This window comes from Hevea brasiliensis, chromosome 2 (genome assembly GCF_030052815.1).
Source record: "Hevea brasiliensis isolate MT/VB/25A 57/8 chromosome 2, ASM3005281v1, whole genome shotgun sequence".
Lineage (NCBI taxonomy): Eukaryota > Viridiplantae > Streptophyta > Magnoliopsida > Malpighiales > Euphorbiaceae > Hevea > Hevea brasiliensis.
The window spans coordinates 957095-1073044 of record NC_079494.1 but is presented as its reverse complement, the minus strand read 5'-3'; the positions used below and the strand labels follow the sequence as shown (position 1 = coordinate 1073044).

The window sequence follows — 115950 nt, the reverse complement described above, 5'->3', positions numbered from 1 at the left end:
TTTTACTTTAACAATTATATAAATAGCTAATTATTAATAATTAATATATAATCATTGATAGTTACTAAAATAGCTGACAGCTATTAGAATAGTTAAAATTACCGAACAGAGTAAATATGTAATTTTGTAAGTAGAAGGCTAGTTTTTCTCTATAATTTCTTATTTTTTCTTTAAATAGGAGAGAAAATACTCAAAAGGAAAAATAAGGTAAATTTTTATCTCCTCTCTCAATCTTCTATCCAAATAAGGTAAAGTATCATTTCAAATTTATTTTACTCTAATTATTTTCTTTCCTCTCTACTTTTCACCTATCCAAACATGGTGCAGAGCAAACAAATTAAGGCTCTATTTGATTTTAAATTTCAGAGTCTAAAATTATTTTTTTAAATAAAAATATTATTTTAAATATTATTAAAAAAAATAATTTATAAATTATTTTATTATTTTAATATTTTTATAATTAAAATTAATTAAAATTAATTTTTAATTAATATATTTAAAAAAATAATTTTTTCAAAAATAATATCAACAATAATACCCAACGCCCTAGGTGGGGAAAGGATTAGAGAGGGGGGAGAAAGGTCAAATGAAGAGGTGGTTAATTAAATAAATGATTATAGTTGGATGTTGGGATGCCAGCCAAGCCATGATATTTACTCGTACATACAAATTCTGGTTTAGTGATGCCGATATGTGAGTAGTGGGATTAATGATGGTGGAGGCCCACCACACATAGATTCTAGATGCGGGGCCCAAAACAAGAAAATAGCTAGAGAGACTTAAGGGTAGCAGAATCAATCTAATTAAATTAATTTCAATTTAAAATAGAAAATAGAAAAGAAAAAAGAAATGCAATCCCATGCATAGACATGATTGCTAAGAGACTGAGGTTATGATAGCCATCGGCGCCACGCCTCGATATCATGCAAGCTCCCGCACGCTGCTTCTCCTCCATCTCCATGCTTTTCCACTTGTTATAACAATGAAGCAAAGATTCTCTCTCCTCCCCCTTCTTTCTTTTTCTTATTTATTTACATTTACAGCCAATCCCATATTTTTAAAGAGAGCTCTACACGTGACAACTTCTTCTCATGACTCACTCACTCTCCACGTTAAGCGTCTGTTTGGTATCATTTTAAAAATTATTAAAAAAAAATAATTTTATTATTTTAATATTTTTATAATTAAAATTTATTAAATTTAATTTTAAATTATTTTTTAATACTTTCTAATTAATATATTTAAAAAAATTAACTTTGTGGGATTAATTTAAACCCGCTTATTTTTTTATATGATATCAGAATCTAAACTACTTTAATATTGGGTCACCCCAAATGTATTATATATGACTTGGATAAATATTTTATCTTTAAGCTAACTTTTAGAATAAAGTTAGATTCGATGTATTTCTTTATAATAATCATTAGTATGAGTTAATTTTATTAGATGTTATTTTAGATTCGATCTATTTCTCTTCCATAATCATTAGTAGGAGTTAATTTTATTGGATGTTATTTTAGAATAATTTTTCTTAAAAGTATAATATTTATATGAAATAATACACTTTTAAGATCATAGAATACTTAGAATTTATTTGACTTTGCTTTTAAAATTATTGTTGAGAAAAGTATTTAAAAACCTCATGGGATATTTAATTTAATAGTACGTTTCACATGGGATAAAAAAATTAAGAGTTATTATATTAAAAAAATTAACCGAGTTTAACTTAATTTTAAAAATTTACTTATATTGTTCAAATTTTTATATTTAGCACAATTTTCTTATCTCAAATAGATATGAGATAATAATCCTCTTTCACTTCTCTTGTTGGAATCTGACATTTCCATAAGGAAGAAGAAAAGATTAAAAGAAAGAAAAAGAAAAAAAAAAATATTATTTCCTCATTCAGAATTTCAGCAGAATTTTAGTACACACCCTATAATGCAATATTTCCTTGCGGAGAATGCTTGGTTGATTAGCTGACAGATGTGACTGCGTATAAACAAACCAATATCTTATCTTCATTGGGATATCACTCACTAACGCATAACAATAAGAAGGGACCAGCTTCACTAATTACAACTATCATAACCCCTTTCCTACTCTATATATGTCTTGTTCCTCATCACATATAATAAATGATTTCTTTACATTGTATCGAAGTGTTAAGAGATATAAATTACTATTGTGGCCATTGCATACAAATTTGAGTGGTTCTTGACAACTGCTTGGTCCAATGTGGTCCTCAGTTTGTTAAGAGTCTGTGTCGTCGCCAACTCTGAGTAATGCAGTTTCTAGACATCTAAGAACTGGGATCTTGTGCCTTAATTAACTTTTCCATAAGATGAGGTGGTGGGTGAAGATATATCTTACATGTTCATCTCGGGCCTTGAAACTTTCTATTTCTAATAATGTCAGAAGTCTGAGGGAGGGAGAGGGAGTTGCTTTTACTGAGGAATCCTTGCAAACATGCCCCAACAGTATACTTCCTAGTCCTGGCTATGGGATGCTTTCTGCTTAAAGAAGCATGTTTAATTATGTTGGACTCAATCATTTTTACAAGTTAAAAGAATTTCTTGATCACAATGTCTTATGGAGAAACGTTTCATAGCTCATCATGATTAGAAACATTTGACTCTAGTGGAGTGGATACAACTGGCTGCCTTCTCTTTCATCATGCCCTTACTGGCTATATGGGAGGGCCAGGCCACCCTTTTTACTATTCAAGGACAAATGGTAATAAAACATTCACTCATCAAAAGAAAATTTTGATACCCTTCTCTTTGATCTTTCCCTTTAATCCTTCTTTGAAACCATGCCACCTGAAAGTTTGAACCTAATCAACTCTGGTTAAGATAGAGATAAGCTAGCAGTAATAGGAGTAAATGGGGGTGAAAAAGAAAGAAAAATCTCTAATTCTAATCATAATCGTAGATTCTTCATCATATTGTCATGATTAGAATAGAATGCGCCGACTGGTTGCTTGACCATTGAGGCCCCTGTTTAGGGCACCCCCACCACTAAAGAAGATCGATCATCAAGACAAGACCCTTTTTAACTCAGTAGATATCGCATAAAAGCTTGGTCACTGGTCAGCAATGGGGAGCGTGCACCATGTGAAATCATGTTTCTAAATTGTGATTACTGTGTTTTAATTATTTAGTTTATGGAATCAAAATCATTTCTCATGGGTCAATTTGAGCACTCACGTGTAGAACCATGACCTTTTCACCAATTAATCTCTCTCTCTCTTTCTCTCTCTCTCTCTCTCTCTTTCTCTGTTTGCATGTAGTATTGATTTAGATATGGAATCTTTTTTAGCTTAAAAGAGTTCAATTTTTAGAACCCAATAACGAGGAAGTGATTTCTATTGAATTCTCTAATTTGAAACTTGAGTTTGTTAATAATTGAGACAAAAGGAAGCTCTTTCTTGGAAGCACGAGCAAGAAACGTATCAATCAGGCCTAGTTATGGGCCAGATATCCAGCCATATGTGTTCACAAGAGCCCTTGCTTGCTAATAATTGTAAACACAGCACAGGCAGCAGCTAACAGAACGTCATTATCAGAAGCGTGCCTAAGCAAGCATGGATGATATATAACTTGCTAATCTTGTATATTAATCTTGAAACTTGCTTAATTGAATTGATGGTGGAAAAGGAAAACTCAAAAGTCTCTGGGAAATGAAGCACAGAAATTGAAATCATGTCTCATGGCATCATTGGGTTTGACTCTGGGATACATATGATACTGATAATTATTGTTAAGCTCAAGCTATTTCTACCACAAGAAACTGAATTCCCATTTAGAATTTGTGCTTGTAACTCTGCACTCTATCATCACAATTCAGAAATTATTGTTTTCTTCTCCTACTTTTTATTCATACAGCTCACTAGCTAATTGGGAAAAAATTAACAAGAAAAAATTAGAGAAAATAAAAGAAAAGCAAACCTATGGGATCCCTCGTAAGTCACATGAATTTGGGCTCAAGAGTTGAGTCCAGATAGGAATGTTTATGGAGCGAATTGGGGGCGGCATCGCTTCTCTGATCTCCACCCCATATGAGATTAGGGTCAAGCAAAACTTTCAGGGAATTTTTTTTTTTAATATAATATTATTAAAAATATAAAATTTAAACATAATCTTAATAATATATATATATTTCTTTAATTATAATATTTAATGTAAAAAAATTAATTTTAAATAAAATAATAAAAAATTATTATTAAAAACCTCCCGGTGAGTGTTGGACACTGAAAAAATCGTATGCGTCTAAGATAAGAGTTGCGGATATGAGAATGTTAAGGTGGATGAGTGGGTATACTAAAATAGATAAAGTTCGTAATGAGAGTATTAGAGAAAATATATGAGTGATACCAATTGAGAATAAGTTGAGAGAAAAGAAATTGAGGTGATTTGATAATGTGAAGCGTAGAAGTATGGATGCTCCAGTTAGAGGTTCCAATTAAACAAGTGAAGCATATTAAGTTAGTTAGATGATAAAAAATAAAAAAGAAGGGATAGACCTAAAAGCATGACTTAGAAGAGTAGTACAGCATTACACATTTTTTAGAATTTAATACAAAATCATTTAGAGTGAAGAAAGAGAATCCATACAATCGATATCAAATTTATAAGATAAAAATTTAATTAAGTTGAGTTGTATTAGAAACCTCCCACATAATAATGATATCGGAAAAAATTAGTCAACGTGAAACGGGACGGCACGGATTCAGGAACAATTTTTATTCCCAAGTTCAGAGCCGCTCTTGCCATAAGGGACAAGAAAACGATTTTGATTCAATCAAAATCGGTGGGTTTTGGTTTATTAATTCAAGAAAATTTCTTAATTTCAATTTTGATTTGGAATCAAAATGAATAGTTTCAAGTCAATTTAAAGCTATTCCTATCAATTTGATTGAAATCTAATTTTAATTTCAAATCAGATCAATCCAATTCCCCGGTTAGAATCGGATCATGGCCAAGCCTAGAATGATTTAATCTAAAGATTTGGCCTCTGGTTGGGTAGAGTGGACTGACACTTTTGTTGTGTATATTAGCTATGTTCAAGATTAAGAGTCCAAAATTACAAGAAGAAAAATTTTTCTAGTTAACAACAACAAAACATACAATCTCTGCATGCACAGTACTGAAATCAGGCAGACCTAACTGGGTAAGCTGAGCCTCCATTTCCAGACCCACCATTCTTGGAGTGAAGAGGAGACCTATGAGGATAAGCTGAGTGTTGTTCTTGTCGCCTATTATTACCCTGTTTTTGGTTCTTTACTTTGCTCTCCTTAGGCTTCTCCCTGATGGCATATATCTTTTCCAAGCTTTCCAAAACTTTTTCCATGGAAGGTCTATTTCTGGGATCAGATTCCAGGCAGTTTATTATAAGCTCAGCTGTTTGCAGTGCACCTTTTATTGGGTACTGTTCTTCAAGCCTTGGGTCCATTATCTTTTTCAGCTTTCTTTTATCTGAAAGAGATGGCTTAGCCCAATCTACCAAATTGTGCTCGCCTGTGGGCCTGTTGGTGTCCAGTGCTCGTAGCCCAGTTAACATTTCCAGCAGGACAACACCAAACCCATAAACATCACTCTTCACGTACAAATGCCCTGTAAAATTTAGACTGTTGGACTGTTCATTTTTGAAATTTCGGCTGATAGAAAAGGCTTGGAAAACAAGTAGAAATTAACCTGTGGCAACATATTCAGGGGCTGCATAGCCATATGTGCCCATGACCCGAGTTGTAATGTGAGAGTTGCCATTTATGGGGCCCAATTTGGCCAGTCCAAAGTCTGAAAGTTTGGCGTTGTAGTCCTGGAAAATGAAATCAACAATCAACATGGTTAATAATGGTGGTCAAGAAACACTAGACTTGTTCACTTACAGAAAATTGAAGTAGTTTTTGAAAATATATTTTATAGTAATTTATTTATTAATTATAGAATATATTTTTTTAATTTTTTGAAAATAGGTGAACACGTTTTTCATGAAAAATGAAAATTAGAGATTTAAAAATAAATAAATAAATAAATAGAGGAGCTAGCCTTGAGAATTGCCAAAGGAAGTAAAGCCATGAAGAAGATTTACCCCATCCAACAAGATGTTAGAGGTCTTAAAGTCCCTGTAGATGACACTCTTTTCTGAGGTGTGCAAAAAGGCAAGGCCTTGAGCTGCCCCAATTGATACTCTAAGTCTAACATCCCATGGAAGTGGCTCTGCACCCTCTGCATCAACACCCATACATTTTAGTCAAAATGAAGCTTGGAATATATTATTATTATTATTATTATTATTATTTTGGAGTGGTTTTCATGATAGATTCTTACTTCTGAAGAGGTGATTTTCCAAGCTTCCCTTCTGCATGTATTCATATACCAGAAGAAATTGTTTTTCTTCCCAACAATAACCAAGAAGCTTCACAAGATTTGGGTGTGAAAACTTCCCCAGGAATTTCACTTCAGACTGCAACCATAAAACCATATTATCAATTTTCAACGCTCAACAGATTAATGATCACTGGATCAATTAACACCACTTTTCTTCAGTGCTCTCCACCCATTCGTGAGTTTGTGATGCATTATTTTATGTGTACCTGGTATGCTTTATAATATGTAATATTGAGTGGTTTGTAGAAAAAGAAAAGATGGCAAAGTCAAACAAATAATATAGTTGGGTTGGGTCACAGACCACTGCCTATGAATCTTGGAATTGAAATGTTCAAAGCCAGAAGATAATTCAAGAATTTTCTGCGGTTCTTCATGTGCAGACACATAGAAACGTGACGTTTCTTTGAAGCTGAAGATGGGAGAGTTCAACTCCTAATTTATTATTATAAAATCTTAATTTATTAATAAAATAAAATTTAATTCGGTAATATTGATACGTGAATGAGCAACAATCGGAATCTTAAAAAAAAATCATAATTTACTGCAAATACCTGCCATTCCTCTAGGCCTTGAATGCTATCTGGGTTGGACTTCTTGACGGCGACCGCCATGCCGACGCCGACTTTAGACGGCGCGTAAGTCTTCTCGTCAATCCACCCTTTAAACACTCTTCCAAATCCTCCCTCCCCTAGAACTGTATCAGGTCTGAAGTTCCTGGTAGCACTCTTTAACTCGGCTAGAGTGAACATTTTAAGATTCGGGGTGATAATCTTCCCGCTCGTTTCCTTCTTGCTGCTTCCATTTTCCACACCATCGCTGACGTTTTCTGGGCTGGTGTTATTACTGCTGCTGGTACTAGGGACCCCAGGATGTTTACTACAGTTCCCGAAGGTTTCTGCAACATCATACAAGAAAAGAAGGAATATTAAACCATGATTCCTTGTAAGCTTTATCCAAAAGAGATCAACGAGATCATGAGAATGATGAGAAAAGCTTATATAGATATATACACATGACCCTAGAAGAAGAAGAAGAAGAAGAAGCTCCCCTCCATCGTACAGTAACTCTTTCCCATAGCTTTCTTGACATTTTCCTTTCTTTAAATACAAGATTGAACAGCAAGAAAGAGATATCTATGTTGTATATATATATATATAAATACCTGGAGTATAAGGATTGGTAGTGGGAGGGCTGTAGTGATTATTCACAGGAGTTCCTAAACAGTTCCCCATGTCGATCCACCTGTTTCGTTCTTTTCGATTGAAGAGAATTTAGAAGGTGATAATCGACATAATCTTCCAGTTTCTGAAGTTAAATTTCCTCGAAAGATGCAAGAAAGATGCAAGAAAGATCCAAGAAACAGCCTAGTTAATGGAAAACAGGTTAACAGTGGCTTGTTTATTGGACTTTCTCTTTGTCTTTCTCCCAACTTTCTTGTTTATGTCGCTGCCCTGCCTTGTTCTTCCACTTCTTCCTTCTTTTTATACGCTTTTCTTGCCCTTTTGCTACGCTTTCTGGCCCCCGTTATGTGCCAAATTTTAATACGACGTAAGAGAAAGAGAATTCACAAATCAGAGCTTGTCTTTGAGGTGAGTCGCTACACATCGTTATGATAATAATAATTATTATTATTGTTATTTTTTTAAAATTCTTTTTTTATCAAATATATTAGTTAAATTATCAATAATTTTCATATTAGTTTATAGAGAATTTTAATTTAAAATCAACTTAATTATAATAGTTTTTTTATATTCTACAGATATTTTCAATATAATAAATTAAAATTAATTTTATTTACATTAAATTAGTCCATTAATAAGTAAAACTCTTTCGATAAATATTTTCTTTATCACTTAAAAAATAAGAATAATAAATTATTCACTCCAAACACTTAATAGAAACTTAATTATAGTATTTTATACATTAATTCTGATTTTTTTTTCATGAAAAAAAGCTTAGGATTCAATTTTAATAATTAAATGTTTATTTAAAAAGAAAAATTAAATGCTTAATTTTTAATAAATAAAAATAATGGAGAGCTAATACAAAGTCAACGCCAGTGTTCTCTCCGACCAATTTCGTTGCGTGGAAATTTTTTAGCAGTCTGGCCCAGATGTCGGGATCCGTATTCAACCGTCCAGATGTTAAAGTCCAGAGGTTAAAAAATTGGCTTTTTAGATAATATTATTTTAAATATAGTGTAAAAAATTATTTAATTATTCTAAAATATTAAATTTAATTTTAAAAAATTTTATAAAGAATAATCTTTATAATTCACTCCCTTAATTTTTAAATAATAATATAAATACTTATATTACTTAATAATATAAATATAAAAATAATATTTTAAAAGTCATTATCGAATAAGGTCTTAATATAATTAGTTTCGATTGAGATTTATGTATTATATGGTATAATTTTTATTGTTAATATGTTTAAAAAAATAATATGCTAAGGATGATTTAATAACTTTCTTTTGGTTAGCTAGATAGCATAATATGGTAAAATAAATATAATGATTATTAAAATATTATTTATTATTATTTTAAATATATAAATGACTTAAAAATATTTATTTAAATAAAATATTAATTTGTAAATAATTTTATTATAATAATAATAATTAAAGATATATTTTATATTTTTTAATTAATCACTAAATATATCTTATAAATATATAACATTGAAATTGAATAATTAAAATTTTATATATTATATGAAGATAAAATGAAAAAATATAAAATTTAAACTATATCAAATCATTAATTTAATGGTTTAAAAAATTATGGTAAAATAAAAGTGGCAAAAATAAATATTTTTCTCATTTATTATTTACATTCAATGCGACTCATATGCTTATAGAAATCTTAAATTTAGCATCTCGTATTAGGGGTATGCATAGTTTTTAAATATCCTAAATTTATAAGAATTAATACTATAAAAATCGAATCGAATCGAATTTATTAATTTAATATTTTAATTCTTTGTTAATAAAAACTTAGTATTAAGTGGAATTAATTAATGAAATACAATGGTACGGAAAATGGGTGTTGGAATTAATCAGTTTTCTCTCATTTTATGCTTATGTATGATGGAAATTTGTCAGTCAACAACATGAAGAAATTTCCAACAAAGAAGACTTCAGTTACTCTTTCACACATACGTACAACTAATTTGAATAATCCCCATCACCTAATTTAATAAAAAAATGTTGAAGAAGAAGAAGAAGAAGGCATATCTGCAAGAAGATTTAGTATTGTTCAGGTCTTCAATGGAATTACTTTTATTCCTGTTTTAAAAATAAATAATTTTATATCTAAACATATTAAGTTAAGTGTAAATCTATGAATAAGGGATGTTGCGCGAATATCTACATGACCTAAATCAATGTTGAAAACTCGTTCTATAGTTGCCCCAGATTCAGTTTAAGTCAAATTCAGGATTAGCCTGAGTCAATAATTTACGAGTCAAAATTAGCCTTAAACCTTATATAATAGATTGATTTTAATTCTTCTTTTAATTTTAAATTGAAATTAGACTAAAACTAATAATTTAGTTCGATTTGAATTATATTTCGAAAAAGTTGACGTGATAAAGACAAAGACACTTAGTATGGACCGAATTGAACTGAATACTAAAATTAAAACTATCTGAAATCAGAATTGCAATTGCCATTAAAATGGTCTTGACTCGAAACAGACTGGTTTGATTTTAATTCATTTGCTTTCTCAACTTGAATTTCAATTTGAAATCAATCCGGATAGGACCAATGGCCAAGTCTACTTCAGGCATAGTTGCCAGTATTTTGCTTCTGTCATCTAAGAGAGAGAGAGAGAGAGAGAGAGAGAGAGAGGGAGAGTAGAAAATAAGAAAGCGAAGGAAGATGTTTCATACTTACTCGGCATTGAAGACCAGGTCCCTCATTATTAAAACAGAGTGAAATTTTATTATAAATATTCGGATGATTAATTACGTTATCTTCACAAGATTGTCCTAAATAAATGAATCTTGCATTTCATTTTCATTAGTAGAGGTCTGCTTAGATATACCGTTTACGTATGCATAGAGCTTGCTAATCTTTCTTGTTTTACAAGGATCATATATATATATATAGAGAGAGAGAGCTTGCTAATCTTTCTTGTTTTACAAGGATCATATATATATATATATATATATATATATATATAACAGTGTGACGTAGAGGCTGAGAAGTGTCATTTAATTTATAAATATTTTTATAAAAATTATTAATTTTTTTTTAAATTTGATTTGATTTCATAAAAATTATTATGATTGAAAATTAAAGATTTATAGGTTAACTTGTTGATTTATTAACTATTTTATAAATAAAATTATTTAACTAGTGATTGCTTGTAAAAAAAAAAGAAAAAAAGTTAAATAGTTAAATAATTTTATTTATAAAATAGTTAATAGGTGAGCATATTAACTTAAAAATCTTTAATTTTTAGTTACAATAATTTTTATGCAATTAAATTGAATTTAAGGTAGAATGTAATATAAATGAATTTTGTGAAATTTATTTGTAAATTTAAGATTTTAGTGTTTGGTTTAAATGAAAATTCATTTATAATTCTTAATAATTAATTTCATAAAATTTATTATAACTAAATCAAATTTCATTAAAATTGATAGAATTTATAAATGAATTCAAAACTTAAAATCATATATATTTTAAGTGATAAAATTATTCTCTTATTATATATCATTTTATTTTATTATATTTATTTTAAATACAAAATTTATTTCATTTCAAATAAATTTCATATTTAATATAAAATATACTAAATAAAAAAATTCATTTGTAAATAAATTCTATAACAAAATTCATTTACAAAATAAATAAATTTTATTATAGAATTAAATCAAACAGAGTCTAAGTAAATTTTATAAAAAAAAAATAATTTTCATAAAAAATACTTAAAAAATTAAGTAATCGCATGTATTATTTCTTAATAGAAAAAACTAAAGGAAGAAATGAACTAATTAAAAAAATTAAATAATATAAATTTTTGACAATTGGAAAAGAAGAAGATTTCAGTCAGATGTATATTAGAAAAATGAAATTTCAATAATCAAGCTTTCACATGTACTTCTACCTGAGATGTCAACAGCAGCTACTGCAAGGTTAAATACTATTTTATATAACTGGTCAAATGATTATACAAGAGAAATCATTTGAACAAAATTTATTTATTTATTTATTTTTAATAAAACTTTTCCTAAATATTCCCTAGAATGTCTTTTGTGCCTAATAATTTTTAAGAAAAAAAGTTAATAATAAAGAGAAAAGGAATAAACAGCCATGGAAGGATGATGACAAGTAACTTGTATTTGTGTGACGTTGGATTTTTCAAACCAATTTCTGCCGGCCAAACAATCGCCATTAAATATTAAAACCATTCATTATTTATATCAGGAGAAAAAAAATCAAAAAATAAATAAAAAATAAGAGATCTTTTTTTATATCAGTAAATAGATACACGTATGTATGGCTCAGCGACGATGAACACTTAAAAAAAAAAAAAGAAGATGGGATATGCTAAAATTATAAAAATATTCAATTCGATTGAGCTAACACTTTGTTTGGTTTAAATAAATTATTTCTTGAGAATTTGACTTTTTAAAAAATAAATTACTTAAATTAGGTCTCATAATATAATTTAAAGCGAAATAAATTAGTAAAGTCATTGCAATTAACTAGGAAAGTATAAAGGAAGTGAAGTACTCTACTTTTCGGAAAAATTAATTTGATAATACAAATCAAATAAGGTCATTTTTTACACTTTTTAGGAAGTTTTTTTTTTTTTATTTAGTCTAATTTAAAATCAGTTTAATCGATTATAATATAATTTGAATTTAAAATTAAAATAATTTAATTTTAAATTGAATCGTGACCGAGTCTAGGGCTGGGGTTTATCTCCCAATTCTTGGATTAAAATGCTTGCTTTCAAATCTTTAGAGAATCCAACTTCAATTTGTTTATTGATAGTGATTTCAAAAGTCAGTGACCCTACACCCCCTTAGCGTCAATTCTCAAAGGAAAGATTGGGTTCCATGCATCTGTTTCGTTGATATAATGATAGCACGCCTGTGGAAATTTTCACTTTCCGTTTTTTCCTCCTCTTGATTTCTTCATGTTCACACTAAGATAAAATTATTATTTCTCTTACTTAAATTTAGTTCATCATTAATTTAAGACAATATATATAATTAACTCTTATATATTTATATCTTGAATATTGACAAAAAAAAAATTTAAACAAAGGTAATATATAACAATCAAATTTCAATGATCAATCATTTCACACCAAACCCAACCTTCTCTATGCCAGACAGTCATCCTTGGGATAAAAACTATGCAATCTGTTTTGAGGACAAATATGCATTAACGTTGTTCGTCATCATCATTATCATGATTCCCTTGGCCTTGTATATCCCGCAGAGCAGAATATGCTTTTGGGTTCTGCTGCTCTCCTCAGCCTCATCTTCATGGACTCAAAACCACTCGTATATATTGTAAACAAATGATTTTATGCAAGTAAACTGATCATAAAAAGTGGGAAATTCACTTTTTTCTGTTTCCTTCTGTTACTTTGGTGGCCTACAGGTACCAGGTGTGAAACCTCGACTCAAATTCAAGCAGACATTCAAAGTAATAAGGACGAAAAATGTTAGACCTTTGGAAGACATCGTGTCTTCTGGTCTTCTCAATAGGCATTCTTGGAAGGTAATTTGACAGATGATTCCTATTGTAGCTTGGTCTATGCCTGGATGGCAAGACCATATCACTAGCTCACACCTCTACTGAATTACAAACAGTTTAGTCTTAACAACATACTTGCTGTACATATATATATATATACACACACACACACACACACACACACACACACACACACACACATACAGAGAAATTAATTGGACAAACAACAGATCAGAAATAGATGAGTTATTTACTTGTACTGCTATAAATAACAAAGGTAAGGATAGAAGATTGCAGCAAATCATATGATATGGCATCTCTTAATCAGCATGCTTAAATCATGTTTGTAGTGTTCTGTTTTGTGTCATAGGCTATTCAATCTATGTAGCAGAGTTAGTCTCAGCCTGCTCGGTGCTGTTCACAAATGAGTCATTCATTCATTCATTCATAATAATAATAATAACAATAATAATGGAAAATGGAAAGAAGAGAGCTATATGAACCAGAGATATGTACTATTATAATTTATAAATGAAAAAGCTTCTTTCCAAGCCCAACTGTACATACATACATGATGTACATATATATTCACGCACTGTGAAGAAGCACATGTTACATGGTAGGAAATTTCACAAGTTTCCCATCTTAAGTTTGGCAGGACACCTGAAAGCACACATGATGAGAAGAGATCCTTAAGTTATCATTGAAGCAGAGATCGTTCAACCAAGAAGGCAAGAATCTTTCATTGATAGACAAACCATATCTGAAAGAACACCAAATAACAATCTCCAACCAGAAAAATAATAATCTCCATCAGATATTGTAGCTGCTATATTGAATCCTAATACATCGCACTTCAAGTAATTTAAATATTCTATATGATTGTGTGATTATGGCAGAGTATGAGAAGATAACCATGTCTAAAATTGAACAACACTTGCTTTCCTGAATACAAAGACACACCAACTGCATTCTCATAATATACAACGGACACCGGATGCCAAAATGTGTTCAGTCCCTAAAAGATTCAAGAGAGGTGTGTATATGCAAATATAGAAATGTTTCCTTAAAATAATTTCAAGAATTTCATTCTTCCTGAGAAATAAAACGAAAGAGAGCTAGTACAATTGCATCAAAACTAAAAAAGCAATGAATGTGAAAACAAGATGCAATTCAGTAATGAGATCCAAAGGACAATCTACCACTACAAGAACCCAAACTCAACTCCCTGAAACCCACAACCCCTCTATAAACAGAAAATCTAAATTTGATGAAAAGTAAAATCTTGATATAAATGCATACATAGAACAAATACTGTTGCCTTCACCAAGAAAAAAAATCTTGACTTTGCAAATTCCTTAGTACCAAACACAGCTAAAATTTCAATACAATTTATGATGGACTTACAGTAATAAGAGGGTTTCAAAAGCTTCTTCCCAACAACATTTAAAATGCTTTGCTTCTAGAAACTGGTTCTTGAGGACATGCACCCCTATCTGTTGGCAAAGAAGATGGTGGAGTGTCACTTCGTACCCGACTGGAATTGGATTCAGTGCCATGACACTGTGTGGCCAAGTATTCGAGGGCAACAACTATATCACCAATCAGAGGGCGAAAATGTGCTTCTTCATGAAGACACATTGCAGTGATAGCAATTGCATAGTTCAAACAACGGCGAGGGTAGCGCCCTTCCAACAGAGGATCAACCAATTGGTAAAACTTTTTCTGATCCTTCAGAAATTGACGAGACTACAAAACAAATGAAAAAGAAAAATTATCTAGATCTGCAATATTATTAAGATCAGATAGAGGCTCTGTTACATACTATAGGAAGTATGAGAAGCAGTAGTAGGATAGGGAATTAATAAGTGAAGATAGATGTAAAAAGGAGGGAAATAGATAGAAAAGAAGGGAAGAGCAGTTAGGAGCAGTTATTCTGTTGTAAAGCTACTTGACAGTAGCTTAGAAGTAGTTACAAAGCAGTTATCAGTCTGCTATATAACCAGAGAAAGATTTTGTCATACTTATTCCAGAATTTCCAAGAAATAATATCGCTCTTCTTCTCTATTTCTAATTCTTTCTAGTCCTTTCTTAGTTCTCTCTCCTCTCTAATTTCTTCTCGATTCTTCTTATTGCTCTCCGTTGCTCTGTTAGGGTTTTGGAACCCTAACAGGCTCTTAAAATTGCACTGATTCTCACAAATTCATTGTTTAGTCACACTTATTCTGGGTATCTAATATTTGCTGGGTGGAATAATCAAATGACTCCATCAAATAATAAAATATTTAATACACAGGTAGAAACAAACTAAAGCAATCAAATTAAACTCTCAATCAGTCTATTGCTTTGATGACCTGGAAGCCAAAATAAAAACAGCCCAGAAACCAAGCAGAGGGGGTTAGCATAAGGGGAGGATTGTATTTAAGATTTTACAAACTGAAGATACCTGACCATTAGCAACAATATGAATGTTGAAATGGAGGAAAACGAATGTTGGATGGTGATGAACAATGAAAAAAATTAGAGTGCTCTGAAACACGCGAAGGAACTGAAATTAGATAAAACAGCACGTTTAACTTACCCAGGCAACTAGGTTCTGCTCTCCTGGCCTCTTAGATCGATCTATTGCCTTTCGCCCAGTGATTAACTCCAACAGAACAACACCAAAGCTATAAATATCAGATTTAAGAGTCAATTTGCCACTCATGGCATACTCTGGCGCACAGTATCCATATGTTCCCATAACTCTGGTTGAAACATGTGTCTTTTCACCAACAGGTCCCAGTTTTGCAAGTCCAAAATCTGATAATTTTGGATTGAAATCAGCATCTAGCAAGATATTTGCAGATTTCAGGTCACGGTAAATAACAGGAGGATTCGCTTTGCAATGTAGGTACTCAAGGCCCTGAGCAGCACCAACAGCAATTTTCATCCGAGTGCTCCAATTCAATGGCTCTTTATCAGGTTCGAGATCTGTGGAAAATGGGATATCAAAAAATATGCCTGCTAACATTGTTTAAGAGCACACACATTGATCTGAAGAAGAACAATTATTTCTTTTTGAAAAAAAAAAAATCTGGTGCAACTGTATAAACAAGTTAAGAACACATCAATGTTGTTCAACTTAGTTCATTAGAAAACTTATTTTCTCTCACACATAAAAACACAAAATAAAAAGAAGTATAACTAGCAATAACAAAAACTGTATAGTTAACCACACAAAAATAGGAATTGTGTGTGAAAGGGCTTCTTGGACTTGAACTTTATGCAAAATGGTACTGTACACGTTATATATGATGATGGGATCCATATCGACGTGAAACTCCAACAAGAGAAAGTAGTAACCCTCACACATATGATGAACATTGAGTTAACTCCATTATTCTTTTGTACTTCCTACAGGGGTGCTGGTCACTTGCATCCACTTTCATGCAAGCAAGAGCAAGAACAATTTTCAAATAAGAAAATATCTAAAAATTTCCTCTGCGGTACAGAATCTAATAGAATAACCACTTCACAGATGATATATTAGAAGAAGAACAAGAAGTCACAAAACTGTAAGTATCCAACATGAGAATTATCATAACTAAACAAATGCATAACAAATTGTTTACACAACAAACTAATATAATAGTACCATAAAGTAAATATGTATCAGCATTAGTTTAATTTGCTCAAGAAATTTACCAAATAGATGGTCTTCCAAACTACCCATTGGCATGTACTCATAAACCAATAGTCTTTGATCACCAGCAGTGCAGTAGCCAATCAAAGTCACAAGATTGGGATGGTGCAACAGGCTCAACATGAGAACCTCCACAATAAATTCCTGAAACCCTTGAACACCATCATGATTAAGTTGTTTCACTGCAACAATCTGATCATCAACCAGAAAATAAATGAGAAGATAGACAATTATTAAAACCTTGTATCAAACTATATCAGGCATTTTTTTATAATATAATTTGATCAACTAAATCAGCATTTAGAAATTAGTTTGACTCCCAACTTGCCTCGCTAGATTCTAAGCGGCCTTTGTAAACCCTCCCAAAACCTCCCTCCCCAATCAAATTCGTCTCTCTAAAATTGCTGGTCGCCGCGGCAAGCTCGCGAAATGTGAAACTCCGAGCGCCACTGGCGTCTGTAGTCTTTCTACCATTCACCTTTCTATTACCTGCAACCAGTAAATGATTTTTCTTTTTTTTTAAAAAAAGAAGGAACAGAATTGAACTAAAATTATTATGAACATTTGGAATTACCATGTGAACTCGACCTTCCCCTCCCGCTACCTACAATTCCAAGCATTGTTACACAAGAAAATTGAAAACTCAGTTAGCAAATGAAAAATAAAATCCAAAAAGGGAAAATTCAATGCCAAAAGAGCAAACAGAATGGGAAACAGAGGCAGACCTGAGGAATCAGAAGAATGGCGTGGGGTAGATCGAAGGCCATTTTCAGTGTCGATCTTAGTATCATTTTTGTGAGAACCTATGCAAGAAAAGCACCTCATCTCTTGATAACAGAACAATTCTCACAATCAACAAACCACTGAACAACACTACATTTAAAAATTCATCGGAACCCTAACCCTCGACCAGGGGCACACGCAAAGAAAAAACCTTTATTTCGTTTCCTTCCCCCCCTGCCCCAGGAGAGGAAAGACCAAGAGAAACCCAAGAACCCAAATGCCCAATGACTACAATCCGAAGAAAGAAAATTAAAAATTATAACAATATTAGTATATACTAAAAATTTCCACAAATAGAAGCAAAAATCTCCCAAGTAAATAGCTCTGAAATGTAATGCAAGCTTTAAGGAAGGGCAAAAGAGAAAATGACAGGAGGGAAATATCCGAGTAAAGTCGCAGCTAAATTTAGTAACGCAGAAACAAAACAAATTAAGCGGCAGATTTAGCGGCAAATGGGACTGTGCAAGATAAAAAAAGGAAAAAAAATTGCAAAGATCATGATGAGATGAGCATTGGGTTCCCTTAGGCTTTGGATGAAGTGGGCCTGCTTTTGTTCTTTTCTTTTTTCTTTATGTAATATTTTTAACATATGGGATTGTTTTTTTGCATTAATGTTTGTGTATGATTGCTGTACAAGTCGCTCTCCATCCTTCTCACACTCACATAGGAAAGCTAGATAGATAGATAGATAGAAGAAGGAGAAGAAGACCCACTCATTTCTTTCGTTTCTTTACTTTCTTTTTCAGCATTTAAACGTTCCGGTTCGGTGGATGGCGTCCGGTTCACGTTTACTATTGGCTTTTCTTTCTTTGTCTGCCATTTTTGACTCTGGTTGAGCGGTGGGTAATCAGTAATCTTGCTTTGCTTTTAGGAAAAATTCTAACTTTAGAAGCGCGTAACGTGACAAAGCTAACAGCTTTTTCCTCTGATTTGGTTTGGGTAGCTAGCTCTAGCTAGCTACCTTTGATCCCGCGTCAAGGGCTTGTCTGCTTCTAACTTCTTAACTATTTTCTTCTCTGTTACAAGAGACAAAATTCAGACCGCAATTTTTTAGGTTTGTTTCAGTTGAGGAATATTCCTGACCAGAGGAAAAGGCAAAACAGAGTGATTTCTTTTGTTTTGTTTGCTTGAAAAGGTTGGAGTTACAAGGGAAACACAGAGATAGCTTCCCACTGTGATATGATCTTCGTAGAATCAAACTATAAAGTGGGTTTACATCTCATGGCTGATTAAATTAATTACCTTTTGCAATTCAAAAAATTATTATATTCACTTTTCAAAAAGAAGGATCTTTTCTGATAGATTTGGTGTGAATGCTACGATTATATCTAATCTTTGATTAATTTTGCTAAAATTTAATTTATCTATGAACATACATTGATCAAATACTTTGTGGTTCTTTCATTTGATTGCTGTATATTATTTTCTTAAGTTTGTTTGACATTGAGATTAAGGCTCAATAATAATTATAATAATTAAATGACATCACAATTATTAAAATAATATTTAAGAAAAAAATATCTAAATAAATAGATAATGAGTAGTCCAAACTAAATGATATCTAGATAAGAAAATTATTCACCTGACTATTATGGTGATACTCAAAGCACTTGTTAGATAAAAGTTATCCGTAATACACACTACTTAGTTTTTATCCATCTATTCTACGATCAATTCTCATCACTAACATAGATATCGAAGCAGTGATCATGTAACGCATCCAGAATTCGACATTTATAACAAAAAATGAGAGCAGCATCATAAAATTTTAATCTTAAACTAATTAAAGTATTTTTTTATTATTTAACTTTATTTGATATTAATTTCACAACAATGTTTAAAAAGTAAAAATATTTTAATATTAATTTTCTTCATTATTATAATCAAAACTTATATTTATATAAATTAATTAAATTTTACACTCATAGTCAATTTATAGCGATTCTCTTCATCTCTGATTTGAGAGATTTTTTTATTATTAAATATATTAAAATTTGTTTAAAAGGGAAATATATTAAATTTAGTTTAAAATTAATTTTTAATAAATTAACTAATATATTTAAGATTACATTATTTTCAATAATAATATTAAATACACCCAAAAAAGATTTAGCTAAAAAGGTGAAAAGGTTGGCATTAAACTCTGGTTGGTAATGTGTCTAAATCAAAGATCAAAGCTTCTCTGAATACTAACTTTTAAAAAGCAAATGATTAAATATATGATACTATGCTTGCCTTTTTGACCACAAACATTAGCCCAAGGTCATGGAGAGGAGTTATATATCCCCAATATATATATTTTTTATTTATTAAATATGTAAATCAAATCTTAATCTATTTATCCAATATCATATGTTGCAGACTCAACTATCAAATTTAATTTAATTAAACGAATTAAAAGTATCATGTGACTAAGTTAGATGTTAATGGGCCTTAAGCAATATTCAAAGTTAAAATTCAATACCACCAATCAAATAAAGACTCAACCAACAAAGAGCCTTCACTTTCCATTGAGAAAGGAGTGTCCCATCTTATTGTCTTGTTATGATGATACCTGACCAACTCCACATTCATGGATCACCACCATCCATGTACAGTTAATGCTTATCACTTGACTGTCAGAGGAGAGAGGGACCAAAACCAACTTGTGACAAATCTTGCAAAACTCACCCATCATGATGCTGATTCCTCACTGCAATAGCCCATCAACATATCCCCTACTAAATAATTCCACTGTATTCACACTATATCCTGACCATGACCATGGATGGAGAAGCCCAGGCCCTTGTCAGAGCCTTTGTCAGAGCCTTCAGCAAACACAAAATCAGTTGGGCCTTTGGATCCATTGGGCCATTGTGATTTCACATGAGAGCCCAAATCAGAGTACATGAAGAGATTATTTTCTAAGAAGTTGGGGAATCGAATTTTGAATGTGAAATCACTTTTCAAAATCATATATTGCTATCTTTTTATTCAAAATTAAAATTAAATCATAGGGTTATGAGATTTTGTAACCAATAATCATCTTAATAAAATGATATAGCAGATAAATCAACATCTAATAAAAATATGCTCAAAAAATCTACTATAAATAGTGTATATGGGTTTTTAAAGATATAGAAATTGTTCGGCAATATTAACTGTTCTAGTAACATTTAACTATTTTAGTAGTTGTCAAATGTTTTACTAGTCTTTATCTATTAGATATTTGCTATTAGTTATTAGCTATTTATATACTAATTTTTAAAGCAAGATTGTTTGGTAAAAATAACTACTGCATTAGTTGTTAAATGTAAAAATAATTGTATTATCTTATTGATTTTAGTCAAAACACTCTCTCAACCTCTAAAAAGTTAAGAGGATAATTTTTTATGAACCACTCTCCCAACCTGTAAACACTACTGTAAATATAATATTATCGAACAATATAAATATGAGAGGTAGTATTTTGATTATAGTCAAAACGCTAAACGTTGTATTAGTATTTTGATTATGATCAAAACGCTAAATGTTGTACTAAAAGCTATTGCTCAACAGAGCTATAAATTTTTTTAAAAGTTTTAAACCTCTAAAACCTTCACTTTTTCAATTCATCAGGGAGATTTTGATACTTTATCTTTTATTATCTTACCTTACTTTAAAAATTTTCATAAATTCTATCCAAATGAACTATAAAATAATATCAATGACATAATATATTATATTAATATATAGCAATTATTGTATAATATGAAAATTAATAATTATAAGATGAGCATGTATATAAGGAGTGTAAAGGGGGGCGAGTTGTACTTGTCGACGCTCCAAGTTTCTGATTAATGCATGCCTTTGGATAGAATGAAGCATGGAAACATGGAAAATAGAATAAAGTGATTAGTGATAACTTTTGCAGCAATTAAAGGATTCTTGAAATTGGAGGAATGAATGAACCCTTTATGTTCAATGCAAGTCCAACACAACACATGGGCTAGCTTAGCTATAAGAACGTTTTACTCATCTCTATATACTTGTTTCTCAGGTCATTCTAATTCCTGAAGAAGCTGGATCTCCATGTTGGCTCTTCAGGAAAGAATCAAAATTGTTCAATCAAGAGAATTTATTTGAACTTAAAATTAACTTTTTAATAGATTTTAATTAAATATATTCTAAGATTGTATTTTTCTTGACAGCAGTTCAAATGGTATTATTCTGTATTTTTTACGAAAAATAATATGAAAAAGGGAAAATAGTTAATATAGCTAACTTGTATATATGGTAAGGAGAAACATGGAAAAGAAATAGAAAAGAGATTGGGTTGTACATTTGGCAAAATATGAGAAGGAAACCTTGTTGTCATGTCTTGTAAAATCCCTGTAATCCTTGGATATAGGGTCGTGCCAAGCTCAACTCATCTCTAATCTCAATCATCAATGGTCAGCGTTGATTAAGAGTCCTAGTCCCGGCAATCCTCTCCTCTGCGGTTCCTCTACCTCCCCAAGCAAGAGCCTGGAAAAGCCTGAATCCTGAAACCTTCAAACACTGTCTTCCCTGGAACTCATTCCGTTTCCTGATTTCTAACTCACTCCCTTCTTCGACTTCATTCATACACAAAACATGAGCCCTATAAAGAAATCTGCATCTGCGCCCCTTCTCCATTTGCGTCCTTTAGGGAGAGGAACGCCTGCTTTCAAGCCTTCCCTTTTCGAAACGATGCGTCGTTGGGCTTTTACCATCCTTATTTTTGCTTCCATTTCCATTTTCCTCTGTGTTTCTTTCTCTCTTTGCTCGTCTCGCAACCCCATGTATGCAACCCAACTCATTTTTCCCTCTGCCAACATCTCCAACACCGATTCTTCTCTTCTTGCCATCAAAGAAGACCTAAACAGCCCCACTCGTCGTGTTTCTTCCTTTCAAGATTCTAATTCTATTGCTTCTGTCTCCGTTTTGTTGCCGGAATGGCAGGTTCTCGTCATCATCTCGCCGGACGCGGACCCTTTGCCGCTTTCCGTCGGGAATTTCACCTGTCTTTATGCCAACAACGCCACTGCTCCTGCCAGATTCTCTGGAATCTTGTCTTCCACGAACCAAACTACTTTCAAGTGTATTCTTCCCAGAAGCATACGGCGTCGATTGCCTTTCGCGGCTCCAATGTTGATGGAATCATCGGAGAAGGAATCGCCCGTTCATTGGCCGTATTCTCCACCGCAAGAATTGCTCAGGTGGACATACCTTGTGTACGAGTCGTTCTCCACAGTGGACGACGTCGTTCTCTTCGTTAAAGGCCCGAACAACCGCCAAGGAATCAACAGGTCTCCTAGCGAATTCAAGTGCGTGTTCGTCGACGAGGCCAGCAGCAAAACCGTTAAAACCGCCGTTACGAGCTCAATACAAGAGGTGTTCAGGTGTGATCATCCAGATTTAACGGCGTTTGGTTCTGGCGGGGATCATGACGCAATCAAAATCAAAATCTTTCTTGAAACCATGGGCACAGGGCCAAAAAAGGTAGTTCCTTCCGTAGCGTACTACACCCCTCGGGACAAGATAGCAAAAGAACAGCCAAAATCCCAACTGTGCGCCTCCACCATGGTTTACAACGTGGGAAAGTTCTTGAGAGAATGGATCATGTACCATTCAAAGATTGGCGTGGAAAAGTTCATATTATACGATAATGACAGTGATGATGATTTGATCAGCGTGGTTAATGATCTTAATAAAGAGGGTTATAACGTAGAAACGTTATTATGGACGTGGCCTAAGACTCAAGAAGCTGGATTTTCCCATGCTGCAGTATACGCAAAAGACTCATGCAATTGGATGATGTACATAGATGTTGATGAATTTGTGTTCGCACCATCATGGGATAATTCAACTCAACCCTCTGATCAAATGCTAAAATCTTTGCTGCCGTCATCTTCCCATGGCCACCGCCATATGATTGGAGAAGTTTCGATAATGTGCAACGAATTTGGTCCGTCGCAGCAAAGGTCGCACCCAGAGGAGGGGGTGACACAAGGGTACACTTGTAGAAGAAAGGTAGAGAATCGGCACAAGTCTATAGTCTTATTAGAAGCAATCGATGATTCTTTGCTTAACGTGATACACCATTTTAGTTTAAAGAAAAGTTATAGAATGAAGCATTTGAGTTTGGAAGCTGCGGTGGTGAACCATTACAAGTACCAAGCGTGGTTGGAGTTTAAAGCCAAGTTTAGGAGAAGAGTATCGGCTTATGTGGTGGATTGGATGAGTGCATTGAACCCTTTGTCCAAGGACAGAACCCCAGGATTAGGGTACGAAGCAGTGGAGCCACAAGGGTGGGAAAACAAGTTCTGTGAGGTGAGAGATGAGAGATTGAAGTTGCTGACACAGAGATGGTTTCGTACAGAAACAGAAAGAGGATACAAAATGGCATGGCAAAGTTGATTTTCAATTTATACAATTGCAGGAGTTGTAGCATGACATGAAGGGTTCGGTTCAAGAGAAACCCTATTGACCTTTTCTTTTTTCTGTATCTTTTCTGGTAATGTATTATATTAGGAGTTGACGACATGTACCCAAGAATGACTTAAAAATTGAATGACTGATTCTCTAAGGTTTTAGTCTTCTGGACGTTAAATATGAGAGTTAAGTGAATCTTATTAAATTGCTTTATATATTAAAATATTAATTAAATTAATATTATAATTTAATCACTTATATTTATATTTTCTCAATGTAATTTAAAAATTTTAATTATGGGTAAATTTTATTTTTTTTTTAATTTGTAATCAATATTCAATTGACAAATTGTGTTGAATGATTTTTCTACGACAAGAAATGAAGTTAATGATTCACAAGTGAAGTAAACAAAAAATAATTCATCTAATCTTATATTGTTTACTTGTGAAATCAATTATGATGTATTCATTAGTTGTAAAATTGACATTGATAATACCTTTTATAACTACACGCCTTGATAGCATTGATAATAAAACAACGTTCCTGAAAAATAAAATTTATTGAATATAATTATAAATTTAATATTATAGCAAGAATTTATTATTTTATTAAATTATTTTTTTATTCAATTATTTACATTTATGTACTATTATATTTTTTTTTTATTTTTTTCTTATAAAACAAATTTTCTTCTAATTTAATAAAATGAATTTTTTTCGATCCACTGACGTAACTCCTTAGCTCTCCTTCTGCTTTTATAAGTTGATTGCGGCCCTTTCTTACTTCTCCTTCCAGGCTAGGCCCATTCTCTAAAATCAAGTGTGAGAAATTGTTTTCAGGGTAAGCATGTTCATCTTCGCATCAAAGCCTCAATCTTTTGCCTCATTGGATATGTTTGGAATTTTTCTCAATTGGTAATACCAGGCTGCATGACCTTTCCATTCGTATCCCCCACCAAAGGCTGTATTCCCTTATACTTTTCAGTCTACCATTTGGAACATACAATTTTAAATAAGAATTCTTCAAAGAATGTGCAAATCAGGAATTCAATAGTACCATGCTTTTAGGAGAAAAAAAGCTGTGGTTTTTCATCTGAAAAATTGATACATTAATCTGTACAAAATCTTTCCCTACAATTTATCAGGTTATGAATCATCATGTCAATACCAAGCAATCCATAAGATTGCATCTCTATTATTATTCCTTTTGCTGGACAAATGTTCATATCTAACAATCCACCATCCATCATGTTTGGGTAAAGGAAGATGAATTACCCACCCTCACAGCTGTAATGCTAAATCTGGCTGCTGTGGTGAACCAATTGGCACACTGGAACTAGGCGAATTTGGGGCCAAGAATCCAACATTCAGGTCCGGTGGAAATTCAAAGAAATGTTGTTGAGTGTATGGTGATAATCCCTGCTGGGATGATTTTCCACCAATCCCTGCATTGAATGTTGTCTGTGATTCAGGGTTAGGACCTAGAGCTGATGATTTTCCAGACTGTTGTGCTACACTCAATGTTTCTGCCAACTTGGCTTTGTTCAACTTAAAATCATTCCCTACCATTGGGCAGAAACTGGCATTACTAGTAGAAACCATGTCAAATGCTTGGGAAGGAACTGCTGTCTGCTCTGAACTGGATTTTCCTGTTGCTATCCCAAGTCTTGCTGTCCCCATCAGAGGTGAAAATTTATTATGCCCAAATCCACCACTAAAACCATTTACATCAGAGTGAAGCACAGGTTTTTGCTGAACCATAACAGATGACATGGGGTTTATCCCACCAATAACACTGTGTAGTGAATTTAACTCGCTTTGGGAACTCAATCCACCAACATTTTCTACCATGTCTTCTCTACTCCATGCTGTACATCTACTTGCAACTAAAGAATTTGCACCAGAATTTGTTCCACTAGCAGTTGAAGATTGAAGTCTGCCTAAATTTTCAGTAGCAACCCAACTGTTTGAAACTTTACGCCTATCAGAAAATAAAAGCTGCTGCTGTCCCTCAACCACCTTATCTTCGCCTACCCACCCAGGACCAAACTCAAGTCCTGTTGGCAACACACTTTCAATTTTCTTTGAAGCAATTTTCCACGCAATGGGGCCAACATCTGCAGCAAAACGAGCTAGACTTCTTGCATAACCATGCTCTGCGTTTAAACCTACCTGATGTATATTGAAGACAACAAAAATCAAGTTACCAATACATGAAGTCATTGTGTGCATATAAACAGCAATTAACCTGGATAAAACTGGTTCCTGCAGGGCCTCTTATTCAATTGGACCATTTTAATGATGCATTAGACCAAGTAACACGCAATTCTGGACTTTTTAAAAAAAAATTCAAACACTATCCTTTTGTACCTAAAAATATGATTTTAGGATCAAATGCTACATTCTATACTGTATCATTCCAAAGCAGTAAACGAGAAAGACAGTATTGGTTGAGAAATATGTATCGTCAAAGAGACACAAACCAATAAATAGAACATCAGCTACCCAAGGGAGAGCAAAAACAAAGCAGTAAAAGTATCTTCTACATACCACCATCAGTTGCTTCATTTGTCCAAAAAGATTCAGGGAGGACGACCCATGTGCGGAAGCCGATGGACGCTTATAGGTGTCACGCCTATTCTCATCTACTTCATATGGTTTCTTCCCATACTTAAGCACAGCCTTCAGAACAGAAGCTGCAAGCCAAGAACAAGTTATCTTAAAATTTCTGGCAATCAAATTTACAATAAGAAAGAATAAAGAACATAAAGTAAAAATCAGAATAGATCATCCAATCCAAATCCCAAACCTGGAAATTCATTTTCCCATTCAGACATCCAGGTAGAATAGGTTTCACTGCTATGAGACCCATAAGTGGTTCGGACCAGAACATCTGTAGGCTGATACTTGTATGAATGGGTTCTTCTTAGATTGTAACCGGTAGAACAGTTGGGATTATCCCCTCCAGAGGCAAGAGTTGCATCTGAGGAACATTCAGGACCAACGCGGTCAAGAGGAGACCTCTCAAGTGATTTTTTCAGTTTTCCAGGTGGCCTGCCTCTCCTCACAATTTTTGGTTGGGTTTCACCATCATCACTATCTTGCCTCAAGTTTTCAAAGTCCTTCCGTGCAAGCTCTTGCATGGATCGCGCCTAAGAGAAGAATCACTACACTAAAAAATATGGCAAATAGAACCCTTTGAAAAAGAAAAACGAAATTTGGTAGCCAGACAAACCTGTCGAAAGTAAATAGTATCCGGTGAATTATACTGCATTGCATTTGAACATATCAGAAACACATCTTTCTGCGCAAAAAAAAAAAAAAATCACAACTTTCAATTTCTAATTAATCAAATATTTGTTTTCAGAAAAAGCAAACCAAGAATACTGTAATTTAATATACTCAAGAACAAAACCAGCTAATATCACCATAACGGTTAGCAGTGCACCATATTACTAATGCATGCTTCTTCACATTTAGTTGGTTAATTTTGGAACTCAAAACATTCAACCATGTGCTAATCCCATAAAACTAATTATTAGCCGCACATTTCTTGATCTAGCTGATGAACAAAATAAACCATCATTTATGCATTTACGTGCTTGCTCCCACAAGGACCACCTGCCCATCCTTATATCAGCATAGCCTTTAAATTTCAACAGTCAATATCTGCAGCCCTTTTCACCCAGTTTGCCTTATCTACCTGATAGTCCAATCTCAAGCTCAACCAAGATGCTCGTTCTAAATGCAGTTGGTCTTGGTTGCACAATTTCTCAAATTTCGCACAAGACTGATGCTAACCTTCACTTACCAAGTCTTTGCTTTATTCTATCACCCAATGTCCAGTGGTAACTACTAATGGAGTGTCTGATGCAAAAATAACCAAGTCAGCTTTCTGCTATAAGCTAATTCATATTTCATACTAAGAACACCCATCGATCTTTATTTTAGGAAAGAGAACTTGGGGAGAATGGTATGGATGCCTTTTATGTCTCTTACAAAATTGGCAGGCTACAGGACAGCACATTAATAATTTGGATATCCTGCAGTACCACTATGGATCTACAGAGACCAAAAATCTCAACAGTAAATCAATTAGAAAGCAAACAAAAGTAATCAAAAAACGCTAGCTCATTATGACAACAATTTTGATGTGCTGTAAAAGATATAAACAGGGGTAGGGTGTTAATGCTACAGCTAATACTGTAATAAATAGGCGATTTATTACACCTTTAATCAAGAAAATTATGCAGGACTATCAAACAGTGCCTCTCACTTCTCACGTGCCTACTATTCAGCTAGAAATTTAACTCAATACAATAAGCTCTTTTATTTTCAAACGTTTTGTATGGCTGTGAGAAATTCATGAGAGGAAAACACAAACCCATTGGACAGCTTCCATAGAAATCAGAAGAGCTAAAATTCAATAGAATTATAAAATGGTAAATAAACTAAAGTACTTCTGAGGTCGTTTTTTCCTCCCATGCTCCCACAGTCTGGATCAGATTATCATCAAGGCAACCCTCATACATTCAAATTAGCAAAATACATATTAAACCAACCTCAAATTGTTCCAAGTTGGCATAAGCTCCCCCATCTAGCTTTTTTCTTAAGGTGGAAAAGTCCATGGGATGCTCAATGATATCATGGTAATCAGGAAGCTGTACCAAAATCAGTTCAACATCACATCAATAGATTCAATTATTATACACAAAAGCAGAATTGCCAAAGAATAAAATGCACCTCTTCACGATCCACGGGCTCAGAAAACACTCCATAAGTATCCTTTCTGCAAGGAGTTGGTTGAAACAAGTCTCAAAACCCAATTGAAAGAAACCAATCATAACCCAGCTGAAAGAAGACTATAAGAAGAGAAAGAAAAGAAAAAATCTAAGCAGCTACAACATCACCCACTTTTGTAGCCTATCAAGAATGAAGACCAACAACTTTTTGTCTGGCAACGGAGCTGTGGGGCCAGGCTCCAGCGTAGACTCTGTAATGGCACAGTTTTAATTAATTAATTACTATTATGAGCTTTTAAAAAAATTTCCCAGAAATGCTTTTTCAAGAATTTCAGTTTGATCGATACCATGAAGAGTGTCTGTCGCTTTCGGACCCTTTTCACCCTGCAAGAGGATTAGTCCCACAAAAAATTATGCAAATTACCCAAACAAAAAAGGGAAGAAAAAAAAAAAGAAAGAATTGTTGGTATCTTCAGTGATTATTGAAGAAACAATGAGAAAAGTTACAGTAAAAGTCGAGCAAGTACAGCATGCACAGGCAAAAAAAATAATCGAGAATTATTAAAGAAAAGACAAATTTAAGCTTTTTCAGACAAGAAGATCTGTGCGTCTATTATTTTGGGCGCATCAAGGCCAGATTAAATACAAAGAATCAATAATAAAATATTTATTTATGGAAAAATATAGATTACTATCAAATAAAGAAAAAAGCTGAAATCTCAAACCCACCAATTCCTAGATTTCACAATAAATTGTTATAATTAACATCCCCAAGAAAAACTTGACTCAGTCAAATACACCCACTTAACTTCGATCCAACGCCGAGTCCAGTCCACAACCAAACTTCAAATAACGCGCGAAACCCAAAAAGCATTCATTCCCATTTAAACAAATCCCATCCCCCACCAAAGCAAAAACAATTAATTCCAAAAAGTGAAGCAAATAAAACCAAAAAACAATCTGCTTTTCAGAAGTGCACTTGATTTCAAAAAGGCAAAGAAAATAAATTGAAAGTGTTCTCAGCTATCGATAATCACCATATCATCAGATCCGATACAGGCGGCACTGACCTTTCGCCTCTTGAGAGCCGCCTCAGGATTAGCACCATCAGAGACGTATGAGGGATTAGGACCCAGGGAATTCGCCGAGGAAATCGGGTAATGATGGTTGTTGTTGTTGTCGTCGTTGTTGCTGTTGTTTTGTTGGGAATTCAATCCAAGCAAAAGCTTATGTTTCTTCTCTTTGCGCTCGTCTTCGTCGTCGTCGTCTTCATCACCGTTAATCCAGTCTGGCTCATCGAGATTAGGCCTACGGCGGGTGGATCGGCGGTGAGAGGTTGTGTTTGAGGCAATGAGGGAATTAGGGTTTTTGAAATTAGGGTTTTGTTGTTGTTGCTGCTGCTTGAGAGAGCGTTTTTGAAGGTCTAAGAGAGAGGGACGTCCCTTCTTCTTCTTCTTCTTCGTCATTGTGGCAGCTACCTCACCCATTTTTCTTTCCTTTCCTCCTCTTTCTCCTTCTTCTTTGTTATGTCCTCTGCGCCTCTGCCTTTTCTCTCTCCTCCCAAACAGGCGTCAATTTATTTTTTATTTTTTTTTTTAATATTTCATAATTATTTAGTTAGGAGTATGGGTTTGGTACGTGTGACTCGTACGGACCTCCTGCTAACGCGGATAAAATATCACGTGATTCAAATATAATGATTATTTTTATTTTTCCTTTTTTCAATTGAACGTAAATTTATGAGATTTAATGCATAGGTTACATCATATATTTTAAATATAAAATTTATAATTATTTTAAACTGTATTTAATATTTTGATAGTTTAAATTAATTAAATTACACTAAATTATTTTTTTAATAAATTTATAAATTCATAATAAATCTAATTATCAATATAATTGACTAATTTAATCAAAATTTAATAATAATGTTTGAAACAATATTCCAAAATATAGCAAAGTAGATTCTATCTAACTAAATTAGGATTCTATACTAAATATAGAGAGTACATACGTAGCGCTTATATGAGATGAAAGGTCTTAATAAAATTATTAAAATGTCGAATCCTATCTTTAGGTGTTACGTGTGCGCGTTCTACTTATTAACAAAAAGAAGGAAACTTTGAGTGAAAATGAAAGATGAGTCGAATATCCCTGTATGATCCTAATTAAGGTTCACAAGTGAGTCGAAAGTATCTAAAGGTCCTTCGGAATCTCATATTAAATATGAAAGATGTAGGCTTAGCGCTTATATAAAATGAGAGATCTTAGTAAAATTATCATACTTTTATAAATCAAGTCTTGTTTACTTATTGGAAAAAAAAAAATCTAACTCATCATGTCATACCTTACCCCTCTGCAAGGCATAACATGATCCCGTAGACTACCTAATGAACTACCGAATTTCACCTACCGATAACTCATTAAGTACCCTACAAGGGATTTTAAAACAATTTTCTTGCATTTTAGAAGTTGTGAGCATTTTGGTAGGAATTAAAATCATTTATTCAAAGTTTATAAACTAAAAAAAAAATTTGTTCATTTTAAATTTTACTGCAAATTTTATAAAAATTTTGACAGAATTTTATTTGTATTTTGAGAAAACAATTCTTCAAATACCTGAGAAAAACACTTCCAAAAATTTTTCACAACTCCCAACCATTAAATAATTTCAAGTCAACTCAATTCAATCCACTTCAAAAATAATTCCACAATCCAATCAAAGTTTATCATATCAAAATATTTAATAACTTCATTCACAGTGCGTAAAGTATGAAATTCACAAACTACAAATATTAATTTACAAAAAGAAGTTTCAAAAATAATATTATTACAATTTATTATACAACTGCTCAACTTTACATTGATACATAAAATATAGTAATATTTACATCAAAATAACTACAAGGGTATAAAATAATACCCGTACAAAAATATCAGTGTAGTCCTCAATATCAGTAGCAGCTCACTCTGCTGCCTTCTCCTTGCTCTTATCTGCGACAGCAAAACAAGCTATCGCTGAGTATAAAAATACTCAGTGGTGCACAATAAAAATTTAAAATATAATACATAAATCGTTCATTGCCAAAACATAATTTAAATATTTCTCAATCACATTTTATAAATTATCAAAGCTCATAATAACACAATTTAGTCAAATAATTTAAGAATACAGTGTTGCCAATTCATACACAACTTAAACCATGACACAAAATTTCCGATCAATGCCGTGTTGTACACCACGACAAAGCAATCTACAACCCCACTAATCGAAATCAATGAGGGAGGTGGCTAGCTAGCTAATGAGTAATCATCCGATCTATAACCTCAACTGATAAACCAGAGAGGGAGGAAAGATAACCGATCTCACTCCATAAATGGAGGAGGAATAATAAGATACTGTCATGCTAAGTGTGAATCAAAAATCAATTTCAAACATTTTATTCAAATGATTCGTGAGAAATCCAATAAATTTTTAAAGTCATAATTTCATTCACAAGATGGCAACACAATTCATAATTAACTTCAATTTTTCATAAATCACACTAAATCAATTTTTCAATGACAAAAGGCTCAAATAAGGTTTACTGTGCATAAACCTGACGTGAGTCGCCTCTAGGCCTTAACTCAGTCTCTCAGAGCTTTCAAGTCTTTTTCAGATGAAACACACAGTTTCACAGTGTTTCAGTACCATAACTTAGCATAAATTCAAAAATAAATTTAACTTCACTTTTACCTAGCTCTAACGTGCTAAATTCGACGTTCTCGAAATTTTTGTGTTTCGGGTTACTATTCACTACACTATTCAAGTCAAATTGTTGACTTTCTAAGGCTTAATAGGTATGAGAATTTCAACTTCACCCACATACCACATTTTGGTCACCAAACTTGTTGGTTTTGGTCATTTTCTCAACACTCAAGTCTTTTAGGCAAAATTGTCAATTTTCAGTTTTTGGTGTCTCGGTTGCACTGTTCCATTGGTCATTTTACTATTAGAATTTGGCAAAACTTACTTCATAGAAAATGTTCCTTATTGTCTTAAGTTTATTCTCTTTTTTGAATCACTCCAATTGGAGTTTTGTAGCTCAAGTTATATGCAATTTACGTTTACTATTAATGCTGCAGAATTTAGTTATACAGATTTATTGCTCCAACTTTATTCAGCAATTTGATCAAGTTAAGTCCATAATTTGATCTAATTTTCTTCATATGAAATGTTCTACTATGTCTTAGGTTTCCATCAGTTCAAGAATCACCTAAATCAGAGTTTTCTAGAGAGAGTTATAGCCATTGAGACTTTACTGTTCATATGGTAATTCTGCAGTTCTGCAGATTCAGTGACTCAACTTTGCTCAATAATTTGATTGGGTTAATGGCATAATTTGAATTTATATTCCTTATAAAAATTTTAGGTCTATATCTCATCTAATTACTAGTAAAATTTCAGGTCATTTTGACCTGCCTAGCTCGAGTTATGACTAAATGAACAAACACTGTTCATTTGGTCAGTTTGTGCAGGGCAGCCTGCAATTTTTCAATTTTAGTCAATTTGTTCACTAGGTTTTAGTCACTTTTTGAGCATGCTTCCTAAATAAAAATTGTGTCATTTAGTGCCTATTTTCATTCCCAATTGGTCTCATACCAATTTGACTTGTAAAATTCCATTTTTGGTCCCTCAAAGTTGACTTTTGGTCATGTTTCATAACCAATCCGAATTTGGCTTTGATTTAAACACTTCTAACACACTTAATTAGGTCACAAATGACCATTTGTTCCCTTAAACTGTGTCAAAGACATCATTTAGCACTTCTTCACATTTTTTGTCTTTAAACCCTAATGTTTAAAACCCTAATTCATGTCACTTGTTGCATTTAGCTAATTAAACACTTATAAACATACTCCCTTAACTCAATTAAGCTTCCAAACATGTTTAGCTCAAACAATTTTATACTTTGTCCAACCAAACCCTAGCTGTCCAAAATTCTATATAATCCCTCAACAAGTTTTCTTTCCATTTTAAGTTTATCTACAAGTAATTCAAGCTAAAAAATGCAACAATTAAACTAACTTCACATCTTAAATCACTAACCTTGTTAGGTGTCTTTGAGCTTTCCTTTTTTTTTTTTTTCCCCTTTTCTTTGATGACCAATCTCCTTCCCAAGTGACTAGAACAAGTTTTTATGAAGTTTCTATGGAAGCTATTGAGGTTTAATGAAAGATTGTAAGCTTGAGTGCAAGCTTTAATGGAGTTTGAGAGAGAGAGCTAAGGGAGAGGGAAGTGGGGCGGCAAACAAGGTGAGGAAGAAGACCAATATTTTTTTTTCTTTTCTTTTATTTTGTCTTTTATCTCTTTAGGAAGACCAAAAATCCAAATAAGTAAATAATTTAATTATATTATTTATGGTATCATGCATGATGTCATCACCTTTTTTATTTTTTCATTTTTTTTTAATTTTTCTATTAGTTCTTTAATTTAATTCTCGATTCCGAAATTTTCTTTTCTATGATTTTATTTGACAGTTAGGTCAGGAGTCAGCTCTCGGGGTCAATTGACCAAATTGTCCCTCGTCGGTTCATCTCGGTTTGCAAATAATTCAGTATTTCTTTCGGCTCCCTGACCTAATTATTTGACTGGCTTAATAGTTCTTTTTCGTGATTTTTTTTTCCACTGTATTCATAAGGGTCCTAAGGACCGCGGCGTCACATTTTACGGTTCGAAATTTGAGTTTAAAATGACTTCGCAGTCCTTCCCGAGAAGGTCACCCATCGCTGTGACTCTCGGCTCGTTTAACTTCTTATATTCTGTTTTTCTTATTCATACTTAACTAATTTGTAATTACTAATTATTTGTATTTATGGCTTCTTTAGCTGTCTTAAGTGTGATTCTAATCCTCTTAATTGTCCGGACCGATAATGGTCACCAGCACAGTGAAATATACTAGGCTATACAAATAGGGGTGTTACACATCAATGTGCAATTGAAGCTAGATTGAACTTAATTAAAATGGGTTAGTTTAAAAGTTTTGCTTATTTTAAAATCTTTTTTATGTTCTAAGCTTGCCCATTGGAATTTATTCTTTACGTATGGGAGAAAAAATTAAAAAAAAAAAAGAACAATAAATTTGGAATATGATTATGATATAGGCAGATGGTGGCATGTGTAGATGATGCACATATGCATAAACTTTCCTTAGTCTTTGTGCTTCTTTAGTTATAATTCTACTTTTGAGATGGAATTATGAATTCTATTTTTTTTTTCAAATTTTTTTTTTAATCTCATATATTAGACTGCTTAATTATTATAATGTTTTCAAATTAAATTCACATGAATTAATTATTTAATTACTGTAATGTTTTTCAAATTAAATTTAAACATGATTAATATATTAAATTTTAATACTCAAAATGGTTACAAGTCCAATTAAAATTAATCACAAATATTCTTACCATCTTAAATGAATTATATATATAATTAATAATTTATAATTTAAAATTAATATATATATATTTACATTTGATTAATAACTTATATAAATATATTTGAGTTATAGATAATAAAAAATAATTTAATTTAAATATTAATTTACAAATATGAACTCATCATAAATTAATAATGAATTACTTGAATTTATTTCATTAAAATTAAATTGAATTGAATCGAATATACAAACATAATTAATTAGTTGTTTATTTAAATTTAATATATTAAGGTAAATATTATATTTTTTATGGCTTAATAAATTCAAAATCAAATTTATAAAAATAATAAATTATATTACACTTAATTAGAAAAGGATGATCTCGTTTAGAAATGAATTTTTTTTATTTGGGTTAAATATACAGAAAAAATAAAATTTCATAAAAAATTTATAAAATGGTATTATTTAATTTATATTATTAAATTAACTTTTTAAAAAAGTAAGATATTAAGGAGAATTAGCTTATTTATTTTATTTTATTTTTTAATAGGGACGGAAATTTATCTGAACCTAACAAAGCCAAATTAAGAGAGGAGATTTCACATCGGCTAGCAGTTGAGAGAAAGTAGAGAGCACACGTGTTTTACGGTTCGTGGGCCACAGAGTAGTCCAGAGGCAGGGGAAGCTTCTGATTTGTGTTTTTTTAGCATTTTTTAAATTTGTTTGATACTGAGATTCTGATGTTAAAATTTTTATAATTATAATATATCATGAATTATATTTTTAATATTTTTTAATTAATATATTTAAAAAAAATATTTTAATAATAATTTTGTGATATTGTTAAAATTATTATTATAAAAAAATATTTTAAGTAAATTTAAAATTAATTAAATATAAATTTAAACACAGTGATTTTCACATGCAAGGAATGTGTTACAGTTAAGGGCATGTGGATTTATTTAATTCACATAACTAAAACGTTAATAGATATATAAATGTCAAATGACTGATTAGCTTCTTAATCATTATTTATCTTTGTTTACTCTAAGATTAGGCATGAACAATCCGTAATTAAAATAGTATTACACGTGTGGACCTCTGATTGGGACTGTACTCTGCTTTCCGAGAGATTATTCTTTTAAATATTGTTAAAACAAATAATTTAAAAAATTATTTCGCTAATTTAAAATTATTACATTTTATTTTAAAATAATTATTTATAGCTTATAACTAATATATTTAAGATAATATTTTTTTTCTATAACAGCAATTTAAATAATAATAATATGAAATAAATAATATATTTTTTTATTTTAAAATGAGATTTTCAAATATTTTCATCAGTTTCTTGTTGGAGTAACATATTCTAATTCATTATGGCTTTCCCATAGGTACCTTCGTTTTGGTGCATTGAGATTCAACTCTTAATTGAAAGTAGAGGTGTACATGAAATCGTTCAAATCGATGAAATCAATTAACTTGTACTAATTCAACTTAATTTTTATGGTTTTCATTTGAATTAAAATTAATATATTTTATTTGGTTTCAATTTTAAAAATTATTAAACCGATACGGCCCGAATCGATGTTTATTAAAGATGTTGACCCCACAAGCTCAAAGGAGCATAGATTTTGATGATACCAAAACTCAACTAAAATCAAACTAACATTGTTTTAAGTGTTGTGCATCTCAAAGAAAAAGACACAAGGATTTCATGATGGATTCGTGCTTCTGAAGAAAGGATGACAGTCTAAGGATAACACAGGACGAATTAAAGGAGATGAAAGAATAAAAGATTACCTTCTAAGGCTGCATTGAAAATCAGAATTGAAGGTACATATAGTATAGAAGTTAAGTTTTATTTTTAGAATTACTTGTGAAAAGAATTGAGGAGCAAAAGTCAATGATGCTTATTTTCAATCCCTCAAAAGATTTTTCTTTTAAATATCATTATTGGCCTAAAAACTATTTGACTATGATTTGGTGTAAAGTTTTATAGCTTTGAAAATTATGTAGAAAAGTTTTCCTGGTATGCTAACTGGTTTGCTACTTATTTTAGTATGCTAACTGATTTGCTATTTTCTCAAATATGCTAACTGTCTCAACTCTGCACAACATCGCAGAAAACGACAAAATAACGACTATTTTCTTGAAATTCGTAATTGTAATGTTCAAATGAGTTTCCAAACGGTAAAAAACGTTCCAAAGCTATAAATACACCTACCTTTGGCCATTTTGCACTTAATGAAAGTCTCTCCACTGTTCAAAATCATAAAAGCTTTCATTCTAAGTGCTCAAAGTGTTTTTATTGCTCATCATTGGGTTATTTACTCAACTCTTCTTTATAGATTCTGTTGTATTGAGTGAGAGTGAGTTTTAAACACATTATTATCATTTATGAGAGGTCATTCAAGCACCTATTGAAGCTTGATTGTGAAAAAGTGTTTGGGATAACACTTGGTAGAAGTGTGAAGCTACTTGTAAAAGCTTTGGTGAGAAGATTTGTAAAGGGCTTTTGTCTCTTACCTTTAAAAGAGAAGAATAGTGAAGTGAAGACTCAAAGTGGGATCTTTGAGAGAGTGGATGTGGGCTAGTTGAGCCGAACCACTATAAAAATTTCAGTATTCATTTTCTCAACCCTTGCTCTTTACATTTATGCATTTTAACTTTATGATTGATATGTTTTTGCTGATATGAAAGTTGAGGCCATTTGCTGTTAATCTTGCTGCAATATGAGAAAATCAATTTACTGCTAAATCTGCTGATATCTGATATAATCTGCTTGTTGTTTGATCTGCTGTCAGTTAGTATATCTGGTATACTGCTCTGGTTGTTGTGTTAAAAACTTATCCAGATTACTGATATCTCTGCTGAATGCTGATATAATTTGTTAGAACAGTATACTGATTGCATATAGCTTAACTTTGAATCAACTTGTCAATAGAGCTGTATTGTTCATTTTTCACATTAGTCAATTTAGTTGAACCTAGCTGCAATTTTCAAAGGTTTTGAGCAAGAACCGAAAATTGTTTTTAAAGTCCAATTCACCCCCCCTTGGACATATTTTGTGACATCAATTTGGTATCAGAGCTTGTCTTTCTTGCTTGAGGATTAAACCCCTTAGAGTGATCCATACACATGGCTAGTTCATCTAGAAACTCAGCTGGTATACATGCCCCCTTAGCTGAAGGTTATTCCATCACTAAACCACCACTTTTTAATGGCACAAATTACTCTTTTTGGAAAACTAGAATGAGAAATTTTATACAATCTGTTGACATTGATGCTTGGAGGATAATTAAAGATGGTCCTTATATTCCTTATAAAACCAGTGAAGGAACTGTACAAATTCCTAAAGCTGAAGTTGAATTTGATGATAATGATTGGAAGAAAATTTCTACAAATGCCAAGGCTATTAACATTCTTCATTGTGCTCTTGATATTAATGAGTATAATCGTATTTCAGGATGTCAAACTGCAAAAGAAATTTGGGACAAACTAGAAGTCACATATGAAGGAACTGATGTGGTGAAAGAGTCAAAGGCAAACCTCCTCATCCGTGATTATGAGTTATTTGAGATGAAACCTGGTGAAACTATTGCTGAAATGAGTACCAGATTTACAGATCTTGTCAATCTTCTTAAAGCTCTTGGAAAAAGATTTGAGGAACAAGAACTTGTAAAGAAAATTCTGAGGTCTCTTCCAAAGTCATGGGAAGCAAAGACTACTGTTATTCAAGATACCAAGGATTTCAGAAAATACACCTATGATGAGCTAATTGGTTCTCTCATTGCACATGAGATGATCTATAAGAAATATGAGAAAGAAGGTGATCAAAAGAAAAAGAAGGGTATAGCCTTCATATCCGAAAAGGTACATGAGAAAAAGAAAAGTGTTGCTCTTAAAGTTAGTTCAAGTGATGATTCAAGTGCTTCAAGTGATGATGATGAAGATATGGCTATGATAGTCAAAAGATTCAAAAGAGCATTTAGAAAAGGTGGAAGCAAATACAAGAAGTTCACAAAGAAATATGCTCCAAAGACTCCAAATCATCCAAGTGAAATAGTTTGTTATGAGTGTAACAAACCAGGCCACATTAAGCCAAAGTGTCTTACATTGAAGAAGAAAAACAAGTTTAGAAAGGATAAAAGTAAAAAGGCTATGGCAGCAACATGGAGTGATAGTGACTCTTCATCAAATGATGAAACAAGTGACAAAGAAGTTGCAAACACTTGTATGATGGCAATTGAAGAAAAAGGTGAAAGCTCACACATCGAAGATAGTGAAAATGAGGTAAATCTTGAACTTTCTAATGTTGATGAATTAGAACTTGCATTTGTGAAGACATATGATAAATATAGAACTTTTAAAAAGAAATGCAAAATTTTTGTAACACCCCCGTTGCATAGCCTGGTATATTTCACTGTTCCGGTGACCGGTGTCGGTCCGGACAATTAATGGGATTAGGGCCACACTTAAGACAACTTGAGAAGCCATAAACACAAATAATTAGTAATGTTCAATTAGTTAAGTATAAATAAGAAAAGACAGAACATAAGAGGTTAAACGAGCCGAGAGTCACAGCGATGAGTGACCTCCTCGGGAACGACTGCGAAGTCATTTTAAACTCAAATTTCGAACCGTAAAAAGTGACGCTGCGGTCCTTAGGACTCTTATAAACACATTGGAAAAGAGAAAATCACGAAAAAGAACTGTTAAGTCAGTCAAATAATTAGGTCAGGGAGCCGGAAGAAATATTGGATTATTTGCAAACCGGGATGAACCGGCGAGGGGCGATTTGGTCAATTGACCCCGAGAGCTGACTCCTGACCTAACTGTCCAATAAAATCGGAGAAAAGAAAATTTCGGAATCGGGAATTAAATTAAAGAACTAATAGAAAAATAAATAAAAAAAAGAAGAAAAAAGAAAAGTAGAAAAAGGTAGTGACATCATCAAGATGATATCACTTATGAGGTCACAAATAAAATTTATTTATTTGATAATTTGACTAAGTCAATTAAGAGATAAATATCTAAAATAAAGAAACAAAATTCATTTTTCTTCTTCCTTCTTCAAGCTAGCCGAACCCCTCACTCTTCCTCCTCCATGAATTCCACCATTAAAGAGTTATTTAACCTTGAATAACTTAATGTCCTTTCACTAAAATTAACCCTAAACCCTAGAAAACTTCTAAAATTCCATAGAAAGGAAGAATAGAGGAAAGAAAAAAAAAAAGAAGTGTGAAGTGGAACAAAAAGTGAAGATCAAAGGCTTCACCTAAGGTGGGTATTCTAACCTTCAATTCCTATTTTTTTTAGTGCATGTTTGTTACTTAAATGAACTTGGAAATTAAGGAAATGAAATAAAAACATGGGTAGAGGACCAAAGTGAAATTTCGGTCTGTTGAAGAGGGGACATCAATGGCATGGCTTGATTGACTTGGATAGGAATATGAACCTTAATGAGTTAATTGATGATAGTTAAAGGCATTGAAATGGTTAAATGCATGAAATTGATGAGTTAGGGTTTGAATGTTAGGGTTTGTGAACCAAAATTTGGAGAAATGCATAAATGGCATGTTTGACCTATTGTGAAATGAAATAATGGTCAATTATGACCAAATAAGTTGTGTGGGAATTGTTGGAATGAAAACCAAATTCGTAGGTCCAATGGTCATGCTGCTGGCAGCATGACCAAACCCACTTTGAAGGACCAAAACTCAAATTTTACAAGTCCAATTGATATGCCACAAATTGGGGATGAAAATAGACATAAAAGAGCACAATTTTCATTAAGGAACCATGCCCAAAAACTGACCAAAACTGGGTGAAACAATTGACCAAAGTGAAATGAGAGCAGTGCCATCGCACTAAATCGACAAATGAACAGTAACTATTCATTTGGTCATAACTCGAGTTAGACAGGTCAAATTGACCTGAAATTTGGCCAGGGGTTAGAGGAGATATAGATCTAAAACTTTCATGAAGAACATCACCCAAAATTATGCCATTAACCCATTCAAATTATTGAGCAAAGTTAAGTTACCAAACCTGCAACTCTGCAGATTTTCATTTGAGCAGTAATGTTTGGATGGCTATAACTCTCTCTAGGAAACTCGGATTTAGGCGATTCTTGAACCGATGGAAACCTAAGACATAGTAGAACATTTCATATGAAGAAAGTTAGACCAAATTATGAACTTAACTTGATCAAATTACTGACCAAAGTTGGATCAAAATTTGCCAGAACCCAAGATACGGTATGAGCGATTGCGTGAACAGTAAACTTATTTTGGCCATAACTTGAGCTACAAAACTCCGATTGAGGTGATCCAAAAATGAGATTACACTTAAGACAATAAGAAACATTTTCTATGGAGGAAGTTTTGTCAAATTCCAATAGTAGATCGACCAATGGAACAGTGCAACTTCGGAGCACCAAAATCGAAAATTGGCAATTTTGTTAAAATGACCTAAGCTTTGAGAAAATGACCAAAACCAACAAGTTTAATGACCAAAATGTGGTATGTGGGTGAAGTTGGAGTTCCCATACCTATTAATCCTTAAAAAGTCAACAATTTGACTTGAATAGTGTAGTGAATAGTAACCCGAAACACAAAAACTTTGAGAACGTAGAATTTAACGCAATAGAGCTAGTTAAAGTGAAGTTAAATTTATTTTTGGACTTATGTTAAGTTATGGTACTGAAACACTATGAAATTGTGTGTTTCAGCTGAAAAAGACTTGAAAGCTCGGAGAGACTGAGTCAAGGCCTAGAGGCGACTCCAGTCAGGTTTGTGCACAATAAATTTATGTAATTGTTTTCCAATTGAAAATTTGAATTGCTATACTTTATGAAATCGCTGTGTTATTTATGAATTGTGTTGCCACTTTGTGACTACAAAAATGACTTTGAAAATTGTTTGGGATCTCTCATAAATTATTAAAAATAATTGTTTTAAATTGATTTTGGGTTCACACTTAGCATGACAGTACCACATTTCCTCCTCCATTTATGGGGTTGAGATCGTTTATTTTCCTCCCTCTCTGGCTTGCCAGTTGAGGTTGTAGATCGGATGAGTACTCATTAGCTAGCTAGCCACCTCCCTCATTGATTTCGATTAATGGGGTTGTAGATTGCTTTGTCGTGGTGTACAACACGGTATTGATTGGAAATTTTGTGTCATGACTTAAGTTGTGTATGACTTTGGCAACACTGTGTTTATGAAATTGTTTGACTAAACTGTGTTTAATAGATTATTTGACAAAATGGTGTTATGATGAACTTTGATCATTATTGAAATGTGATTGAGAAACATTTGAATTGTGTTTGGCAATGAATGATTTATTTATTGCATTTTAAATTTTTATTGTGCACCACTGAGTATTTTTATACTCAGCGATGGCTTATTTTGCTGTCGCAGATAAGAGCAAGGAAAAAGCAGTAGAGTGAGCTGCGATTAAATCGAGGATTACATTGATCTTTTGTACGGGTATTATTTTATGCCCTTGTAGATAAATTTTGATGTAAATATGGAAATGTTGTATGTATCAATATAAAGTCGAGCAGTTGTAAATAAATTGTAATAATATTATTTTGGATTTTCTATTGTAAATTAATATTTGTACATATGAATTTCCTGCTTTATGTTTTGTGAATGGAATCATTAAATATTCTGAGTTGACAAATTTGATTTGGATTGTGGAACTGTTTTGGAATGAATTGATTTGAGTTGAATTGTGAAATTATTTGAAGTGCCTTGTATTGAGTTGATTTGAGAATTATTGGTGGTTGGGAGTTGTGAAATATTTTTGGAAGTGCTTTTTACAGGTCTTCGAAGAACTGGTTTCTCAAAATACAGAGGGAACTCTGTCAAAATTTTTATAAAAATTGCGGCAAAATTAAAATGGACAAAAATTTTTACTAGTATTTAAACTTTGAATAAATGGTTTTTAATTCCTACCAAAATGCTCACCACTTCCAAAATGTAAGAAAATTGTTTTAAAATCCCTTGTAGGGTACTTAATGAGTTATCGGTAGGTGAAGTTCGGTAGTTCATTAAGTATTCTACGGGATCATGTTATGCCTTACGGAGGGGTAAGGTGTGACAATTTTGATTCATGAAAATTGTGCTTTAAAATCAGAAAATATTTCCTTGAGTATGGCTTCAAAGGAAAATGAATTTTAGAAATCTCAAATAAAATTATTTAAGGAAGTTAATGATGAGCTTCAAAGATCAAAAGAAGTGTGTGAACAACTTATTGAGAAAAACAGAATTCTTGAGGCAAATGTTGAGTCTTTGACAAGAGATTTAACTAAATTTATATAAGGAAAAGAAACACTTGATATACTTCTTGGGAATCAAAGATCCACAAATGAAAAATTTGGAATTGGTTATGATTGATTTATGAAGTATGGAAAATACAAACAGTTTTTTGTTAAAGCTACATCCTTTTCTCAACCAAGTATTACATGCTTTTATTGTAATCATAGATGTCATATGATTAATGCTTGTCCTATTAGGAAATGAACCTTTAAGGCAAAGAAAGTATGGGTGCCTAAAGGAACCCTACCTAATGTTACTAACACTCAAGGACCCAAACTTGCTTGGGTACCTAAGAACAGTTAACTGATTTCAGGTCTGCCTAAGGAGCATGCTGGAAACAGAACATTGGTACATTGATAGTGGCTGCTCTAGGCACATGACAGGAAATAAAGGCAAGTTTTCCTCTCTTACTTTGAAAGAAGAAGGTTATGTCAAATTTGGTGATAAAAGTAAAGCTAAAATTATTGGATGTGGAACTATTGGTAAAAATCCTTGCATTGAGAATGTTGCATTAGTACAAGGATTAAAGTATAATCTTTTAAGTGTTAGTCAACTATGTGATAATGGTTTTAAAGTCATTTTTACTTCTACACATTGTGAGATTCATGGAAATAATGTTATGTTTGCTGGTGCTAGAATAGATAATATTTACCTACTTGATTTAACAAGTCTTGAAGAAAATTGTGAAACATGCTTTATGACTTCAGATGATAGTGCATGGTTATGGCATAGAAAATTAGGACATGCTAGCATGAGTACACTTGCTAAACTCTCTAGAAGAAACCTTGTTAGAGAACTTCCAAAGCTAAGATTTGAAAAAGAATTTCAATGCAAAGCTTGTGCACTTGGTAAGCATACAAAATCATCTTTTAAATAAAAAAACGTTGTAACTATGTCTAGACCATTGGAATTATTACATCTTGATCTTTTTGGTCCAATCACACCTAGAAGTCTAGGAGGCAAGGCATATACATTTGTAATTGTTGATGATTTTTCAAGATTCACATGGACTTTCTTTCTTGCTCATAAAGATGAAACCTTTGATATATTTGAAGCTTCTTGCAAAAGAACTCAAAATGAAAAAGGATACTGCATTACATCTTTGAGGAGTGATCATGGAAAAGAATTTGAAAATAATTTGTTTGAAAATTTCTGCTCTCAAAATGGTATTTATCATACATTTTCAGCTCCTAGAACTCTACAACAAAATGGAGTTGTTGAAAGGAAAAATAGATCTTTGCAAGAAATGGCAAAAACAATGCTGAATGAAAATAGTTTACCAAAATATTTCTGGGCAGAAGCTGTAAATACAGCATGCTACATTTTGAACAGAGTTTCCATTAGAGCTATTTTAAAGAAAACTCCTTATGAACTATGGAAAGGAAGAAAATCCAATATTGCATATTTTCATGTCTTTGGTTGCAAATGTTACATTTTGAATAACAAAGACAGCAATCTTAAGAAATTCGATGCTAAATCTTGTGAAGGAATATTTTTAGGCTATTCAACAAATAGCAAAGCATATAGGATTTTCAATAGAAAAACATTGACCATGGAAGAATCAATGCATATACTTTTTGATGATGCTAACACTTCCTTGCAAAGGAAAGATTCTTGTGATGATGAAATTGAGCAGATTCTAAATTCAAAGAATTCAAATAAAGATGAGCTTGATTCAAAAGAACTAGTGGAGGATGATCAAAATGACAAAGAAGAAGAACTATCTTGCTCCACAAATGTTGAAATTCAAGATGACTCCCAACCAAATGTGGAAGAACTACAAATTGAGGAACCTCAACATCAAGATATTCCACAAGAATGGAGGTACCATAGAAATCATTCCAAAGATGACATTCTTGATAGTCCATCACAAAGAATGATGACAAGAGCTCAACTTAGAAGATATTTTGGTAATGTTGCTTTTGTTTCTCAATTTGAACCCAAAACATATGATGATGCTCAAAATGATGAAAATTAGCTTTTTGCTATGCAAGAGGAATTAAATCAATTTGAAAGAAACAAAGTGTGGACACTTGTTCCTAAACCTAAAAAGCATTCTATTATTGAAACTAAATGGGTATTTAGGAATAAGATGGATGAAAAAGGACATGTAGTTAGAAATAAAGCTAGACTAGTAGCTCAAGGATACAACCAAGAGGAAGGTATTGATTTTGATGAAACCTTTGCTCCGGTTGCTAGAATTGAAGCTATTAGAATGTTGTGTGCATTTGCATGTTTTAAGAATTTCATGCTTTATCAAATGGATGTTAAAAGTGCATTCTTAAATGGATACATTGATGAAGAAGTTTATGTAGCTCAACCTCCTGGTTTTGAAGACCCTCACTTTCCAAATCATGTTTACAAGCTTACTAAAGCTCTCTATGGTTTAAAGCAAGCTCCTAGAGCATGGTATGAGAGACTTAGTAAATTTTGCTTCAAAATGATTTTAAAAGAGGAAAAGTGGATACTACTCTTTTCATTAAGAAACTAGGAAAAGACATGCTTATTGTGCAAATCTATGTAGATGATATTATTTTTGGTGCTACCAACCATTCTCTTTGTAAGAAATTTTCCAATATGATGAAAAGTGAATTTGAAATGAGTATGATGGGTGAACTTACTTTCTTCCTTGGATTGCAAATTAAACAAATGAGAGATGGAATTTTTATAAATCAGTCTAAGTACATAAAGGATATGCTAAAGAAGTTCAAAATGGAGGATATGAAAAGTATCGGAACTCCCATGAGCTCAACAGTTAAATTGGAGAAAGATGAAAAAGGTAAAGAGGTAGATAACAAACTTTATAGAGGTATGATTGGTTCTTTACTTTACTTGACAGCATCTAGACCAGATATTCATTTCAGTGTATGTTTATGTGCAAGATTTCAATCATGTCCAAAAGAATCTCATCTTGTAGCAGTTAAGAGAATTTTTAAGTACCTCATTGGCACTCACAACATTGGCTTATGGTATCCAAAATGTGAATCATTTGATTTTATTGGTTATAGTGATTCAGATTTTGCTGGTAGTAGATTGGACAGAAAAAGCACTTCTGGAACTTGTCAATTTCTAGGTCATGCATTAGTTTCATGGCACAGTAAAAAGCAAACTTCTGTTGCACTTTCTACTGCAGAAGCTGAATATATTGCAGCTGGAAGTTGTGTTGCACAGATTTTGTGGATGAAACAACAGCTTGAAGATTTTGAAATTAAATTTGATCACATTCCCATAAGATGTGACAATACTAGTGCTATAAACCTATCAAAAAATCCTGTTCAACACTCTAGAAGCAAGCATATTGAAATTAGACATCATTTTATTAGGGATCATGTTCAGAATGGTGATATTCAAATTGAATTTGTCCCTTCTGAAAAACAGCTTGCTGATATTTTTACAAAGCCACTTAATGAGGAAATTTTCTGCAAAATAAGAAGAGAACTTGGTATGATTGATGCTCTTGATTAAGTTTTGATGCATTCTCATGTTTCTATATGAAAATGAAGTGATATATATTGGTTTGTTGTGTTAAAAATGCATTCTGATATTTCTGGTGCAAGTTGAAAAATTCTGGGTCTTATCAGATATGAACAGTATTCTGCAGAATTTGATCACAGTGGCATACTAGTCTGTTTGCTAATTTTCGTGATTGCTAAACGCTTTACCACTGCTCCTAACTTTTCGTTGGCAAACTGGAAGTCAGATTTGATTGTACTTAAACTCTAAAAGTATTCTTATTTTCGAGCGCCTATTCTGCATGTTTAAAGAGCATATTACTTAAATACCCCTCTATCTAGAGCATTGCATCTCTATGTGATCTAAGGGCAAAATAGAATTTTAACATATAAACTAGCGCGGGACTCAAAATTTTTTTTCTGAACCATCAATCTTCTCACTACTTCTCCACTGATACACGGTACCCATTCTCTGCAAATGTCTCCATTTATGTCTTTTCAGTTTTAAAATTCAAAACTCCTTCTCTTTTCCGTCGCATCGCCTCCCAAAACCCGAACGGATGCATTTTCTTTCCACTTGCAACCATTGTCTCCCTTCATCGTTCTTAAATATTTCCGAAACCCATTGGCTGTGAATTGATTAAATCGATTGTTTCAAGTTAGAAAATCCCCAAAATTTTTTCATTTCTGTTATTTGTCTAAATCTGCCGAAAGAAACCATTTCTTGTTGGATTAGTTTTTTTTTGGTTTTTGACGCTCTTGGTAACGATTCGCACTCTCTGTCTCTGCAAATCTCAGTTTTCACTGTCCTTTCGGCCTAATTTTCTTCTGGGTTGATCATGGCGCGGGAAAAAGGAAAAGGCAAAGCAAAAATCCCCACATATTCATCATCTTCGGACTCCACTGACGCAAGTGTTCCTGCATCTCCTCCTCCACAAAAAGATGTTCCTATGGTAATTGGAAAATCAAAAGAAACGCCCAAGAAAAGAACCAGTGAGCCTGTCCAAGAAAAAGGAACAAAAAAAAAAGACTTCAAAAGCTCCAGTTGTGCATATGGAAAGGGCCATTCATGAACCCAGGTATATCCACTGGCCTGCTTTTACTGAAGTTTCTGTTCCTTTACAATCCTTGTTTGAATATCAAAAATGGGACAAATTGTGCTCTGACACTGAAGGAGTATATGTGGACTTAGTTCAAGAATTCTATAAGAATTTAAGGGTTGATGATTCTGACAAAGATGAATCCTTTAAGGTGAAAATGAAAGGGAAAGTCTATGAAGTGACGGTTGATAGATTAGCCAAAGCCCTAGGAATCCCAAACAGTGGGAATAAAATTTGTTCTCACAAAGAAGTTTTTGCTGTTGGTGGATTTAATAAAAGAGATTTTGAGGCTGAAGTATTTAAAGGGGAAGTAAAGGATAAGACTAGCATTACCCATGCTCATCAACACATCAAAATTCTTCATAGTTTTATCGTCTATGTGTTGAATCCTAGAACCGGCAGTCCAAATTATTTAAGTACCCTTGATCTCTGCATAATTTGGCATATTGTGAATCAAATTGAATTTAATCTTGCCTACTTTATGCTGATGCAAATCATGAAATGGAAACCACCTTACAAGCTACCCTATGCCCATCTTCTTAATGGTCTGTTTAGAGACTTTGGGATCCCTTTGGAAACCGAGAAACTTAGGACAAATATGATCCCAATTACAAGTCTGCAAAAAGATGATGATGGCAGAAAACTTAGATTTGAACAAGGTGCTAGTTCCAAGGATAGTGCAAGCGGTACTGTTAATGTTGAAGGAATTCTGGAAGAAGTAAACAACTTGAGGGAATTTGTTGAAATTGAACTTGGAGAGCTACAGAAATTTAGAGGTTTTCAAACTGTTCTTATGAATGCTCTTAATTCTAAAGTTGATGGCACTTTGATGTTAATGTATAAAATTGTGGAAGAATTATTTAAAATCAAAGTTCATCTGGGTATTTCAAGCACTGAAGCTGGAGAAACCAGTAAGGCTGCTACTGGTTCTGTCCCTCAAACAGAGAAAGAAAAAGAAAAAGAGGAAGAGAAAGGAGAAGAGGAAGAATAAGAAACAGAAGAGGAAGGAGAAGAAACAGAAGAGGAAGAAGAAGAAACAGAAGAAGAAGAAGAGAAAGAGGAAGAAAAGGAAGAAGAGGAAGAAGAGGAAGAAGAGGAAACTGAAAAAGATAAAGATGATTCTGATGATGGAAATGGTAATGGAGGCAGCAAAGAAGGAAGTGGGCCGGATATGAGTGACTCAGAATCTGAGGCAGAACCACAGACTCCTGCTTCTGCTGCTCCTGCAAAAGACAAAGCAAAAACAGCTCAAAAGGAACAAAGAAGGAAGCAAAAAGAGGAAACTGGTAAACCATCTGGCAAAAAGGCTAAAACTGGCAAAAAGTTGACAGCAGAATCTGGTACTACTGCTGCAACTGAGTTAGCAGCTGGCCCTGTTATTCCTTTGACACCAGGAACTGCAATGGCTGCTGCAATTCTTCAAACCTTGAGTGATAAACCTGTCAAGCCAAAGAAGTTGAAGATGGCTGCTCCAAAACCAATCAGACGAAGCTCTAGGCTAAAAGGATAAACAACCATTCTGCATGTTTAATGATTGAATTTTGTCCAACAGTCTGTCTCTTAATTTGCTACTTAGTTTGCTACTTTTAGTTTTATTCTGAACTTTAATTAGCTTGCTATATCAGTTACTGTTTTGACTGTTTATTCACTGCACTTAAACTGAATTTTGATTTATACACATGTGCATAATTTCTCCCATGATCTTTTGATGCTGACAAAAAGGGGGAGAAAATGAATGAGTAATCTTGTTGATATAACTTGTGGTTGATATAGTTTGTGATTAGTATATTGTTGATATAACTTTATGGTGTGCATATTGATGATATAACTTGTGAATGATATACAGTTTGTGATTAGTGTGCATATTGTGCATATTTAGTTAGTATATTTAGTCACACTTGACTCCTTAAGAAAATGCTTATGAATATTTCATTGAAATTATTAAGGGGGAGTTATTTGTGATTAATTGTTGATATAAGCACATACATAGGGGGAGTCATTCTCACATATACATTCATACATATACTCACACTTATTAATATTTACATGGTGATTCAATTGAGTTTTGTCATCATCAAAAAGGGGGAGATTGTTGACCCCACAAGCTCAAAGGAGCATAGATTTTGATGATACCAAAACTCAACTAGAATCAAACTAACATTGTTTTAAGTGTTTTGCATCTCAAAGAAAAAGACACAAGGATTTCATGATGGATTCGTGCTTCTGAAGAAAAGATGACAGTCTAAGGATAACACAGGACGAATCAAAGGAGATAAAAGAAGAAAAGGTTACCTTCTAAAGCTGCATTGAAAATCAGAATTGAAGGTACATATAGTATAGAAGTTACATATAGTATAGAAGTTAAGTTTTATTTTTAGAATTACTTGTGAAAAGAATTGAGGAGTAAAAGTCAATGATACTTATTTTCAATCCCTCAAAAGATTTTTCTTTTAAACATCATTATTGGCCTAAAAAGTATTTGACTATGATTTGGTGTAAAGTTTTATAGCTTTGAAAATTATGCAGAAAAGTTTTCCTGGTATGCTAACTGGTTTGCTATTTTCTCAAGTATGCTAACTGTCTCAATTCTGCACAACATCGCAGAAAACGACAAAATAACTGCTATTTTCTTGAAATTCGTAACTGTAACGTTCAAATGAGTTTCCAAACGGTCAAAAACGTTCCAAAGCCATAAATACACCTACCTTTGGCCATTTTGCACTTAATGAAAGTCTCTCCACTGTTCAAAATCATAAAAGCTTTCATTCTAAGTGCTCAAAGTGTTTTTATTGCTCATCATTGGGTTATTTACTCAACTCTTCTTTATAGATTCTGTTGTATTGAGTGAGAGTGAGTTTTAAACACATTATTATCATTTATGAGAGGTCATTCAAGCACCTATTGAAGCTTGATTGTGAAAAAATGTTTGGGATAACACTTGGTAGAAGTGTGAAGCTACTTGTAAAAGCTTTGGTGAGAAGATTTGTAAAGGGCTTTTGTCTCTTGCCTTTAAAAGAGAAGAATAGTGAAGTGAAGACTCAAAGTGGGATCTTTGAGAGAGTGGATATAGGCTAGTTGAGCCGAACCACTATAAAAATTTCAGTGTTCATTTTCTCAACCCTTGCTCTTTACATTTATGCATTTTAACTTTATGATTGATATGTTTTTGTTGATATGAAAGTTGAGGCCATTTGCTGTTAATCTTGCTGCAATCTGAGAAAATCAGTTTACTGCTAAATCTGCTGATATCTGATATAATCTGCTTGTTGTTTGATCTCATCGGTTAGTATATCCGGTATCTCGCTCTGGTTCTTTGTGTTAAAAACTTATCCAGATTACTGATATCTCTGCTGAATGCTGATATAATTTGTTAGAACAGTATACTGATTGCATATAGCCTAACTTTGAATCAACTTGTCAATAGAGCTGTATTGTTCATTTTTCACATTAGTCAATTTAGTTGAACCTAGCTGCAATTTTCAAAGGTTTTGAGCAAGAACCGAAAATTGTTTTTAAAGTCCAATTCACCCCCCTCTTGGACATATTTTGGGACATCAAAAGATAATTTATAAAAACTTATTATCAAGAAATTTAATTTAAAATTAAATGTATTAAATTATATTTTTAATTAATAAATAACAATAACTTTAATTATTTAATTTAATATATGCACGAGCAAGAATTGAGTTATAAAAATCTTAAAAAGTAATGTATGAATTTAAAAAAAATTAAGGAAAAAAAAACACAATTCAAATTATCAAATTGAATCCAATCCATTTTATTATAAAAATCAAAGATATTAGTTTTGTAATTTATTTTATTTGTTCCAATTTCAACACTTTACAAACCAATTTGACCGATTTGATTTGAGTAAATACGTTGGGCCCAATCAGACCGACCCATACACACTCCTCATTGAAACCGTTTTTTGGGATTGGAGCTGAAATGCAGAGCCTCGATTTAGGACGCACCGGACACACTTTAGGTGTTCGTTGCTTCCACGGTAGCCCCAGAATATGGTTTGGTGACTTGTGGCATGACTTGGGGTTGATAATTTTATAAAATATTGCTGACTCTGTGTAAAAATAACAACCAGATTTCATGGGTATATTTAAAATTGGATGGGTTTAACTAAATAAAAAAATATGTTAGATCAAAACTATGGTTGATTTAATTTTTCATTTAATAAATTTGACTCTGCAATCCAGTTTGTAAAGCAGAGAGTTTTATAATTATGGATTAGAATAGCCCATCACCAGTTTGATTAAAAACCAGAGAGACAAAGCTTTAGTTTACCCTTTTTCTCTTTGCAGGTATCCATTTCTCAATGGTCTTTATGATTTATTGTTTGCTAGCTATCATTAGCAGGTATAATTACTCATTATTGCTTAATTATGGTTGCTAGAAGGGAGGTTTTTGGGTTATATACAGTGGGTAGTACAAAGCAGAAAGAATGCAACAGCAATTGATACTTATCCTTCCCTCTCACTGTTCTCCCACCATCAGAATTTTTCTTTATATTTCCGGTTCTGCAGATAAAGCCCAAACACCCAACACTTGATAGAGTTCAACAATGTGCACAGCTGTGTTTATTTGGCAAGTTCACCGTCTCTAACCTTTGCTTCTAATGCAAAACAGAGATGAATATCACAACAGGCAAGTTTCTACATTGATGGGTTTTGAGTTTTCTTTTTGTTTTGTATGATTTTTGAAGTTTTGAAAGTTTTCTTTTTTGATCTGTAGGCTTACAATGCCAGTGGCATGGTGGGACGGGTGTGATATATTGGGAGGGAGAGATGCAGCAGCAGGAGGAACTTGGTTGGCTTGTTCAAGGGCAGGCAGGGTAGCTTTCCTCACAAATGTTTTGGAGCTTCATGCACTCCCTGAGGCAAAGAGCCGAGGAGAACTTCCTGTTCTTTTCTTGGAGGTAGCTAATTGTAAGATTATTATTATTTTTTTTAATAGATAGGCACATTGGCAGTTGAATCTAATTTTATTCTCTGCAACATCACAGAGTCCAAAGAGTCCTAAGGAGTTTGCAGAGGCACTGGTTCAAGAGGCTCATCAGTACAATGGGTTTAACCTGTTACTGGCCAATGTTTCATCCAGAAGCATGGTATATATCTCTAACAGGCCCAAAGATGAACCTATTGTCATTCAAGAGGTTTCTCCTGGTATTCATGTCCTTTCAAATGCCAAGCTCGACTCTCCCTGGCCCAAGGTTAGAATTATACCCTACATTCTGATAAAACTATAAACCATCAACTCAGGAAAGCAGGTATCTCCAATTCCCTAAAGTTTCAATTGATCTTTCTATTCTCATGCAGGCAAAGCGCTTGGAACAGAATTTCAAGGAAGAGCTTGATAAATATGGTGAAGGTGAAATCCCTGCCGAAGAGATCCTAGACAAACTAATGAGAGACAGTTAAAGCTGAACAAAACAGGTCGCCAGGCATTTGTTCCCTCGATTGGGAATACAGTCTAAGCTCCATATTCGTTGAAGTGGAGACTCCACTGGTAAATATGATAGATTTATTCACTTGGAAGGAAGTTGATGGCACTTGTTACTCATAGGTGTCTGTCTGATGTACAGGGATGTTATGGCACAAGAAGCACTATTGGGCTGACAGTAAGAACAAACGGAGAAGTAAGCTTTTATGAAGCCTATCTTGAAAATGATAAGTGGAAGAAGCAGACAGTGAATTATTATATTTCAAAAGCTAAGGTATCTTAATACAGTCTAAGTGATCACCAGAGCCTAATAAGGGATGACTCATCCATTTATCACATGTATGTATGTTCATGCTTGATTGACGTACTCTGTTAATGCAGGTTGGCAGATAAAAATGTGTATTTTAATAATTCTATCAATTAAGCAATCCTATTTATGGAATATCACCACAAACAGTTGTCAAATATGTGTGTGCACAACATCTCTTATGTTTTCCAAACCTCCATAATTTCCACGGGAGGTGAGATACTCTCAACCTACAATAACAGATTGTCATCCCCAGTTCTGTACATTGAATTGGATAAACAAGTTAAATCAGGAACTCAAGAGGAATCATATTTCTAGAGAATCAATAAACACTCTGCAGGCATAAAGTGTTGATAAGAGTTAACGAACTCATTTCATGCACCAACTAGATCACAAAGGAATCATTTCCTATAAGATGTCCAAAGGATTCCACCATTCCTATATAAAAGTTCAGAGTTTTTTTCTCTCTCTCTCTCTCTCTCTCTCTCTCTATGTATTAATGTCTAATCTACAGTCCATTCTGATAATTGCAACAAAGCTTTCGACAAAAAAAAAAAAAAAATTGCAACAAAGCATCAAGAATTTTACTTTTGAATTAACTCAGTTTCTTATTTTCAACAGAAATATATCCATGCGCATTTAAACAGAAACATTTGTTTAAATTTGTAGAAGTGACAATTTCACAGTTCATGCATAGGGACTATTGCTTTTAAAGATCCAAGAACGTTCAGAAACTTAACCTTGTTTCTCTTTCAAGTTGGAATAATTCTGACTTCATTTTTTCATCAAACTTGAATCCTGCCATCTCTGCTTCGTTCCAGATCTCCTTACACTTTGCCACCCTCCCAGAAACCATGTAAACTGTAATCAAGGCCCTATATATGTCATAAGTTGGAGAGAAACCTGCTTCCTTAAGTTTTGAAAAATATCTTACTGCCCTTGAGAGATCATTCAAGGCAACAAACAGCTTGATAACAACGCGGTAAGCAGGAAGATCAAGGACACAATTTGATCCCTCCATTTCCCAAACCACAGTCAATGCCTGCCGGTATTTCTTCTCAGAATAAAAGCTGTGAATCAGAGTAGTGTACATAACAACAGTTGGCTCGCGTCCAGATAGTTGAAACCAATGGAACAGCCTGTTCACTAGCTCAAATTTTTTAAGCCTAATGCAAACTTTCATTATAGCTGTGCAATCCTGATGGCTTAGATTCAAATTCTCTCTTTGCCCAAGCTCGTAAAACAACTGCTCCACAAGCATGTGTTTATCAGGGTTCTTTCCAAGCTCCAGTATAAATTTTGCATATACGCTGGGGTCTAACAATCTTTTGTCCTGCGTGGCGACCGACAGAAGGTTCCAAGCCAGCTTTAAGCTTCTACCTCGAATGAAGCCCCTAATCATTGCTTCAATTACACCCCGACTTGCCAAACTAGTGAACTTCTGTATGTCAAATGGAACTTTCAAGTCTTGATTCCTTGCCAAAACCTCTACAGTGGAAGCCAAAATCCGATCATCAGGGAAAAGTTGGGGTTGTTTCTGAGCCCAACAGAAGGTCTGTAGAGCTCGCTCGGGAAGACCCATATGACCCAACTCTCGAATCGTTAATGACAAGGACCCTTTACGCAAGAAACGAGCACAGTCATCTAGAATTACAGACACATCATCATCTGGATTAAGGCATTTAATTTCCTTGGCTAAACTGACGAGAAAGCTCGGGTTCTTGTAAACTTGCTTGCAAATAGTTGCCCGCGACGAGACCACCCATGGACTAACATTTTTAATGTGCCTTTTCGGAGTGGGAAGTCCCAGAGGTCTCAGTTTGTGAGGAAGTGGAAGCGGTAGAGGTCTTTCTCTATTCAACTTTCCAGGCTTCTGAGGGATCCTCCCTTGAAAAAGAGACGATATTGCTTCAATCTCATCTGATTCCCAAACAATCTCACCATTACGTCCCTCTTTTTCTTCTTCTTGTTCCCGTTCCTCTTCTTCTTCTTCCTCTTTAGCTACATAACCATCATCGTCTAGAATTGAATCCGTTTGCGAGGGGTGGCCATCAGTGGTTGGCGTTTTCAGGAACAAGTTAACCCCAAAATCAGGAGGAAGCTTAGATCGTCGCGGAGACCGAAGGTTTTTGGGTAGCTTCTTTCTGTAGTGTGCTTTTGTATTGGAATGGGCAATCAAAGTTAAAGCTATCTTACTTTTCCTAGAAAAATTACTTCCCAAAGGCACTATTTGATACAGACTCATGGACAAGAATTTACAATCCATTTTCTTCGAAGTGGAAATCAAAAAGGTTGAAACTTTCAGTTCTAAGGCATTCTAACAGAAATTTTGTCGAACATGTGGTGTGCCATTACCTCGCCACTAATCTTAAACCACTTCGATATCCCAACTAGGATGGCTGTGTTCACGTTTTGCCGAGTGCTGACACAGTCGGGGGATGTTAAGGCATGAACCATAAAGTACGTGACTTTTCCAATAGATGAGCTATCTCCCCCATGAAAGCCTATCGGCTCCTGTGCTATCTCGGCCTCTATTATTTTATATCAAGGGATGTGTACGTTCGTGATGGCGAGCCTGGCGACCTGGCCGGGGTGAGCAGTGGCATGCGCGTGAACGATAAAGAGAAGCAATTTCTTTTTTAAATTGCTATTTTATTATAAATTAACCAATTATTTAATTTTATATTTTAAAAATTATATTATTTAGTTTTTTTATTTTTAATTATTAAAATTTTTAATTCTTTCATTAAATTTTAATGCAAATTAAATTACAATTAGTTTCATTATTTTAGTACAATTATCTATTTTTTTATATTTTAAAAAATTTGAAGAATATTTAACTTAACTATTTATATTTAATTTTTTATTTAAAATATATTTTTAAAGTTATAAGTAAATTTAAGAATAAATAATTAATTATTTAATAAAATTATTTAAAAAATATTTAAAAGTAATCTAATTTATTAAAATAATAAAAAATAATATTTCATTGAATATTATGACGGTTAAAATGAAAATTATAAACATAAATTTAAAATAATTAGATAAAATATAAGAGATACTTTATTTATAATTTTTAATTTATTTTAAATAAATTTTTAATTTATAAATTAAATATTAATTTATTTTTTATTTTTTTAATTATAAATAAATTTAATTTATTTATAAGCTAAATCAAACGCTTTTTATCATTTATTCTTTCTTTAAAGTAGTTTCAAAATATTAAAGGAAAGAATTTTATTAATCTATCAATTTAATAAGTTAAAAAATAAAAAAATTTTGAATATTTTAAAAATCTTTTTCTCTTACGTTACTTTAAAAAAAAAAAAAACACTTTCTAAGGGAAAGTAATTATTTGACATTGATGTTTCAAAACCAAAATTGCTTTTCATAGAAAAAGCATAATTTTAAATATTATTTGAAAAATAATTAAAAAAAAATTATTTTATCATTTTAGCCTACTAATAATTAAAACTTATTAAATCATTATTAATGTTCTCTATCTAGAGTAGTTAAAAAATTTTAAAAAATTTATTTTCTTAACAGCAATTCCAACAATAACACACCTAAAAAACAAACAATAACTGATACATAGACATTATAATACATGTAATGAACTTCTGGCACTAAGCATCCAAAAAATTGGTGTTGCAATTATCAATTACCACTGATTATATACAAGCCTGAGTAAGGTTACTTCTCCTCCCCCCAAGCATACCTAAAACACAACCCCAAAAAGAAAAATATATTGAATGTAACTACTTATGCTAAAAATTCTTCAAGCAACACCACAAGCGTGGAGAGTTCTTAACTTGTCCACAAACTTGTCAAGATTCTTCAGGACTATACATCATCTGCAACAAAAACTCCTTGCGCTCCACAGCTGGGCAACCAAAGAATGCCCTTACCCTCCCAGCATTTGCGATGAGGAAAGTATATGCCTTGTACCGCAAATGCCTTTCAACTCCAATCTTCATCAATTCTGCAAATACTTCTTGCTCTGAGTAAACACGGGGGCGTCCTCTTTCTGCAATAATGTTCCCCTCCCTAATTGCATCTGCAACATCTTTAATTGCTTCCCTTATGTTTTTAAACTCTCTCTCAAACATATCAACTTTTGGAGCCATCCGTTTTTTGCCTTTCAGTGATGTTGCAGACTGTGAATGTGCTTGAGAATCTGCCTGAGAATTTGCTTCAACAGGAGTTGCTAGTTGACTTGTACCATCATTAATCTCATTTAAATCTTCCAGATCAAGATGAAGTGCAGTCTCATTTTGCCTGTCAGTACCATCAAAATAGCGGCCACTTCCAGAAATAGCCAATTGGCCTGCTTTCTGCTTTGCATTATTATCACCATTAGATTTTGTCCTCTCTTTAGCGAAAAGTAATACCAACTTATCATAATGGGCAATTTGTGTGGTCATCCACTTTTTTGCTTCAGGTTTTGCCTAAGAATGCAACAAATCCAAATGTTAGTCAGTAGTCATGCAAGCAAACGAACTACAATTTTAAATTTATGATTCTAACATCATAAGAAGCAAACCTTTACAAATGCTTTCCAAGCTTCAGGCTTTCCACTAAACATTTTTGTTTCTGGACTCCATACAAAACCACTCGCACCACTAAAAAGGTCGAAGCACTCCTTAAAATTGTTTTTTAGGCTTTTCAAACGATTCTTCAGGTGATCTTTCTGAAATGGCATGCCAATCTTTTCACGCAATTCTTTCAACATATTATCATATGCTGCTGTTGTGAAAACATTATCAACCCTGTTTCCCAGCCTTTGTTGATGAACAAGTGCATCAATGAAGGCATCATCCATACGTTCTGTCCATTTAAACACATCCCTCTTAGCCACATTAGTCTTCTTTGATTTATTAGCCATTTCCCTTACCTGTGAATTGACATACAAGATAAACAACAAAAGCAGTTAAATCACTGATTTTCACCTTTAGATACATAAAATAACAACTTGATACAGAACTTATAAAGGCTATTAAAGTGTGGTTCAAGAAATAATGTAATGATATAAAAAAAATTACAAACATTTAGACAAGAAAGACTTGTGGTTGAGTCAAAACAACAGTATAAAATTTAGCTATGAAGGTTTCCTGCATCAAAGCAGTTTCATTAGCAGCATAAAATTCTCCTCCCTGGCCCCTGCAGCCCTGCCCTTGCCCTACTGCAAGTATACTCTTTCCCCAATCCACAATTCAAGTAAGGGCAAGATATTGCCACCTATCAGCCACCAACACTGATACGACTACAGTACGCTCTGTCATCCTCTCTAAGCTCCAAAAATCCACGACCAGTAAACACAACCATGGATCCAAACAAGAATAACTTCTTTTTGCACAGAGACATTTTCTCAATGACAAAATATCAGCAGATCAGATCAAGAGAAGCATAACCCCAAACACTGAAAACAAAAAATGACGAGTAAAAGCTTAGGGAAGAAAATGTAGAAAAAGAAACTTTCCTTGAAATTGTGAGTTAGAGATATTCCAGTTCAAGGCAGCTTTTCAGAGAGAGAAAGCGAGAGAGAATAGTAAAGAAAAAGAGTAGTATAGTAAAGTCAGAAGAAGCAGTGGCTGTGTAAATGAGGATGGGTATGAAAACAAAGAATACAGAAGGGATATTCATTGTCTCCTCTTCTGAGTAATTAACAAACCTATTATTTCCAACATTCTCTTACCCATCGAAATGATAAACCAAAAGAAGATGAAAAATAAAGAAATAAGTGCAAAGCCATGAGCATCAGTACATGAGATGTCAACATGTGAACTTACCTGAAGTTCAGAGATCAAGTGTAATCCATCATATGCACTGACTTTGCAACATTAAACATCCAAAAATACAAACTTTATCCTCATTTAACAATGCCCATACATCAGGCTAGATTAAAAAAAAAAAAAAAAAAAAAACAACTTGCGAACTTCAGATAGAAGGAAAATAACGGAGAGACCAATGAATTGTCATTGAACTAAGCACATTTGTTTTGTTTCAACAAGAAGACGAGAATACAGAATACGCGGCGAAGAGAAAATCATAATGAAGAAATAGACAAAATTGTGCCAAACAGTAATCCAAGTTCTACCACAAGAGCAGATTGAACTCTCCATCCCACTAAACTACATAGAACTAATCAGTCAGCAGCTGTTTCTTAACCAAACAGCTGCAATTCAAACAAATACATGAATCCCTGAGAAAGACTTTGGCAAATCCCTTTCATTCATCAAGAAAAAACAGTTCAATGACCTAAATTGTGAAATCAAAAGGAAGAACAGCCAACTTGTTCCAATACATTTACAGACATCACGTAATCTAAGCAGTCCTAATATAAAAAATGGTAAAATCTCGCAGTTTCACACTAATGTTCTACCCAAAAAAAAAAAACCCTAATTGAATGAGACAATTCGCAATATGACGCCTGTAGAATAATCTTTAGCAAAAAAAATAATAATCTAAAGCGAGAAGGAAACATAGGAGACATACCTGGCGAGAAGAGAAAGGACGAATATGAAAGTGAAACTGGCAACGCAGGGGGAAGGAATCGTAGGTTTAGGAAGAAAGGAAAGGGAAGGAAGGGAAAGGAAAGGAAGGCGGTCAAAAGTCCCTGTTTCTGCAACTATCCAAACAGAGGCTGGGCTCTGTGTGTTTCATGCAAGGCCCATGTTTTGGGTTTTATTGAAGTTTAAAAATATTTTTTAAATATTTAAATAAAAGCATTAAAATTTAATTACAGAAATAATAAAATAATTATTTTATTTTATATAATAATATTTAAAGTGATATTTTTTAAAAAATTTCTTGCCTCCATAATTTTAATGTCAATCGAAAACTTTTACTTTGCTTACTAATAATTTTAGAAATTCTAATGTAATATTAAATATTAATTTTTTGAATTTATCTTAATTGTGTTAATAAAAATAAAAAGGAAAACATTGAAAAGGGAAAAAAAAACTATAAAAAATAATCAAATAATTATTTAATTTTATTTAATATTTAAAGTAATATTTTAAAAAATTTATTCGCTCCATAATTTTAATGTCAAATGAAGACTTATTTACTTAATTTACTAAAATTGTAAAAATATCTAATGTAATATTGTTTTAAAAGAATATTAATTGCATTAATAAAAATAAAAAAAGAAAATATTTAAAAGGTAAAAAAGTAAAAAAATTTAAAATTCTGTAAAAGAAAAGAAAATTAAAAAATTTACTTATAAAGTGATATTTTTATTAAATATGTAAATTTTCTCATAAAAATTTAAAATTTTATAAAAAAAAAATAAATATCGTTCATAAAGTAATTGAATTAATTTTGAAAGACAAATGCAAGATTTATGATATTTAAATCATTAAAAAACAAATAATCAAAAAAATATTAAAATACAAAATTCGTCTTTCACTATTCCATTTTATATAATAATTAAAATTTTAATATTAAAAATCAAAAAATAAAAAAAGTAATATATAATTAATATAATTAGCATAATGATATTTCTAATGTCATAATTAATAATTATATGGTAATATTAATTTTAAATCTAAAAAATATATCAATATTAATAGTCAAATTAAAATGTAAAAAAATAAGAAAAAAAATAAATAGAAATAATAAAGAAAAGAAAGGGTCTTATTCTCTTTGCTTTTATCTTTTATTTAATTAATTTAATTGATAAAATATAATCAAAAGGTAAATTAAAGAATTAAAATGTTCTATAAAATTAATTTTTTAAAAAACATTTTAATTTAAAAATATTAATCATAATAAAATATTTTTTAAAATTGTGTTGTATGCAGTTGTTGTCTGGAACAGTTGGTACTAATGATAAGTAATTAGTCACTGTCAACTATGGATTTTTCATATATCCTCAGAATAAATTTGTTTTAATTATTTTAATTATTAATTTAAAGATAATTAAAATTATTAATTAAATTGAATTAAAAATAGTTAAAATGGAGGCCCAAAAAAAAGCCCAGCCCAGAATGGGCTGAGCGTTGACCACGATCCACACAACCTTGCATTATGAAAAAAAATCAAAAGAGAAGCACTGTCTTTGTGAGAGCGAAGAAGCACATAGAAAACACAAATCATCCTACACTTACCAAGCTTAACGCACATACACCCAATCCCTTTCCAGCACACAGATCGATGACGTGGCATGAATTTCCAAATCCCGCCTAAACCCTCAATTTCATTTCGTGCGCAATTGAATTTCAATTTCCCTCATGACTTAATATCTCCGCCCTTGGCCATCTCGACCTCTCCTCACAATTTCCTCTCTGTCTCTCTTTATTTTATTTCTCCTTTTCTCTCTTTTCCAAACCCTAACCCTAATCTACCAAACCGGTATGTTTTGTCTTTTTTTCAACGATTTTACGCCTTTTTCGATCCATTTATGCCTTTTTTTTTCACTGATCTGGTCTTTAATTTGCAGGATTCGCCATGAAAGGAGGTAAATCGAAGTCAGATGCCAAAAACACCAAGTAAGTATTTCTCATCAAACTTCTTTTCTTCCTTGGAAATCTTGCGAATCGTGGCTTTTCATGTGTTAGATCTAACAAATAATATGTGGCTTGAAGCTCTTTACTATTTAGATTATTTTTGTGTATGGGTGCATCTGTGTCTCTAAGTGTGACGTTGTTATTCATACGGCAACAGGCTTTCCGTGAACAAGAAACCTGCAAAGGCAGCAGGTAAGAAATCTGGCAAGGCAGCCAAGGACCCAAACAAGCCAAAGAGGCCTGCTAGTGCTTTCTTCGTTTTCATGTAAGTTGTGTTTTTTTTTTTTTACGCCTTGTTTTCCACTTAAAACACAAATGGAAAAATTGACCGCCTTTGATGATTTATTCAAAAGTCTAAATTGCAAGTATCTTCTTCCTTCTGGTAGGGTGCTAAAGTATCTGCAGAAAGAAATGATTCTTTAAGACAAATATGTTGGAAATTCTTTGCACATGGAACATTTTTAATTGAATTACTGGAGGTGTTAATTGATGCCTGCAGGGAAGAGTTTAGAGAGCAGTACAAAAAAGAACACCCTAAAAACAAATCCGTAGCTGCTGTGAGTATGAGTTGGTCTTTATAGCTTTTGGGATGGATTTAGCAATTCGAGGTTTCGTTTTGATCAGCTGTTTGACTTAATATTTAACTTTTTCAATTTTTAGGTTGGGAAAGCTGGTGGAGATAGATGGAAGTCAATGTCCGAAGCTGTAAGTATTCTATTTTATTGGGCGCCTACTTTTATTTATTTATTTTGTAAAAATAACAATGATTTGATTGTGATTTGTGTAATTACAGGACAAAGCACCATATGTGGCCAAGGCTGAGAAGAGGAAGGTCGAGTATGAGAAGAAATTGAAAGCCTATAACAAAGGACAGGTAATTGTGTTGACCTCTTCTGTGTCAAATTTTAATTGAGCTACAGTGGTTTATGGGTTTCTTTTTTTTTTTTTTTTGTGTAAACTTCAGTCTGAAGGACCCAAGGAAGAAGAGGAGTCTGAGAAGTCCATGTCTGAGGTGAATGACGAGGACGAAAATGAGGAGGATGGCAGTGCAGAGGTTAGTTGCCATATTGATGACCGACTCCTTGATTATTATATGTACATGTATTTCAGTCTGATTGTGCATGGTTCATTTAATGCAGGAAGATGATGATGAGTAGTAATGAGCAAGGGGAATAGCATAGTCATGTAGGCTGTGACTGTTTGAACAACTCATGTTAATGTGGGGATATTTGCTTGTTAATTTTTTGTTGGTTTTGTCTTCTAGGAGAAGGATATCTCTGCTCCCTCTTATTTTATCCTTCTCCTTTCTGGGGGAAAAATGAATAGTGGTAGGAGGGAGATGCTTCTGCGTACTCTGTACCAAAATTAATGATTAAGCTAAATGGTTATCTTTTGTAGAGAATGTGGCCTCTTTGGTATCTGATGATTGTTTAGTTTATGCTTTTTTAAATTAGATGTAGTTTTAATATTTGGATTATTTTGCCTTTGATTGTTGTTCATGTTTTACATGCAATTGGAAGTGTTGAGCTCTTGCTTGTAAAATAGATGGTAATTCCTTGGGTATTGATTTTTGGTTGCTTTGCTTTTAATGTTTCATGTTTTTAGGTTGAATGTTGAAAGTTGTTTGATCGTTTAGAAAGAAACCTGCCCTTATATTATATTTGTGACACAAGTACTGAAATGTCAATATATTACAAAATCATTAAGAGTTGTATTATCCTCCTTTGATTAGTTGATTTATGTTTCTTATTTTGTAGGTAACTTTATGGGCATCATCTTTGAGACCAACTTTGTTTTCTGTTCTTTTTCCAAAATGTCTTGCGTGCTTATCAATATAGTATGTATGGGAAATGTGCATGAAATCTATTGTTATAATCATGGTTGCAGGTAACGGAAACGGGCTATGCAATTTTTTTGGTGCTATGCAAATCATTATATATTAAGCATTTATATATCAAATAAAGATCCAATCATTTATCATATTTAGGCTTTATTAACATTAATTAATTTAGACTTGAAGTAATTATATAAATTGTAAATAATTAATCTTATCATGAAAATAAATGTTTAGGATGTTTTTAATAGTTTTGATTTTTGTTTTTGAGAGCTTTGATATAGATGTAGACGATAAGCTTTAATGTATTATATTTTTACGATGACCATATTTATAACTGGATTCAAAATCAAAAAAAGAATACCCTTTGTGTTGAGCACTTTTGCCCTTTGATGACAATTTAGCACCACTCTAACCCTGCGATTTATGATGTAGATATGTCTCTGGCTATTTTGGAAATGGGGTTTTGCCACCTAACACTCCACTTTTGCCATCACCTTCGTGTAATTGTGAAGTAGCACCTACAAGTCCACCCATTGATCCTCCTCTAACTTCACCGTCACCACTATAATCATCGTAATCATTATCGTTACTTAAACTTGACAATAGAAAATAACGTTCAGATTTAGCATTGTAACTAGCAGCACCACTTTCTTTTACTTGAGTTGGAGCAATATCTTCTTCATCCAAACAATGATTTTTTTGACCATCAAGCGCCCTTTCTTTTAACCATGGATTTAATGGGTCATCTTCTTAAAAAATGTAATCCAAGTTAACTGGATTGTAATTTCTTTCCAACTCTTGCCAGCTTTTTATTGTTGTATTCCTCATTTTTAATCTAATATTATCGTGAACAAAAATAAGTGCATGTAACTTTTTATACCTTAGACTGATTTTTGACTTTGTATGTATAAAGGAAAAAGTGCTCATATTTCTTGCATAATTTGATGTTGAAGTTGTTTGAATTAACACTTTAATTGCAATTTTTATAAGTTCCGGAGCACTTTCACCATAAGTAATTCACCATTCAACTGCATTATATACATAGTTCAATAAATAAACAAAATACTTTAATGTTGACTCAAAGTCAAAATTAATATAACATTGTTTAAAAATTATAGATGTTATTAGTTTTACTTGGATCAATTATTTTAATGGCTCTTTGTGCCAAAGCTGTACCAAAGCTCCCTAATTTATCTTCAACCATTAGTGCCTAGTATAATAGATGGTAGATACACTCAATAATTTTAATATTAATAATCATGATAAAATCAAATGGACTATACTCTATTTCTAATTCTAACTAATTTTGAAAGCTAAATTCGCTTAGCTATGCACTTACTTGGTTCAATGCACAAGCTTGATTCATTAAATTGCTCTCTCACATTTGATAGCCTTCTTTAGTCCCGATATGATTTCCTCATCATTTTCAATATTGTGTATCATATAGATATTGAGGATTAAGAAAGTATCCTATAAAATCAAATATATTGTCATGACCCAACCTATGGGCCGGATCGGCACTAGGACCTGGGTCAGCTTAAAGCCCCCGAGGCCTGTAGTAAGTCTAACTATTCCTCAAATCCATAACCAGGCTCACAATTTAGACCCAATATACATATAAGATAATTTAAATTAAACTGTTATAATTTCATTTCGGGCCAACTTAGTCCAGAAATTTTCAGAAAATTAAAATCAGGGGAGCCCAGCTCAACCCTGTTACCTCATTTACAAACTGTTTAAATACCGTACAAATCTTCATTTATAAATCTCAAAAATTTAAATTAACACAATTTCTAACAAGGTCCACACTATTACTAACACTTGCGGAGTTCTAGATTTTAAATTTAGAAAAGATAGTAAAACAATTAAATAATCGACGTTAAACTTGCGAGGAAGAAAACAGGTTGCTCTGTAAAATAACTCCTCTTGTGGCCTGGAAAAAAATATTAAACAGGAGTGAGCGTTCGACTCAGAGAGTAAAATATCAATTTTAACCATAATCTCTATAACTATCTAAAGTTAATGCACCCTGTAGAGTGAAATACAACATCAAGAACAATTGCACATCATAACATAAAAAAGGTAATTTGGAATACTCACACACCCCGTAATATCAATCATAATATATGGGAGCTGATCCCCTATACAGCTCTCTTAAATCCAACCTGGTGCCAGCGAAGAACTCAAGCCGGACTTTCGCTTAATAAACCAAATTGGGGTCCCAGCGAAGAACTCAAGCCGTGACTACCCCCGAAGGATCGGGTCCCAGCGAAGATCTCAAGCCGTGTCTACCCGTCCTATCCATAGTCCACACCACATCACACGCACGCTCAATGCTCCAAATTACCACAACAACATCCATGGCACTTTAACAGTTGTGAATGCAACATAAAACGTGCCTAGAGTTTAACTACGTAGATACATACATATAAGTGATGCATGGGCATGCGTAAACATATAATAATATCGAAATTACAATTAAAATTAATATTTTACTCACAGTACACTGATGACTATTGTGCCTGCTGGATGCAAAAAAATAGCTGACCTCGATCACCTAATAATTAAATAATAAATTTATTAGTACTAAGTTAAGACAAAACTCTAAAAAGGCAATAGACAGCCTAATTCATGCCGGAAATCTGGCAGAGTTTCCCTTATACCTGGGACCTACCAACCTGCAAAAAGGCTCAAATAACACTTCTAAATTCTCAATTTCCACAACCACATCTCATCAATATCACATGGCCCCTCTTGGGCCTTCCAAATCAGACAATACTCAAAATCTTAAAAATTACGTTTTAGTCCCTATAATTGACATTTTTCAAAAATCCACTCAAACAAGCTCTAAAAATTCTAAAATTTTGCCCTGCGGTCCTTAATAATATTATAAGGCTATTGCAAAATGAATTATAATTTTCTAATTTCCCATGAATATTTTATTCAAGAATTTTACTCGATTCTATAAGTTTCCAACATCTAACATATTCTTAATTCAACCTAATTAAATATTCACATATTTAAACCTCCATCCTCAAGCTTCAACCAATTATATAAAATTTAATTATCTTAATTTCAAATAATCTTATATGCCTATATGCTAAAAATCTAACTAAATTCCATCTATATTTTTCAAAAATATTCTACAATCACTCAAAAATTCAACAAACACCATAGAATATCTCCAAATAATTTTACTTTTATCATATATTTTTCTTAGAATTTTTCTCCAATTTTTCCTGTTTAAGAAACACTGTATTTATGCTCCACAGACAGAGAAATAATAAAAATTGTCTTACCCGAAGTTTATCTGTGTCTCAAAAATTCCAAAAATTTATGAGGAAGCCTCTGGAAGTTGAATCACCTCCATAGCCTATCAGAGCCACCGCCGGAACCACCACGCACGGTGGCCGGCCGCCGGTCGCAGGCAAAATTTGCCGGATCTGATCATACCACCATGTTCCTCTCCTATTCCTCAGTCCATATGTGATCTCGGATCGTCGATCCAATTGTCCGATCGTCCTAGATCTGACGAAAAAGCTTGAAAAACCCGAAACTTCTCTCCTCCATATCTCGCTCATCCGACCTTCATTTGCTGCAAAATTGGTATCAAAAGAAAGCTCTCGGAACAAGCTTTCCGACGCCACCTGAATCGCCTCGATCGGACGTCGGATGAAGCCGAAATCGCGCCGGAAAGCCGCTGCCCACTGTGCGCAGATTTTCTCTCTCTCCTCCCTTTCTGGTGGCTCTTGCCGTCACCGGAAGGTCGCCGGTCGGGTGGGGAGTCGCTTGGGAGGTCGCTGGCCGGTCATCGGAAAAAGAAAGAAGAAGAAGAGAGGGAAGGAGAGGAGAGAAGAGAGATTGGGGGGGGGGGGGGGTGGTTTTCCTCCTCCCGATTTTGAACTCTTTTTTTTTTTTTAATTATTATAAAAAGCTGGCTGTGACAGTGGAATTCCACTGTCACACGCCAAAAGTCCCATCTTCATTTTTTTTTTCTCTCTGGTTGTTACATATACATTTTAGTTATTAAAATGATTTAAATTTTTTTTATATAGTGAATATACCTAATTAAGGCATCAACTTACCAACTGTATGTAAATCATGATGTTGAATATTTCAACGATGATCAATGATTTTCCAATACTGTATATAGCTTTTGGCATTAGCTTTGATTGTTAACTTTGCTCTTTCAATTGCCTCAAATTTAATAATTTCAGAACTTTAAGTAAAGGCTCTTGAATTTTTATTATTTCTTAGGCTTTCTCCCAAAATTTTCTTTCCTCGTTACCCAAGCTAAGAACAATGTTCCTTGCTTCATCAGGAGCTTCACTGGTAGTCTGACCAAACCTACTTGCTATTCATTGCTCTGATTCAAACTTATTTCTCAACCTCGTCCTACATCGGATAATAGACTCCAAAGCAATGAAATTTGTGACAAATTGTGTAATGCCGAGTCGAACAATATCTCTATTGTTTATAAATTTCTTCATATAATTTACCACCCAATTATGATTGTAAATGAATTGAGTGACAACTTTGGCTTGCTCAATAACTTTCTTGAAGCTTTTTCTCTTTTCAAAATCTGCTAAAATTAGGTCAATCCAAGGAGCTACACAAGCTATTCAATACAAGTTAGGAAAATTTTCCATTAATTTCTTTCCACCAGCTTTGAGAACAGCCTCATTATCTGTCACCACTTGAATAACCTTCTCTGGGCTGATTTCTTCAACTACTTCTTTCATAATTTTGAAATAATGAACTGCATCTTTACGTTCCACATTTCATATATCAATAGACTTGTGGAACACTATGCCACGATTTGAATACGCAACAAAATTAATTATGCTCATTCGAGTTAGTCCGCTCCAATTATCACACATGATGATAAACTCTCCTTTCTTTCCATATCCCCTCAAATGAAGCAATAAATTTTTTCATTTCATTGTATTCATTTTTCAGAAATATCTCGAGAATCTCATAAACACTTGGGGGTGATATATTTGTCCCAACTTCAGCAGCTGTTTTTAAAAGTGACCAAGTCCAAGGTGACTCTGCAATATTAAAAGGCAATCTATTATGGACTATAAAATTTCTAAAAGCTTTAAGCAAATTTTCCTTTTGTATCTTTAGCCATTTAGTATTTAATTTTGACTTCTTCGATTGAGCTCTACTCTTCTCTAACTCAATTTCAGCGATAACCAATCGTTCAGCTGGTGTTGATGTATGTCTTGTGGCTTCTCTACCCCTTTCACAAACAGTGGCTGACCGACCAAATCCTTGGGGTTGGCGACTACTACCACCACCTTCATAACGGCCACCAGCTCTCCTTCGAAATTCTTCTTCATCAAATTGTCTCATACTTTCTCGTCTTACCATTTCTAATTCTATATCCTCCTTATCATCATCATCATCATCCACCTGGTTCATATTCATTATTTCTTCTTCGAATTCTCTTTCTCTGTTTTTTCTTTATCCCTTTTAGCAACTTCAAAATCCTTCAACATAGCATGCATGTGTTTCTTTACTTCTGATGACACTTTCTTACAACTAGCAACTTGATTTGGTATATTAGCCAAATGTAACTTCAATCTAGTTATTCCTCCTGTTATTATTTTCACAAAAATTACAAATCATTTCTCCTTTTTTACTTATCGGAGTAGTAAACTTTCATCCAATGTCATCACTTGGTTTACCAGTACCGCTATTTTCTTGAGGCATTTTCAGTGTTGAGAAAATTATATCAACAACTAAATTTAAACAAGCATTAAATTTAAATTTAAACCTTAAAGTTTAAACTTACAATTAAATTTATGAAAAGTAATGTAAACTTTTATAATATTTACTCTTATACTTAGTTTTAGCAAATAGCAAATATCAAGAAAATTAAAATTTTATATGATGTTATTTTGTAATTAACAATTATTTTAATAAAATTAATTCTAAAAATTTTTTCAAGAAGTAACAAACAACAATTCTAAACATATTTTTTAGAAAAATATTTCAACATTAAAACAAATACACATAAACCTATAGATCGAGCAAACTAATGCTTCAAACTATAAATTTAACAATAAATCTAACATCAAAAACAATTTTAGAAAAATTAAATAAGTAACTAAAACTAAATTTAAATAAGTATTTAATTTAAATTTAAACTTTAAAGTTTTATCTTACAATTAAATTTATGAAAAGTAATGTAAACTTTTCCAACATTTACACTTATACTTAGTTTTAGCAAATAGGAAATATCTAAAAAATTAAAATTGTATTTGATGTTATTTTGTAATTAAAATTTATTTTAATAAAATTAATTCTAAAAATGTTTCAAGAAGCAATAAACAACAATTATATACTTGTTTTTTAGAAAAATAAATCAACATTAGAAAAAATGCACATAAACTATAAGTTTAATAATAAATCTAACATTAACAACAATTTTCAAAAATAAAAATGCAAAAAAAAAGAAAAAAATCAGTAAATAATTGACATAAATATCAAAAAAATAAAGAACACTCATATTTTTAAGATGTTGTAACTTGCAAGGTTGTAGAACTTGTAGTAGAATAGAGAATAGAGAATGTTAATGCCTTTTGTTTGCAAGAACAAATTTAGAACACTCAATAAGGGGCTGCTCACTACTGTCTTTTGTTTTCAATTAAGAGAAAATGAGTTATGAAGATGGAGACTAGAGAATGGAGCATTATTTGACAGTAAAAAAGTGAGTTTAGACTGAATTATTACTCTGAATTATTCTATGTTATTTTGGACTGAAATTAAGTGGTTTTTGGTGGGGCCGAGCAGATTTCTGTTCAAATCAAAAAATCGAACCGAACCGAATCAATTTGGTTCAATCTATTTGGTTTTAAAATTTAATCGATTCAGTTCGATTTTATATTATAAAAATTTTAGTTATTTAGGTTCGGTATGATTTTCAAGAGAAAAAAATTAGTTAAACCGAACCGAATAGTAATTTTATATATTCAAATCAAACCAAATCAAACTAAATCGATTTTGAATTGATTTATTTTTATGGGGAATTTATGAATTATATTTAATTTTATATATATAAATTTTTTAATTTCATTGATTAATAGTTATTAGGTTCAAACCAAAGTCAAAATTAGATCAAATAACTTGAAAATCAAATCTAAATTAAAAAATAATAAAAAATCAAAACCGATCGGTTTGAACCGAACCTAACCAAAATAGAGCGGTTCGATTAGATTCGGTTTTTCATCCATTTCAGTTCGGTTCGGTTTCTAGAATATGTAATTCAATTTTCATAATTTAATTCAATTCGATTCGATCTGAACCGAATGCTCACCCCTGGTTTTTGGATTGTTTTGGAGTGATAAAATCATGTGATTTCTGCCTCCGACCAGCCCACAAATTATACCATATTGGTAACGGCTGTTACCGTTATTTAAAGGCTGTTACCGTTATTTAATAATGGTAATGGCTATTATTCTACAAATCAAAATAGGTCTATAAATAACAGTCTAACGAGTAACGACCTCTTTTAAAACCCATAAATAATGTAATAGCTGTTATTTGATTCTATGGTTATAATATGCTCTGGGATAGTATTATCTGGATTATTTTGACTCTGTTTTTATATTTGTTTGGATTGATCGTCTTGAACGTGTATGCGAACTTATTTTTGGAGTAAAAATGGATAGGATGCTAGAGTTTTTTTATTTATTATTATTTTTTTAAATTAGATGGAAGAAAAAGAAACGATGGGATTTGAGTTTTATTTCGCGATCTTTTTCATAGCTTTCGAAACAAGATGTCACCTTTATTTGGTAGTCTTCCAAATATGATAGCAGCCGCTTACCTTAAAAATTAAAATCAAATTGGTGAATTCGTAATTAGCTATTCTCTAATACCGGCGGCGGCAATGTTTTAGAAATTTTAATGTCATTTTTACGCGACAAGCAACCGTTTTCTCTTTGTGGGAACCGATGTGATCATCTTTACGTCTGCAAGAAATCTTTGTTTGATAATGCTAATTTATTAAAGAGTAATTAATCATGGAATGGAGGAATGTTGTGTCATTGCTTCAGCTCCATCCAATCCCAAGCCAATGGTTGTTTTTTCTGAGTAGTTTATGTAGCTTTCAGCTGCTAGAATTCTGGTGGATGTTGCAATTTGATGCCTTGATGATGTAGACTGGTGATGGAATTGCCAAATTCTTCGATACATTCAAATGGCAAAGCCCTACACATCGTCAAATCTCATAAAATGCAATTGTTGTTAATGTAATGTGGAAGACTAGCCTACTTACTACCGTCGAGGAATGGGTAGTCTGTATAGCCAACAACAGGGTCAAATGTATAAAAAGTGCTTCTATCATACTTGTTAAGCGCAGCATTGAGCTCGTATCTCCTTGGTAGATCAGGGTTAGCCAGAAACCAGCGTCCAAGTGCAACTAAATCAGCACCTCCACTAGCAATCACTTCATTACCATTGTCTCTAGTGTATCCTCCAGCAACAATAAAAGTACCCTTGAAAGCCTTTCTCATAGGCAGAAGACTATGTCCTGTCGGCTGCGCCTCAAACTGAGTGATCATCCGAGGTTCTATCACATGACAGTAGAGAATTCCAAATTTGTTGAGGGACTCAACCACGTACAAGCCAAGAGCTTCAGGGTTGGAATCTGCACAGTCGTTATAATCCGCAAATGGTGAGAGTCTAATGCCAACTCTATAAGCTCCAATCTCATCAGCTACTGCTTTAACTACTTCAAATAGAAATCGACAACGATTTTCTAAGCTCCCTCCATATGTGTCTGTCCTATCATTTACCTTATCTTTCAAGAATTGATCAATTAGGTACCCGTTGGCTCCATGAATCTCCACTCCATCGAAACCTGTAACTTGAAATTCATTTGTCAGAAATCATATTTGCTAATAGCCAATGCCTGCGGAAGAGACAGCTTCTAACTTCGCAGTTCTAACAGGAGTGTTTTGATTTCTGATGTAGATACATAGCCGTTTTTCTCTATGCTTTGTGGCTTACTGGCTTTGTGCTGTGTATGTCCTAAATTGGTGCACCAGTCATAACAGTCTTATACTAAAAAGTTAAGCATTACCTGCTTCTATAGCATTTCTTGCAGCAATTCTATAGTCCTCGACAATCTGAGGGATCTCCTCAGTCAAGAGCCGACGAGGAGGAGGAAATGCAGCTGGAGTAGTGCCATCAATGTGAAATTTAGATTTTATTGGCTTGTCAGTACTAGAGATGGGAGGATGACCATTTGGCTGAAAGCCTGTGGAATTGGAAGCATGCAATACAGTTGAAATTTTTCTGCCAACTATTAATCAAACACATTTAACAAGATCATAAACATTCAAATCATAACCATAGGTACATAGTTAAAATGAAATTCTGTTGTTTTCTAATCCATTGAATAAAGGAAAATGGGCCATCTTCCTTACAGTAATCAGAAGCCCTTCCAGCATGCCAGAGCTGACAAAAAAATATGCCTCCTTTCTGATGAACACCATGCACAACGGGTTTCCAAGCTTCCACATGTTCTCTTGTCCAAATTCCGGGAATGTTTGGGCCACTGGGATTAACATATGTACAAGAGAAAGGCAATTAGTCTATAGACGAGATGATTCTGCAGGTGATCAAAGATGAGAATTTTATTTTACCCTATAGCAGTTTCTGAAACTGCTGATGCTTCTCCAATCAAGAAACCACCCTTCGTTGTTCTTTGAGAGTAATACAAGATGGCATGTGGTTGAGCTGTGAAGTTGTAAGATCTCATCCTTGTCAAGGGAGCCAAAACTATCCTGCAAAAGGGATTAAAATAAAGAGTTATAATAATCAACAACAAAATCAAAACTTGCCAAGAAATGATTACTCTGACGATATTTAAAACTGATATCAGAAGCAAAGGTCAGGTCACTGTGCCTATGAGAGAGATCAAACTTTCCCATCTTGTAAGGAGTTAACAGGAGCATTGGTGATTCCTCCATTTCCATGGTCTTGGAGCTTTCTTCTTCCGCAGCCATGGTGATAATGTATCCCACGCAAGTCAACAAGGTCAAAGAGTAAAGCTCCTCTTGATCCAGCCATTTATTCTAATTTCTAAATTGTATTATTCAAAAATTCCAGAAAAAAATTAATAATTAACTTATGTGGTTTTCTTACCATCATGTGGAGCTTTAACAACCAATAGCGTAACATCTTTCAATCTTTTAATTTCTTCTTTTATGACCTTAATCAAATAAAAACAAAACAAACCAATCAAACCATTTCAACAATACATGAAAAAGACATAGGGTTTGTATCATTTCCACGCTTATGTGTAACAACCCAAAAATTTAAAAAAAATAATAATTAATTAATTAATTAATTAAAAATTAAATTAAACATTTAAAATTTAAAATTTTTCCAGGAATGAATTTGGACAACATGTCTATCCAGGTTCATTCCCAGAAATTCAAAAAAAAAAAAAAAAAACCCAGCAGCCCCCCTTTAAACTCTCTCCCGTCACTCTCCCTCCCCCTCCCTTTTTCTTCCGATCGGCAAGCCTCCAGCCACCATGGCCGACCGGCGGCGTCCCCACCACAGGCAATGCGGTGAGTTGCCACTAATCGGAGAATCTGCAGACTCAAATGGAGGAGTTTTCCCCATCAAAGCGTGCACAGTAGGCAGCAACTTTCTGATGCGATTCCGGCTTCATCCAAAGTTCAATCGAGGTGATTCAGGTGGCGTTGGAAAGCTTGTTCCGAGAGCTTTCTTTTGATACTAATTTTGCAGCAAATGGAGGTCGGATGAGTGAGGTATGGAGGAGAGAAGTTTCGAGTTTTTCAAGCTTTTGGGTCAGATCTAGGACGATCCGACCGTTGGATTAACGATCCGAGACCACCTATGGACTGAGGGAGAGGATAGAAACATGATGGTATGATCAGATCCGATAAATGTCGCCAGCGACCGACGATCGGCCACCGTAGGGCGGTAGCTCCGGTGAGCTTTGGAGATGATTCAACTTCCAGAGGCTTCCTCATAAATTTTTAAAATTTTTGAGACACAGATAAGCTTCGGGTAATACTATTTTCATTATTTCTGTCTGTGGAGCATAAATGCAGTGTTTCTTAAACAGGAAAAATTGGAGAAAAATTCTAAGAAAAATATATGATGAAAGTAAAATTATTTGGAGATATTCTATGGTGTTTGTTGAAATTTTGAGTGATTGTAGAATATTTTTGAAAAATATAGATGGATTTTAGTTAGATTTTTAGCATATGGACATATAAGATTATTTGAAATTATCATATTTAAATTTTATATGATTGGTTGAAGCTTGAGGATAGAGATTTAAATATGTGAATATTGAATTGGGTTGAATTAAGAATATGTTAGCTGTTAGAAACTTATAGAATTGAGTAATATTCTTCAATAAAATTTTCATGGGTGATTAGAAAATTACAATTACTTTTGTGATAACTTTATAACTTTATTAAGGACCGCGGAACGAAATTTTAGAGTTTTTAGAGCTTGTTTGAGTGGATTCTTACAAAATATCAATTATAGGGACTAAAACGTAATTTTTAAGATTTTGAGTATTGCTTGGTTTGGAGGGGCCATATAATGATGATGAGATATGGGTTGAGTTTAGAAGTGCTATTTGAACCATTTTGGGCAGGTTGGGTAGATTCCAGGTATAGGGGAAACTCTGTCGGATTTGCAGCATGAATTAAGCTGTCTGTTGTCTCTTTAGAGTTTTATTTTGACTTAGTACTAATAAATTTATAATATAATTATTTAGGTGATGGATGTCAGCTATTTTCCTCCATCCAGCAGCCATAATAGTCCTCGGTGTACTGTGAGTAAAATATTAATTTTAATTATAATTTCGATATTATTATATGTTCAAGCATGTCCATGCATCACTTATAAATATGTATATATGTAGTTAAATATTAGGCACATTTTATATTGCATTCATAATTGTTGAAGTGCCATGAATGTTGTTTGTGGTAATTTGGAGTAGTGTGTGCATTGGCGTGCGTGTGGTATGTTATTGGATATGGATAGGACGGGTAGACACGGTTTGAGAGACACTGGCTGAAACCCCGCATTTGATTTATTAAACGAAAGTCCGGCTTGAGAGACACTCGCTCGCAAAGGTTGGATTAAGAGGGCTGTATAAGGGATAAGCTCCCATATATGTACTATTTGAACAGTGTTGGGTGTGTGAGTGCTCCAAATTGCTTTTTTAAGGTTATGATGTGATTTGTATGAAAATTTTGATGATGTTGCATTCCACTCCTTAGGATGCATTAGCTTTATATAGTTAAAGAAATTGTGATTAAAATTGGTATTTTATTCTTTAAGTCGAAAGCTCACTCCTGCTCACCTTATTTTTCCAGGCTACAGGAGGAGACCTTTTTCAGAATAACCTGCTTCTTTTCTCGCAGGTTATCAATAATGACTTAATTGTATTATTATTCTCTAAATTTGTAAGCAGTAGTATAGACCATATTAAGAATTGTGTTAATTTAAATTCTTAAGGTTAATAAATAAAGATTTGTATAGTACTTAAACAGTTTATAAATGATGTAATCGGGTTGAGCTGTGCTCTCTTAATTTGAGTTTCTGATAATTATTATGTTAAGTTGGCCCGAAATAAAATTATAATATTTTAATTTAAATTATTTTTATATGCATGTTGGGCCTAAATTATGGGCCTGATTATAGATTTGAGAACAATAAGTCTTACTACGGGTATCGGGGGCTTTATATCGGCCCAGATCTTAGTGTCCGTCTGACTCATAGGTTGGATCGTGACATTATGTTTTAGCTTCGTTATGCGCATGTGCAATTAGTCCATTGCTTAATGGGCTCTACATTCTTCAAAACTTCAACATTGATACATTAGCTTAGCTCCCTTGAATAAGTAGAGCTTTTTTTCTTTCAGGGGAAAAAAAAATTTCTGATTGGTGGTGCAGAAAATTTTTCTTAAAGGGAATTTTTTTTATTAACTATAAAATACTAAAAAATATTTATAGCAATCACAAGTAGGCTATAAGAAGTTGAAAAATTGTAGTAGCATGACTTTATGCAGAAAAGAACAGAGAAAGTGCAAGACCAAATCATGAAAGGGGGCCTTGGAAGATCTTGTACTAGTGTTACAGGGTTCTGCAAGATCTTGTTCAGGCCCACCTTGCATTCCAAAATCTCAACTCATGTTGAAGTAGAAGCTTGGCGTGCGTTGCAAACAAAAGACATGATTTTTTTTGCACCAAATTCCCCATGTCCATGCCTTGATTCAAGTTTTCTTTCCTTCTCCATCTTCGTCTCTCATTGCGTCTCATCAATTCATGTCACTAAGGTAAGAAAACTTATGTACTCTTTTTGACTTTGAAAGAGATGAATTAACAAAAACAATGATAAATTAGAGTAAATTTAAATTCTAAAGAAAAATATAAGAGTTATAATTATTTTATTTTTTACTTTCTCTAAATTTATTTTTTCTTTACATTCTCTCAAATATAAAGAGTATATATTATATATTTTTACCTTTCTATTAACTTATCTGTTTTGAATTTTTTTTATTAAATCCTATTTACCTTTTTTTTTTTATCTTTTTTCTCTTTACCTTTTCTTATTATTTCATTAATTATCGTTCTCTTACCCTATCCAAACACAGCCTAGATGGCATTGAGTGGGGGTGATCACTGGACTGGACTAGTTTAGATTGTAACTGCCGGTTTTGATTATTAGAATTGAGGGTTTGAGATTAGATTGTAAGTTCCTAAATTTTTGTTTAATTTTAATTTTAATTTATCTTATTTGAGTCAATTCAACGTTTAAAATATTTAAATTTATTTTTATAATATTGATTTAAATCAGAGTGAATCAGTTTAATTAATCTAATTTTAGTTGAATTATGAAGTCTAAGTATAAAATCATATTGGCTTAGTGTGGATTAAAACTCGCACAATTATACTTAATTTATATCTTATTTAAAATAATTTTTTTAAATTAAAAAAATTGAATTCTTTTTATAAGTAAAAAAATTAAATTCTTTCATTTGAAAATAAAAATCAATAAAAAATTAATTAAACTAAATTTTTATAAAATTTTAGTTTCAAACTGATAAATTTTTAAAATTATAAAATCTTGAATTTTAGGGTAAGAGTTTTATAAATGTTATTTAATTTAATGTTGTTTTATTCATTAGAGAGAAAATAAAAAAAAAGGGAAAAAGGAGGAAATGAATTTGAAGTCTCAATAGGTCAAAAAACCTATACAGCAAACAGTGCTTGAAAGTTCTACTGAAAAGTGAAAAGGAGTTGCGTTTGCCCCCACCCTTATCTTGCGGCCGCCATTGACGATGACACCTTGAACAGATTTCCCTTTTCCTCCCAAAAAGCCGAGGAGGAATGTCAAGTTTTATTTTTAAATTAGGGTTTTTAATATTTAATCAGAATACAATATTAATAGATTAAGTTAATATTATGGGATAAATCACTTTTAATAGGAATTTTATCTTCTCATAATTATCAAATATTTGATCTTATATTCTTCATAGCTCATATCAATCTCATTAATGCTGTTGCTTCAAGGATACAAAATTCTTTCAACGCGTATTGATTATGAAAATTTTATCAATTTTTTTTATTAATTTATAATATAATTAATGAAAATTTTAATATTTAGAGAGGTTATGATTGATCCAAAATAGGAAAAATTGAAATTCATTTATAAATAATAATTTCAATGTTAATTTCCAAATATAAAATTAAAAGAGCATCATTAAGACATAAAATTCAAATCAAATTCTAATAATTTTTTTAATAATCTTACCTTAAATGAAATAAAAATAAATTATTTTTTAAAATTTTATTGAATAATTTTCGAATATGCGCGACAGTCAGAAATGGGAAATTCCATTTAACTCCATCTTCTTCAACTCTACTCACACTCAGTTTCTAGTCTTCACCAGTAGACCGCGCGCGAAACCCGCTCAATCAAAGCTAAGATGCGCTCCCACCAAAGCTCTGAAGCTAAAGTGCGCTTTTTCTTGATATATACTCTGTATATTTTTTAATCCAGTGTCTGTTTCTTTGGGTTGCTTCCTTTCTACTAGTTTGTGTTTTCAAGTCACTGGCTTGTCATGTCTCTGTTGAGTGTCTAGAAATATTTTTAGGTGAAGAGAAAAGAGAGAGAAAGAGAAAGAAAACATCAAGAAAGCCAAGAGAAGTGGAGATGGGGGAGGAAGAGCAGTATCAGAATGGGGTATTGAGTGATGGGTTAGGGGTGAAAGTGATGACCGATGAGCAAATGGAGATGCTGAGGAAACAGATCTCTGTTTATGCTACCATCTGCGAGAGTCTTGTTCAGATGCACAAGGCCATATCTGCTCAACAAGATTCTACTGGTTTCTCCTCTCTCTCCCTCTCTCTCTCTCTCTCTTGTCTGTGAATTGATTGAATCAATGAGATCATAGGAAAAATCTTTACTTTTCTTTGGATTCTTTTATGAGACTTTTGCGTGTGTTAATGGGAATTCCAGGTATGCGGTTGGCCAATCCTTACAATGATCCATTTTCATCATATGCTTTCCACAAGATTCCTTCCAGGCAGAGGTGGGCTCCCAAACCAGCGCAGCTTGAAATCCTGGAGAGTATGTTTGAGCAAAGCAGTACAACTCCAGACAGGCAGAGAATCAGAGAGATTACCATTCAACTTGCTGAGCATGGCCCAATTTCTGAAACAAATGTCTATAATTGGTTCCAGAACAGGAGAGCTCGTTCAAAAAGAAAGCAAGCAGCTCTGCCACCAATACCAAACCATCATGACTCAGCTAAAGACAAAAAGACCAAATCTGATGAAACCCAAGTGGATGAAAATTTAGCACTCATGCTCAATCACATGTACTTCCAGAGTCCTGATATAGGAGGTAAGTACTTACTTAAAATCTCCAATTTGCTTTCTTGGATTTATCAGATATCTGAATGATAACCCAATGTCCTCATAGTGGCCTTTGTGTTTGTATGTGCAGGGATTGACCAGTTGATTGGCCAAACTGAAGTCCCAATGAGCTATAGTTCTTATTTGCAGGTGGAGCAACATGATTTGAGTGGATGATGATTGATAAAGGTGGTAGGGAAAATAGATATATGACCAAAGATTGACATATACTAAAAGAATTTCATAAATAGAAGAGACATATTTATTATGTTGGTAGGCATCTCAGGCCTAGGATCTATTGATTGTGGCATGTAAGATCCTTCATCTTGATAATCTAATTCTAATTAAACTCTATTGCTTAGAAGGTTTCTTTTAGTTCATTATGAGTTTTAGTAAATATTAACTCAGACTGCTTCATGCTTTGCTTGACTAATACCAATCATTCTGGTTCTGGAGCATCTCCTCCATCTGGATGATTTTTTTTTTCAGTTTAATAATTTACAACTTCAGTCTATTAGAAACTATATTACATGGAGACCTATAATGGAAATGAAATGCTGCAATTTTCCTTGTAATTCTCCACATCCAACCCCCATTCAAGTCTATGTATACAGCCATCATCCAACATTCTCTATTGCCAAAAAACAGAGGAAATATAAAATCTTTACTCTATATTTTAGGCTGTTGAGTGTGTGTGTGTGTATATATATATATATCTGCAATTGGATAAAGGCCTCATTACGTTACATTTTCTCATTGTCTCTGCAATTTCAATTGTGTAATTTCAAATTGGGCATGCTCAGGTAAGAGAAATATAATAAAAATTTTACCCTTGAATTTACAGTTAAGGAACTTGCATTTTAGGTTACATACATCTGTTGTGGCAAAGAATGCAGCAACTTACAGGAGTAATAAGGTCCCTCTTCATTGTCCAATGTACGAGTACAAAGGCCATCAATCACCACAAACAGAACTTGTATGCGCTACTCATACGAGTACTAAGGCCACACTTGAGGACCTCTGGTGATAATTCCTGATATTGGGAAGCTTCATTAAAGCTGTATGATAAAACCAAGGAAAAGCCTTATTTCCACTGCAATCCCTTCCCCCTTCCACCACCAGTGCTCTATCATTAATTATCTATGAATAGAAAGGGTTGTGCCTTGTGCTTGCTGTTTAATCTTGATTATTGAAAATCTAGCAAGTTTCATCAAGATCACGAGAAAATATTAATTTCCCTCAAGCCCTCCATTTGTTAATACCATGTTCTTTGAAATTGGCAACTCTGCCACCATGTCAAAGAATCAATCTTGATAGCCATTCCGTTTCCGCCTCTTCCAGCTCCTTTTGCGGTGGCTATTTCGCAGGACAAGCAGGCCGGACAACCTTCTATACAGCTTTATCTACATGGGCCTCTTCTTGATCTAAGCTAGGATTTAATCTTTGCTATGTAAGCCAATTTGCTCCTGGTTGATTTGAGACTTCGTTGACAATTCAAACATGCTCATATGGTTATTTTTTTATCCAACCCAGATCAAGAAACTATTTAAAATGCAACAAGTTTTGAAAAATTCCTAACAGTTTACTTAATTGATGAGATATGAAATTGAATTGCAGCTAAAAGGAGAAATGGAAAGAGAGGGAAGATCAAGATTGCGACATTTTGAGTTAATTTGTGCGCAAGTCAAGATTATTAATTTGGAGGCAGAGGAGTGAAGCGAGGAAGGTCAGATTTTGAAGCGAGGTGCTAGTGCCCTGCACTTTTTGCTCACAGTCCGTCCTCTAAAATCCAACGTGGGGAGAGAATCCATAGGAATCAAATATGAATGAGGCATTGAGGATGGGATGGGTTGGGAGGGGCATGAGTGGCAGTGACGGTGGCGGTTGGGCTATGTAGAGTCGACAACTGTCTGGGTTGGGCTCGAAACTGGTCTCAGTCGAATTTGAAATCAAAACCACATTATTGTTGAAATTATTGAAGAAAAATATATTTTTTTAAAGTTAAAATAAAATAATAAAATAATCATTTTTAATTATCTTTTCTACAATTATTCCTTAAATTTTATTATTTCTAATATTTTAAATAAATTACTATTTAATTTTTATATTTTAATTAAATTAATTATTTAATTTTTATATTTTAAAAAATATATCATTTAACCTTTATATTTTACTTTCATTAAATTATTTAATTATTTATTAATTTTTTAATTAGTTAATAAGAGTTAAATTATTATTTAATTTCTTTATTTTTATAAAATAAATTAATTGATCTTCATCTTTTGAAAACTATATTAATTAATTTTTATTATTTTATTACATTAATTATTTAATTTTCTTCTCTTATTTTTTCTTTTTTTTTTCTTGATATTTCTTTTCTCCTATGCTCTTATCTTTATCCCTTTCAATTTAATTTTTTTTCATTGTCGTTTATTGTCTATATAAAAAGTTAGTAAACTTCTTTAAATTCCTAAGTAATCTAAGAAAATTATTTTTTAATAAAAAAATAAAAATAATATTTGAAAAATCAAAAATTAAAAAAATATAAATTTAAAGTTAGCATTTATATAGTAAAATTTTTATTTTTATTAAAAATTATATTTTTTAAAAATATATAAATTAATTAATTAATTTTAATAAAATAAAAAATTAAATAATAATAATTTTAAAATTCAATAATTAATTAATTAATTTAATTAAAATCAAAAAAATTAAATAATATTATGAATAATATAAATAATAAAAAATTTAACAAAAGGTTAAACAGTATAACAAAAAGAAAAATATATAGACCGGATAATATATTTTTTAAAATATATTAATTAATTTTATTAAAATATATAAGTTAAATAATATTTTTTTTATATTTTTAATTACTTTTTAACCTATTTATTAACAATTAAATGAATTTAAAAAAATTGAAGAATACAAGCAATTAATGAAATTAAAATTAACATTTTCATTTATTCCCTAAATTATAATGAGCTAAGAATTAATTATAAAACAATACAAGGATGAAGTTGTTCTCTAACGTAAAATTCATGAACACTTTGACCCAAAAAAAAAAAATCATGAACAGTTTCGTACCAAAACACATGCTGTTCATGACAGATGCAAATTAGCAAGAAAAGAATCTCGATTTTATTATCAATTAAGCTCCAAATCTCCAAACCCCTTACAAAATCCCAATCATTTCTCCACCTTCTAATCATATCATAACATTAATCCATCCTGTTCAGCGAATTAAACTAAATTTGTGTTGTTGGTGTATTATCACCATTTTCAGTTGTTGGACTCAATTCAATCGAATTCAAGTTTATGCTTGCGTGTACTGGGGAGATCAAATTTAAGGAATTAGTCTATTACCCATTTCGCCTGGACATGGCGGGGCAAAATCAGGTATCCAGCATTGATCAATTCGAAGCTTACTTCAGGAAAGCTGATTTAGATGGCGATGGCAGGATCAGTGGAGATGAAGCTGTCGCTTTCTTTCAAGGAGCCAATTTGCCTCAACAAGTTCTTTCCCAGGTTGCTCCATCATTTCAACTTCTGTGCTTTCACGTTACTGCGAATTTTGATCTAAATTACGTTAGAGATGTATTTCCCAAAATTATCAACGGTTATCAGATGCCTAAATCTGAAATTTTTGTTTTTGACCTTACCCAACTCTACAATTTAAGTTATCAGTGGTCCTGCTTATTTTCAATTCTAAGTTATTTGAAGAGTTTCAAGGATATGAAATTTTGAAGGCCTAAGAACTTTACTAGTTGTTCAATCTCAAGACTAGAAACTGAAAGCTATTGCTAGTTGTCTAGTTATGTTTTTCCTTATCAGATAGTGTCATGTCTTGTTGCCTTTGCATAACCTATGTTTCTGAATATAGCTTCCATGTTCATACAATACATGAAGTGCAAAAAGGTAGGTAATGCTCACATGGTGATCAAGTTACTAAGTCAACGGAGTGATTTAAGAATGTTCTAATTTGCGCTGCATTTGTATAGAATTAGGTCTTTGGATGTTTCATGGCATTGCAATGGTAGCCTGATAGTTGATACTGGATGATAGGAGGGTTATAATTTTTTGTTGTACTGCAAATTGTTTCCATTTATGTTACTCACTTTCTGAGAAGAAAGAACCTAATGTAATACATCGTGATATGGGTGCATGCTAATTAGTTTCTTTTCCCGTCTCTTCTCTTCTCTATATGGTTGCAGATCTGGATGAATGCTGATCAGAGTCATAACAGCTTCCTTTGTCGTGCGGAATTTTATAATGCTCTCAAACTTGTGACAGTTGCGCAGAGTAAAAGAGAATTGACCCCAGACATTGTCAAGGCAGCATTATATGGCCATGCCGCAGCTAAAATTCCACCACCAAAAATTAATCTTCCGAACACTCCTGTGCAACGGGTAAATTCAATGGGTGCTGTATCTGCCCCACAGATGGGTGCAGTTGCTGCAACAGCATCACAGAATCTTGGCTTTAGAGGGCCAGGAGTTCCAAATGCTATTATGAATCAGCATTACTTTCCTTCTCAACAAAGTCAGTCAATAAGACCACCTCAGGCTATCCCTCCTGGAATTGCTTCCTGTCCCCCTCAGGGCATCATTAGTCCAGAATTCTCTAGAGGTAGTATGCCTACAAGCACTGCTTCTTATCCCTCTCAATCCATTCCTGGTTCCATTTCTAGTCCCAGCATCCCAAATTCAAACATCTCAACCGGTTGGACTGGTGGAAAGACTAGTGCAGCTTTGACTGGCCTTCCATCTACACCCAATGCTACAATGCAGCCACAAACTCAAGTTTCTGTGTTGTCCCAGCCAACTGCAAATGATTCTAAAGCATTAGTTGTTTCTGGAAGTGGGTTTGCAACTGGCCCATCTTTTGGAGGTGGTGTGTTTTCTGCCATCTCTCCTATTGGAAAACAAGAAACTTCTGCGCCTACTTATTCTTCTAGTGGTTCACCTGCTTTAGCAACTGCAGTTCCAGCTCCTAGTGGGGGCCACCTTCCTGTTAAGTCCAACTCACTTGATTCACTGCATAGTGCTTTTGCCATGCAACCTATGGGTGGTCAGCTTCAACGAGCTCAATCACTTCCAACATTAGACCAACCGGTTTCAACTTCAATTTCTTCCTCACTCACATCCCCTAGCACTTCAGTTGGAGTTGGAAATTCATCTGATAATTCACAGATCCCATGGCCAAACATGAAACAATCTGATGTTCAGAAATATACTAAAGTGTTTATGGAAGTAGATACAGACAGAGATGGAAGAATCACTGGTGAGCAGGCACGTAATCTATTTTTGAGTTGGAGGCTACCACGAGGTATGGATTTCTATTTTTCATATGGCTTTGGGCTTTCTCTCTCTCTGGCCCAAACAAAGCAATAACTTATGGCAAATTAACCTTATTGGTGTTTCCATCTCATAGAGGGACATCATATACTCAAAGTTATATTATTTTAAGATGATGATGTTCAAGGCCCTATAATATGATATATAACAGTTAAAGTCTTTGTTGGTAAACTTCATATATCACTTGTGTTACTTCATTCTAGCCATGTGGAGACCTTGTTTTTCATTTGTGATTGCGTATGCTTAATGAGTCTATTTGCTTTTTCCAGAGGTTTTAAAGCAGGTCTGGGACTTATCTGATCAGGACAGTGATAGCATGCTTTCTTTGAGGGAATTCTGCTTTGCTCTATATTTGATGGAGCGGTTCAGGGAAGGACACCCTCTTCCGGCATCACTTCCGAAGAACGTTATGTTTGATGAGACACTGTTGTCCATGACAGGTCAACCAAAGGTTGCTTATGGAAATGCATCATGGGGTCAAAGTCCTGGTATGGATTTTGTTTGGTCTTCTATTTATCTTCTTTTCCCTTTTGTACCTGAGATATTTTAGATGTTCCCTTTGTCTACATCATTAGGTTTTGGACATCCGCCTGGAATGGTTACTCAATCAATAGCTCCTGCCACTGGTTTGAGGCCACCAGTTCCAGTGACAGGTCCCCGGACCCTACCTGATGGTGTAATGGCATCTAATCGGCAGAAGCCAAGAGCACCTGTTTTGGAGGATTCCTTTCTGAACAAAAGCGATGGTGGGGAGCAGAACTCAATGCCTCAGGATGGAATAGCCTCAGACAAAAAGGCATCATTCTCTCTTATATATTGTGTGATTGAATTGGAAATTTTATTTCTTAGAGTTTTTTGACATTTTGATCATCAGAATGAGTTTGATGGCAAAAGCAAAATCATAAATACACCACTTGACTTGATTGTGAAAAATCAGTTTTTCAATGCTTCTAATTTCATTGCAAAGAATGGTAGAGGAGCATGAATGCATGATTTTGGGTGATTTCTTCTTGTGCAAATTAAAATTTGGCTGAGTTATTCGTTCATATATTGGTCATGAATAAAATGACATTCTGAATTATTTTTATTGAACTTTTGCTTGAATTTCATTTATTGGTCATGAAATCATGATGAAAATTGAGTCCAAATTTGTATACCTGAACGCCACATGTTCAATGCATAACCTGTAGTTAGTGTTAGTCTTTGCATGTCTACTAAGAGATTCATTATTCTGTAGTCTCCTAGTCGGTTATTTGTTTCTGGAATGTCTGATGTTAATTTGCTCTTCAAGTAATCAAAACTCATCATTGTTTTGTGTAATGGATGCCATCCCATTGTTATCTGTTAGTGGTTTTTTAATCCTTCTTTTTTGCAATTATTATTATTTTTCATCCTTTTCTTGTAATGGTCTCTTATTGTTTGCGTTTTGGGGGAAATATATAATTTTGAAATGAATGGCATCTTCCCCCATGAGAAGTTATTTACCATCTAATTTCTAAATTTAAAAGTATAAAAGTACTTTTGAACAATATAAGGGTGTCTTAAATTTGTTGTAGGTTGATGAACCAGAAAAGGTGATTTTGGATTCAAAAGAGAAGATTGAGTTTTACCGCACTAAAATGCAGGACCTTGTAAGTAGTTTCTATCAACTAATCTTTCACTTTTATTGTTTTTGTCACCACTATCCATTCTTTGTCAATGTTAAACATGCAATAAATGACGTGTTATAAAAATTGCTGAATTATCAAAAGGGCTATGGAGAATGACCTAGCATGTGTTATACTAGAAATACATTATACCTTATTTATAGGGTAAATTTCACCCATCATCTTTGAACTTAGGACATTGTAACAACAATTTGTAACATAAAATCCCCTCTAACTTTAATTTAAATAACAATAAAACCCTTCTTACCTTGGTTAGTCAGTTTGCAAGTAACCATCTGATGTGTCAAGCACTAGGGAAAAAAATGTTTTCTCTCCTCTCTCTCCAATCTCTTTATTCCAGTCTCATTTCTCTCTTTCTGCCTCTCTTGCCATTCTCTCTCTCACGTTCTCTCTCCTCCCATTTCTCTCTCAATTATTTTCTCATTGTTTCTCTCTCCATTCTTTCTCTAAAACTTTCTCACTGTTTCCTTTGCAAACCATAGTATCTCCTACAAATTATTTTCCTCTATATGCAACAAACTCAAATCGATAAACCATATTAAAAAATCCAAAATCATTCAAAGGAAATTGGCATTGGCATCAAACCTGTCCCCGATCCCTCCTATTTCCTTCAAAGGCCCTGTTTCCCAACTTCCAATGCCAGACTCTGAAGTTGTATTTTTTACATTGGCTTCCACTTGATTCTTTGATTAGAAAAACTTGATTGGATTCTTTGCTTAGAAAAACTTAATTCCACTTCCTTTGGCACGGAGCTTGCAGATGGGCCTTCTCTGCTGGAGTTCAATTGATAAAGAGTTTTAAAGAAGCAATTGATGGACTATTGAACCCTCATGAGTTCAAGTTGTAAGCCAATGAGGGTAATTAGAGGAGCTGTATAGCAAAAGCTATTGGGCTATTAAGCTCTAAATTGGGGCAAAAGAGTGTGGTTGTGAAAGATGAAATAGAAGGATTCAAGAAGCTTTCATTCCCACAAAACAAATCGTTAGTGGTTAGAGAGGAAATTATTATTCATGGGTTGGGTCTTAGTTCTTTTTCATTCAAGAAAGTGATTGACTTCTTGGGTTCCAAAAGATTCATGGGATTGTATTTGATTTGCATGGGAATGGATTTTCTGTTAAGTCAGGAGTAGAGGTGTCTAAGGAGAGACGAAATGGGATTTTGGAGAGGATATTAGGTGCATATGCTTTAATTTTTCGAAAACCAAATAGGGAAACGAAGATTGTGGAAATCACCTTGATGAATTCACCATGACCCTTGAATTGAATCAATGGAAGCAATTGAAAATGAGAAGATTAGGAACGAAAAGTATAACCAAGCATCTTTGATTTTCATCTCTAATAGTAATTTGGAGCTTCATGAGAGTGTAGTGAGAGGAGGGATATGCTACTACGCATGAGGAGGGATCATTTCATGTCTTCATTTGATCCAAAACTTGAAGAATTCAAGCAAAGGATTCAAGCGAATTAGAAACAAGAGGTGTTGTGAGAGGAGAGAAAGGGCATGGCAGAGAGAAATGACAAGAAAATTTTGGGGGTAATTTTTATTGTCCATCCCTGAACTTTACCCTATGTTTCAGTTCCGTTCATTAACTTCATTTTGTCACTAAAAAATACCTAAACTTTAATTTTATCACACTAAAATTCCCTATCACCAGATTCTGGTAAGAGCTGCAATTTAATGCTTACGTGGCTAATTACACGCTGTCATTTAAAAAAAAAAACTAAATAATATCACACGTGGACATCTTCCTTTCTCTCTCTTCCATGCAACACTATATTACTCTATAAACTGGATTTGATAATTTAAAAGAGGAAGAAAAGGTTGAGACGCCATAGCCATATCCTCACCTTTTCTTGAAGAGGGATTCAATAGAGCTTAGCCTGAAGAATAGCCGAGGATTCATTAATAATGTCTGAAATCAGCAAAGGGAGCTCGAGAGAAAGGGTTTAGCCAAGATGCTTGTGTAATATTGAGGGGGATTTACATACCTCGTGGTCTTCAGCTAACTCAGGGAGACGTTTCTTTGGATGCAGAAATTATGGGGTATGTATACTACATTTTCATGAAATGATTTTTTATTAGAAATGGGTTGGTATTGATGTGTAATTTTTTTTTCAGAAGTTGAACTACTGTGGGTTTTTCCAATGGTGATGCCTGGGTGTAAACTTCAACACAGGTGATGCCTGGGTGTTCAACAATTCATCCATTCATCCAAACAACCTCTCAATAACAATAAAAAAAACAATACCAGTGCAAGACCTATCCACTTTCTTACCCTCCTTCTCGCAGCCTCCATTTGTGCTTCGATCTTTTCAATTCTCCTAAGAAGACCATAAATGATTTGGCTCGCTCTATATGGGAATGGATCATTGTACCATTGGAAAAACCCACAGTAGTTTGACTTCTTAGAAAAAAAAATTACAAATCAATACGAACCCATTTCCTATAACAAATCATTTTATGGAAATGTAGTATACATATCCCACAATTCCTGCATCCAAAGAAGTGTCTCCCTGGATTAGCTGAAGACCACAAGGTACATAAATCCCCCTCAATATTACACGAGCATTTTAGTTGAACCCTTTCTGTCGAGCTCCCTTCACTGATTTCAGACATTATTGATGAATCCTCGACTATTCTTCAGGCTAACCTCTGTTGAATCCCTCCTCACGAAAAGGTGAGGATATGGCTATGCCGTCTCAACCTTTTCTTCCTCTTTCAATTCATCAGATCCAGTTTATATAGTAATATACTGGTGCATGGAGGAGAGCGAAAGGAAGATGTCCACTTGTGATATTATTTATTATTATTATTTTTTAAATGATAGTGTGTAATTAGCCACGTAAGCATCAAATCGGAGCTCTCACCGGAATTTGGTGATAGGATTTTTAGTGTGATAAAATTAAAGTTTAGGTATTTTTGAGTGATAAAATGAAGTTCAAGAACGGAAGTGGAACATGGGGTAAAGTTTAGGGACAGGTGATAAAAATTACCCCGATTGAAAGAGAGGGCTCTAACTTTTAATGCCCTTATTGTACCTGGCTGCATGGACGGGAGAGAAAGGAAAGTGTTCACGCGTGATATTATTTAGTTTTTTTTTTTTTAATGACAACGTGTAATTAGCCACATAAGCATCAAATCAGAGCTCTCACTGGAATTTAGTGATAGGGATTTTTAGTGTGATAAACTTAAAGTTTAGGTATTTTTTAGTGATAAAATGAAGTTCAGAGACGGAAGTGGAACATGGGATAAAGTTCAAGGACAAGCGATAAAAATTACCCAAATTTTGAGAGAAACCAGAGGAGAAAATCTTGGTTGAAATTTATAGTTTGTGATTTTCTTGATTGATATTTGATTAGTGTGATTTGTGCTTAGGGTAGAAGGCTTGGGGTGTTGGTTGGGTTTGGGTTTTCCATGAAGAGAGAATAGAGGCCAAGAGATAGGGTGAGAGAGAGAACAAAGTGAAGAGAGCAAGAAATAGACAAAATAGAGAGAGAGAGAGAGAGAGAGAGAGAGAGAGAGAGAGATAATGATGGGAAGAGAGAGAAAATAGGTTTGGGAGAGAGAATGGAGTGAGAGGAGAGAGAATATTTTTTCTATGACAAGTGCCACCTCATCATATTTAATCAGGAAATCTGTGATAATGACGCTATGTGAAGCTTAAGGAAAAAACACTTTCACACAATACATAAGTATTGGGAGAAAAACTCTCTTGGATTTTATTAGTTAAATCTCAAATCTGAAATTACATAGAATATATAAGCTATTTATAAGGATTTTAATCTCCTAAACCTAATGGGAAAATAGCTCTACTAAATAGGAAGTTTAGATGAACTAAATTACAATAGGAAATCCAAAACAAAATAGGAAGAATTCTAAATCCTACTTAGAATAGGAATATTAAATAAATCCTAAATGAAATAGGAAATCAAGAAGAAAATCCTAATTGAAATAGGAAAATAAATTAAACTAGTTTTGGCAAGCTAAAACTCTCCTAAAACAAGTAGAAGCTTCCCAAAACAAGTAGGATCATGTTAGGACTGCTGAAAACACACATGGAAACCTATTTGGACTGAAAAACACATCTCCACAAGTTACCACAGAGGAAAACACGAATTTCTGCCTATGTTGTGGCCTGTGGAACACACCCTAGCTGTGTTTGTGGACTGTTGGAAAACACAAGGCTGTGTTCTTTGCTGTTTGGAACTCCAAGCTCTGTGTTAGATAATAGGTAAAAAGGATTTTTATGTGCACCAAATTGAATATGGTACAAATTAAAGGTTGGGGACGGTGCTATTACGACGCTCTAAGTTGGACAATGAGTGAAATTTACCCCTCATTTCTATTTGGGTGGTGTGTAGTTTATTCACAAATTACAATCATTTGAGAGTTTTTGTGTGGAGCAAGAGTTTTACTGCTTGTCAGATTTAATTGCCATATGGGATTATTACACAACTATTTAATATAAAGGCCTCTAGATCAACACCTAGGATTTTTTATGAATGTTGTGGTTGTTCTCTAGAAATTAGTATGAAATCGAGTTCTTTGTCTAAGCTTAGTCATAGAAACACGCTGAAACCTGAAGTATAGGGAAACTTTTATGTTAAAAGCACATTTTTATTTTTCAACTAGCTTGGAAGCTTTTCAACTGCTTAATGCTCTACCTGAGCTCATATCCGCAGTATGATAGCTCTTTTTCTAAAGAGACACTTGTGATTTAATCATAGACATGTTACTCTACCACTAAAAAAAAGTATCGGGGTCGTCAAAGCATTTTATGAAAATAGTTTATTTTGATATTCTTGTTAGTATCGACTTATTTGTAAGAACTAAAATTTTATGTGTTTTTATTATTATGCTATACTAAAAGAAGGCCAACTTTTACTGTTCTTAAGAATACTAAAAGTTCCTCTTTGCCCTTACTTTTTTTTTTATTTTAATTTTAAGTTTGCCCGGTTATCTTTGGCTTCCCGCATGTTGGTTTTCCTAAATACATCATTTCATGTTCTTCTATACACCTGGAAAGCAGTGGCAGCGTGTATAAAAAATTGAGTTAAAATTTCATAGGTTGATAGACATGCATAAAAGATTCTGCTATGTTATTTTCATTTTAATTTACAAATGATCATTTTAAATGACAATTATAAATTTCATTTTTACATTCAAATTATTTTTCTCATTTTAAAATTTTATCTTAATTTTAATTACTTTTAAATTACTTAATTATTATTATCATTAACATAATTTTGAAACAATTTATTTGCAATAAAGTGTGATTTACTATTCTAATGTTAGTGTTATTATTATTTCACCCTATTGCAGTTCTTAATTATCAGTGTTTTTATCTTTTTAAAATTTTTTATTTTATTATTAAAAATAAAGACTTTTTTTTTAAAATTTCTATATAATATATCTTGAAATCTTTTGATATGATACCCCTTTTTTTTTCAATTAGGTGAATCTTTTGAATTATAAGAAATGCTTGAGTTTCTCTCAAAATTTTATTTAGGTGTTTTATTTTATTAGTTTAATTTTAAAATTCTATTATTTTAATTTTTAAACCATTTGTGTGTTTGTATATGAATTTAAATTATTTTTCTCGTATTTAATTTTTCTCTAACATTTTATTTTTTTAATGATTTGACTATTTAATCATTAAATTTGTGTTAATTATTATTATATTTATTAAATCAATTTTTATATGATTTTATTTTATGATAAAATGAATTTTGACTTTATACATCAACATTATATTATTGAAATATTTAACTTTTATCTCATTATAAGAAAAATGTAGCAACAATAAATTTTTGATCTATTTTAATAATATTTTTTGTATTTTTTTAAAATTTTCACTCTATTATTATTATTTAAAAATATTAAAAATAATATCTATAGAGTTTTTAATCTATTAAATGTGTAAACTTGGTTTATATGTAATAAAAAATTAACTTTGCTACAGTCTTAAGTTCTGATGTAATTTACGATATATTTAATTTATTTTTAATAATTGCAAAAATATTTTATAAAAATTTGCATATACATTATTTTTATATATTAAACCTATTACCATAATAGTAATGTTAGGTTTTTTAGATGGGTTTATTAATTTACATCATCATCTTCTTCTTCTTTTACAATTAAACTCTACAATTAAATATTTTTATTGTCAATTTATATTTTATTCAATGTATTATAATAAGTAAATAATAAATATTATATTAGTTGGTTTTAAGCTAAATTATATGCACATAACTAATATACAATATAGTGAATAAGTAAAATTTTATTTATTTCAATTGAATTGAGTAAAAGACTTTAATTATCATTGATAGGTAATAGTTTGTTGATAAAATGTAAGAATAATATTTTGTATTATGATAAAGTAGAATCAAATATATTTTTAATGTGAACATTTTTTATTTATTAATCATACTAATATAATAAATATAAAAAAACAATAATGGCCTCAGCATCGTGCGAGCATTTAAAAGTTTGTAATGCCCCAAACTCTGAAATTTTAAGGTAACATATCATTATTCTTAGATCGACCTTTTCTAATCTTTTGGTCATTTTTGTATTAATATCAGGTTCTTTATAAAAGTAGATGTGAGAATAGGCTAAATGAAATCACGGAAAGGGCCCTGGCAGATAAGCGTGAGGTATTCTTTGAAATATAAGGATTTTGTTGCTCCCATTTATCAAGATAAGACTTTTATTAGCTTCATGTGGGTAATTTACGTTAACAGGCAGAGATGCTGGGTAAGAAATATGAAGAGAAGTACAAGCAAGTGGCAGAAGTGGCATCTAAATTAACTATTGAAGAGGCCACATTCCGTGACATTCAGGTAGATTTTCCCTTTGCAACAGAGCCCTCTAACTAGTTAAGCCTTTTAGAGCTTTCAACTTACATTTTATTGAGTGGTTCTCTCTCTTTGTGTGCTCACGCATGTACCTCTGCTTTCTTTTATTAAAGATTTATCGACCCCCTCAGTGGTTCTATGGAAGCCTATTCCCAAACATGTGAAGTCCCCACATACCCTTTTACTGCCACATTTCTCAACCTAAGATAGTTTGACTTCTATGACTTGGCTTCTTGTAAAATTGTTGCATCAAATCTTACTCTATGATAATTTTCCACCTGAATAACATTTAGGAAAGGAAGTTAGAGTTGCATCAAGCGATTGTTAACATGGAACGAGGTGGAAGTGCTGATGGTATTCTTCAGGTATGTTCTTGCTATTTAGCTTTGTTGAGTCAATGGGGATTTCATTCTACTCTAATCAATTGATGGCCTTTGTAGGTCCGTGCTGATCGTTTACAATCTGATCTTGATGAGCTAATGAAGGCTTTAACTGAACGTTGCAAGAAATATGGGTTAGAGGTTGAGTCAACTGCTATGATTAAGCTTCCTATTGGTACTTTATTTTCATTCCCTTCAATTGTTTTTTAAAGTTTTGACACAATTCTTCCCTATTGACATTTTGTCATGGCTGAAACCTATATTCAACAATCCAATTATTATAATTGTGGTATGCAATTGGCATGTGTCTCTGAATACTTCCCTTACTGTTTTGACTTTTGAGTTCTTGAAACCTGTTATACATGGCCCTTTTGTTCTGCCTTACATTTTAACAAATCCTTCCCACTCAAAGAAAAGGGTTTGCAGCAATATGCAATATCTATAGCAGTTCAATCTTGCAGTACCTTGTAGATGAGCTAAGTTTGCTTTCAGTGGTTTAAGTATCTTATTTATTTTTAATGGCACAGGCCAGCTATGTGGGAAGCCTTGTGTTGTGCATTGAGCGTCTAAGACAATTGTTTTGTACTTGAAGAATCATGGTTCTAGTTTTCAGTTTTCACCTTGTCCTAAACAAATTGATTTACCAATTTCATATTTGGTGATTCTTAAGGTTGGCAACCTGGTATACAAGAAGGCGCAGCTGTTTGGGATGAAGACTGGGATAAGTTTGAAGATGAAGGTAAATTGCTAGCAGAGAACCTTTTATCCCATATCATGTTTCCTCCTTTAGCCTTCTTCCCAACCCTCCTTCCCTTGTCTCCCTTTTTTAACCCCTTCGCCCTTCTTTTCCATCTCTACTTCTTTCTAATTAATGACATCAGCTATTTAATCTTCAATGAGAATTTGGATAAGTATCAGTAAGATTTTTATTTATGCAGCATGTCAATGCCTCTTTCAGGTTTTGCCAATGACCTCACCATTGATGTGAAAAATGTTTCTGCTGTGCAAAAAGAAGGTGGTTTGGAAGATGGTACTCTAACCCCTGATTCTTTATCAAATGGTGATGGGAAGTCTGGGAACTTCTTGAGTACTGGTGAACATGCCCTTGAGGGTGAATCTGCATGCTTCCACAGTGAAGATGAATCGGCAAGAAGTCCTCAAGGCAGTTCAGCTAGAAGAAATGGCCTAGATAGTCCATCTTCTGATGTTTTTGCAAAGAGTATTGATCCAGATGCAGAAACACATCTGTATGCTGTCTATCCATTTCTGTGTTTTATTTATTCAGTTGTGGATCTATTGCCCAAAATTGTGGTAGTGACAATTATTTTTTTTTAATAATTTCTGGCAATAGAAGTTTTGATGAATCAACTTGGGGTGCTTTTGACACTCACGATGATACAGACTCAGTCTGGGGATTTAACCCTAGTACTAAGGTGAGCCTTATCTATCCTTCTGAAATTTAAATGTGGGTAAACATTGAAAGCCTAAATCTGTTGCTTTGTTTAGGTGTTTAACATGAAATTAGTTTATCAATTTATAGTTAATATGCCATTAATGACATAGAGGAAGACAACTGGGACAGCTTTGACAAATTTAGGCATGTCCGTGTCCTCTTATGTAAACGTCAGGGGGATTTGACTAATGACTACTGGACCTTCCTTTGCACTAGACATGCATACCCTAGCTCTTTTTGCTTTCTAGGTTTCTAGATCTTACAGAAGTGGACACTCAAGCTGTGCATGGATGTTGCTACTTTTCTAACCTTTGATTCCACCGTTCACATGCATATCTCTGTGCACTCGTAGAATTTTATGATATCCAGAAATTTATCCTTTGTTGAGATTGTGTTATTGTATTGGAAGAAACTTCTTGAGCTGCAAGGGTGATAGTTGCCTGACATTGGAGTTGATTAATACTTTTGGTAGGCATTCTCATTAATGCTCTTGTTTTTAGATTTTCAAGTGCTGCTGCTGATTTTTTGTTGTATAGGCATGTGGCATTTGGTAAATGACTTATAATAATTATTTATATAAATTGTATTTTCTGGCAGGATTCAGAATTTGGAACTGGTGATTTTGGTGTAAAGCCAATAAGAACGGAATCTCCATCCTCAGAGATTTTTCAGAAAAAGAGTCCATTTTTTGAAGATTCAGTTGCTGGCTCACCGGTCTCCAGGTTCGGCAACTCTCCAAGATACAGTGAAGCAGGGGAAAGTTTTGATAATTTCTCAAGATTTGAATCATTCAGCGTGCATGAAGGCGGATTTTCTCCAAGAGAGAAGCTGACAAGGTTTGATTCCACAAGCAGCACAAAAGACTTAGGCCATAGTCGTGCCTTCTCTTCTTTTGACGATGCAGACCCATTTGGTCCCAGTGGACCATTTAAGGTTTCATCAGACAATAAATCTCCCAAAAAAGGTTATGAAAGTTGGGGTGCTTTCTAGTTGTCAATCCCATTGTCCATTAATTTTTGTTCATTGTGGCCTTTTTCCCCCTGTACTGTATAGATTGGGTTGAGAGCTCGACTGTTGTGAAGTTATTTGTTTTTATATTAAAATTCTGGAATGCCAATGAGAACGCGTAACGGTGGAGTTTATTATCTGTATTCTTTCACTTCCATTTACAAGTGGTTCAATGGAGAGCTGGTCACGGTCCGGTTTGAATTGAACCGTAGGTCCATCGATATGAATTGGTACTAGATTTTTTTTCAATCTCCTCTTGAGCTCAATTGGTATCGAATAGTTCTAATTTAAGCTGATTTTTTTAAGAGAAAATAAATAATTTATTTCTCAAATTTCAAAGATTAAAATGTAATATAATATAAATTATAGGGGTTAAATAATTAAATTTTTAAAATTTAAGGATTAAAATGTAATATAAAATAAAATTCAAGGATCAAATTGTAAATTTCTAAGGAAAAACAAAAATCCTGTTCTGCTATTTTCGCAAGCATTTGAGTTAAGAACAGCGCCTGTATCAACTGATAGTAGGACAGCTCCAAGCTTTTGGAAAACCAAAGTACCAAACACACAGCGGTATTGTGACTATTGTCCATTCAACAACCCTGTAAATTTTCATTCATAGATATCCTAGTTTGTTTTGCATTAATATCTTCTTTTTTCTTTGTTCTACATGTGGACAGAAAAGGGTGTCTGCTTCCTACAAAAACGTGCAAACTATCGAGTAAAATTTGTGGAATCTTTACTTGGCAATCAACTTTCAGAGGATCTTGCTTTGGATTATTCGATCAAATTGAAAATAGTAAATGAGAGAGAGCCCACCAGAGAAATATCAGTCAGAAAGCGTTAATGAATCCGCAAATCACCATAGATTTTCCCATATTTGCTGGTGGTGAGAAATGACCCAAATGTGTGAAAAATAAACGTTTTGAATAAAAGCACAAGAAATTTCCATGAATAAGGATAACATAATACAAGAAAGCTGGGGATTGCCCTGGTGTTCATAATCGGATTGAAACTAGATTGATCTAGTTTGAGTCTGAAATCAGATCAAAATCGATTTAAATAGGTCTGATTTGAACATAAATTATTTCATCCGATTCCAGATTAAAATCAAATTTTTCCTTCAAAAAAAAATCCAGCGATATAGCTGCACTCCAGCAACTCATGTTTGATCAGTCTAATATCCCCAAAGCTGAAAGTAGGTAGCAGAAAGCTGATAATGGAGCATAGTGGGGAAATTGAGATTTTGGTATGTGTTTAAAGGGGTAGTGGCAGTGGGATCTCCTAGGCAAAAGATCAGTTCTTTGATATAGTTTTCACAATAATGCATATATTTTTAATGTTTGTGACTTCCAATTGCTTTGAAATGTCCTTAATTTTTGTTGGACAAATTGAATCAGAAGAGGTATAAACTTTCTATCCACATTATTATTTTGAATTTACTAGGAGCCTGGGAGATTGTTTATCAGTTTTTGGATAGAAATTGTATGACAGATGGTTTTCCATTAAAAACTTGAAACAATGTTGGTTTTCTTCCTGATGGAACTTGTGAAATGGTGAAAGTTTACTTCCTGATTGTTTTCATTTAGTTGAATATATTCTGCAAGTACAATGGTTTTCTTCCTCTAACAAGTGGCTAAATTCTTCAATGCAGTGCAACTCATCTTTGATATCATCTTTGCAGAAGAGAACTGTTAAATTCTTGTGTGATTGTTGACAAGCTTTTATAATACTGTGGAAGTTGCAGGTTAATTAGCTCATAATCACAATAAAAGACGATCACTCATTATGAGCTAATTAACCTGCAACTTCTCATCTGTTCAAAGAATGCTTGTTGATGCGCAAGGATCTAGTGCAAACAGCTGTTGTTGCAAAGGCACTTTATTCAACTCATTTCACGAAATGGATTGAGTTGTTCCCCATTTGTTGTATAGATGCATCAAGAGTTCATGCCAGATTTATGTCACATGGGATACATATTACACTCAATCACTGTACTATATTTAACAGTTCCACTAATACTCTGTTTGCTTAATTCTGGTACTAAAGCTTTCACCCCCATAGCATTGTCGCACATGCAGGCCAGCTCCCTAGAGTTACCCTTACCATCTGCTGTATTCCTTCCTTCAAAGCTGTCAGTGCTGAAATATTATACAAACCCAGTTCAATTAACTTGTTCCAATGGCAAATGAGTATTGATCTCTTCCCAATCCCTGAGCACCTGAAATTTTAAATATTTGCTGTTTCATTTATATTGAAACTAACTTTAACTTAAGCAACAAGATTATGCTTATGTTCATGCAGGTTTTCCATGAAAATATGTAAACTCAAACTCAAAACTACATAGTCAGGAGACAATTCTAGTATTACTGAGCTAATAAGGAAGCAAAACACATGCTTACATCCAAATCATCATCAGCAACTACATGGTAAACCAAATAAAGGATTGAGTTGAAAATTTGTTACCTTAATATGAGACTGAGCATCCTTCAAAATCTCCTTGAATGAGAAGAAACTGGGAACATGGGCAACGGTTGTGAAGTATGAAGGAATCCCAGGAAGCTCAATATTGTTGGCAATGTTTGTGCGAGGATCATAACAAGCTAAGTTGCTGTTCTTATGATTCACTAATATTTTCTCGTCCTTGAGATACTTTATGGGTCGATACTGACCAATATAGCACACTTCAGTCCAAGACTCTTGCACACCATAATCCTTCATCACCCACAAGTGAAAAGTACTGCCATGATCAATCACAAAAAGGCAACCTCCCAGCTCTCCAATGTTCACTCTCCACTTTACCCTGTACCCACGCGAAGCAAATTGCGGCGGCGGCCGTACAACACCAAAGCTTTCGGTTTCTAAATCGAATGAGATAATGAAATCCGAGGCCGAGCTATGGCCATCATCAGAAACCCAGTGAATCTTTCCATTCAAGAACACCCCTTTAAAGAAGAAGCTAGAGGAACAGGATTTACGAAAGCCTTCAGGGGCACACCCAATGCTCCTCCAGAATTTCTCACCTAGTGTATATACCTCAGTCATCATGGCCCTCCGACTAACCAACCTCACAACCTTGTACTGGTGGGTTTTAGGACAGTAACCAAACCCAGAAACAACCTGACTATGAATCTCTTCGTGACCCAAGCCCTCTGTTCTTGATGGAAGGTTTATGTACTCGCCAGTTATTGGATTACACACGATAACAGGGTTGTAGAGAGGAGGCTTCCCCAGGCAAAGGAAACCATTACATGAATTCAAGATAACAAGATCATGCAATGGGAGCCTAAATTTGAGTCTGGGTACTTGAACATCAAGATCAGCTGCGATTTCGTGTTCCAGACGGAGCAAACAGAGAAATCTAGAGATGCGATCGCCAACGCAAAGAAGAGCATCGACGGGTGATGTTGAGAAGTAGCTACGAGCGAATTGAGGGTTTGATGTGATTATGTGGCGGAGCGTAGTACATACGCACCTGCATGATATGATATTGTCGATGGGGAGTCGGCATAGTATGTCGACAAGAATATCCACAGGCAGCTCTGTTATGTTAGTGGAAACTGATGAGCCTTTGCTTGCTTTTCTTGGTAGCTTTGGCGATGAATCCTGATAATCATTTCCAAATCCAAAGTTTTCTTTTTCCCTTGATTTTTCTCGGAAAGCAAACAGAGCTTTGGACAACAACATCTTTGACGAAAGTTAAAATGCAGATTGCAGAGCAGAAACGAAAAGAGAGTAAAGAAGAAGACGAAATCAGTTGACTCTCTTTTGAAGTCTGCCTGCCTCCACGAAACGCGGCGTTTTAAGCCCGCCACTCTTGAAAGTTGATACACACAGTTTGCCTGCGCCTAGCAATTTCCATTTTCCAGTCCCATGACTTCTTTCTTTCTACAGCCACCCTGCAGCCTGCTCTCCCACACTCACCTTATACATTATGGAGAAGGCAGCGGTGCAACACCAAACTCTTTGCTCTCAAAATCAAACCAGACCATAATGTATGAATGCTATGAACCACAACTATGATGAGAAATCCAGTCAAGAAAATTCCATAGTGAAGTCTGCGAATTCTTGAACAAACTCATACACAAATTTAGGAGCATTTCCATGATTTCTCACCCGATGTATAATATATACCTCGCACATTACAATAAAATCCTCTTCAGCTTTGCCAATTCTTCGCTGCACTAACCGTACCGCCTTGTATTGTTTGCTTATAGAACTGCAACCCAACCCAGAAAGAACATCCCTGTCAATCTCCTTGTTCGAGTTCTTTTTCCGTAAGTTTATATACCCACCGGTGACCGGGTTGAATATCATAACAGGCTTATAGAACTGGGACAACTGGACAAAGGAACTTGTTGCACGGACTCAGGACAAAAAGATTGCGCCTTTTGATCCTAGTTTAGTCTGAGGTTAAACGACAGCGTTTTGGTTTTTCCCGCGAGTGGTTGTTACTTGTTAGGAAGGTGGTTGCAGTGTTTCCCTCGTCCAATGATTTTTCTTTTGTTAATTGATGAATGGGGAAGCAACAGGGAGCCAGGCTGTCAGGTGGGGTCAGCCGGAGGAGGTTGAACGGTAACTGGTGGCTCCACCACTTATCAACAGTGAAACTATTACACGACAAGGACTATTGTATTGCTCTTCTTGAGGCTAGGCTTTGTGGTCAACCTTTTCTATATTTCTTATACTACTACTAATATACGCTTGTAATGATTTTTACTAGTTTCCTGTTTGGTTCCTCTTGTTCCTTTCTTCCACTATTCAAATCCCAAAAAGGACCCTTTCTCCTTTCTCTTTTCTTCTTCTTCCTCTCCCTTTCCAGCAATAGAAAGAAAGGAGAGCCTCGATTGAAATTCTATCTCTAAAGAGAGGCACGCAGATTGCCTGATTACTCTTTATGGAAAAGCAAGTACTTCTATCTGTTTTTCTTCAAGATTTCTTTTTGGAATTTTCCAACTAGATTTAGGGTTTTTCTTTGGCCATCGCCCCCATTTCAAGGACTTTGTCATAACTGTCGGGTAGGTATGGTTCTGGCTTTCTTTTAACTACCATCTCTGTTTAAGTGGGTATTGGGTTGTCAATCTTCCCATGGTTAAGCCCTTTTTTTTTTTCTCTATTTATCTATGTTGTAAATGGAAGGGGTTTTGGATGGGAATGTTCTGTTGCTTAATTTGTGACTTTTTATGTAGATTCAATCCCGTTTTGTATTATAAACTGAAGTTTTAAGATTATAGGTTTCCTATCCAGGAGCAGTAGTTCCAATTTGGCAGTAATAGCTGGTTTTACCGATCTGCCTGGCATTTATAGTTGTTACCATCTCATGGATCCTTCCATGCGGTAGCCTAGATATTGGAGCATGAGAAATGAAAATTTAGAAATTTAGATTGGTAATTCTACCTCGGTGAATTATAAATATCTTCAAATTGTGAGAATATGCACCAGAAGGCCAAGATAGTTTTGTTTTGTACATTATTATTTGAGTTCCATCTTCAACATGTTTTATTTTAGCAGGGCGTTGTTCCTGATGGCTGATTTTTCTTGCTCTTTTCTCCTTAAGATCCAGCCAACTTAATTTTCTCATTTGGTACTGATACTGCCTAGCAAAAGTGAACTCACGACTATTGGCGCACTCTTTATTACTGTTTTGCATATTGTTTTGTTGCAGTGGGTTTTTGAATCAGATGGCTGAAAGCTGGGATGCAAGTTATGACCCTGGTAGCCAGTCAGAGGACAGTTACCATTTTGAGAGATTTCATATAGAACCTATTTATGATGCATTTGTTTGCCCTTTAACAAAGCAAGTCATGCGTGATCCTGTGACCTTAGAAAATGGGCAAACTTTTGACCGTGAAGCGATAGAAAGGTGGTTCAGGGAATGCAGGGAGAGTGGAAGGAAATTGGTTTGCCCCTTGACACAAAAAGAACTAAAAAGCGCAGACCTGAACCCAAGCATAGCATTGCGGAACACCATTGAAGAGTGGACTGCTAGAAATGAAGCTGTTCAACTTGATATGGCTCGAAGGTCATTAAATACTACCAGTCCAGAAAGTGATGTTCTGCAGTCTTTGAAGTATGTTGAATATATCTGCCGAAAGAATCGATCAAATAAGCATGTTGTGCGCAATGCTGAGCTAATACCTATGATTGTTGAGACATTGAAGAGTAGCAGCCGTAGAGTTAGATGTAAAGCTTTGGAAACACTTAAAATTGTTGTAGAGGAAGATGCTGATAATAAGGTTGTCCCAAGTTTGCTGTTTTTGCATATAGCTTTTATCATGTCACTGGGGTGACTGTGTCATTTGGTGTCTCATTTTAGTGGGCTTTTCTGATTTGCAGGCAATAGTGGCTGAAGGTGACACTGTGCGCACAATAGTTAAGTTCTTGTCTCATGAGCAATCCAAAGAAAGGGAGGAAGCTGTCTCATTGCTGCATGAGCTCTCTAAGTCTGAAGCTTTGTGTGAAAAGATTGGTTCAATCAATGGAGCAATTCTTATATTGGTTGGAATGACAAGCAGCAAATCGGAAAATATTTTAACTGTTGAAATGGCTGAGAAAACGCTTGAAAATCTGGAAAAATGTGATAACAATGTGCGTCAGATGGCTGAAAGTGGTAGATTGCAGCCTCTTCTGAATCAGCTTCTCGAAGGTGCTTCTACTTACCTCAACATTCCTACACTTTTATCAATTTTATGCAAAATTTTTGGCAGTCCTTTGCTATTGATGTGGAAAAGAAGTTATGTTTCCTATACTTATATATATTTTACTTGTGTTAATCAACATGCCATATTGCCTTGAGTACCCCACCCATCCCTTTCCTTTTGTCACTTGAGATAAAGCTATACAGCCTTCTTTATAACACATTAGACTGACTCAACGAAAGTAAGAATTTTAATAGATTGTTTTGAGCTAAACAAAACATAAGATCTATGCTTATGCTGTGTATGTAATAGTCTCTGAATTTGATAGTTGGGAGAAGTTATAGGAATTACAAGTTAGAAAATTTTCATCCATGATCCTTCTTTTGCTCTTCTTGAGCCACATCTGATGCTTGCTAGTTACTATTTTGTGGATCTCCCATGTCACACAAATGTTATAGAACAGAGGACAAGGGAAGCTTAGCTCTTTGAGCTTTGTCCACCAGTTCTATCTTATGTAATGATACCTGTTTACAAGAAATCTGGGCCGTTCTTTTTAAGTCTCACATAGTGATATTTTTTCCATCCCTTGAGAGTCAGGGTGGTGTTCTATTAAACTTGATTTCTTGATCCAGTTCAATGTAGGGAGAAAATTAAATAATTTTCTAAATGTTAGTCTTATATGCTTATATTCTAATTGTTAATTTTGTCGCCCTAGTCAGACCTGAATATGCATGTTTAAATTGTATAAAATATCATTTTCATATGAAAAAAATAACCAGAATGGAGATTCTGCAGGCCCACCAGAAACCAAACTATCCATGGCTTCATACCTTGGTGAACTGGTTTTGAGTAGTGATGTGAAAGTCCATGTGGCTAGTACCGTTGGTTCATCCCTAATCGATATTATGAGAAGTGGTAACACACAGTCAAGGGAAGCTGCTTTGAAAGCTTTGAACCAAATTTCATCATCTTGTGGGCCAAGTGCTAAGGTGTTGATTGAAGCAGGAATTCTTCCTCCTCTTGTCAATGACCTCTTTACAGTTGGCTCAAGTCAGCTTCCCATGCGACTGAAAGAGGTTGCAGCAACAATCCTTGCTAACATTGTGAGCTCAGACTATGAATTTGACTCAATTCCTGTTGGAACTGACCATCAGACTCTGGTATCAGAAGATATAGTACATAGGCTACTCCATCTAATTAGCAACACTGGGCCATCTATCGAATGCAAACTTCTGCAGGTTCTTGTTGGGCTGACCAGTTCTCCTGCTACTGTTCTGAATGTTGTTACTGCCATTAAAAGCTCTGGTGCTACTACCAGTTTGGTTCAGTTTATTGAGGTCCCCCAGAAGGATCTGCGTGTAGCTTCCATAAAACTTCTCCAGAACCTCTCTCGACACATGGGTCAGGAACTAGCTAATGCCCTTCGTGGTACAGTTGGCCAGCTTGGCAGCCTAATTAGAGTCATAACGGAGAACATAGGAATTACAGAAGAGCAGGCAGCTGCTGTTGGCCTTTTAGCTGAACTCCCAGAGAGAGATTTGGGTCTTACACGGCAGATGCTAGATGAAGGGGCCTTTCAGCAAATCTTTGTTAGAGTAGTAAGGATCCGTCAAGGGGAGACTAGGGGTATCCGTTTTGTCACACCATATTTGGAAGGGCTTGTACAGGTTCTTGCAAGGGTTACATTTGTTTTGGCTGAAGAGCCTGATGCTATTGCATTCTGCCGCGAGAACAATCTTGTAGCTTTGTTCATTGAACTGCTTCAGTCTAATGGACTTGACAATGTGCAGATGGTTTCTGCCATGGCATTAGAGAACTTGTCTCAAGAATCCAAAAATTTAACAAAATTGCCTGAGTTGCCCCCACCTGGATTTTGTGGCTCAATTTTTCCTTGTTTTAGCAGACAGCCTGTAATAACTGGATTGTGCCGGCTCCATCGCGGTACGTGTTCATTAAGAGACTCATTTTGTCTTTTGGAAGGACAGGCAGTTGAGAAACTGGTTGCGCTTTTAGATCACACAAATGAGAAGGTAGTCGAGGCTGCACTAGCAGCAATATCTACTTTGTTGGATGATGGTGTTGATATCGAACAAGGAGTGATGGTGTTGTGTGAAGCAGAGGGGATTAAACCCATACTTGATGTGTTACTTGAGAAAAGGACAGAGAATCTGAGGAGGAGGGCGGTTTGGGCTGTTGAGAGGCTTTTACGAACTGATGACATAGCATATGAAGTTTCTGGAGATCCAAATTTGAGCACTGCACTTGTTGACGCCTTCCAGCATGCTGACTATCGAACCCGACAGATTGCTGAGCGTGCCCTGAAACATGTTGATAAGATACCTAATTTCTCCGGTGTCTTTGCAAACATGGGATAGGCCTCTTCCAGTTGAGCTGTGCACAAGTTGATTATTGCAAGGACATGTATGTAATTCATCCCTCGTCCTGAACGGTTCTGAGGTGGCTATGGTTTGCAAAATAGGTAGATATTGTTGTAAACAGATTTTGTTCATTTGTTTTCAATGATGCTCTTTCCTTTTGCCTTGTTTCTTTACATGGTTCCATATATTGTACTTTTGCATAGGGAGTGGAATATTAGTTTCTTTCTATGATGCTTTTCCAGCATCCTTCATTAATAACTGAGACGTCTTATTTTCCTGAGGTACACTGTGTTTTTACCATTTATACTGTATGGAAGACAAATTCCACTTAGAAATGATGTTGCAGTCTTTCATTGCCAGTTGATGCTAGCGCATGGCCCATGTGTGGTGCACACCCAATTTGTCAAAATGGATGAACATTTGAATTGTTGTAAATGTTTGCAATTAAGGGCTCTGATGTGAGAAATATATCATGTATCATGACAATGAAGGGCTGCAAGTTATAACTGAATCATCTCTAAACTAACTATGAAATCTTGAGTTCAAATTCTAAACTGACATCAAATGAACCAAAAAAAGCTACAAGTTTTATCTGAAGCCAGCGCATACAAATCTTTCAAGCTATTGATGAGAAATTAATAGAATTGATTCTTTGAGCCGCCATCATTGTTGAAACACTTCCTTGTGCCTTATTGGAACCATTCATCCAGACTAAAACATAATTTACAAGTGTTGAAACATATGAAACTTTACAGAAATCATTGACGTGCATAATCACCTAGAGATAAGTACACTGCATATTGAATAACAAAGAAAAACCAGTGTTTTTTCTATGGACATGTAAATCAAGTTCCATTAACAACCTTCCGTGAAATGAATGTGGCAATGCATCAAAGCTCTAAAACTTCTTTCTTCCACTTGTCTTCCATCAGCTTCAGATGATTAATTCATCATGGTATAGTGGAACTTGACATACTAGGAAGAATTATTGGTATGTTGAACCCAAGACTATGAGTAATTAAACACCACTAAATGAGAGAAATATCATTTATAAAGTCGTACTGAGAATGAGAAATTGCACCTCCTATTTACATGGAAAACAATCTGCTTCAGGGAATCAAAAACGGGGAAGCATCTATAAATCACTCGTCTATGCTGCTAGCATCATGGTTTGCTATGGTAGTACAGCAATCTCCAACGCCTTCAGACTAAACAACGGCGCACACACAGGCAAAATGAAAAAAAGAAAAAGAAAAAGAAAAAAAATGTTGCTGGCCTATCCACTGAATAAATCATCAAATTGGATGAACAACAGATGAATTCATTATTAATGCAACATAAGAAAGATTAGGAATACAGCATCAATTTATGAAATAGATAGAATAAACTTCTCAGGAGCAAACTGATTATGTCCAAAGAATGAAATTCGGAGTCTCAATCTACGCTCAAAATCTCCTCCTGTGATAAATAAATTTCTAAAATTTTCAGCACAAATCAGAATATTCACCAAGGACTTCACAGATGTAGCACAGCCAGTGATTTAGTAATACATGATGAAGCATCCAATTCATGAGTCATTTGATTCCTTGAAATATGACTCCAGTTCGTCCCTGCGTCTGACACGTCACATACAGTCAGGAAGTCCAACACTTGACCAAATATTTTGAACATTTCCACCCCAAATATAAGGCTTTTGTCTGCAACAAATGCAGCATTCCAGTCCATTGGAGCATCCGGATGTACTGACACTTCAGTCCAGGTAAGATACATAAGATCTAGCTCCCACAATTTCCTAACAGCCTTGTTTCTCTGGCCTATTTGACCATCTCCTTCACACCAAGAGACTGAAAGCATGAATAATCGACCATTACAAGATACAAGTTTGGGGTAATACTCATGAACACGGGGAGGGAATGGGAAGGTTTGGATTCCAATCCAGAAGCCCCTTTCTATGTCATATCCCATGAGCTTGTCTGTCTCAGAATAAACATAAAAAATCCCATTACATACAACCCCAGAACATACCACCCCAAAATCTATGGGCAGCTTCTGGATTTCTGTCCATTTATTTGATATGGGATCATAAATTTCTCCAGAATCCAGAGGCTCGTCCCAAGATCCAAGACCTCCTACAGCAACCAACACAAACCTTTTACAACCCTTAGCATTTGGCTGATCATTTTTTTGCCTGGTGAACCTGTGTGACTTTCTGCCGTGTAACAATGATGCATCATTTTCATCAAAAGCATTTCTGTACTGACGTCTTAGCGAAAGCCGATGGGGATCCTCATAAACATCTGATACCCCACCAATTCGAGACCTGGGAAAATGCCTTTCTTGCCGATGCTGATGACTCTGAACAATTGAAAAATCAGAGCTAACCTCAGAAATTCCCAAAATAGGCATTGATCTTGCATACCTCATGGAAGCAACTTTGCGCCAAGATTTTGTTAAAGGGCTAAACACCAGGACCCCTTTGTGAGTTTTGAATGAGCTCCTATCCACTCTCCCAAAGTGGGTCAAGCTAGAACAACCTCCAACAATATATATATCATCCTGGATACTAGCAACAGAGAACATGAACCTTCCTTTTAGAATATCAGAATCAATATTATGCCATTGGTCCTGTGATACATCCAATATATGTATCTCCCCAGAACAATAGCCATCTTTAACAGCCCCAAACAGAAACAACCATGGATTCTGATAAGAACCATCACGTCTCATCTGAAAGAACCGAGGTGTGGTGGTCAAGTATCTCCATTTCTTGCATACAAGGCGAGCATTCATGAGACTGGTCAATGGGAGTCTCACCAAACACATTTCCAACACGTCATCTGGAAGAAAGATGTGTAACCTGCTATTTTGTATTGAATCTTCAAGTTCCAAAACTTTTCTGTTATTTTTTTTCCAAAACTTTTCCTTTACTCCATATGAGAAGCAATTAACTCCAGCATCGTCAGTGCCACATATTGGTTTGTACCCCTTTCCTTCTTCGCTGGAACTTGATGACCTTCTCCTACCACTTGGATCCCCATATTCCTCACCTGTGTCAGCACCCACTTTACAACCGCCACCCCTTCCATATAAAGTAAGACATTTTACAGAAACACCCTTCACACTATCCTCTTCTTCTCCTTCACATCTATTGTTTTTCTTCCTCAACTTCTTACTAACACTTCTAACAAGGCGCTGTGACACACTAAAAGCTTCAAAATCCCGATTAAGAGATGCCTCTCCAGTTAGTCTCTCAGAAAACACTCCATTCATTGACATTTTCCAACCGACAGCTTAGAGCCCCAGACCATCTCGCAAGCAGCATTAGTCATCATTCCAAGCAGTAATCATCATTCCAAGTTCTCCTATCGGTCTACAAAAGGAAGAAAAGAAAAAAGCAACGAAGAAAGATTATGCACAAACATCTTCGCAGAAACACAAATGTAAGAAAATCAATAAATCTTTGGGAAATGATGATATAACAATTTGGTTCCCAAAATGAAGAATCCTGGCAAAGTTGCCAGATCCACAGCATTAAATTTTGGATAAAGGAAGCTCCTTCAAGTCAGATCCTTTACCAAAAAGACAGCAAACAGAAAATTAGGAAAATCATCAGTTCTTTAATTAAAATGAAACACACAAAATCCATTTAGTTGGAAAACAGTTGATCAACTAAGTTATATTACATTTTCTTTAAACCGGTGGTTAGAAATCTACAGTTCTTCTACACAAATTCGCCACCTAAAATCAATCATGTTTTACAAAGACCAAGAAAGAAAATTCGAATCATATGTTAAGTAAGAATTAATTTACCAGCAGAGAAACAACACGCAACATTGTCGGTCAAACGTAAAAAAGAAAATTAAAAAAAAAAAAAGAAACACACGAAGAACAACAGTGATCCATTTGAAGAAAACTCGAAATCTTGAAAGATCAATTTAGCTTGAAAAAATCATAAAATCCACGGACTCCTTCCTTTACCTCAGATTTCTCGGTAACCAAACAGTTATTGAAAGCCAAGAAAACAGAAACAGAGATCAAACCACTTACATTCAACCAAATTGGGAGGGAGAAATCCACAGAATCCAAAATGCGAAACTAAATCCCAATCATGAAGTAATGAAAAGTAAAAACAAAAAAAAAATCACAATCACCTATTAGATTCAGAGAAGAAGAGAGAGTGCAGGTGGTTTTAGGAAGCAAGTTGGTGAGGCTGGAATTAGTAAAAAGGCTTAAAAGCGACACAGCACTGATACTAAAAAGCGACCCATCAGCTCTTTTTCTTTCCCATTTGTCATTCTCTCTCTGTCTTTTGTTTTTAGTTTTCCTATTTCTTTCTTCTTCTTCTTCTTTTTTTCTAATTTACACAAAGAAAAAAATTTATTTTATTTTTTGAAATAAATAAATTAATAAAATATATTTCTATTAAATTATTATTATTATAAAAATCAAAATATAGTCAATTAAATTATTGTGACTTTTAATTTAATAATAATAAAATTTAATAAAATAATTATTTTATTAAATTAAATCTCTTATATATATAAAAAAAAAAAGAGTTTCCATTTTATATGATGCTCACCCAACAGTTACCGTGTTAAATGACGATCGGGACCGTCAGATTAAAGAAACGTCGTATTCGAGGAGGAGTATCTGGTGGGGCACGTTGCTCTCTGAATCAAGCGGCTGTGAAGCGAAAGAGTGAACGGTGTCGCTGAGGGGAATTTGGTAAGATTATTTTTATATATAATTTTAAAATATCGAGAAAGTAACTAGCAAGACGTGCCTTTAATCACTACATTTAATTTTTTAATTAAATTTAAATTTTATTTATTTTATAAAAAATATAAAATATTTTTTAATACGATATTAATAAAAATAATTTATATATAAAAATAATTTAATTCGTAATAAATATTATACTGCTAAAATTTTGGTAATTTGGTGGGATTATTGAATACGGATGGGACGTTGCAAAGGGTCAGCCAGAGAAAATGGTGGCGAATAGTGAAGGGTGGTTAGATGGGTGGAGCCCATGACCCGCCTCTTAGTCAACAAGATTATTATTGTGCTATTACCTACTTCCACTTGCTGTCACTTTTTTTTTATATAATATAAAATTATAATTTTAACATTTAAAATATAATTATTTATTATATTAAAATTATTATAATCAAAATATACTAAATTAAAATTTAAAATTTCTATTAAATATTATTTTGAATAATAATTTAAATTAAATATATCCTAAATCATTTCAAATTAACTATTTTTATTTTAGCATCTCTTCTTTAATATTAGAGTTTTTTGTATGAATTTTTAATTTTTCCAAGTTCAAATTTTAGCTAAGTTTTTGAAAAATTATTTAATGCGCTTCAACTACTTATACTTAAATTTAATTATTATTTAGTTTAGAATTAAAATCAAATTGAGATCAATTTGGTTAGATTAATGTGAAATTTCAATACAAAATAGAAATGTTTAAGAAAAAAAATAAGTTAATAAAAAATATTTTTTAAATTTTGATAATCTTATTTAAATTAATCGTTTTACTTATTTATTATTTTATTTTAATAATATAAATTAATATATATTTATAATTTTTATTTTAATAATCCTAATATAAAATTACATTAATAATAAAATTTTTAATTAATTACAATTTTATTTTAAAAGATAATAAATAAATAAGTTGATTAATATATTATTTTTAAATTAATTAATATATATTAATAAAATGATAAACAAAGTAAAAAAAAATACATATGCAATATGATAATTTTTAAAATTTTTTTATTAAAATTCTTATAGTTTATATATGAGAAAAGTATTTAAAAAATAAAATTTTTAAATTTTATTATTTATATATATTAATATAATTTTTATAAAATAATTCATTATTTTTTATTGTTAATTAAAAAATAATTAATTTTAAAAATATAAAATATGATAGGCAGAATTTTGTAATTTTTGAAATTGTAAATTTAGAAATTTTAAAATATTTTTTAAAAAATAGTAAATAAAATTTTAGATAATTATTTTTATATTTGATATAAGATTTTAGTAATTCAAATTTAAAAATATTTAAATAAAAGATAATATTTAATATGTTAAATTAATTTTTATATAAAAATATAAAAATAAAAATTAAAGAATTATTGTGCCACATGTCAATTTTTTTCTCTCATTAAGTTAGGTGTCACACTGTTATTAAGTCATTTTTAAAACTTAACCTATGTGTGTGGAGATATATTTTGTGGTTACTTGATTTAAAATAAAATAAATATTATTTTGCTATATTAAACGAAATTTTATAATTTATTTTATTAAATTTTTATAAAATGATATTTTTTTCTTAAAATAATTAATTATGAAAATTTTTATTAGTTTAATGAAAAAATAAAATATTAAAATAAATCTATATCAATAATTTAACTATATAACTAAATAATGGAAAATGTTTTCAAAAATAATTTTTAAAAAAATAATTTTCATATGTAAATTATTTTTGGCAAAGTAAATGATTATAAATTAAGCTAGTCAATATAGTTTTGGAACATTAAATGCTATTTTTACTATAAATTCATTTAGTTATATATTATTTTAATTGATTATGTAATATAAACTCATTTTATAGAAAATAGAAGTTATATTAACTAAAAAAAATAAAACATCTATTTTAAAAAGGCTAAATAATTAAAAAAAATTGCAAATCTGTATAAGTTATTTAATTTTATAAATTTACTTCTCAATTTTCACATTAATTTTAATTTTAGTAATTAATTTAATTTGATGATTTAATTGATAAAAATAATTCAAATAATTTTTAATATTTTTAATATAAGTCAATGATTATTTTTATCATTGTAGTAATTATTCTTAAGTAAATTAAGTAAAAATATTATTTTACTAAGTTAAATACTTATGGTTTTGAAAGCTATTTGATTTATTTTGTTTATATTAATTATTAATATTTTATATTTAAATATTTAATTTTTTTATTTATTAGACTTTAAATTTAATATAAAATGATAGAAAAATGTAAATTAAAAATAAAAAAAATAAAAAAAATTAAATTAAAATAACAGTATTAGATAAATTATTTAATTATTATACATTTTTATTAATATAAAATTTATTAAAATTAATAAAATTATTAAATAAAATAACAAGAACGCGTCAGTTAGTGATTTTAATTATTTTTAATTAAATTTATTATTAAAATTAAAAATAATATAAAAAAATTTATAATTAAATTAATAAAATAAAAAATTTTAGTTAAAATTGACAATTGAAGTAAAATCATTTATCATGATGGAAGTTGTCAAAGTTCACAAACATGCTTTCTTATTATTTATAATATTATTATTATTATTATTTAATTAAGGTGTGTACTTATGAATTATGACATGTAATGTGAAACTACTCGTAATTTAGTTAAAATGAGATAATTACAGATTATATATTTAGTCGGTAATATTTATTATTTTGTCACTTTTTTTATAATGTATTTTTGACACTAATTTTATCTATTAAAAATTATAATCAATAATATTTAGTCGATAAATAATTAATAATTTAATCAATAAAAATTATTTTTTATTTTTATTTTACTGATATAGTTATTTAATTAGTAATTTAAGATCATATTTTTATAGCTTGTAAGTTTAGTCGCTATTTTTTTAATTTTTTATAGTGTGTGTGAGCAAAAATCATAAATTTTTGAATTTACTAGTTTGTTTATGCTAAAATTATAACAAATCTTTTAATATAAGGATTTTATCTGCACAAAATAAAATGATTAGTTATTAATTAACTTAAGTGATCTAAAATTTATCATGCCCACTTAGATTTATTGCAGGCTTAAAGCTTAATTACATTGAAAATTTTTAATTTATCTTGTTTTTTATTTAATTTGATTTAGATATTTAAATTTAAATTAAATTTAATTTAAAAATATAAAAATTAATAAATTAAACACCTGTGTCAGGGGCAATGGTTGGGGTGTCCTCTTCTAGAATAAATGTGACTTGAGCATTGAAGTGGAACCCCCAATCTTAAGTGTTGTCTTTGAATTTTCTATGTGATCAAGGGGTTCTTTTTAAACTTTCATACTGGTTGTTCAATTATGATTAAATTATGACTATCCATTAATTTATTTTTTTTTTTAAGTAAAATTTTATATTTCAGCTTCTGTAGGGAGAAAAGAAAGAGTAAAAAGACCCATAATGGATTTTCATATATGTCTTATAATAGTTTCAGGCTTTAAATAGGCAATTTTTTCTCATTTTTAACTTTTTTGCTTACCCTTTATTTGGATGAAAAGAAATTGAGAAAAGAAAAAAGAAAATAAAATTAATTTTCTTAAATTCTCTTCTTTAAACATTAAATAGGGAAGTAAAAAGAGAAGAAATTACTCTCCAGATTGATAGAAAATAAAGAGAAATAGGTATTATTCATATTAAAAGATTTAGGCTTCGTTTGTTTTACGAAAAAAAAAAATTCCGTATTTTCTGACATTTGAAGCATTCAGAAAATTAATTAATGAAAAATATTTTCCTGATCAAAAGGGAAATTAAATTATTTTTAAGGAAAATGACTTTTATTTTTTAAAAAAGAAAATCATTTTCTATTTTCTAAATTTTGATAATCTTATTAAAATGCCAATACGCTTATACATACATGGAATAAACACATATTATTTGTTTTAAATTGTAAACGAAAAATATTTTCATGGAAATAGACAAGTTATTTTTCATGAAATAAATAAGGTTTTAAATGCCCTCAATTTTCTGAAAGTCTCTCTTTCTTAGCTTGTAAGGATATAATAATCATTTCTCATTTTTTTCTTAAAAAAATTATATTTCTCTTTTATTATAATAATTGATCTACATGATATGAACTAAATCAAATTTTTATTTTTAATTTTTCTCTTTAATTTCTCTTATTTTCATGCACAATTAAGCATCCAAATAAAGGGTTAATTTTTACAAAGTTTAACCCATGTGTTTAAAGTGGGACAGGCTCCAGGAGGAAACTGAAGATGAGGTGATTTTTCTTATCCTGATTAGTCATTTCTAGTAATTGATTACAGGCATTGCTACTAACAGAACATGGCTTGGCTTGCCATGCGCTGTAGTGCTTGAGATGGGTATTATTTCACAAGTTACTTTTAATAGCAGGTAGCCAGGGACTTAGCTTTAAAGGTTTACCAAGCCATGCTTGCAAGTAGTGACCTAACTTGACATAATCAATGTCCATCTATGGATTATGATGGCATCCAGGTATAATAGTTAATCAGGTTATACTATGAAAACTATTGCCGTAATCAATTAGTTCAATGAATACTATATCTTTATTATTTATTCTATTAATAATTTAAAATATTAAAAATATTGGCACAACGCATGGGTAAATGTCTAGTCGGAAAGAACAACTAGCCAAATGAGCAATGGAAGAGCATTCCCTCTCAGTTTTCCTCTTTACGAATTTATGTACAAAGGATAAATGAAAAATGAGAGATTTGTCCATGCAACTAGACAGCTGAACAATGAGCTCATCAAAATGATACAACATAATGATCTCAGATGTACAGGATTTTGAACCTCAAAAGGATCACTACTCTATGCGATTTTATTTTCCCAGAACGAGGTTGAATATCAGCCATCTCTGCGAGGTCACCCGGAGCAAAAAAATTGTCCTTGCCAATTCTAAACCCTGAAATGCATTTGTACATACCTCTCTACATCACATGTGACCCTTGATTAAATTCAGACCTTCTGGTGATATGCTTCTTTGAACTCGAAATTGTGGAATCTCTATCCGAGGAGGTGGGTCTGGCGAGAAACAAACCACTATCACTGTTACATTATCACATGTTTTGCGCTTTAGAGCCTCCCTGACCAACTCTCTTGAGCATCTTTCAGCATCATTATGTAGCATTAGTTCTTTCCTTACAATTGTCACTGCACACTGGCTGCTCATTACATCCCACAGGCCATCACAACCTAGGATCAAAAACTCATCCTCCTCGCTTAGATTTGTCTCCTGCAATTCTGGCTCTGCAGTTAAAGGGCATGCAGAACCCCTGGGCCCCTTCATGTGCCAGTCTCCTAGGGCACGCGCAACAGAT

At 33.1% G+C, this 115950-nt stretch overlaps 14 protein-coding genes, 1 long non-coding RNA gene, 1 other non-coding gene and 1 pseudogene across 26 annotated transcripts in view; 6 read left to right on the top strand and 11 right to left on the bottom strand.

The window, feature by feature from the left end:
- Nucleotides 1–4928: 4928 nt before the first annotated feature.
- LOC110660976 (probable serine/threonine-protein kinase PIX13) lies at nt 4929–7935 on the bottom strand. The gene is made up of 6 exons (XM_021819450.2): nt 7555–7935; nt 6944–7287; nt 6333–6468; nt 6094–6230; nt 5697–5820; nt 4929–5615 (listed from the first exon to the last, which is right to left on the bottom strand). Exons 1-6 carry the CDS (start codon nt 7622–7624, stop codon nt 5155–5157), a joined length of 1272 nt encoding a protein of 423 aa, XP_021675142.2. The 5' UTR covers nt 7625–7935; the 3' UTR covers nt 4929–5154.
- A 5675-nt stretch (nt 7936–13610) lies between these two features.
- Nucleotides 13611–18239, bottom strand: LOC110660973 (probable serine/threonine-protein kinase PBL21). Of its 3 annotated transcripts, none has more exons than XM_021819449.2 (7): nt 17527–18239; nt 17376–17405; nt 17130–17290; nt 16804–16993; nt 15698–16089; nt 14524–14865; nt 13611–13902 (listed from the first exon to the last, which is right to left on the bottom strand). In XM_021819449.2, exons 1-6 carry the CDS (start codon nt 17624–17626, stop codon nt 14563–14565), a joined length of 1176 nt encoding a protein of 391 aa, XP_021675141.2. In that variant the 5' UTR covers nt 17627–18239; the 3' UTR covers nt 13611–13902; nt 14524–14562. The 3 variants fall into 3 exon arrangements, with proteins under 3 accessions (XP_021675141.2, XP_021675140.2, XP_021675138.2); XM_021819448.2 differs by having other exon boundaries at nt 13611–13879; XM_021819446.2 differs by having other exon boundaries at nt 13611–13779; nt 17527–18237.
- Nucleotides 18240–21848: 3609 nt separating this feature from the next.
- On the top strand, nt 21849–24152 carry LOC110660972 (glycosyltransferase family 92 protein At1g27200). Its single transcript, XM_021819445.2, has one exon. The coding sequence runs from the start codon at nt 22178–22180 to the stop codon at nt 23981–23983; it is 1806 nt and encodes a 601-aa protein (XP_021675137.2). The 5' UTR covers nt 21849–22177; the 3' UTR covers nt 23984–24152.
- An 882-nt stretch (nt 24153–25034) lies between these two features.
- LOC110660971 (uncharacterized) lies at nt 25035–30323 on the bottom strand. 2 transcript variants are annotated; one of them, XM_021819443.2, is made up of 9 exons: nt 29777–30323; nt 29087–29123; nt 28912–28990; nt 28741–28786; nt 28560–28658; nt 27233–27301; nt 26807–27149; nt 26548–26693; nt 25035–26169 (listed from the first exon to the last, which is right to left on the bottom strand). In XM_021819443.2, exons 1-9 carry the CDS (start codon nt 30224–30226, stop codon nt 25279–25281), a joined length of 2160 nt encoding a protein of 719 aa, XP_021675135.2. In that variant the 5' UTR covers nt 30227–30323; the 3' UTR covers nt 25035–25278. The 2 variants fall into 2 exon arrangements, with proteins under 2 accessions (XP_021675135.2, XP_021675136.2); XM_021819444.2 differs by having other exon boundaries at nt 29810–30323.
- A 21617-nt stretch (nt 30324–51940) lies between these two features.
- On the top strand, nt 51941–54042 carry LOC131171329 (uncharacterized; annotated as a pseudogene).
- A 331-nt stretch (nt 54043–54373) lies between these two features.
- On the bottom strand, nt 54374–56418 carry LOC110662923 (pentatricopeptide repeat-containing protein At2g01860). The gene has a single exon (XM_021822093.2). It carries the CDS (start codon nt 56062–56064, stop codon nt 54526–54528), a length of 1539 nt encoding a protein of 512 aa, XP_021677785.2. The 5' UTR covers nt 56065–56418; the 3' UTR covers nt 54374–54525.
- A 947-nt stretch (nt 56419–57365) lies between these two features.
- On the bottom strand, nt 57366–60456 carry LOC110662921 (uncharacterized protein At2g29880). 3 transcript variants are annotated; one of them, XM_021822091.2, is made up of 4 exons: nt 60294–60450; nt 58845–59217; nt 58342–58692; nt 57366–58246 (listed from the first exon to the last, which is right to left on the bottom strand). In XM_021822091.2, exons 3-4 carry the CDS (start codon nt 58681–58683, stop codon nt 57626–57628), a joined length of 963 nt encoding a protein of 320 aa, XP_021677783.1. In that variant the 5' UTR covers nt 58684–58692; nt 58845–59217; nt 60294–60450; the 3' UTR covers nt 57366–57625. The 3 variants fall into 3 exon arrangements, with proteins under 3 accessions (XP_021677783.1, XP_021677781.1, XP_057987090.1); XM_021822089.2 differs by lacking the exon at nt 58845–59217 and having other exon boundaries at nt 60294–60456; XM_058131107.1 differs by lacking the exon at nt 60294–60450 and having other exon boundaries at nt 58845–60245.
- On the bottom strand, nt 59552–59614 carry LOC131178249 (small nucleolar RNA snoR101). Its single transcript, XR_009147383.1, has one exon. It is a non-coding gene; the product is annotated as a small nucleolar RNA snoR101 (small nucleolar RNA).
- A 1422-nt stretch (nt 60457–61878) lies between the features above and the next one.
- On the top strand, nt 61879–63710 carry LOC110662920 (high mobility group B protein 2). The gene is made up of 8 exons (XM_021822088.2): nt 61879–62153; nt 62242–62290; nt 62466–62573; nt 62808–62865; nt 62969–63013; nt 63102–63182; nt 63273–63362; nt 63448–63710. Exons 2-8 carry the CDS (start codon nt 62250–62252, stop codon nt 63463–63465), a joined length of 441 nt encoding a protein of 146 aa, XP_021677780.1. The 5' UTR covers nt 61879–62153; nt 62242–62249; the 3' UTR covers nt 63466–63710.
- Nucleotides 63711–65725: 2015 nt separating this feature from the next.
- LOC131170385 (uncharacterized) lies at nt 65726–67828 on the bottom strand. Its single transcript, XR_009141156.1, has 3 exons — nt 67445–67828; nt 66646–66702; nt 65726–66078 (listed from the first exon to the last, which is right to left on the bottom strand). It is a non-coding gene; the product is annotated as an uncharacterized LOC131170385 (long non-coding RNA).
- Nucleotides 67829–72318: 4490 nt separating this feature from the next.
- Nucleotides 72319–74228, bottom strand: LOC110662919 (putative 12-oxophytodienoate reductase 11). Its single transcript, XM_021822087.2, has 5 exons — nt 74067–74228; nt 73805–73945; nt 73586–73716; nt 73240–73416; nt 72319–73017 (listed from the first exon to the last, which is right to left on the bottom strand). Exons 1-5 carry the CDS (start codon nt 74165–74167, stop codon nt 72425–72427), a joined length of 1143 nt encoding a protein of 380 aa, XP_021677779.2. The 5' UTR covers nt 74168–74228; the 3' UTR covers nt 72319–72424.
- A 4855-nt stretch (nt 74229–79083) lies between these two features.
- On the top strand, nt 79084–80441 carry LOC110669207 (WUSCHEL-related homeobox 8). The gene is made up of 3 exons (XM_021830726.2): nt 79084–79545; nt 79680–80066; nt 80169–80441. The coding sequence occupies exons 1-3, from the start codon at nt 79374–79376 to the stop codon at nt 80252–80254; spliced, it is 645 nt and encodes a 214-aa protein (XP_021686418.2). The 5' UTR covers nt 79084–79373; the 3' UTR covers nt 80255–80441.
- A 2675-nt stretch (nt 80442–83116) lies between these two features.
- On the top strand, nt 83117–96914 carry LOC110669233 (uncharacterized). 2 transcript variants are annotated; one of them, XM_021830766.2, is made up of 13 exons: nt 83117–83605; nt 84292–85405; nt 85704–85922; nt 86010–86230; nt 86991–87065; nt 93692–93763; nt 93851–93949; nt 94258–94329; nt 94405–94519; nt 95015–95083; nt 95303–95591; nt 95699–95777; nt 96395–96914. In XM_021830766.2, the coding sequence occupies exons 1-13, from the start codon at nt 83396–83398 to the stop codon at nt 96785–96787; spliced, it is 3027 nt and encodes a 1008-aa protein (XP_021686458.2). In that variant the 5' UTR covers nt 83117–83395; the 3' UTR covers nt 96788–96914. The 2 variants fall into 2 exon arrangements, with proteins under 2 accessions (XP_021686458.2, XP_021686457.2); XM_021830765.2 differs by having other exon boundaries at nt 95696–95777.
- Nucleotides 96915–98670: 1756 nt separating this feature from the next.
- Nucleotides 98671–101123, bottom strand: LOC110669256 (F-box protein At3g07870). Its single transcript, XM_021830811.2, has 2 exons — nt 99272–101123; nt 98671–99026 (listed from the first exon to the last, which is right to left on the bottom strand). Exons 1-2 carry the CDS (start codon nt 100490–100492, stop codon nt 98970–98972), a joined length of 1278 nt encoding a protein of 425 aa, XP_021686503.2. The 5' UTR covers nt 100493–101123; the 3' UTR covers nt 98671–98969.
- A 373-nt stretch (nt 101124–101496) lies between these two features.
- On the top strand, nt 101497–106105 carry LOC110669254 (U-box domain-containing protein 44). 2 transcript variants are annotated; one of them, XM_021830807.2, is made up of 4 exons: nt 101497–101823; nt 102471–103041; nt 103142–103451; nt 104239–106105. In XM_021830807.2, exons 2-4 carry the CDS (start codon nt 102487–102489, stop codon nt 105816–105818), a joined length of 2445 nt encoding a protein of 814 aa, XP_021686499.1. In that variant the 5' UTR covers nt 101497–101823; nt 102471–102486; the 3' UTR covers nt 105819–106105. The 2 variants fall into 2 exon arrangements, with proteins under 2 accessions (XP_021686499.1, XP_021686500.1); XM_021830808.2 differs by having other exon boundaries at nt 101497–101827.
- Nucleotides 106106–107121: 1016 nt separating this feature from the next.
- Nucleotides 107122–110137, bottom strand: LOC110669255 (F-box/kelch-repeat protein At5g42360). Of its 2 annotated transcripts, none has more exons than XM_021830809.2 (2): nt 109869–110137; nt 107122–109191 (listed from the first exon to the last, which is right to left on the bottom strand). In XM_021830809.2, the coding sequence occupies exon 2, from the start codon at nt 109095–109097 to the stop codon at nt 107337–107339; it is 1761 nt and encodes a 586-aa protein (XP_021686501.2). In that variant the 5' UTR covers nt 109098–109191; nt 109869–110137; the 3' UTR covers nt 107122–107336. The 2 variants fall into 2 exon arrangements, with proteins under 2 accessions (XP_021686501.2, XP_021686502.2); XM_021830810.2 differs by having other exon boundaries at nt 109973–110137.
- Nucleotides 110138–115263: 5126 nt separating this feature from the next.
- The window catches only part of LOC110669236 (probable protein phosphatase 2C 27), a 3839-nt gene continuing 3152 nt past the window's right edge, over nt 115264–115950 (bottom strand). For all 3 annotated transcript variants that reach the window (XM_058131045.1, XM_021830782.2, XM_021830784.2), the window contains one exon: nt 115264–115950. This exon is cut by the window's right edge and continues 162 nt beyond it. In XM_058131045.1, the coding sequence (XP_057987028.1) occupies nt 115566–115950 (385 nt within the window). In that variant the 3' untranslated portion in view covers nt 115264–115565.

Excerpts from the sequence above, each read along its gene's own strand:
- LOC110660976 (XM_021819450.2), bottom strand. The coding sequence starts at position 7,624 with ATGGGGAACTGTTTAGGAACTCCTGTGAATAATCACTACAGCCCTCCC. Across the intron at positions 6,231-6,332 it reads GGAAAATCACCTCTTCAGAA|AGGGTGCAGAGCCACTTCCA; the intron begins GTAAGAATCTAT and ends GTGTTGATGCAG. Across the intron at positions 5,616-5,696 it reads CCCTGAATATGTTGCCACAG|GGCATTTGTACGTGAAGAGT; the intron begins GTTAATTTCTAC and ends TAAATTTTACAG.
- LOC110660973 (XM_021819449.2), bottom strand. The coding sequence starts at position 17,626 with ATGAGGTGCTTTTCTTGCATAGGTTCTCACAAAAATGATACTAAGATC. Across the intron at positions 17,291-17,375 it reads GGGAAGGTCGAGTTCACATG|GTAATAGAAAGGTGAATGGT; the intron begins GTAATTCCAAAT and ends TACTGGTTGCAG. Across the intron at positions 16,994-17,129 it reads GCCGCTTAGAATCTAGCGAG|ATTGTTGCAGTGAAACAACT; the intron begins GCAAGTTGGGAG and ends GTTGATGATCAG.
- LOC110660972 (XM_021819445.2), top strand. The coding sequence starts at position 22,178 with ATGAGCCCTATAAAGAAATCTGCATCTGCGCCCCTTCTCCATTTGCGT.
- LOC110660971 (XM_021819443.2), bottom strand. The coding sequence starts at position 30,226 with ATGGGTGAGGTAGCTGCCACAATGACGAAGAAGAAGAAGAAGAAGGGA. Across the intron at positions 26,694-26,806 it reads ATGGGAAAATGAATTTCCAG|CTTCTGTTCTGAAGGCTGTG; the intron begins GTTTGGGATTTG and ends CTTGGCTTGCAG. Across the intron at positions 26,170-26,547 it reads AAATGAAGCAACTGATGGTG|GTAGGTTTAAACGCAGAGCA; the intron begins GTATGTAGAAGA and ends AATATACATCAG.
- LOC110662923 (XM_021822093.2), bottom strand. The coding sequence starts at position 56,064 with ATGGATTGTAAATTCTTGTCCATGAGTCTGTATCAAATAGTGCCTTTG.
- LOC110662921 (XM_021822089.2), bottom strand. The coding sequence starts at position 58,683 with ATGGCTAATAAATCAAAGAAGACTAATGTGGCTAAGAGGGATGTGTTT. Across the intron at positions 58,247-58,341 it reads CTTGGAAAGCATTTGTAAAG|GCAAAACCTGAAGCAAAAAA; the intron begins GTTTGCTTCTTA and ends TTGCATTCTTAG.
- LOC110662920 (XM_021822088.2), top strand. The coding sequence starts at position 62,250 with ATGAAAGGAGGTAAATCGAAGTCAGATGCCAAAAACACCAA. Across the intron at positions 62,866-62,968 it reads AAAACAAATCCGTAGCTGCT|GTTGGGAAAGCTGGTGGAGA; the intron begins GTGAGTATGAGT and ends TTCAATTTTTAG. Across the intron at positions 63,183-63,272 it reads AAGCCTATAACAAAGGACAG|TCTGAAGGACCCAAGGAAGA; the intron begins GTAATTGTGTTG and ends TGTAAACTTCAG.
- LOC110662919 (XM_021822087.2), bottom strand. The coding sequence starts at position 74,167 with ATGGCTGCGGAAGAAGAAAGCTCCAAGACCATGGAAATGGAGGAATCA. Across the intron at positions 73,717-73,804 it reads GTTTCAGAAACTGCTATAGG|TGGCCCAAACATTCCCGGAA; the intron begins GTAAAATAAAAT and ends TGTTAATCCCAG. Across the intron at positions 73,018-73,239 it reads AAGAAATGCTATAGAAGCAG|GTTTCGATGGAGTGGAGATT; the intron begins GTAATGCTTAAC and ends TTCAAGTTACAG.
- LOC110669207 (XM_021830726.2), top strand. The coding sequence starts at position 79,374 with ATGGGGGAGGAAGAGCAGTATCAGAATGGGGTATTGAGTGATGGGTTA. Across the intron at positions 79,546-79,679 it reads TGCTCAACAAGATTCTACTG|GTATGCGGTTGGCCAATCCT; the intron begins GTTTCTCCTCTC and ends TGGGAATTCCAG. Across the intron at positions 80,067-80,168 it reads CCAGAGTCCTGATATAGGAG|GGATTGACCAGTTGATTGGC; the intron begins GTAAGTACTTAC and ends TTGTATGTGCAG.
- LOC110669233 (XM_021830765.2), top strand. The coding sequence starts at position 83,396 with ATGCTTGCGTGTACTGGGGAGATCAAATTTAAGGAATTAGTCTATTAC. Across the intron at positions 86,231-86,990 it reads GAATAGCCTCAGACAAAAAG|GTTGATGAACCAGAAAAGGT; the intron begins GCATCATTCTCT and ends AATTTGTTGTAG. Across the intron at positions 95,592-95,695 it reads CCAGATGCAGAAACACATCT|AAGTTTTGATGAATCAACTT; the intron begins GTATGCTGTCTA and ends TTCTGGCAATAG.
- LOC110669256 (XM_021830811.2), bottom strand. The coding sequence starts at position 100,492 with ATGTTGTTGTCCAAAGCTCTGTTTGCTTTCCGAGAAAAATCAAGGGAA. Across the intron at positions 99,027-99,271 it reads ATGCTCAGTCTCATATTAAG|GTGCTCAGGGATTGGGAAGA; the intron begins GTAACAAATTTT and ends TTAAAATTTCAG.
- LOC110669254 (XM_021830807.2), top strand. The coding sequence starts at position 102,487 with ATGGCTGAAAGCTGGGATGCAAGTTATGACCCTGGTAGCCAGTCAGAG. Across the intron at positions 103,042-103,141 it reads AGGAAGATGCTGATAATAAG|GCAATAGTGGCTGAAGGTGA; the intron begins GTTGTCCCAAGT and ends TCTGATTTGCAG. Across the intron at positions 103,452-104,238 it reads TCTGAATCAGCTTCTCGAAG|GCCCACCAGAAACCAAACTA; the intron begins GTGCTTCTACTT and ends GAGATTCTGCAG.
- LOC110669255 (XM_021830809.2), bottom strand. The coding sequence starts at position 109,097 with ATGTCAATGAATGGAGTGTTTTCTGAGAGACTAACTGGAGAGGCATCT.